Source organism: Phyllobates terribilis, unplaced genomic scaffold (genome assembly GCF_046119375.1).
Source record: "Phyllobates terribilis strain yellow unplaced genomic scaffold, ASM4611937v1 Scaffold_2__4_contigs__length_985480577, whole genome shotgun sequence".
Classification (NCBI taxonomy): domain Eukaryota; kingdom Metazoa; phylum Chordata; class Amphibia; order Anura; family Dendrobatidae; genus Phyllobates; species Phyllobates terribilis.
Window position 1 is genome coordinate 871,904,536 of NW_027362762.1, and position 128,731 is coordinate 872,033,266.

The following is a 128,731-nucleotide window of genomic DNA, read 5'->3' on the forward strand; positions in this document are numbered from 1 at the left end:
CTGCATGCCACACAGCCCAGGAATTTACAGGAACTGGAGGCTTTTTTGCCAAGAAGAATGGGCATTTACCATTCATATTGCCACATAGTGTACTGGAATGGGAAGAAATTGTGAAACAAAAAGCAATTCTGACATTGTTTTTGGGAATTATTTTTACAGCATACATAGTGTGGTAAAATGATTCTTCTCATTAATACGATTATGGCGATACCAAACATGTCCAGGTTTTTTTTTCAGAAATTAAAAAAAATGTTTTGGGTTGTGTCTCCATTTTCTGAGATGCATAATGTTTTATTTTTCAGTCAATGGAGCTGTGTGATGACTTATTTTTTGCCGGACGAGACCATGTTTTTATTGATACCATTTTGGGATACATGTGACGTTTTGATCGCTTGGTACCGAATTTTTTTGTGGTATTGCAGCAACCAAAAAAACATAATTTTGGCATTCTTGAATTTTTGTTTTCATTTACGATGTTTACCAATCAGGTTAATTATTTTTATATTTTCATAGATCAGGCTTGAATGCAGCAATATCACATATGTGTATTTATTCTTATTATTATCTTTATTTTTAATGGGTGAAAAGGGGAGTGATTTGAACTTTAAGGGTATGTGCCCACAATCCGTAACAGCAACTTTTTGGATGCAGCTCATCTGAACTGCGTTCAAGACGCTGCCTTCTACATTTGAAGCAGTGGATGGGATTTATAGAAATCCCATGCCCACTGTGCTTCTATTTGATGCTTCGTAAACTCACCGGCGGCGCGGATTTACGAGCCGCAGCATGTCAATTTCTGTTGATGAGATGCTGGTCTCTGCAACTGAAATCTCCACAATAGAATGTATTGGGGGGCGGTAAATCCGCATTATTCAATGAACACATGCGGATTTACCTGTGGTATTAGAACGCAACGTTTTGGAAGCAGCGAAAATACACTGGTTCCAAAACGCTGGTATTTCCTGATTGTGGGCATATGCCCTTAGGGTTTTTTTGATTTTTTTCTATTTTTTTAAAACATTTTTTCACTGTGCTTGTTAGTTCTCCTAGGGGATTTGAAGCTGCGGTCGTCCGATTGCTTGTGCTATGTATTGCTGCATATAGTAAAAATCATGGTCTCCTTTGAAGCCCGGCCACAGGCTAGGTTTCAAGGGAGCTCCACAAAAGACTAGCATGGAGGTCTTCAACAGACCCCATGCTTTCATAGCAAACCCTCAGCGCCCCGCGATCACATCATTGGACACATAGAATGATGCGCCCCCATGCTGGCATGCTATTAATGCCACTGTCAGAGTTTGACAGCGGCATTTAACAGGTTAACAATTGCAAGCGGCGCTTCGTGACACCTGTGAGAGTTAGAGGCAGGTTCTGGCTGTAACACACAGCAATTACATGCTGGTTATAGGGCAAGCTTACCCCAACAGCCTGCTCCATACACTTTGCTTTCGACATGAGCCGCACATGTACGGTGCATATCGTGAAGGGGTTAAAGAGGAACTGTCACCTCTCCTAACATGTCTGAGTAAATACTTATATTCTTTATCAAAAACCAATTCAGGAGTATCTTTTCTTAGAGCTCTGTATAGTACTGTTCCTCAGTTATCCTCCCAGGAAATGAACCAAAAGAAAAACAATGCAATGCAGAGTTATGAGAAAACAAGCCACATATTAGTTAATACATGGGGATTACATGTATTTAATAAAACAAACATAAGAGAGGAGAAATGTCCTCTTTTGGCTTTTTTTTGGAAGATGAAATGGGTACTGTACTTTCAACAAACTTTGAACAAGTGGTCAGTACAATTAAATAGCTTTGTAATATATCTTATCATACAGTGATGAGTCAGGTTACACCTCTGCTCCTATTATACTTTATGGAGTGAGCAGGGAGAGGAGAAGTGAGGAATAAGAGAACAGGCAGAGAGAGAGACACAGAAATATAATGCTGAGCCTTCTAACAAGTCTTTTACCTCACTCTAGAGCTGGATACACATCTACATTGATCAGTACAGAAGTGCTGTATAATTCTCTCCAGGCTATACTGCTTCTGTCTGTGCACTGACTAAGTAATGAAGAGCAGTGATCCCTCTCTGGTTGCCGTGTATGAGAGACATCATTTCAGCTAGTTTCCTCCCACTAGCTCAGAGTCAATAGCAAATTAAGAGATTAAAGAGCATCTACTAATATGATCAACCCTCCATTTGCATCATTAAAAATAAAATAATAATAAAAAAAAAATACACATATTTGGTACCGCTGCATTCATAAAAGTCTGATCTATCAAAATATTAAAAAAATGTATCCAATCGGTAAACAGCGTACTGAAAAAAAATTTGAAAAGCCAGGATTTTGTTTTTTGGGTGCTACAACATTGCAATAAAATGGAATAAGAGGTGATCAAAACATCATATCCACCCCAAAATGGTTTAAGTAAAAACTTCAGCTAAGGGGGCAAAACATAAGACATCACACAGCCCCATATCCTGAAAATTGTTACTGTAATGAGTCTCGGAAAATGGCGGCAAAAGCAAAATTATTTTTTTTTACAAATTTCTGAATTTGTTTGTCACCACTTAATGAAAAAAAAGACATACATGTTTGGTATCTTTGGTAATTGTAGTGACCTGGAGAATCAGACTCCCAGGTTATTTTTACTGTATAGTGAGCATAGTAAATAAAAAATAAAAGTGAAATTGCACTTGGAATTTTTTTCCCGCTTTCCAGTACATCACATGATATAATTAATGGATTAATGATGTCATTCAAAAGTACAACTCATTCCGCAAAAACAAGCCCTCATACAGTTATGTAGATGGAAAATAAAAACGCTATGGCTCTTGGAAGAAGGGGAGGAAAAAACCAAAAAATCAGAAACTAGCCCTGTCAGAAAGGGGTTAAGCCTCCACAGGGGAAAACTAGTGCGAATGTAGAATACAAGTCATATAATGGCCAGACATAGTGTTATTGCTCAGGTACGCACTTAGAACAGCTGAAAAGTTATTTGAAAGTACAGTTATCCTTTAAGTTTTGTCTGGAATATGTCTGACTTCTGTCTCTACATCAGTTGGTTTTATTTAATGTGTTCTTTACAAATGCTATGTGACTTTCCACAGTTTGTTTATATATTTTTCACTATAATGTTCTACATTATTGTAATAAAATTATTAGAAACTTTATGTTAATAAACAAAACTGGAAAAATACACTGTGATCATGGGGGTCATGTATTATTGCTTTTACACCATATATTTGGAGTAAAATGCATTGTTTTGCGGGTTGCATTGTTTGTTTGTTTTCTTTGTGTGTGCAAAAATTATTCTAGTTTTGCATCAAATTTCATTCTTTTTCACCACATCCAAAAGTTGAGAGTGGGTGTGGTTTATCATCTAAATTAATCTTTTTAGACGGATTTATTATGATTTTAAAAAATGTGGAAACTCATTACAGTGGGCAATGGCATGGAAATTAGAGTTCTAGACAGAAGATGCACCACATTTATAAAATATCGGACATTACTTATTTGTAAATTTAGCACAAAAATTCCCCTGACCATTCATGTCTTACCCAACCCCTTCACCTCCAATGACTGCACATTCCAAAATCATGATTTATATGAGTTGCTCTCGTGGTGACCTCTTCATATTTTCTTTAAAAATAGGAACTTAAGTGGGTTGTTATTATTATTATTATTATTATTATTATTTATTCTCTTCTTCCTGAGATGCTACAGGATGACTGGTGGAACAGAAGTAAGTTTGTGAAGTTTACCTTTTGTTATCCATCTGCAAAAAAAAAAAGTTCATGTTCCAATACTGCCATCTATTGTTCACTGTTTAGTAAGGCAGGATTCATGTGTGAGTGGCAGCACTAGCAAATGATCGCAGGCTTTGTTCATAACATATTGCCTCAATTTGCTATGTATGCCTGAACTAACATATATTTGTTTAATATGAAGTGCTGTACAAATGCTTTAAGCAGATGTGCAAAAATTGCTGCAAAGTAAGAAAGCTTTCAAAAATAGAAATGTTAATAGTTTATTTTGTCAAATAACAAATTGCCAAGTGAATGAACAAGAGAGAAATCTAAATCAAATCAAAATTTGGTGTGACAGCCCTTTGACTTTTAAACAGCATCATATTATCAGTTCTTCTAGGTTCACTTATACGCAGCTTTTGAAGGCACTCAGCAGGGAGGTTATTCCAAACATTTTGGAGAACTAACCCCAGATCTTCTATGGTAGGCTTATACAAATCCTTCTGTCTCGTCGTGTACTTACAGACAGACTGGATGATGTTGAGATCAGGGCTTGGTGGGAACATATCATCACTTACAGGCCTCCTTGTTCTTATTTATGCTGACAATAGTTCTTAATGACATTGGCTCCAAACTTAATCTACAGCAGGACAGCGACCCCAAACATACAGCCAATCAGACACCTGCCTAATGGTATTGCATAATGGATGAGTTTCTGCCTGTATTTATCAGAATTGAAGACATAATTAATTATGACTAGAGATGAGCGAACCAGAACTTAAATGGTCGGGTTTGTACCGGACAGTTATTGTCCGATGCTAAACGCCAAACACAAATTTCTCCCGGAAGTCCGCTGCAAAGTTCAGAGTTCCAGGGAAGTCGGTTGGAGAAAGATTCTCCGGCTTAAATGTCACGTTCCCTATTTTTTCAATGGGGTTCGGGTTCTGGTACAAGTGCAGGTACAGTTCTGGTACCTGAACCGAACTTTGAAATAAAATAAAATATAAGAAGCACTTTTTCCCCCCAAATTTGGGTGGAAAATGGGAGGTGCATCTTGTAGTCCGAATGCAGCTTACCGGGGGTTGCTGCAGTGGTGGAGCATGATAACAGGAGGCAGGGTCCCTTCCTCAAGAAGCCGGCGGCAGCAGAAGTGTGGCGGTGCTGCGGGCCCGGTGTTGGTGGTGAATATATCGAGGTGCATTGCTTTCCTGGTGGCCATTCCCCTGAAGCCTATGGCCAACGGCTCCAGGAAAATGGCCTCTGGGAAAGCAGTGCACTCCGCCCTGCTCACTGCCGACACAGAGCTGCAGCATCGCACCGCTGGGACACCCCTTCCTCCCGCCCAGGGCCCACAGCATTGCCCCACTTCTGATGATGCCAGCTTCCCAAGGAAGGGACCATGCATCTTGTGACCCCCTGCTCCACAGCCGCCGATTTTGTGAGGAAGGGACCATGCATCTTGTGACCCCTGCTCCAAAGCCGCCGCCCCCCAGGTAAGATACCTTAAATTCGGACTATAAGATGAACCCTCATCTTATAAAAAAATCTTTTTTTTCCTATTTTCTTCCCCAAAATTGGGGTGCATCTTATGGTCCAGTGCGTCTTATAGTCCGAAAAATACAGTATATTGGACATAAAAGGTCCACACAAACTCATTAAAATTCCAGGCTATTGTCATGTCATAACTTTTTTATTTTTCTGTCCACATAACCGTATTAGAGCTTGTTTTTTGTGAGATGTTGTACTTTTGAGTAACACCATTAATTTTACCACATAACATACTGAAAAACGGGAAAAAATCCAAGGGCGGTGAAATTGTGAAAAAAAAATGTTTTTGCCAATTGTTTTTATGGCATACTTTATGTGGTAAAAATGACGTGGCAGCATGATTGCCCAGATCAGTGTGATTACTGCGATACCAAACGTATCCAGTTTTTTATTATTTTAGTGGTAAAAAAAAAATCTGAAATTTGCAAAAAGAAAAAAGTTATTTTTGATTGTGTCGTCATTTTCATAGTTTTTTTTTCATATTTTGAAGTCCATCAAGTTCAACCTATAGACTTCTCCTGTATACAGCACCCTCTTCAGATCAACCCACTGATTTTCAGTTGGATTTAGGTCTGGACTCTGGCTTATTATTATTTATTATTTTATTCACTTATATAGCACCATTAATTCTGCAGCCTTTTACAGACATCAACATTGCTGTCCTCACTGAGGCTCAACATCTAAATTCCCTATCAGAGACTGTGGGAGGAAACTAGTGTACCTGGAGGAAACCCCTGCAAACACAAAGAGAACAAACACACACCTTGCCTTGGTGGGATTTGAACCCAGGATTAAAGTACTGCAAAGCAACAGTGCTAACCACTGAGCCACCATGCGGGTCCATACCAAAACTTTGATCTTCTTCTGGTGAAATCATTTGTTTGTTGATTTGGAAGTATGCTTAGGGTCATTGATGTGCTGCAAGGTGAAATTCCTATTCATATTCAGCATTTTAGCAGATGACTGAAGGTTTTGATGCAAAATTGAATTATAGTTGGAACTGTTGATAATTCATTCCACCTCGACTTCCCTCGAGCTGCCAAAAAACAACCCCAAAGCATAATGCTGCCTTCACCATGCGTCATTGTGGGTATGGTGTTCTTTTGGTGATATGGAGTGTTGGCTTTACACCAAAACATCAGTTTTGGAATTATGGCTAAAAAGTTTAACCTTGGTCTCAGCATGTTTTCTCACATGCTTTTGACAGACTTGAAAACATACCAGCGCTTGGATGTTTTTCTTTGTAACAAAAGGCTTCCTTCTTGCCACCCTACCCCACAAGCCAGACATATAAAGAATATGGGAGATTGCTGTCACGTGCACTACAACCAATACTTGCTAGAAATTGCTGCAGCTCTTTTAATGTTGCTGAAGGTCTCTTGGCAACCTCCAGGACCAATTTTTTTCAGCAATTTTTGAGTGATGTCCAATTATTGGTAATGTCACTATTGTTTCAAATTTAAGCCACTTCTTGATGATCGTCTTCACAGTGGTCAATAATATATTTAAAGCCTTGTAATTTTTTTCCCTTTTCCAAACTGTTAACTTTCAACAATGAGATCCCTTTGCTGTGTTGTAAGCTGTTTACGGACTATGACTTTTGCTGTAAACTAAGAAAATGGCAGGACAATCCTTCTAGAATAGCTAAGCTAAATATGGGATTAATCAGAATCACTGTAAATGATGGCAGCTGTGTGCTGATTATTTAAAGGGAATCGGTCACCACATTTGACCTATCTAACCTATTAACATGGACATACAGGTTATAGACAGCTGAATAAAGTCTTACCTGTATGCCTCATATGAGATGCCTTGTTGTTGAGAAATCATCTGACAATTACAATCAGCATATATACTATATACACAGGCATATCGCAACAATAAATACCTTATACAGGATACATTATTCAACTGCTGCTCAGCAAGATCCGTACACTATATTCAAAGAAGCAGAGTATGGCGATTCCCCTGTTGAGAATGAGGTGAGGATCAGGCAGGGAAAGTCCCTGTTTGAATTTATAAACACTGGAGAAAACTGAGTATAAGGCATATAAAAAACTTCATTAGTTATAATATAAATTCATAGTGAAAAATAATTACATTACAAATATGTGCAAATTGCAGAACAAGTCAATGAACAGGAATTCCCCAAAGGGTCTCCGCAAATACAATACAGCAAAGATTAGAGGTCAAATAAGCCCAAAATCCTAATTGTAACTACGGGCAACCTAGTCCTTATATGAGGAAAGGGGAGCAAAATGACCCAATGAGTAGCAGGGTAACCCCATAAAGGGGAAACAATCGAAAGATTCATATAAAAACTGGTGACAAGAACAGAAATCACAAAGTGACACAAGCAACTCAGGACATTAGGTGAGTTTCAAACATTATAGTGTTATTAAACAGCCGTACTATGTGGCATGTAAGTAAAGATAACTCACCAATAAGGTCACCAGAATTTGCTCTAGGAAGGGGGGAACAAGGCAAGAGCGGGCAGATGTGGAGGGTACAATTTGTTTGAATATAGTATATGGACTGAGGCATAGCTAGAGGTTCAGAACTGGAGAGGAAGGAACCAAACATATCTGAATGGGCTTCTAAACTAGGTAACAATGTTTACACCATCAGTGGCACACCCTAATCTTAGTAAGTAAAGGGAATCCTAAGCAAATGATGATTCTGTTGCTGAAATTAAATCACTATACAAAGAACAAGAATGATATTACCGCCATATAGTGTCTGTACAGTGGTGGATACCCCCACAGCCTCCCACACAATATGATGGCTCCCAGAGCAATACACAAAGTTTAAAGCCCCCTCAGCCCCGCACACAATAAAATGGCCCTACAGCCCCCCATGTATACATTATGATGGGCCCCACAGCCCTGCACACACAGTATAATGCCCCCCACAAGCCCCTACAAATATTGACTCATAAAATAAAATAAAAAAATAACTATTTACTCACCTAATCCTGGATTCTGGAGAGTCCGCCAGCACAGTCAGCATCCTGGCTCTACCTAAATTTAACTGTATCGGCATACGACACATGCTGATACAGTTAAGAGTGGCCTGCACTCCTAGTGGGCCCCATCGCTTTAGTGGGTCCCACCTCCCAGTAACTAAACTACATTATACCGATCTTTCCGAGCAGCAGTTGAAAAGAGCCTAGAAAGGAGCATGAACTGGGCATTGAAACAACACTGCAATATAGTGTTTGGCAGAGAAGGAAGTGAAACAAGGCAATGAAAAATATTTTAAAAAATGCATAACTTTACAATGTCTGGAGGTAAATTAAGTTTAAAAAGTTAGTCACTCTTTAAGTTTTCTTTCCGTTAGATATCTAATATTATCCAGCAGTCATTGCCATCATGAATCCTTCCCTGCACTGATGGCCTGATGTTGTAATGAGAGTTTTCTTTTTATCTACATTTTATTCACCTTTATGTAAAAATTAAAAAAAATCCCCATACTATGCAAGTGATTGATGTAATGTATATTTTCACCTGCTCTGCTCCCTTTACCATGTCTTGTCATTTTAATATGCTGCACTGTCTCACAATGGCAGTGAAAGCTTTGGGCAGTAGAGTTCTGCATTGTTGAAGTTACCACACCCAGAGCGACTGCCAGATATCATTACGTACCAAGTACCTGCGAGGCTGGATTTCTTACTGCGATAAACCCATACAAGCATGAAGGTTACAGGCTGACCTAAATTGTATGTACAGTACAAGCAAGACTAACCTTAGGCAGATCATTGCTCCGGCTCACAAAGCCTTCTATTCTCTGCAGATACAACTTCACACGAGAAGTGATTTTTCATACAAGAGACAGAGATTTATAATGTAATGTTTTCCAAATGTGGCGACAGGAATTAGCTGCCATTACACATACATCAATTTATAACCAGGCAAATTTTCAATTCTGAAATTTGGAAAATCCGGATGACTACCCTAAACAGAGCTCCATTCGTAACCATTCACTGTGCCACAAAAACCAGGAGGCAACGTAGAGGTTTTGCAGGAAATTGTCCCTTTCCTAAAATGCACTGCATGACGTCTGAACAAGATGAAGAAGAAAAGAAAGAGAACGACTTCAATCAGGGACAATGTCATCTATAAGGTAGCTGGATGTAAATGTTTTTTTGTGATACTAATTTTCATGTTTTAATTTATGTTAGGAGCATTTAAGGGGTTGTCCAAGTTTGTGAAGAGTCTACAGTCATTCTTTGTGACTGCAGATATCTGAACTCTCACAGTGCGCACTACACGCTGTCAGGATTCTTTGGTGCCTCTGACGATTTGCATACATGCGATCACATGCCGACTAGACATACGTGGCTTCACTCAATGAATGAATTGAGAGAAGCTGGACACATCTAGTCGGAATGTGACCAGAAGTATACAAATCACATACTTGTGCTCACATGACCATCCACTCTTGCCACCAGCAAGGCAGAATACTAAAAGTGTGCAGTGCAAGCGCTGTAAGAATTCAGAAGCATGCAGTCACATAGAGTGACTGCAGACTTTCGTCTCAAACCTGGACAAGCCCTTTAATTATAAAATTAAGCCCTGTAGCATGCCAATCTTAACAGCGTGTAATATACTCACTGTCAGGATTCAGCTCTGCTTGCAGGTTCCATCAGTCATCACACGGCCACTTCACTCATATGCGATTTTCATACATACAGTCACATGAGAACTAGCCTTTCTTCCTGCTTCTCTCTGTTTTCTACTGAAGATATTGAGAATTAGTAAGAGCAGCTCATCGACACATGACTGTTAATGTACAAATCGCATATGTGCTTGGGATGTTGGGGGGGGGGGCGCCATACTGAATTCTTGCCCCATTTGCCGGAAAACCTAGATATACCTCTGACTTATGTCACAATCTGGTCTAACTCACAGCCCTTGACTCCTTCACAGCTCACAGATATGCTAAAACTTTTGCAGGTCTACACCTGTAGCCCAACTGCAGCATATGGCCTGATTGTCCTCTCTTCAGCAGCAGCAACTCAACCTGGACCCTTTAGCCATCACTTAGCTTGTCTCATTGAGGGGAAGGTACACAAGAAAGGGCATTAAATCCAATTTTGCTGCAAAGGTCCCAGCCTTCCTTCTTAATTAGCCTGTCTCTCATCTGCAGACCATTTATGTGTCACCAGATGTAGAGCGTCCCTATCGCACATGGTAGGCCATGCTATCCATACTCAGTGAGTCTCACCGTCAACAACAGTTTGTGAGCCTCTGACGCACCCTCTGGGCCGTGGAGTACTCGGTAACCGGGCCGGTTGATGCTGGGAGATGTCACAGTGGCAGTGACCCAGTCTGTGACTCAAGGCGGTCAATTAAAGTGAAAGGTAGAAGGGGAATAAAGTTTTTATATATTGTTCGTGACGCCATCTGTGGTATGCAGCTACATGGAGCCGCCGCTACAGTGCAGATCCTCTGGAGCTGATCGTGACGCAGCAGAGTTGGTTCAGCTCTCCACAGGCAGAGCTTAGCTCCAGGACAGGATATAGTGATGCTATGAGGTAGATGTAGCTGTGCAGTGTAGTGCAGGTGATGGCGCAGATAATAATTCTAGGACACAGTGGGGTGTAGTCTTCAGATTTACTCACAGTTGTCAGACTCTAGGTTCCCAGTACCAGGGTAACCTCCCACACCGTCCTGTGTTTACCAAGGCCGGGGTTCAGCAATCTCCCAGGTGTTTCAGGAGTACATAACGGGACCCCATTCTGTGTGCCTTCCTCGGTCGTCTTCCTGCGCTGGTTCTCACCCTCCTGCCCTGCGCCTCGCAACCAGTGTCCCAAGCCGGTAACCTCGGATTTTGGCGGGCAACGTGCAATCCCCTGAATCCTATGCGGCTACCTTTTTAGCGATTTAGTTGCGGTTGTGAGCAGCTGCACCCTGAAAGTACAGTAGCCTCCGGTTTCTAGCTGAGCCTTGTAGTTCTCCACTAGTTAGGGGCCGGTTCCCTTTGCGGCCTGATCCCTCCATGTTCCTGTAGATTCGGGCGCACAGGTGGCTTCTGCACTCGCCGTGCCCCTGGGATCCCCTCACTCCTGGAGCCTTCCATCTGCTCCCGTCCTCTTCCAGCCTGTCCTCCTGGGCCTCTCAATCTGGGCCCTCTTCTCTGAGCAGAGCTCCTACTGAGCTCCTGCTACCACTCCTTCTCTTCTCAGACTGATCTGTCTCTTCCAAGATGGTTCCCCCTTTTATACTCCTACTCAAAGTGCTCCCTTGTACTGCTTCCTCCACCCACACCCACTACATGGTTCCCCCCACTTCCAACCAGGGACAGGGCTCAGCATAAGCCAGTGCATCTTGCCCCACCTGCTGGTCTGGAATGGTGTAGTGTTGGATGCAGGTGGGTGGGTCCCGGGCAGTACTCCCTCCTTACCTGAGAGTAGGATACCACACCTCTGGGTGAGATGCAGTATCTCTGTGGCGACTGAATCCGCAGGGGCGCCACACCTCCCTCTCCCTATGAGCCTCTACTTCACTCACTAAGGAGCACTCAGTCTCCATTGTAATGCAATTCACTCGCTGCCATTTCCGTCTGCAGTTGGTCTTTCCCATTGGTCTGATAGAACTCCGCTGTTCAATAGACAACTCTCTATATCACCTCAGAGACTGCTGCTTACTGTGGCACTCACTCCTGCAACTCTCTCTAAGGAAGCTTACTAGGTCCCGCTCTCTTGGGTATATGCACAAGAGCACAGGCACATCCCCAGCAGGGGTATGCTCACAATTTGGGCAAATGACTGCCCACCCCAATGTATCACCACTTCTGGCTAAGTTTATTATTAAAGGGAATCTGTCACTAGGTTCTTGATACGCCATCTGAGAGCAGCATAGTATAGGGGCAAAGACCTTGATTCCAGCAATGAGTGATTTACTGAGCTGCTTGTTGCCATTTTGATAAAATCATTGTTATAGCTGTTGCAGATCTTCCAGTTCTCTGAATGCTGAGCTCTGTATAACCCTGGCATTCTGTCCATATACAGTGTACACAGAATATACATTTATAGAGAGCTGATAAAATATGGAGGACTACCTGGCAGCAGGTTTACTAGTCCTCTAGTGATAATCTCCTGCTTATAAAACAGTGATTTTATCAAAACTACAGCAAGCAGCTCAATAAGTGACACATAGCTGGAATCAGGGTATCTGCCCCTATATTATGCTACTCTCAGGATAGGTGTCAAAAAACCTGGTGACAGATTCACTTTAAGTGACAACCAATATGATTAGCAGCTACAGTGGCTTTGAATAATAACAATAACTTTTTAGGAAAAAACTTAAAGGGGTTCTCCACTACTGGACATCCCCAGGTAAATCCATTCTGGACTTAAATTGGATACTCTCCTCCTCCTGCAGCTGCACCATTCCTGCAATGTCGGCACTGCTGTTCCAGGTAGTGATGTAACATTGTTGTGTTACATGCAGGGGTGGATTAAGAGTAGCAAGGGCCCCGGGCCGTTTAGAAGGTGCGGGCCCCCCAGCCCCCCCCCCCCACACACCTGATGTATCACGTGACATGTCACATGAACCCCTGTGATAGATCATGTGATAGTTCACGTGAAATTAATTTGGCACAATATTAATATATTATTTATAATAGTTTTTTTTACATTAATTGTATGACTTAATATTGAGCACAAATAATTATGCTGACCTCCCCTATATACAGTATGAGAGCCTACCTACACACAATATGAGCTGCCACATAATCCTCCTATACACAGCAGGAGGCCGCACGTAGCCATCTATACACAGCGGGAGGCCGCACGTAGCCATCTATACACAGCGGGAGGCCGCACATAGGCATCTATACACAGCGGGAGGCCGTACGTAGCCATCTATACACAGCGGGAGGCTGCACGGTGCCATCTATACACAGTAGGAATCCACATGTAGCCATCTATACACAGCAGGAGGCCGCACGTAGCTATCTATACACAGCAGGAGGCCGCACGTAGCCATCTATACACAGCAGGAGGTCGCACGTAGCCATCTATACACAGCAGGAGGCCGCACGGTGCCATCTATACACAGCGGGAGGAAGCACGTAGCCATCTATAAACAGCAGGAGGCCGCACGGCACCATCTATACACAGCAGGAGGCCGCATGTAGCCAACTATACACAGCAGGGGGCCTCACATAGCCATCTATACACAGCAGGGGGCCGCACATAGCCATCTATACACAGCAGGGGGCCGCACTGCTCCATCTATACACAGCGGGAGGCTGCACGGCGCCATCTATACACAGCGGGAGGCTGCACGGAGCCATCTATACACAGCAGGGGGCCGCACTGCGCCATCTATTCAGCGCAGGAGGCCGCACATCTATACATCTATACACATCTATAGCTATCTATACACAGTGGGAGGCCTCACGGGGCCATCTATACACAGCGGGAGGCCACACGGGGCCATCTATACACAGCGGGAGACCGCATAGCGCCATCTATACACAGTGGGAGGCGGCACGGCGCCATCTATACACAGCAGGAGGCCGCATGGCGCCATCTATACTCAGCGAGAGGCCGCACGGCGCCCCCCAGATGCAGCGGGAGGCCGCTCGTAGCCATCTATACACAGCGGGAGGCCGTATGGCGCCCCCCAGAGACAGCGGAAGGCCGCACGGCACCCCCCCAGACTCTCTCACTCACACACACACTCACCATCCCCCGGCTCGGCTCCAGTCGTCCAGCTCCTCTCCGGTGCAGCAGTGCAGGCCGGGCGCACACTGCGTGACGTCACACTCGCAGACACTGCTCCTATCTGTGACGCGGTAGAAGAAGAAGCAGCGGCCCTGCGCAGCTGTTGGGGGAGTGGTTCGTGGGCCCCCCCGCCTCTGCCTGCCGGTATGTGCCGCATTGGCGCCGGCACCGCTCATATTATAATGAGGGCAATCTGGCCCCGGGCGGTAGCCCAGATTGCCCTCATTATAATCCGCCTATGGTTACATGTGGTTGCTTGTCAACAGCAGCTCAACAATATTCCATCAAGGTGGTCATCCTTTCCTATGAAATGTTAAAGGCTGTTGCCAGCATGTGACACAACATGTCACTTCTCTTTGCAAGGGCAAAGTGCATAGAAGCAAGGGACGGGGTTTTAACCTGGTGTTGATAGGAGGACACTCTCTTTAAGCGTCACCCTAACTCTATCCCGTCATGTCACTTCCAAAGACATACGCATCTCCTGGTGCTCTGTAGAAAAGGTATCACTCTTATAAAAGGTATGTGGATTCTGCAAGTCATTATAGATCTACCTTTTGTTGTATTTTGTTATCAGTTTGGAGATTTGTTACGGGGACCTCTTGTTCCGTGGTCGATTCGCCTGTCTGCTGAACTATTGCCCGTTTCTTCCCAGTCCTTATGCTGATGGTTCCTATTGCCTTTATTTTTCCTTTCTGGGTTTCCTCCTCTTCGGGTGTTTCCCATTGTCCCGTTTTGCTTGCCCTATCACATTCTGGGTTGGGCTGTAAACATTCTCCCTTTACTACACTTCCTAGCAGGCTATACTTCTAAGTGGATTAGTGCTAAGGAGTTCCAGTTCTTCAGCAAAGGGATTTTCCCTGCTAGAAAAACACCGTTTGTGTTTCTGCTGTGGGTCTGTTTGTCTGCTTTCTCAGCACCTTCCCTTTCTTCTCAGTTAGGCTGGTGGGAGAGTACTTGTTTCATTTATTATTCTCCTTAACTCTCCATATTTCTCCTTCGTGTCCATGCTTTAAGTTTCCTCACCCTGGGTCTTTGTATCCCTCTGCACACTTTCTCTTTCCTTGCTAGCTGTGCACAGCGGTCTCCCCTCTGGTTCCTCAGGAGGTATGAGAAACCCCTCAGCAGCATTTTAAGGAGCCAGGTCCAAGGTGATGTTTTTTAGTTGTTCGGCTAGGCATTATATCTAGCCTATACAGGGAGCAGTAAGATGGGGGGGGTGGCTTCTCTGTGTTGTAGGCTTTACTATTCCCGTTACCTGTGTATGAGTGAGTTAAGTGCATAACAATTTAAATGACTAGAAATAATGACTAATAAGATGCAGAATAAGAACATGCTCAGTACGTGCATGAGAACAGCAGATGTTCAGTTTTAAAAACATAGAGACTATCTGTGCAAATGCACCAAGGACTTATTTTGTAAGGATGCGTGAGTCCTTGGAAATTACAAACACTTGCCAATGATTAATAGCTCTATTATGACACAATATGTTTTATCAGCCAATATATTATAACCTGTACATACTGCACAAAATGAATGCAAATGCACAATCACGACCATCATCTCTGAAATTTGACTATTACCATATATGTGAATTTCTTACGATGTATACATCTAACATTAACTGCTATTTAGAAAAACATATGCTATGAAAGATCCAGGTGTATTTTGGCTAATTGTATGCTCTTTAACCCCTTACTGACACATGACTTAATGGTACGTCATATGTCAGCTTCCCTGTTTTTGGTGTGAGCTCAGAAACTAAGCACATATATTTGACAGCAGATGATGGCTGCCTCTAACAGCTCCGCCCACGGCTTTTAACCTTTTAAATTCTGCTGTCAATCTCCAACAGCGGCATTTAAAGTGTGCAGCCCAGGGCGTGCATTCCCACAACTTGATCACATGCGCCCCTATGGGCTGCTGTGACTGCTGGAGGTCTGCTGAAGAACCCCACGCCTTTCATCATGGCATTCCTGCGAAAGCCAGCCTGTTGGTGGTGTTCATAGAAGATCGTGATTTTTACTACATGCAGCAATATTGTGGATAGTACAAGTGATCAGCCGATAGCAGGTTTAAGTTCCCTAAGGGGACTGAAAAATACTATAATAAGTAAAAAAAATATATATGTTTTGAAAAACTAAGAAAATGCGAAAATTCAAATCACCCTTCTTTTCCCCCCATTAAAAAAAACATTTTTAAAAGTAAATATATGTGATATTGCTACATCTGTAAAAGTCTAATCTATCAAAATATACAATTAATTAACTTGATCTGTAAATGCTGTAATGAGAAAAAAAATCAAAAGCCAGAATTGCAGTTTTTTGTCCACTGCAAAATCGCAGCAAAAAAAAAAAAAGCAATAAGTGATCAAAACATCGTATCTACCCCAAAATGGTATCAATAAAAACGTCAGCTCAGGCCACAAAAAACAAGTCCTCACACAACCCTATTGACCGGAAATTGAAATCGTTACTGACTCAGAAGATAGTAACAAAAGCATATTTTTATATACAGTTGAAACCATAAGTTTACATACACTATATAAAAAGACATATATGCATGTTTTTCTCAATATCTGACATGAAATCATAATAAACCTTTGCAGTTTTAGGTCAATTAGGATTACCATAATTTTTAATATTTACCAAATGGCAGAATAATTAGAGAAAGAATGTTTTAAGGCATTTTTATTACTTACTGCAAAGTCAAAAGTTTACATACATTTCATTAGTATTTGCTACCATTGCCCTTAAACTGAATGACTTAGGTCAAACGTTTGGGATATCCTTTCACAAGCTTCTCACAATAGTTGGTCGGAATTTGGGCCCATTCCTCCTGACAAAACTGGTGTAACTGATCCAGGTTTGTAGGTCGCCTTGCTCACACCTGCCTTTTCAGCTTTGCTCATACATTTTCAATAGGATTGAGATCAGGGCTTTGTGATGGCCACTCCAAAACATTGACTTTTTTATCCTTAAGCCACTTTGTTACCATTTTGGCAGTATGCTTCGGGTCATTGTCCATTTGGAAGACTCATTTCCGCCCAAGCTTTAACTTCCTGGCTGATGTCTTGAGATGTTGCTTCAGTATTGCCACATAATCTTCTTTTCTCATGATGCCATCTATTTTGTGAAGTGAACCAACCCCTCCTGCAGAAAAGCATCCCCACAACATGATGCTATCACCCTCGTGTTTCACAGCTGGGATGGTGTTCTTAGACTCCCAAGCTTCTCCCTTTTTCCTCCAAACGTTACGATGGTCATTATGCCCAAAAAGTAAAATTTTAGTTTCATCAGACCACAGGGCATGTCTCCAAAAATTAAAGGTCTTTGTTCCTGTGTGTATTTGCAATCATTAATCTGGCTTTTTTATGCTTGTTTTGGAGTAATGGCTTCTTCCTGGCAGAGTGGCTTTTCAGCCCATGTTGACACAATACTCGTTTCACTGTGGTTATTGACACAATCTTACCCGCTTCCGCCATCATCTTCACAAGGTCTTTTTCCTTGGGTTAATATGCACATGTCGGACCCAAGCACATTCATCTCTGGGACACAGAACCCGTCACCTTCCTGAGAAGTATGATGGTTGGACATTCCCATCTTGTTTGTACTTGCATGTAATTGTTTGTATAGATGAACAAGGCACCTTCAGGTATCTTGAAATTGTACCAAAGGATGAGCCAGACTTGTGCAAGGCCACAATTCTCTTCCTGATATCTTGGCTGATTTCTTTAGACTTTTCCATGATGCTACACAAAGAAGCAGTGTGTTTCAGTTGTGTATTAAAATACATTCACAAGTGTGTCTCTAATTAAGTCAGATGTTGCCAAAAAACCTATCAGAAGCTTCCAAACACATGACATCATCATATGGGCAGTCCAGAATTGTTAAAAGGCATAGTAATCTTACGATACGTAAACTTTTGACTTTGCAGTAAGTAATAAAAATGCCTTAAAACATTCTCTCTCTCTCATTATTCAGGCATTTGACAAATATTAAAAATTATGGTAATCCTAATTGACCTAAAACGGGAAAGGTTTATTCTGATTTCATATTGAGAAAAACATGCATATGTGTCTTTTTATATAGTGTATGTAAATTTCTGGTTTCCACTGTATATATAAATATATTTTTTAATTTTCAATTTTTTTCCATACTTAAATGAAAAAAAAAGCTATGCATGTTTGGTATCACCATAATCGCACTGACCTGGAGAATCATATTGTAAGGTCATTTTTACCATATAATCAAAGTTGTAAAACCTTGGAATTTTTTTCCTGCTTTCCAGAACATCACATGATAAAATTAACGGTGTCATTCAAAAGTAGAAGTAGTCCTGCAAAAAGCAAAAAAGGTTATGGCTCTTGGAAGAAGGGAAGGAAAACTTGAAAGGGCAAACACAGAAAAATTGTCCAGTTGGGAAGGGGTTAAACTTCATGGGCATGTCAGCATGAGTTAAAGCCAGCAAAAAAAGGCATTCAGTAGAACATTAAGGGCTCAGATTAATCATCTGAATTTTTTTTAACTCACTTTTCTTTTTGGCTTATGGTTTTCATTGCTATTTTGTTATTTAAAATTCTTCAAAATGGAGCACATGCTTCTTGAATTTTGTGCAAAATCAAAAATGCCCTTTTCATTTTCTTGCTTTGCGAGTTTTTAGTGCAAAGATTCGCACATTTTGCAAAAAATTGCTCCAAAATATATGGTGTATATAAAATCACCCGGGGAGGGGGGGATCTGGAGTACATTTATGTCAAATTTTGTAACTTTTTAAAAAAGTCACATTTGATGAATGAGTCTAAATCATCTAGAAAAGCCAGAACAACAAAGGACAACTTTAAAAAAGTTGGAAATCCTTTGATGAATTTGTCACACTAAGTAAGAGGTATTCACTCAAAACTGCCAAAAATACATTGAGGAATCAGGCCCTAAAAATATTTAAGGATGCGGTTAACAAACTATACAGGTACAAAGAGTTGAGAGTGACCTAAAGCCCCTGGCCCATAGCAAAAAATCTATAATGTGGCAGAGGTTCCATTTGGCCAAGGTGCAACAGGTGACTCTGCACCCTCTTTAACTACAACCCTACATTTCAACTACGGAGCAACATGAATACACAGGCCATCAAATCACAAATATATACCTACTAGTGATTTTTTTTACTGCCCTCACTGTCTCCAGAACTAATGTAACAAAGGGACAACAATGCAGTATAGAGGAAGACATAGCTGAAGTTAGACACATGAGCTCATGTAGTTCTGCGTGTGGTGCTCATACTCTATACTCAAAAAATTGAGATGTTCTGAAAATGTTGTTTCCATTTCTTTATCATTTATACATAATCTATATTAGAGATAAAAGATCTTTTGAAATTTGAATTCTCCAGCTTTGCCGAATTTTACCCAAAAATTTGATTTGAGGTGAATCTCAATACTATAATTGCCCAGAAATTGCCAAAAGAGCTTACATGCTACAGGAGAGAGAGGAAACTGCTGACCATAAGAGCTTACACTCTATAGGAGAGAAAGACTTACCCAGTGAAAACGATGGAAAATGACTCTGCTATACAAACTGTGCACCTCTGGGAGACGCTGATTCTGTGATGGCCCCAGTACTGACCACCACTGTACAAGGTATGATAATTCGCTAGATGTCATAGCAGCAGGGTATTATGGGGTGCGGCTACGAAAAAAGATGTTAGCCTGCTCTCAGCAGTGTAGGAATAGTTGCTTTTTTTTTTTGCAAACTGTGAATTGAATCTCAAAGTGTTTTAATTCATGTGAATCTGTGAATTCCAGGAAATTCGACTCAAACTCAGTCCTCCATCAATCAATATGCTCATCTCAACATGTCTATCGATCCTGTGATTTTCATAATTCCATGACTTTTCCTTCTTTGTATTGCAATGTAAGGAGATGGACATACTTCCCACATTCACCCCTTGTAATGTTGTGTTGTGTAATGTGAATTGTGATATGCATTAATAATGTTGGTATTGTTTGTTGCCCATCAGTAGGGAGAGTTAGAGTTAACGATTGGGACTAGCCCAGAGTAAGAGTGGTAAGGTGCAGGGACAGAGACAGTTTCCTGTCAGAACGTCAGATAGGGCCCAGCGTGCACAGAAAACAGATCTAGTCTAATGTGAGCAGTGGCGCATGACATTGGTGTCCCTAATGTAAGAGGAAACCAAGAGTGAGGCCTAGCAGTGCGGCTCAGAGTTTAGAACTCAGATAGGTAACTGGCCTAGACTGGACAGAGTACGTGATATGAAGAAAGTGCCCCAGGTGGGAGTGAGTTCCAAGGCGACCGGCCATACTGGTAATAAAGTTCCCTAGAGGGGAAAAAAGACGCTGAACCTCGGGTTGAGAATAGGACGCTTGCTAACTGGGCTGTGGTGAAGTAGAGAGGAACGGTGAAGATATAGGACAAGCAGGTAAAGTGAAAGGATTTGAAACTGCATGTGGAAAATGTTCTGTGTTGTGAATAAACCATTCGTCAAGTTGTGTACCCGCTATCTACTGTATATAATCCCTACCAAATTATAGTTCAGTAAAAAGTTTATTTTTGATTGGTGGTCTCCCTCATTGAACTGTCAAACACCTGGTTATGGCCAACAAAATTCATCAGTTAAATGTGGCTTGCAAGGGCGTAGCGCCCCCATAGCACAAGTCCACAGACTCAGCTGGAACCCCCACTTTCATGTAGGATGTCGAGGTGTGAGAGACAAGTACCTACCACTTCGCGCCATATTACAGCATTTCAATGGCGAAGAGTGTATGTTACTACTAAGGGGGCTTAAAAAGTAACCTTATAAGGGATGATGGAAGACAGAAAGATGGCATTGACAGGGCATTTTTTTTTTGTTAGACTGGGGTGGAAGCACAATGCAGACTTACACTTTCTCCTAAATAGCGAAAGGGTCAGAGAGCAATTATTCATTCAGCTTAATAACATTGTGGGGAAAATATGAGACAGGTTGAAATTTTTGGTTAAAGACAATGATGAATTGATGCATAAGTTTTACTATATACAGTACTTCTTTAATAAAGCAGGAGCCAACCTTCACATGTCAAAAAATGAAACACTGGACAACAACATGAACAGACGATGAAAAATATTCAAATAGAAAGTAAAAATATTCACAAAAGTAATACAATATACAAAAAAATTATTCTCTGCTCTCCATATCATTAGGAAATAAATCAGTGGTCGAGTCTGACAAGTTTCTAAATTTGTCTTGGTTGATTCTTGTTGTCCGTTCGCGAAGCTTGTTAACCCAATAGATCTCCGAGTGCATGTACATCTTGCATTTATTAAACTTGCGAATGATGACAACTATTTTCTTCAGGAATATGGGAGATCTTAGAGTGTAAAATACAAAGACCTGAACACCCTGAGTATAAAACATAAAAGAGCATTACATAAGTTTCAGTAAAAAGGATAATTGTAAAGTCTAGTCTACATGAGCAATAAGAGGAAAGCTCAGAGGGGTTGTCCCATCAGAACAACCTCTGTCCATATGAATGCTTTAGAGGGGAGTGTCACCTGTTTGGGACTGAGCAATGCAAAACTAAAGGAACAAAACTAAAAGAGCATGTGTAATACAACAGGAAATACACTATGTGAGCACAACCATCTTACCACCGCCATATTTACAAAATAGGGGGTTCCAGGAGTAGGACCTCCCATGACCATTACCACTAAACTACCCTTACAGGAGTAGTCCACCTAATCTACGATGAAGACTGAATACCCCAACCTCCAACTTGTTTATGGTTTCTTTTATTTGCATTTTAACCATAGAACAAAACCCAATCCACCATCCTCATCAGATGGAGCTATCCACTGCTGGACTTCATGAGTGCTTTATGGGGTCGGGCAACGTTATCAAGTGACCCAACACTAAAGGACACTTTTGGATCACTCTATTACCCAAAATGCTCTTTGAACACCCATTGCTACTCCCCAATATCCCTTAAATTATATTAATAGATAAAGAAATTAAAGAATTAGGATGCTGACGATAATACAGTCCCTTAATATACAAGTATCAGGTTCAGTAATACAATAGAGAACACAACAATAGGATCCTGTGTGTTTATATTATTAGTTTGTATTTTCCCCAAATTAGAACTTTACATTGTAACAAGTGAAGGTCTGATCTCCAAGACTCCAACGATTACGAGAACAAATACTTTTGCTACAGCCCCCTCACCTGGGGTTCAAGGCAGAACACCAACAATCAGTAAATAATGGTATATCCTGGATATCTACAGTTTCTACCAGTACTCTACAGTATATAAAATATTTGCTATTGATTTGCCCTTAGACGTTAAAGTAATTTACCTGAGTTGAGCAGCATATGCAAAATAGGAAGCTGAAAATTAAATTGGTATTGTCATCAGTCTCTATGAGCATCAAATACCCAAGTACCCAGGTGACTCCCAGGAGAGACGCAACTGAGAATGTGGCCAATGTCTTCTTTAAAAATGATATTTTTTTTGTTCTAGATACAAAACACAAAAATACAATAATAGCGAATAACTATAATATATTCTCTAACACTAGAAGGTAATAAGCTCTGTCACCCATGTAACCCTCTAGTGATTAAAAAAAAAAGATATTATACATATTACACAGTTTATATGCAAATTGCCTCTTCAGAGAGGAAGAGGACTTGAACTCTAGCGTTACCTATTGGAAGTAGCAATCCTAAAAGTCAAGATCGACTCTTTAACGGGCCTTGAGTTCAAGTCCTCTTCTTCTCTGAAGAGGCAATTTGCATATTTAATTTACCATAGTAGTAATGAATGGCTTATAGGCCTCCTTACATTGGCATGTCACTCTCCCAAGAAAAAATTTTACTTATTAGATCCTACACAATATCTGGTTTTAACTTATTGCTTATGCGTGGAAAAGCATAGTCCACTACAACAAAAAAAGGTCTCCCACTGGTCCACTATATGCCAAAAGGACACATTTTGGCATGTACCAAATGAATACAGCTTTAAAAATATATTTTCCATACATTACGACTCAAGAGTTTCTAGTGGGAATTTTTTCGAATGTAGTTCACAGAAGAAGAGTTAAACACTTAATCTGGTTTCATGCATCCAATATTCCCGGACTGTGATGTCCGGACTGCCATGCTAATATACAGTGGGGAAAATAAGTATTTGATACACTGCCGATTTTGAAAGTTTTCCCACCTACAACGAATGTAGAGTTCTGTAATTTTTATCATAGGTACACTTCAACTGTGAGAGAAAGAATCTTAAAAAAAATCCATAAAATCACATTGTATGATTATTAGATAATTAATTTGCATTTTATTGCATGAAATAAGTATTTGATCACCTACCAACCAACAAGAATTCTTTTTAGGTGGGAAAACTTGCAAAATCAGCTGTGTATCAAATACTTATTTTCCCCACTGTATGCCTATGCTGTTATGTTCTGGTCCAAATACTCACAACTCATCCAGACAACACAGTCTACACTCATGAATGTTGGACATGTGAAACCAGCTTATGGTCTCCATAAACATTACAAAAATGTCGGCCGAACCAGACGATTCCAACCATAACAAATGATTGTCGGCTGGATCATTGAAATTAATGATTGTACATTTTAACTGATGCTGAGAAGACAAATGTTCGTTGTCATTCAAAAGACCAATTGAGCCTGTTTCATTTTTTTGGGGCAGTAATCAGCGACGTGGCTGGTGCAGTTGAGATATTTTTTTCCTGCTGGTGATCAACTATTCAATGGACCATCAAATGACCATTCATCAGCCCATATTTGTATCCTGTGAATGATGGCCTTTATTCTCACTTTCTTCTGAAAACACTGGGTTCTTTTGTCTCCCTGCTGTGCTGGTCTTCTCAAATTAAAAAGTCTCAAGATTTCCCTAATATAGTATTGTGCAGAATAGCTGTGCTAGATTGATTGAAAACATATAGTAAAATGGAAAAGTAAAAACTAAGTGTCTGTTTTATTTTGATTTGTAATCTTTGTGAAATTGTCTAGAAAAGTGTTTGAATTTGGCTTTAGGTTAGAATTGCCAACTCTCTCATTAGCTCTGAAAAGCGCTAGATTAAAGGAAACACCCCAAAAGTCAACAAATCTCCTGGGCCAAGCCTGCCTGAAACCCAAAATTGGAAAACGGTTTGCCGTTTTGTTAGTGGTGACACTTTATCTTTGCTGGACCAAAACTTCTCATTTACTTTGAAACCCAAGGTTGCTAACCATGCAGAAATATCGGGACAATCCTTTAAAAAATAGGGCACTTTTTTCTCCTGTCCATACAAAAATTTGAAGTGTCCTTGAATTTTCTTGAAGCTGGAAAAAGTTGTACAGATTATTATGACTATAATTATCCTATTTTTTACAGTTCATAGTGAATGCTGATGTGTTTATATCAGAATTATGGGCTGTTATAATAGATAACTTAAAGTCCTAATGATTAAATATTGTTTTATAATGCGTCCATAAAAATGTTGTCTGGGTGTGATTTTTGGATAAGTTGTCCAAATAAAATGCAAAGTTAAGTTGGCAACCCTGCTGAAACCTCTCATCCCATCCACTACCTGAAGAAACCTGGTTTGCCATTTCTGCTATGAGAACACATCCCAAGAAAACGCCGACTGTGTTTTACCTGAGGCATCTTTTCTGACGTCTTTTTGGATGGCTTTGTTTTACATTCCATGTATAAAATAGTGGCGGCTTCCAAGCACAGAGAGAAATGGAACAGTCACTTATTTTAGCCGCTTCACATCTTTCAAAGCGAAAAGCAGAGTAAAGAAGTGACAAAACATGCAACATATGCAGACCAAGTCATTTTGACATTGCAGTACATATGTTCAATCATTCTTTTGAAAGTTTTTAGTGTTTTTCAGGTGGATTCCACATGGACCGGAAAAAGACATGTATGTCATGTACACATACCCTTAAACCAGTTATTCCAAGAGGTTTCTTCAGAAAGTGAATGGGACGTTGAGAGACGGGGAAAAAGCCATGGAGGGTGTGTGGCGTCAAAAAGTGTGAGACTACGAAAGAAATTGGCTGGCTGTAAATGAATGGTCATCCCATATGATTGTTGTCAAAAGCTGTCAAGTATGCGGAAGGGTCCCAAAACTGGCCTGGCCTTGAAGGCTATGCCCAATTACTTGCCTATCCATGCTGCCCCAATAGCTGTCTATACCAGTTACCTGATTAGTTCTGTCTTTTTCTTTGTAATTGTGAACACAACTGCTATCACAATGTAAATGTTTAATGTAAGAATGAGGCCAACAGGCAGGAGAAAAGACCACAGCATCGGCTTAGAAATATCAAACTGCTTTTCTTTATTTTCAGCAAGAAGCCAACAACTGTAATAAGACAGAATAAAAGAGATTGTAATTCCTACTATCACAATTAACTGAAATGAATAGCTAAACAAAAGTTATGTCAAATTCAGTCAACAATGAAAAAAATGCAATTGCAACATTGTGCTTTACATTTTGTTTACACTGCATGTTGACCTGGCAACATCATTCATCAGGCCAGTACAACTATCACCACACCAAAATGTTGATGGTTCTTTATGTAACAAAAAGTGTGTATATACTGTATATACATATGTATATGTGTGTATATATATATATATATATATATATATATATATATATATACGTATATGTGTGTATATATATATATATATATATATATACACATGTATATGTATATATATGTGTATATATACACTGCTCAAAAAAATAAAGGGAACACTCAAATAACACATCTTAGATCTGAATGAATGAAATATTCTCATTGAATACTTTGTTCTGTACAAAGTTGAATATGCTGACAACAAAATCACACAAAAATCATCAATGGAAATCAAATTTATTAACCAATGGAGGCCTGGATTTGGAGTCACCCCCAAAATTAAAGTGGAAAAACACACTACAGGCTGATCCAACTTTGATGTAATGTCCTTAAAACAAGTCAAAATGAGGCTCAGTATTGTGTGTCCTCCACATACCTGTATGACCTCCCTACAACACCTGGGCATGCTCCTGATGAGGTTGCGGATGGTCTCCTGTGGGATCTCCTCCCAGACCTGGACTAAAGCATCCGCCAACTCCTGGACAGTCTGTGGTGCAACGTGACGTTGGTGGATGGAGCAAGACATGATGTCCCAGATGTGCTCAATCGGATTCAGGTCTGCCGGACAGGTCGTGGATGAGAGGTATGTGTCCCCGAAGTAGCAGGCTTTGGTGATGTAGGACCTGGAGAAGCAGGCTCCAGCACACATAGTGCTGAGAGAAATTTAATGGGCCCGGATTACAGGGCCGGGTTTTACAAGCAGCTGAAAGAGCTGGGGGGGAACAGCTGTCCACTTACCTCCAGTCCAGGTCTGGCTGATTTAAGACAGCTGCACCTGTCTCAGTCTGTCTGTGTGTGTTGGGCAAGGTGAGCAGACCTTGCATGTGCTCCTTAGACTCTGCAGGAGGCAGAGTAAGGCACTTTGTTTAAACGCCTGAGACCGTGCTGCATAGACTTGTTATTTTGAGCTTTGTTCTGTTATTCTTTTTTGTGCCAGGAAAAGGCTGTTACTTTTGTTTCCTCACTGGTGTATGGACACTAAATAAACCACCAGTTTGTTTGAACCCACGGACTGCATCACTGTGTGAACCTGTGCCTACCTCCAATGCGGCTCAGTGAGTACAAATCCCTACACTAGTCATTGATAAAAAACCTCATGCCGGGGGGGCGTGGCCAGCTATGGATCTGTGAGGACACACACACCAGAGCTCCTCCACATCAGTTGTGAAAAGATCTAATTAACCGGCTCTACAAGGCATGGGAAAAGCCAAAAAAGGCAGGAGTACTGTCTCTGCATCACCAACAGCCATTGTGCAGGGAAATATCCAAGCTTATCTCCTGTGCAGCAGCTTATCAGCACCTGTAACAGCTACCACAACAACAGAGACCTGGACACACAGAGGTAATATGCAATCAGTTCCTGCCTCCCCCTCCCAAATGCTTGCTTTGGAGACTCACTCCAGCCACAGTATGAACTCTGCTGAAGATCGTGGCTTCTGCAGGGTATTCACTACTGCAGTTACATCTACAAGTACACATGTTATGTCCAAGATGGCGCTGACCTCCTGTGTGGAGTCAGAGACAGACAGGCACAGAGGGGGCAGGGCACAGGAGGGAGTGAATGCAGACCAGCCCCTACAAAGCGATACAGTGGAAAGTGAAAGTGGAGTCTGTGCATCTGAAACAGAACAGGATCTCGCAGCTCCTCATAGAAGATTAATTAACCCTATCCCTCCTGATAACATACCTCCACAGAGGGCCCTTTTGAGTCAACTATCCACACAGGAAAATACAGCTGGCTTAGAAAAAGCATTTAATCACAGCTCACTGTGTGCTCAGGATCATATATTAACCCCTTTGGAGCCTGCTCAGAATCTCATGGATCTCTCTTCAGAGCCTCTAACAGGGGTTCCACAACTTCTAAGAACACAAACCGAACAATCCATGGTTGATACCACTAAATATCCTACTTCCACAGAACCCTCAATTGCACCACAACCAGCACCATCATGGGTCGCGAGCTCACGACCAGTGACTTTGGCTGACATTCAAACACTTTTGCAATCTTTCCCAACTAAAGAGGATATGACCTCATTTGCAAAATACATTGTAGAGGAGTGCAAACAGGAATTTGCAAAACTGCAATCTGATGTGGTTACCCTGACAACGAGAGTGGACACCATAGAACAGAACATGACTATTACCTCTACCACTATCACAGCGCTCCAGGATACAATACACGTCCAATCTGCCCATATCATCAACCTCCAATCTCACCTGGACGACTTGGAGAACCGCGGAAGACGAAACAATCACATATTCAATAAAATACTAGGGGCCCCCCCTTCCTCCGTGATAGAGCTAGACAGAGCTCACAGGGCATTACGCCCTATGGACTTAGACCCCAATAAACCAAGAGATGTCATCTGTCGAGTCCACTGCTACAAAGCTAAGGAGGAGATCCTGCTCAAATCCAGGGACAGCTCTGCAACAATGTACAAAGGCAAGCAGTTGATGATCCTCCCTGACTTGTCTAGGCGGACATTATCAATGAGAGCAGCTTTGAAACCACTCACAGACGCACTCAGGGAACGGGATATCCCCTACTGTTGGGGTTTCCCGTTCTCCCTTCAAGTTAGACACAATGGACGCTCAGCGAGACTACTCACCCCGGGAGACCTGCCGGAGTTTTTAAAACAACTCAATCTCCCACAAATATCGATCCCACAGTGGTTCCAGTTTTTCACACTGTCTTCGGCTTTAGAGGACGGCGGAACTCGCCGTGGGCGGGACAGAGAGGCTTCATCTTCTATTAATCTCCCCCAGAGAGTCACCAAGCGCTCCCAGCGACCGCCGCAGATGCCCAGAAAAGAACCCTGAACCTGGAGGCCCATGTTTAGTGGTGTACTTCATTTGAACTGCCTGTTAGTCTTAAGATAGCCTAACGTCTTCTCCTGAAAGGAGTCAGGAGGGAAAAACGGGTAGCTCCACTGGGGAGCACATACAAATATCTGATTAAATGTATAGGTCTTAATGCCTTAACCTTGCTAGCACCTATCAACAGAATATTCACCTAGATTTGTTGACCCCACTGTAACCCTGCCTTTCAGTAAGTTTCAGTAATGTTTTTCATAGTCGGTTGGTTAGTCTTTTTTCCTGCAACGCAATTCTCAAAAGGAGTGTTGGTGTTCACGATGCTTAGCTGTCACTTTCCCCCTGAAGGGACACCGCCAGGCGATCGGGTACCCCCATACACTTGGTTCTACTTAAAATGGTTACTTATACCCCGAACAGTAGTTTTTTACTTACTGTTTCTTTTGTTATGTTTGTTTCATCCTGTTGTCTTTTTCCCACAGTTGCTTCAAATGTCCATCGATGCTTGCAATCATTTCACGCTGAGGGGAGTGGACCGCCAAGAGATTCAACCCAATGGCGACACTTAAGTATGCCTCCTTCAATGTGAAGGGGTTTAACATCCCGGAAAAAAGGGCCCAAATTCTTAGATTACTTCACAAAAAAAAGGTACAGATTGTGTGCTTACAGGAAACACACTTTAAAGAACATCATACCCCTACCCCTAAAAACAAATATTATACCCACTGGCACCTGTGTAATAACACCCAACCTAAGAGTAAGGGAGTTGCTATCCTCATTCACAAAAGCCTGACACACGAGTTTTTCGAATGCATTAAAGATCCAAATGCAAGGTATATGCTCCTAATTTTAAAAATTGAAGGCAGACTTTTCACAATCATCAATGCTTATACCCCTAACCAGGGTCAAACTCAGTTCATTCTGGACCTAATAGACAAAGCCATTCCCATTGTCCAGGGTACAGTCATTCTGTGTGGAGACCTCAATTTAACACTAGATCCTACATTAGATAATTCAACAGGAAAAGCATCTCTATCTTATTCAGCTATCAAAAAAGTAAAGAGGGCATTTCTCCAACTACAGCTCTGTGACGTTTGGTGCCTCACACACCCGACTGTCAAAGATTATACCTTTTATTCCTCCCCTCATGATTCTTACAGCAGAATTGACTTTATCCTGGTGCCACACCGAGCCCTATCTTGGCAGCCGGAGACTCAGATACGGACTATGCTTTGGTCTGACCATGCTCCCATATTCTGTTCTCTCGTTATTCCCAATCTACCCAAGCTTTCAGGGTCGTGGAAACTAAACGAATCCTTGTTACTGGACCCGGTGTGCACCCAGGATGTAACCAACACAATATCAAACTTTGAGGAAGACCACAAATTTGACGTATCTCCCCCCACAATCAAATGGGAGGCACTGAAATGCGTTCTTAGGGGTCTATTTATTAAACATGGCTCCCGATTGAAGCGAGAGAAGGCACATAACCTCAATCTCGCTCTGCGTAAAGTAGAAACCCTTGAGGTAGCCCACAAACATGCCCTCTCCACAGCAACACTCCGAGACCTATTAGCAGCCAGACAGGAAGCCAAAAAACTATTAGACTTGGGATATAGACGCTATCTCCAGGTCTGTAGCAGTAAGTTCTATGAATATAGCAATAAATGTGGACGCATGCTAGCGAGAGCTCTAAAATCCCAACAAGCCCAAAATCACATCCCAAAAATAAAAGACAACTCGGGTCAAATGCTAAACAAAACGGAAGATATTACAACTGGATTACATAAATATTATACTCAACTATACAATCTCGATGGTATACCAAACAACACATCCCCTGTTAATACTTCCTTGATTGGGACAGACATGCCTGAGACACAAGCACAGAACCCTTTAAAAATGTCTCCCGCCACATCTCTAGATGAACCCTTAGCAGAGTCCGAATTGCAGTTAGCTACCCAGTCGTTAGCGAGTGGAAAAAGTCCAGGCCCAGATGGATATACAGTCAAATTCTATAAAACATTCCTTCCGCTCCTTTCACCTCTCCTGCTGGGAGGATTTAATCACGCATCCTGCACAAACGCCTTCCCTCCCCAAACTACAGAGGCACATATCACTGTTCTCCCAAAAAAGGGTGGGGACCCACACTTATGTTCTAGCTATAGACCAATCTCTCTGCTGAACGTGGATCTGAAGATCTACGCGAAAATATTGGCGAATAGGCTGCAACCTTTCTTAACTGCACACATACACTTGGATCAGGTGGGATTCCTCCCTGGGCGGGAAGCACGGGACAACACTTTAAAGACAATTGACATTATTCATCATGCCCAATCAAGAGGTATCCCTCTACTGATACTCTCTTTGGATGCTGAGAAAGCATTCGATAGAGTCTCCTGGCACGCCATATATTACTCTCTTAAAAAGCTTGGGGTAGGGGACCCTTTTATAGCCAAAATCATGGCCCTGTATCGCAATCCGTCAGCTAGGCTGAAGATAAATGGAACATTATCATCATCTTTCATAATCACCAATGGGACAAGACAGGGATGTCCTCTGTCCCCTCTCTTATACATCCTAGTGATGGAGCACCTGCTCTCATCAATCCGCGATAATCCCAATATTAGGGGGATTGGGGTTGGAGGCACCGAGTACAAGTGCTCTGCATTTGCTGATGATGCCCTGCTATATATCACTCAACCACATATATCCATCCCTGCTGTTATGGCTGAAATAGATCACTTTGGTACATGGTCAAATTTTAAAATCAATGCAGCGAAGTCTGAGGCCCTCGGTGTTTCCCTCCCCAAATCCATACAGGATTCCATCCAGTCCAACTTTCCCTTTGCCTGGCCCTCACAGGGTATCAAATACTTAGGAATTCGTATTCATAGAGACCTCTCCCGTCTATTTTATCTTAATTTTGGGCCCTTTATTGAACAACTCCATAGAGATCTTACTTCTTGGACGGTGAAGGATTTTTCCTGGTTCGGCAGAATAAATATGCTAAAAATGAATGTCCTACCTAAACTCTTATACCTCTTCCAAACCATTCCCGTGGTAATTCCCTCAAATTTTTGGAAAAGACTGCGCAGTAGCTTTTGCAGATTTATCTGGGCAAGTGGGCGTCCACGCATTCGGGGAGATGTTCTGATCAGACACAAACAAAAGGGGGGCCTTAGCCTTCCGGATTGTAGAAGGTATTACATGGCAGCAGTACACGCTAGAATCCTGGACTTCTTCCATCATTTGGAGGGGAAGTTATGGGTCAAAATAGCTCAATCCATTTGTCCTAAAGCTCTTACCACTCTCCCATGGTGCGCCCATTTAACTGTCCCCTCTCTTGGCCTTATGTCATATAGTACTTATGCCACTGCTCTGGCTTTGAGATCCCATAAAAAAAGCTTATCCTTAATCGACCCCCAGGGCCCCTTGCTCCCGATTTCAGATAATCCGGATTTCCCACCAGGACTATCTGCAAATAGATTTCTCGGTTCAAACAAATCCCATCCGATATTCTTTTCTCATGTCATCTCCAACACTTCGCAGCTCCCCCTCAATGACTTGTTACAGGGAAGAGCCACTTCCCCGAAGGCTAATTTTGAATATAGTCAATTACAACACTTGTATTCAACTGTGAAGAAGCGCACACATTTTCATAGAGATCTCACAAACTTTGAAAAATTGTGCCTATCATTGTCACCCCCTACACACTCCATCTCCCTACTGTATAATCTACTCATTGCCCAGGTAGCTGACAATAGGCCAGGATTCTGCGGTGCATGGGAAAGGGAACTGGGGAAGTCCTTCTCTGACTCACAATGGGATAAATGTTTCTTCCTAACACATAAAACCTCAATAGGGTCGAAAGCTCAGGAAACCTCCTTCAAAATTATCTCTAGATGGTACCGGGTACCAGCAGTCCTTCATAGATGGTACCCAGTGGTCTCAGACAGATGTTGGAGATGTGGGGAGGGGGAAGGGACAATGTCATACATATGGTGGGGGTGCCCTATAATAAATGCATTTTGGGCAAAGGTGGTTCCCATGATTGAGAAAATAACTGGTTTGACTATCCCTAATACGCCAGAAGCCCTCCTTTTATCAATGTTACCAATAAGTAAACGTAGTTATAAAAGGTCATCAATAGGCTACCTAATACAGGCGGCTAAGAATGTCATTCCACGACACTGGAAAAGCAGAGACCCACCCACTGTGGAGGAATGGTTTGCGGAGATCTCCCTCCTTAATAGGATGGAGCATCTGATTGCCATCTCACCGGCTGATGTTGATAGATACTGTGTGATTTGGAGGGATTGGATGGATTTCCAAAACTCTGACGCCTACCATCTAGCCCCCAACTAAAGTTATCCGGGATGTCGTCACAACAATGATCATAATCGCACTCTATTGATTGGTTGTCTGCCGTGGTCCGCTCCCTCTCTCTCTATCTTTCATATGGAAAAATACATGCTTGATCTGGATATTGATGGAAAACCCTCCCTGTACCCCCCCAAAGTACTGTAGTTATGCATAGATTTATAGTTACGTTACCCCTTTTACTATGTATATTGTATTTTCTTGTACTTTTTCAACACAAAAAGCCTGAGCTAGAGGTCTCTAGGGGCAACATTGGAGCCACCTAACTCAGGGACTTGGGTTAAGAAAATACTCTGGGAACAGTAAGGGGTGAAAAATGTTGTTAGTTGGAACCAGGTGCCTATAATGGTGCTAGGCATAAGGGTCCGGGTACCAAAGTGAGGGGCCACTTAAAAAAAGCGCCTCCTTAGGGCACAGGAAGCATGATGCAGGTGGGATATTCAGAAGACTCAGGTAAAACAGTTTAAAGCTGGTGATCGGGTACGGGTGTTGGTGCCCACAGTAGAATGTAAATACCTAGCAAAGTGGCAAGGAGCCTATAATGTGGTGGAAAGGGTTGGTGAGGGCCACTATAAATTTCACCAACCAGTAAATGGGGATGCCCTCTCAAGGGACCACAGTATGTTGGTGGAAAGTGCCCAGCCTTTGGCTTCGGGCAGAGGGGAGGGGGTATGTAGACAGGCAACAATGAGTTTGGATATAAATCTCATTGAACACCTGTGGAGAGATCTTAAAATTGCTGTTGGGAGAAGGCATCCTTTAAATATGAGAGACCTGGAGCAGTTTGCAAAAAAGTAGTGGTCCAAAATTCCAGTTGACAAGTGTAAGAACCTTGTTGTGGTGTGCAACCAAATATTAAGCTGAGGGTACCAACAATTTTGTCCAGCCCATTTTTGGGGTTATGTGTGAAATTATTGTCCAATTTGCCTTTTTTCTCTGTTTTTTTGTGCTATTTCAATACACACAAAGGAAATATAATATAATATATAATTGAAAATAATCTAAAATCTTTTTGGATACAAAAATAAAAATAAAGAATAAACTAAAATAATGTGACTGGATAAATATGCACACCCTTAAACTAATACTTTGTGAAGTATCCTTTGAATTTATCACAGCATTCAGTCTTTTTAGATAGGAGATGGCTCATCTAAAATTGGCAATTTTTGCCCACTCTTCCTTGCAGTAGCTCTAAATTTGTAATGGCATCTCATGTGTACAGCCTCCTCTTTAGGGTCAACTCATAGATTTCCAATTGGATTCAGGTCTTGGCTTTAGCTGGGCTTGGCTTTGGCTGGGCCATTCCAAATATTTGATCTCTTTCTGGCAATTCATTCTTTTGTTGATTTGGAGGTATGCCTAGGGTCGTTATTGAAAAGTGAACATTCCTCATCATCTTCAGCTTTTTAGCAGAAGACTGAAGGTTTTGTTGCAAAATTGACTGATATTTGGAACTGTTCATAATTCCCTCCACGTTGACTAAAGTCCCAGTTCCAGCTAGCAAAAAACAGCCACAAGACATAATGGTGCCTCCACAATGCTTCACTGTGGGTATGTTGTTCTTTTGGTGATGTGCTTTGCATAAAACATACCTTTTGGAATTATGGCCAAAAAGTTCAACCTTAGTTTCATCAGACCAAGTTTTCAGACATTTTTTTGGCAGACGTGATATAGATTTAAGCAAAACATAACCATGCTTGGATGTTTTTCTTTGTAAGAAAAGGCATCTATCTTACCACCCTACCCCACAGGCCAGACATATGCAGACTACAGGATATTGTTGTTTCATACAATACACAACCAGTACTTCCCAGAAATTCATGCTGCTTCTTTACTGTTGCTTTAGGACTTTTGACATCCTTCAAGATCAATTTTTTTTTTACTTTTTCATTAATTTCTGAGGTACATCCTGTTCTAGGAAATGTCACTGTTGTGACAAAATTAAGCCACTACTTGTTGACTCTCTTCATAGTGTTCCATTGTGTATTTAATACCTTGGAAATGTTTTACACCCTTCTCCTGACTGATTATTTTCACCAATGAGATCCCTTTGCTGTGTTGTAAGCTATTTATGGACCATTGCTTTTGCTATAAAATGCAACTAAGAAAATGTCAGGAATTACTTGAACAGCTAAACTTTATATTGTGTCACTATAATTAATAGCACCTGTGCACTGACTACTGTTTAACATGAGTTTAAGAAAGTTGACTTCTCTGAATAGAAGCTGTTTCTGTGATGCGTCTGGATTCAAATCTTTGATTCTGTGTTCTATGGTCGGCATCTCTTTCCGCTGAGCAACAACAGATACAGACTGCCTTAAAGCATCGCACAAAAACATGGGAGTCGACATCAATGAAAGGGAGAAGCTTGCCCTGGACCGTCCAGTTTGACGAAGCAGGATCACCTCAGGAGGATGTGCAGCTGAAGATAGGAGAATCTTTGAGGCTAAAAAAAGCAAGCTGTGCACAAGGCACAAGCAGTATCTACTGTCCTGACCACATCTACTTACTTATGTCAGGTATGTGGGAGAACCTTCAGGGCCAGGATTGGCCTCCTAAGTCACCTCCGGGCCCACAGTCACTGATCTTCTTCTAAACTCTGAAGTCATGGTCATCTTCAACTACAAAGGACAAACTCCATACTGCGCTTTTTTTAGTTGTTTATTTTATGTGTTCACCTTTTTTATGTTCACCATTGTTGGCTTCTTTTTGTTTTACAAATGTTTGCAGCTGACCCATATATTCTGACTTTTTAGAAAGTCATAACGTTTCTGTGCAAGTGCACTAAAGTCACCCACACATAGCAGCATTAAAGTAGAGTATGTAACCTTTACGCTAGAAAATTGTAAAAACGTTTAAAAACTAAAATAAAAAGCATTTTGGATTTAGAGCTAAAGTGATGAACTATGAAGAATTTGGAATAAAAAAAATCAACAAGTACTACAAGGCAAAAGAAAGGAAAAGTGATGTAAAGAAAAAATGCAAATATTGAATTGGGCTCTCAAGAGTTTTATAAAGAAGTCATGACACTCACTTTAGTAGTCTAAACATTCTGGAACGATAACCTTTTGAGTGATTATTTTACTTACAATTCTTTACGATTGTAGTTGTTTTCTTCTGAGTATGTTGCTGCAATTGTTAAAGCAACAATTATTGCAGGGAGTCCTGAAGACACATAAAACAAAATAAATATAATTCCAAGTAGAAAGACAATACAAACCAATCTAGCCATAAGGGAAGAGTCAGGCAGCAATATAACTTGGACGAGGATCTCAACACAATGCTCTGGCCATTGACTCTCCTGACCCAAGCATGACAGCATGTATTCCTATGCAGCTGCCGAGCTCAGTTCCACAGAGTCGACAGCCAGTCCAAGCATTGCCTTGTGATCCTCATCCAAGATATACAGCTGTCTGTCTCTTCCCTAAGAGTACCTGTCATTTCAAGTGACTGTTGACAATAAGCTCTTGTGTATGTATAAGAGGAATGACACTATTTCTGGTCATTATATCACTTTATCCTATATTTTTCACCACTTTTCCTCTCTGAAGGATCTATCTTTGAGTTAGTTCATAGAGCAGTGGCTTATCTAGGGTGAGACTGGTGGAACATTTGGCATGGGGAGCTGTCGGGCTGCCTAATGTAGCAGTGCGCGTTGTCTCCCAGGTAGCATTAAGGGGAAAATGTGTTTGAGGACAGTATTAGGGGAGAAAAGTGTGAAGGGAACAGTATAGACACTTGGGGGCTGAATAGAGATGGTCTGTACAGAGAAAGGGCAGCGTGGGGTGGCAGTGTGGAGAGATGTATGATGGGACAGTATGGTGGGAGAATGTGTGGGGGGACAGCATGAGTTGAGAAAAGTGTGAGGGGACTGTATTGAGAGGAATAATGTGAGGAGATTGTATGGGGGAGAAAAGTGTGAGGGGGCACAGTAAAATGACTGGGTAGTGTGATGACCAGTATAGAGAGGTGGACTGTGAAGTCTCAGTATAGAGGGGACAGTTAGCAGAGGGGGAGTGAGGTGGGGACACAGTATAGAGACTGGGCAGTATAGTGAGCACACAGTGTAAGGGGACAGTGTAAATAGGGGCCTGGTATGGAAAGGAGAGGACAGTATAGAGGCCATGTAACATAAGATGGATAGTGTGTGAGTCATATTTTGTGTAGGGAGCACAGCGTGGGACAGTTGTTCAGGAGCACAGAAGAGATATTCTTATTAAGCAGCATTATAATAACACTGTTGATTTTAAGGGCAGGTCAGTGAAGGCACAGTGAACTGTCATAAGAGCATACAGATGAATATGTAAGCAGAGCACCAGATAGAGCGCCTCCCACAGGCCACCCCGGATCATGAGCATATCATTATCTCCAAATTGAAAGTAAAGATTACACAAGAACCACAGGACGGATTTCATCAACCAAGTTATCATTATAATCAGTGTAATGTCGCCCAATCCTACTGACAGGTGATCTTTAATGTTTGGTCATAGACTGCAAGTCTAGGGAGTACCTCATTCAAACACATGATATTTACCTACAGAGATGCAGTATATAACCATACAATTTCCACAGAGAAGAACATATATTAATAAAAAAATTATCTAATAAAATAATGCGGGATATAGATAATAAATGATGTACCCCATCCTATAGTAAGTGCACTCTTCATAAAGTATTCTGGCAAGTTAGGACTGGCGTAAACAATGAGGATATAAAGCTCCACTGCCAATAGCGCCATCAGTACGAATGCTGCCAGTAGGAAATAGTGCTGCATAGCAGCCAGTCCAGTGCACACTCCATCGTACACCTTCTCCAGGTCACTCCAAAAGAAGCTGTTTTCTGAATCATTCTGGTTTGGATTTTCTGTCACGATGGTGTATTTTGAGATCTCCATTGCAATGATGAAGATAATGTAGAAAATCAGCAAAGATGAGCAGAAACTTATCAGAATCCATGAAATTGGCTTTTTTCCCCTGTAATTACAAAACAGTCAAAAAAGAATCCAATCGTAAATATGTGCGTTGTACATAGGTGATATGATAGACTATATTATACCTTGATTTCTGAATTAAATAGAAAATAAGCACAATGTCCGACCCATTTCTAAATACTGAATGAGGGAATTTGAGTCAATAGAATCTCAAATTCAGTACCCTCATGTATTAACCAGTGCAGAGAATAGCTACACATCATCTTTCGGTCAGAAGGACGTGGTATGTCAAGCATTACATGGGACATTAAGTTTATTTTAATGAGAACTATGCAATGCTTCATTTCCAAATATTGCATTGTAGAAAAATTGCAGATTGACGATTACAACTGATTGCCAAAGGTCAACCAAGAGGGACACCCTGTGATGAGCTTACAGATACGGCAAATTTTAACTTGACAAATAACACACCGACTTCACAACTCAATAAACTAAATGGACTGGCACCACGCAAGGAATAAGATACAATGACATACAGGCAACACAAAGACAGTAAATGAAAATAAAGTGGTTTATAAAGAGGCACTAGTCAACCCCTTATATGATAAGGCAACCAACATATATTAAAATAAAGATCGCTAACGTGAACAACTTACATTAAAGAGAATTAAAAGTAGCAATAAAGTACAAAATAATCTCCTAGGTCTCCACATAAAAGTATATGCAGGAGCCCAAACTGTGTCCTCAAATATCAGAATACAATGTAATAAGTAAGGAGATAGACAAGCGATAAGACGCACACAGTTAATGACTAACAGAGTGGCTGCAAGCGAACACCACTGTCTACTGGTCAAAGATGATAGAGAAAATAAAAGCAGAAAGAATTGCATTAGTAGGAACTCGAGAGTGAAGTGAATGTTACCTCGGGGAAGAGATTGGAGAAGACACCAGGTCAGGTGATACATGTGGCGCAGTTAGTAATTATAAAAGGGCCAGTAGGGCAGTGAAGGCAAGGAGTTGGCACCTGAACCTGTAGCAGAACAGACGTGTAGCAGAGTGAGATGGCTTTTAGCCACCACTATGAAAGACCAGACCCAAGGTGAAGACCCGAGAGAGACCAGACCCAAGTGAGGACCCGAGAGAAACCAGAACCGAGGTGAAGACACGAGAGAGACCAGACCCAAGTAAAGGAATCCATAGACTAGACCCCAGTGAAGACACAACAGAGACCAAACCAAAGTGAAGACCTGAGATAGAAATAGACCAGACCCGAGTAAAGGCTTGAGAGAGAGCAGAGTCGGGAGAGCTTAGTCGAGTGAGCAGAGACAGAGGCGAGAGAGGGACAACTAGGCTGCAGTGGAGGGACATTCGCATGAGTCGTCGCTTCCAGTGTAGACATACGGTACAAAGTGCTTTAGGGAACGAAGGTAACCAGTGTGACAAGTGGGCCAAGTAACTCATCAACCTGGAACTTGCGGCCTAGCGGGTAGCATCGTCAACCCTCGTTAGGGCCTGTGTAAAGTTTTGTGTTGCCTAGAGAGTGATGACGGTGAAAGGCCCAGTAGTGACAGTGATGCCCTGTCAGTTGGGGTATTAGGACTAAGAGATCACTGACAATAACAGTTATGTAATGGTAATAATAAAACGATAGAGTGTAAATAGCATTGTGTCAATTTCCTGTTCATCTGAATTACTGTATTTTTGTAACTAATTTGTTTTAATTTTCACTCTTTGAGCTATCCCCTGATATTGTGCTGGAGGCACTCCTTTGTGTCAATTGAATAAATAGTTGTTGGTATAAGTACCGCTGTCTCCTCATTGTCTGCGCTGTTGCATCCGCATACCTGTTAACAAATACATAAATCCAATTAATTGTTTAGGTAATAAATCACTGTTGTTTACCAATAGATCACAAAAAGAAATGACAAATCTATAAGTAATTCTGGTAAATATATAAAAATATAAAATAGCAGTTCCGATACCAGGGCCAGTATAGTTGTGTGACCTATGGTGCTACCCACAGGGATAGAGAGAAGGGCGTAAGCCCCACACATTAAGCGCTTCTACCTGTCTCTCCATATCAAGTTAGTTGTTGAATTACACTATCTGTACATTTGGGTAACCCTTCTAACAAACAGATAGTCAAAAGTGGAAAAACTTTTTAAGACCCTCAATATGATCTAAATGTTAATCTTATATGGAATGCTGTGCAACAGTCTTGTTTCAGGCACCATGAGATCCAAATATTATATGACCTAATTTGGGATGCATGATTTAGTTGCTGTATGAGGTATAGACAGTCTAGCCTGGTTAAAGGCCACTGAGAACATCTATGGGCATACAGAGAACAAGGTTAACTATCCATTTTTTTCGCAAACAGAGTCTAGATGGCCAATAAAAAAGATAGCTGCAAGCTGCACGAAATATCTTTACTAGTACCAGACCTCCCACCATACACATGAATGTTTGGTCTGGCAGTTCTGCATGTATTCTGTAAAAGAAGAGCAAAGTAAGCTATTGTCAAGCTCCACTGGGGATGATGTTAATTTAAAGAGAACCTGTCTGGCAATTCATGCTGCCCAAATCGTCGGCAGCATGAATCATGGCCTGGTGTTTAAAAAATTATACTTTAAAGAACCAGCGCCACTGAAGGTAAATGACAGGTCTCTCTATGTACATACGAAGGAGAGACCTGTCAATCATCTGTAGCGGTGCTAGGGAGAGTCGGCTAGGTGGCAAGGCGGGACAAGTGTCGTCTCCGGTTTTGGTACCCAAGCTGTCATTAGGTCCTTATACATATTAGATATTTGGTTAACTTTGACCACCTTTGTCCTAATACGTTTGAGATCACTCCTCTAATATATATCTTAATGAATGGAAAAAAAAATGGAAAAAAGAAAACCTTTACAATTGGTGCAGCTTACCTTACATAGAATAAAAATATAACAGTAATGCTTAATCCAATTACAGAAAGTGTACAGCCGACCATTGACACAATGTTCAAGGAAGCAAAATTTATGTTTTCTTTAAATTTCTAAGAGAGAAAAACACAAATATAGATTGGAATATCAGTAGTAATAATTGCTTTTCCACAGCAACACCAGTGCATACATTGTAGTGTGTTTTTCAATATATTCATTTTCAGAACTAGTTAATCACTGGAAGCCCAGAGAGCAACATTAGCTATTCTTTTCCCATCTTTAATAGTGTTCGACCTTTTGTTCAGTGGTGCACAGCGCATCTCCTGATAACACTTAAGGGTCAACACTCATGGCCGAGGTGAGGTTGTGTGGTGGGGTGTAGCCTGCCACCCCTTCCCGCTTCTAGTATCCACCAGCCCACTGATAATGTCTCCTTCACTGCAGAGCTATTAGCAGGAAGCAGACCACGCGGTAGAGCTGAAGCTGGCCCCATGTAAACATCCAGTCGTGATCGCACCGGACTTCAGTAAAGAATTTGTGGTCCAGGCAGATGCTTCAGAAGTCGGTTTGGGAGCCGTGCTGTCTCAAGAGATAAATGGTGAAGAACATCCCATCCTGTATCTGAGTTGGAAGCTCTCATCCTGTGAGAAAAATTATGCCATTGTTGAGAAAGAGTGCTCAGCCATCAAATGGGCCATTGATACGCTGAAGTATTACCTACTAGGTCGTAGGTCATAGGTTTAAACTAGTGTCAGACCATGCACCTCTGAGATGGTTAAGCGAAAACAAGGGTAAGAAAGCCCGGGTGACTAAGTAGTTCTTAGGCCTGCAGCACTTTAGTTTCCATGTACAACCTAGACCCGGGAAGTTGCACGGTAACGCCGATGCCCTCTCCAGAATTCCCTGTTTGGTGTCTGAAGGTACCAAAACCCCTGGCTTTGGGCTTATGTGATAGGGTCATTGGTAATGTAGGTGAGGGGAGATATGTATTGTGAAGATTGCTTTCTCTCCAGCATGTTATGTGCTGAGAGGGGTTAATCATCCATGACAAGGTTGAGCTTTTTTGTGAGTGGCTGTAAGAGATGGACGGGATGGCTACTCACCATATCTCCACCCCAAGGGTGTGGTTCGACAAGTTAAATGTCCAGCCACTGTGTTTTTTCTCTGTCTGTAAGTCTGGAGGCAAGGGAGCTCCAGTCCAGACAAGTGTTTACCTAACCTCTGTTGTTGTACCCTGAGCAAACATAGCATATGGACTGTGCTATACATTATCTTTATTTGTCCAGCATGGTAATTTATGAGACTTTTCAAATCTCTTTTTAGGGGATTTGTCTTCATTATTGTAAAAATATTGCATGTGAGTAGCTTCCAAACCACTACTTTTCCAAGGTTTATTTGTCTGCCTTTGGCTGCATTGATATCAGAATGTACTCATTTGTAGTACAGATACAGGCAGTGAAAGGGTCAGCTCAGCACCTGGGGATAAGGGGCTGCAGGAGATTGTTCTAATCAGCAGAATACTCAGAGGAGGAGATAGGTGCTGACCTATAACTGCCATCATCTTTACTCCAAATGAGTATGTTCAGGTATGAATGCAGGTGAAAGCAGGAAAATAGACTGGGGAAAAGCATGAGTTTGGAATACATATGCGTACAATTTTTTTAAAAGGTATGAAGACAAATTCCCTTAGAAAGTGATTTGCAAAGTTTCAAGTTTCAAGATGAACAAAATTAGTAAAAAAGAAAAATGAAAGGTTAGTTGCTCTTTAAAGATCATAGGCTTAAATGTAAAATTAGTTCTAAGGCTCCCACCTACAATGGGACATTTATGTTAATAGTGTAACCTTCGCAGTGGTACCATTGGACCCCATTATACAAAGAAGTCCCTTGTGACTGCTCCTCTGCATCCCATATACAGCGGGTGAAATAAGTACTGAACACATCACCAATTTTCTAAGTGAATATATTTCTAAAGGTGCTTTTGACATGAAATTTTCACTAGATGTCGTTAACAACCCATCCAATCCACACAGGCAAAGAAATTAAACCATAGATGTCCACAAATTATGTGTAATGAGAAATAACGTAGGGAAAAAGTATTGCATACATGAAGAAATAGAGGTGCAAAAAGCCATGGAAATTCACGACACCAGCTGAAATCTATCAGTAATTACAAAGCAATCCTGCAACTTAGTGAAGAATAAGGTTCAACTGATGGCCTATAAAAAGGTGTCTCATTACCAAGGTGCCACACAAGAAACATCTCATGATGGGTAAAACTAGTGAGCTGTCTCAAGACCTTTGCAACCTTATTGTTGCAAAACATACTGATGGTATTGGTTACAGAAGAATTTGCTACTAAAGGTTCCAGTGAGCACTGTTGGGGTCATAATCCAGAAGTGGAAAGAACATAATTTCACCATAAACCGGCCACAACCAGGTGCTCCTTGCAAGATTTCAGACAGAGGAGTGAAAAGAGTTGTCCAAGAGCCCAGTACCACCCGTGGAGAGCTACAGAAAGACCTTGAATCATCAGGTACAATTGTTTCAAAGAAAAATATAAGTAATACACTCAACTTCCATGGCATACTCACCATGCATGACTCCAGTGCTGAATAAAAAGCATGTTCAAGTGCATTTAAAGTTTGCTCAACAACATTTAGACAAACCTGTAAAACACTGAAAGAATTTAGTCGGGTCAGATTATACCAAAATTGAACTCTTTGGATGCCACAATACACATCATGTTTGGAGGCCAAAAGGCACTGTATATCACCTCAAAAACACCATATCAATAGTGAAGTTTGAAGGTGGGAAAATCATGGCATGGGGCTGTTTTTCAGCATACGACATTGGCAAACTTCATATAATTGAAGGAAGAATGAAAGGACAAATGTACCGAGACATTCTTGATAAAGATCTGCTGCCATCAACCAGTATGATGAAGATGTAATGAGGGTGGATATTTCAGCAAGACAATGATCCCAAACACACATTCAAGGAAACTCTCAATTGGTTTCGGAGAAAGAAAATAAAGTTGCTAGAATGGCGCAGCCAATCACCTGGCATTAATCCAATAGAAAATTTATGGAAGGAACTAAAGCTCAGAGTTCATAGAAGGAGCCCATGGAACCTTCAGAATTTAAAGAGTGTTTGTGTAGAAGAATGAGCAAAAATCACACCTGAGCAATTCATGCGACTGGTTTCTCCAAACAGGAGGCATCTTGAAGCTGTCATCACCAACAAAGGTTTTGTATGAAGTATTAATTTTCAGTAAGAGTGTTCAATACTTTTTCTCTGCATCATTTCTCATTATTACACATAACTTAATTTATGGACATCTATGTTTTGATTTAATTGCCTCTGTGGATTGGATGGGTGTTACTGACATCTCGTGAGAATTTCATGTCAATATCACCTTTAGAAATATATTTACTTAGAGAATTGTTGACGTGTTCAATACTTATTTCACTTGCAGTAGCTTCTCCCTTGAGTGATGGGTGATTTCAGAGCTCAACAGGACTACGTAAAAATATACAGTACCATTAAAACAGCAAAGTTAGTTGTATGGTTGCAGGTACACTGTAACGATGTGATGGAATTAAATGAGGTCTCATTTGAGGTTGGCTGATTTGAGATTTTCTTCTGGCAGCCTGTTGTATTCCATTCACTCCATTGATAGTCCCAGAAAACACAAGCATATTGAAGTAGAATATATGATGGATTGATCTATAATAAAATAAATCTAGATAAAAATAAAGTACTTTATTCAGAGTAAAAAACATTTTATGCTTTCATCTGAGATTCATGTTGTAATGCCGGCGCCTCTGCCTTCTGTCTCTCTCCCCAGGCAGAGGCACTCATACACTTACCGCCGCGGCCCCCGGCTGGAGTGTCCCACTCCTTCCTTCCCTCCTTCTGAGACTGCCCAGGGTACGCGCATAGCGAGCAGATCCTTGGGTGCCGTGCTTAGTGCACACGTGCGCTCCCTCCTCTTAAAGGGGCCACTTGAGCACTGTCCTAAAGTGTACCTGGCCAATGGCCGAAGGACACTGACTATTTAAGGCACCTCCTCCAACATGGAGGTGATTGTGCAATGTATAAGTTTGATTCTTAACACTCTTGTTAGTTCTCAGGTCCCAGCGCATGTATCTTCATTTACCTGCCTGCCTATCAGCCGGACCCGCCTGCCTGTCTATCAGCTGTGCCTGCCTGTCCATCAACCGTGCCAGCCTGCCTATCCATCAGCCGTGCCAGCCTGCCTGTCCATCAGTCGTGCCAGCCTGTGCCTGTCTCCTGTCCCATTGGGGGTCAGCCATCCACCCAAGGACAGTCCCAGAGTAGCACCCAGTTCGCCTCCTGCGTCTCTTCTCGGAACACAGAGTCGTCAAGCCACTGTGGTCAGTCGTCAAGCCACCGAGGTCAGACTTGGTCGGACTCCTAGTTACACCCCTCTGGGCTCTCCTCGGTCCATGACACAGTGTTTCCACCACGCGGCTCGTAACATATGTTCAGTGTGCACACTGGATAATCTGGCATATTGGTATTCAGCTTGTACATCCTACAATGTTAGGGATGGACACTTCAACGTTTTAAAGCGTGCAGGCAACTAACTGTATCAGAGGCAAAAAGTCCACACTAGCACAATAAAGACAAGAATTGTGCATATTTACATTCCCATGCACCACCTGGGATAAAGGGGTGCTCATGACAAGTAATTCCATTATTTCACTGTTTTTAATTAGAGAAAAGAAATGTTGGAACCAATGCTTTCCTAGGTCATTTGAAGCCAAGGCACAGAGAGTGAGAGAGGTGAGTTTATAGTATAAGGTTCCATGTGGAAGAAGTCAACTTGTTGTTGGCAGATGGGCACACACACTTTGATCAAAATATTATCAAAGTACCTTATTTTTTACATGTGTAGAAACATTTGCAAAGTGCGCTGCATAGTGTCTGTCAACTTTTTATCCGGCACAAGACGAATTAACCTAGAAACCCCTCGCTACGATGTAGTGGGCAAGGCCGAATCTCTTCCTGTCACAAGAAGAGAGAGGAGAAAGGAAAATATTCAGCTCACCAAGTGTAGATGGTTTGAAAAATAATGCTCAGCTTTAGGCCAATATAATTCTGGTCAATATAAATATTGCCACAGCACAGAATATTAAAATATAACCTTTAATAAATACTTTAAAAATCAATAAAGTGCTGAGTGGCGTGTAATGAAACCACAAAAAAAACAAAACACGACATAAACGTAAAGAGTGTTATGGCAAATGCTCCTAAGTTATCTGTTTTAGTTTGACAATACCTATAGTTCACTCTCCAAGTGCTAGGTATCAACCTTTTCTAGCACTCCCTTGATATTATGGTATACCAAGCATTTACCAAGGAGACAGCATAAAAGGAAATCACACATAAATATCACAGAAAATCGGGTCCATAAGATCCCTATAATTCCTCATCAATTACTTCAATGTGTAATCATTTCATCTAATCCTTTAGCCGCTCTAAACAAACAGATGAGAGCCTCTTATTACCATCCAGTCTTAATTCCTCATACTGGCTACTGGATAGATCTCACCTGGAGCCTTTTATCCTCCTCCTTTGTGTAGGTGATCAGAATGATCCAAGGAACCTCCCTACGCATTTCAGCCATTCATCAGGGGCATATGGTTCCCAAAAATGTTGATCTCGCATTAGACCTTCATCTCCCAGTGCTAAAGCCTCCAGCCACTGTCAGCGTGTACAGACCAAAAGTTTGGACACACCTTCTCATTTAAAGATTTTTTTTGTATTTTCATGACTATGAAAATTGTACATTCACACTGAAGGCATCAAAACTATGAATTAACACATGTGGAATGATATACTTAACAAAAAAGTGTGAAACAACTGAAAATATGTCTTATATTATAGGTTCTTCAAAGTAGCCACCTTTTGCTTTGATGACTGCTTTGCACACTCTTAGCATTCTCTTGATGAGTTTCAAGAGGTAGTCACCGGAAATGGTTTTCACTTCACAGGTGTGCCCTGTCAGGTTTAATAAGTGGGATTTCTTGCCTTATAAATGGGGTTGGCACCATCAGTTGTGTTGTGCAGAAGTCTGGTGGATACACAGCTGATAGTCCTACTGAATAGACTGTTAGAATTTGTATTATGGCAAGAAAAAGCAGCTAAGTAAAGAAAAACGAGTGGCCATCATTACCTTAAGAAATGAAGGTCAGTCAGTGCGAAAAATTGAGAAAACTTTGAAAGTGTCCCCAAGTGCAGTTGCAAAAACCATCAAGCGCTACAAAGAAACTGGCTCACATGAGGACCGCCCCAGGAAAGGAAGACCAAGAGTCACCTCTGCTTCTGAGGATAAGTTTATCTGAGTCACCAGCCTCAGAAATCACAGGTTAACAGCAGCTCAGATTAGAGACCAGGTCAATGCCACACAGGGTTCTAGCAGCAGACACATCTCTTCAACAACTGTTAAGAGGAGACTTTGTGCAGCAGGCCTTCATGGTAAAATAGCTGCGAGGAAACCACTGCTAAGGACAGGCAACAAGCAGAAGAGACTTGTTTGGGCTAAAGAACACAGGGAATGGACATTAGACCAGTGGAAATCTGTGCTTTGGTCTGATGAGTCCAAATTTGAGATCTTTGGTTCCAACCACCATGTCTTTGTGCAATGCAGAAAAGGTGAACGGATGGACTCTACATGCCTGGTTCCCACCGTGAAGCATGGAGGAGGAGGTGTGATGGTGTGGGGGTGCTTTGCTGGTGACACTGTTGGGGATTTATTCAAAATTGAAGGCATACTGAACCAGCATGGCTACCACAGTGTAATGCACACGCCCGGACTGACTGGCGTGTGCGTGTTTAGTGGTTCCACTGTGCCATGAACCGGAGAGTGCCTGGAGGGGCGTAACTAAGTATCTGCCCGATCCGACCAAGGTCGCACGACGGCATACGACGCCAGTGCACCAGGGAGGAACCGAGCAGAGGAACCAGGGTCTACTCCAGGTCAGACTCCGGACACGGCTGTTGACCCACACCGGGGAATACAGGAACAGGCAGACTAGATCGCAGGCTAGGTAGGGTCCAGTACAGACTGGGAGACAAATTCAGAGCCGCAGTTGCGGTAAACAAACAGAGTAAAGCGAAACCACAGGTGCGATAGACAAGGCTGAGCAGAGCAGAACCGCAGACGCGGTAGACAAGGCTGAGCAGAGCAGAACCGCAGGCGCGGTAGACAAGCCTGAGCAGAGCAGAACCGCAGATGCGGTAGACAAGGCTGAGCAGAGCAAAACCGCAGACGCGGTGGACAGGGCTGAGCAAAGCAAAACCGCAGACGCGGTGGACAGGGCTGAGCAAAGAGAAACCGCAGACGCGGTGGACAGGGCTGAGCAAAACGAAACCGCAGACGCGGTGGACAGGGCTGAGCAAAGCAAAACCGCAGACGCGGTGGACAGGGCTGAACAAAGCGAAACCGCAGACGCGGTGGACAGGGCTGAGCAAAGCGAAACCGCAGACGCGGTGGACAGGGCTGAGCAAAGCGAGACCGCAGACGCAGTGGACAGGGCTGCGCAAAGCGAAACCGCAGACGCGGTGGACAGGGCTGAGCAAAGAGAAACCGCAGACGCGGTGGACAGGGCTGAGCAAAGAGAAACCGTAGACGCGGTGGACAGGGCTGAGCAAAGCGAAACCGCAGACGCGGTGGACAGGGCTGAGCAAAGCGAAACCGCAGACGCGGTGGACAGGGCTGAGCAAAGCGAAACCGCAGACGTGGTGGACAGGGCTGAGCAAAGTGAAACCGCAGACGCGGTGGACAGGGCTGAGCAAAGCGAAACCGCAGACGCGGTGGACAGGGCTGAGCAAAGCGAAACCGCAAACGCGGTGGACAGGGATGTACACACGGAACAGACAGGAAGGGAAAGGCAGAACCAGATACACACAGGGTACTTGTAGTGAAGTAGCGAGTGGACCACAAACTCACAAACGGAAGTACAGCGACAACGAGCAGGAGTTAGGTACGAGTTCAGACTCTGCAGAAAAAGGGAAGGTACGGACATAGAGAAAAACAGGAAACAGGCTAGGAGAGTATTCAGACAAGAACAGACACAGCAGCAAGATACAGGAGCGGGTCTAGGTATGCGGCCCCTAGAAGGCGGAACGAACAGTCTAGGAGCGTGTTCACACAAGCCAGGAAATACAGCCTCCAGGATAGGCAGAAGACAACAGGCTAGAAGATAATACAGACAGGACACAGTTCAGACACGAGAACTAATACCGAAGGCAGGAAACATAAACGGGACCTGGCATATCAGTGACCAGAAGCCAACTGACAGAACACAATGCTCAGGCAGGGTTTCTTGGGAGGAGCTGGGTTAAATACCAGATGACAGACAGCAATAGGCTGAGGACGCACAAGGGGTGTGCCCGCAGCAGGTACAAGAAACAGGAAGTGATCGGGCGCCGCCCTTAACTAGCAGAAACAGAGGCAAACAGACAGCATGGAGGGAAGCCAGGCTAGCAGACTGGACTGGAGATCAAGTGCGCGCTTTTGCACAGTGGGAGATGGACCACTATGCAAGGACGCCGCCAGGTATGTTACACACAGCATCTTGCAGCGGCATGCTATTCCATCCGGTTTGCGTTTAGTTGGACCATCATTTATTTTTCAACAGGACAATGACCCCAAACACACCCCCAGGCTGTGTAAAGGCTATTTGACCAAGAAGGAGAGTGATGGAGTGCTATGCCAGATGACCTGGCCTCCACAGTCACCAGACCTGAACCCAATCGAGATGGTTTGGGGTGAGCTGGACCGCAGAGTGAAGGGAAAAGGGCCAACAAGTGCTAAGCATCTCTGGGAACTCCTTCAAGATTGTTGGAAGACCATTTCCGGTGACTACCTCTTGAAGCTCATTAAGAGAATGCCAAGAGTGTGCAAAGCAGTCATCAAAGCAAAAGGTGGCTACTTTGAAGAACCTAGAATATAAGACATATTTTCAGTTGTTTCACACTTTTTTGTTAAGTATATAATTCCACATGTGTTAATTCATAGTTTTGATGCCTTCAGTGTGAATGTACAATTTTCATAGTCATGAAAAATCTTTAAATGAGAAGGTGTGTCCAAACTTTTGGTCTGTACTGTACATATATATAAATTATAATATTGACAATGCAGGGGATATTTCTTGGTCAGAGATTTCAAAAAAGATTTAGACTCAATCTGATGTTACTAGACCTCCCAGAATGAGAAAAGAAAAAGAAGAAATAGGGGCCCTAGTTAAAACCTATAATCATACCATTCTAGAGACCCTACCTACGTGGAGGGTAGCACCCCGTTTTTTCCTGCGCAAGTGGCGCCCCCACTCAACGGAGGCTATCCCTAACTAACTTGCCCTATAAATCCCTACGATGGAAGGAAAAGGGCGATCTATCCAGTAGCCAGTATGAGGAATTAAGCCTGGATGGTCATAAGAGGCTCCTCATCTGTTTGTTTAGAGCGGCTAAAGGATTATATGAAATGATTACACATTGAAATAATTGATGTGGAATTGTAGGGATCTTATGGAAGCGATTTTCTGTGATATTTATGTGTGATTTCCTTTTTATGCTGTCTCCTTGGTAAATGCTTGGTATACCATAATACCATGGGAGTGCTAAAAAAGGTTGATACCTAGCACTTGGAGAGTGAACTATAGGTATTGTCAAACTAAAACAGATATCTTAGGAGCATTTGCCATAACACTCTTTACGTTTATGTTGTTATGTTTTGTTTTTTTGTGGTTTCATTACACGGGCACTCAGCACTTTATTGATTTTTAAAGTATTTATTAAAGGTTATATTCTGTGCTGTGGCAAGTAGATGGTTTGAAGCCTCCATATGAAGAATGCGGTAACGGACTCCAACCCGGCAGCTGGGCAGTAGTAGTCCTGAGAAATCAAGACTAAGAGCTTCAAAGTTTGAAACGCGTTGACCCGTGTCCTTTTTATCCTCCTCTCCCGTGTCACCCCTTCCCCTTCTCCCACTTCATTGATATGTTTTTGTAAAAAAAACTTTAATTTTTTTTTTCATTAAAAGTCATGTTTTAAACTTCTAATTATTGGCGGATGCAGGAACCTTCTTGGTTTTTCCTCTACAAGAAGAGAGAACCTAATGAAAAATGAATGGAAAGACCATTCACCCCTGCACAGATAAAACCATATATACATACAGAATATATAAATAAATGAACTATAAAATCAATACAGAGACTTCCATATCAAGTCGGCGAGCAGCAAATTCCTTCACACTTTACGTACTGACTAATAAAGCATTCTGTATTCTGACAACTTTCCAAGTATTTGTCAGCAAGCTATAAGCTATGAAATACATTTCTCAACCCAAGTATAAAAATATTGTCTATTACTGCTGCTTTTCAGTGAATCCCTGAACAAGTTCTTCGGAATCTCAGGACTTCGAGGAATAATAGTTGGGAAATAGTATTAGATTGGGTTCCCTGAGCCCATCAGAAGAGATGCAGAGACTATAGACCCATCTGTTATCTATACAGAATGTACTATCCACGTCTATTTTAACTTGCATCAGAATTTTACTGTAATCAATGTACACCTGGACATATCATCAGTGTGGTCTAATCAGGTATTTGTGAATCATTCCTTAAGAATTTGACCCTCTTAGAAATGCATTATGTCCAATGTCCTCTTTGAATAGGGTCTTCATTGGATTCAAAACACAACATAAGTATTGAGAGTTTTTAAATATGTGCTGAAGACCCCCGTGAATGTCACTACAATCCTCTTGTGAACCCCGACTCATGACTGGCATTCATAGGAGATCGCCATTTCTATTATACATAGCAGTGCTGAATCACTGCTATGTATAGCACTAGCGATCAAATGATCGCAGCTTCAAGTCCCCTATGGGGACTATTTAAGACAGTAAAAGTATTTTACAAATTTTTTTAAAAAATAGAAAAAACACAAGTTCAACTCACTTCTGTTTTGCCTCATTGAAAATAAAACAAAAAAATAAATACACATATTTTGTATCGCTGCATTTAGAAATGTCCGACCTATCAAAATGTAAAATAAATTAATCCAGGCAGTGAACAATGTAGCGAGAAAATCGAAACACAAGAATTATTTTTTTTTTGGTCGCCGCAACATTGCAATAAAATGCAATAAGAGGCGATCAAAACATCGTATCCGCCCACAAATTGTATCAATAAAAATGTCAGTTCAGGACGCAAAAAATAAGCCCTTACACAGCTCAATATCCTGATAAATGAGAAAGGCTACGAGTCTCAGAAAATGCCGGCAAAAGCAATAAAAAATGTTCATACAAATTTCTGAATTTTTTTTCAGCACTTAAATAAAAAAAAGGCTATACAGGTTTGGTATCTGCGTACTAATACTGACCTCGAAAATCAGTCAGTTTTACCATGCAGTGAGTATGGCAAATAAACTACCCCAAAACAATTGTGGACTTGCAGTTTTTCTGCAATTTCACTGTTTTCCAGTATACGATATGGTAGAAAAGTACAATTCGTCCCGCAAAAAACAGGCACTCATACAGCTATATTGACGGAAAAATAAAAAAGTTATGGCTCTTGGAAGAAGAAGAAGAGGAAAAAACGAAAACAAAAAAAATAGAAAATGGCTCAGGAAAGGAAGGGTTAAGAAAATGGAATTAAAAGTAATGTTTCAAGATTTTTGTCTGGTGCTATCTACTGGCTAACCCGGTACAAGAATATATATTTTCCCTATGTCTGGTGCTGGAGTTTCTCGATGCTCTCGAATTATTAAATGGTAGTGAGCTGTAGAGAAACAACACTAAGTAGAGGAAATATTTCAAATATAATTTTGGTAGGTAATTCTCACTAAATAAAAGGCAAATACACATGAATAATAATAACCATATAGCCAGAAGAAGTTGTATCTTAAAAATTTCTGAGAATATACCTGAGGAAGACATAATCTTGTCAAAACGCGTTGTATTTACTTGAGAGATAAAGATCGTTTGGAAAATATATACCCACAGTATTCACTGGCTTCTTGGGAGCGCATTTGGCCTGGATGAACATTATTATCAAAATCATACAACCATTGAGTTTGGTTTGCAATTTTCTATCATTGAATCACAATTTTGGGATCGTTTATTGAACAAGCTGTTGACAAAATGAGTAACCCATATTCACAAACTTACACTGTGAAATAAAGCCAATATCAAAAATGTACCTGCTGATTGAAGCTAAATTGAATGTTAACACTTGCTCCAGAAATACTGGCAGAAATTATCTTCTTTCGAAATCCCAGTGTTTTTTTATGCTTAGAAGGAAACAAATTATCATTCTGATACAGGACAAATCCAACAGTGTCATTATCATTCATTTCTGCACAAGAAAAAAAAAAGTTAAATAATAAAATATTTGTAATACATTTTTCTACTAGATTCAAATATTCAGTTTGTATTTATTTTGCATGGAAATACTGGGAGAAAAAACACATTTCTATGCAAAACATTTACTCTTGGTGCACAGTGCAATACATACCTAACAGTATTCAGTAAATTTAGGTTTATTGTAACTCCAATACTCAAGACAGATTTATACAAATTCCATTTAGGTGATTATGAATCAATATACAAAAAGTGCCACAATTTGAACTACAGACAGAAAGATTTTACAGAGCTACAGACCCAAATAGGGAATTCATAGCTCTGTATTACGGCTCTTTCACACGTCCGGATATTTCCGGTACTGGAAGAAGCAGTACCGGAGATATCCGTGTACGTGTGTCTGTGTGTATGACACAGCCATGTGCCGCATCAGTATCACACATACTGGCGCCTGGGAATCAGTTAGCACTTTTCCCAATCGCAAGGTGCTGAACGCTGCCCTCATCATTGACCCCTGTCGGTGCAGCGATCAGCACCAGCAGGGGACAATGTTGAGAGTAGTATTCTGCTCCCGCCGTTTCCTAGTGTAAAAATAAGAATAAAATAAAAAAAATCCTTATTCTCACCTGTCCGAAGACTAAATAAGTGTCCCACGTTGTAATCCATCTGACCGCACACGCTGAGGAGCAGAGGAGAATGACTTGATCAAGCAAATGGGCCCTTGACCTGCGCTGAACTCACTGAGTGTTGTCCTGTCACTCACTGAGCTCAGCACAGTTCAGGGGCCCAATTGCTGGAGTGAGTCATTCTCCTCTGCTCCTCATTGTGTACAGTCGCCTCAAGCCACCACAGACGCTGATGCAGAATTGTCAGTCAGATGGATTACAGCGTGGGACAGTATGTCGGAAAGGTGAGTATTATGGTTGTTTTTTATTTTATTTTTTTTTACAGAGGACAATGGCTTCAGAGAATTAGGTGTAAAGGTGAGTATAATGTTTTTTATTTTATTCTTATTTTATACTTGCTGGACACAGCGGGGGCAGAATACAACTGAAGTGGTTAGCACTGTTGCTTTGCAGTGCTGGGGTCCTGGATTCATATCCCACAGCACTTTACAGACATTATCATCGTTGTCCCCATTGGGGCTCACAATCTACATTCCCTATCACTATGTCTTTGGAGTGTGGGAGGAAACCCCCCGCAAATTATTCACTATATAAGTGAATAAAATAAATAAATTAGAAAAAATATCTTTAACCAGTCCAGAACTGAGCCATTTTACATTATGTCTAACCAGGCACATTATCGAGGTTTATCATACATTGTACATGCACTTTTAACGTCTCTAAAAAAATTCTGGTTTGGATACCAAAATGGTTTTTGCCTCTTTTTCCGTGATTCATGAGGCTTAATTTTTCTGCAATTTTTATATTCCTTTTATGTTGCTTATAGAGAGAGAAAATATTAAGAAAAAAATGAAATACGTGTTTATTTTTCACATTTTTCTCTTAACGACCACAAAAGAAGCGATAAAAACATTTTAAATTCCCCTTTCCGTAGAAATTATTTTTTATATTAGACATTTTTTATGGGAGTGGGGTTAAAAACTGTTTTGTTTTGTTCTTCTGTTTCCTTCCTTTTAATGTATTCATTTTTTTCATTTAGTTTGGCCACTATGCCTTAAGGTCACATAAGGCCTTAGAAGACTTTGGGGGTGATGAGGGCATTTGAACATATTAATACATTTTTTTTAGTGATGATTTCACCTGTAACTGGGGCTGGAATATTAGCCCCAGTTACACAGGAAAATCAGTTTCTTCTCTGCACCGTAATGCTGACTGGGTTTCCTAAAACCCAGCAACTCCTGCTTTCACCCACACCCAAAGATTACATGATTCGGAACTTGGTTCTGCGACACAGCAGCTTAAAGCTGGTGTTCATCACGGGAACAAAACTGTCTGTTTGGCTCAGTTCAATTACTAATACAGCCCCCTTTTCAGTCATGACTGATGCCTAAACAGAGAAGTGGGCCGGCTTGGCTATTGATATGAACATTACACCAGCACTCTTCACACACAACACTGATGATTTATTAATTATGTTTGGATTATATAGTGCCATGATATTCCACAGCGCTTTACAGACATCATCAATGTTCCCATTGATGCTCATAATCTAAGTGAGAGGAAACTGGAGAACCCGAAGAAACCCACAAAAACATGAGGAGAACATACAAACTCCTTGCAGATGTTGTCCTTGGTGGGATTTGAACCAGGACCCCAGCACTGCAAAGCTACAGTGCTAACCACTGAGCCACCGTGCTGCCCGTATGATGGGCTGAACACAGGAAATTTTAATCACAATCTGGAAGACGCCGAAGTCAGGATTTTGGGGAAAATTTGGGTAATTTTAAGTATTTTAAACACTTATAAAGGTTATCCTTTTCAAACTGCAAATCCTCTTTAATCATCTCAGAATTTGGAATGACATTATCTCGAATAATATGTTGTACACTTTTCTCATTCAAGTAGACTTTTGAAGGCAATGTGATAATTTTGCTGCCTGCAATTGATGGTTTTTTATGTATTTTTTTTACGTTTTCTATGCTGTTTTTTCTTTACATAATAGCCTGCACTTACAAATGCTAACAGTTAGATGACGTACACTTTGTCTAGGAAATATGAGGAGGTGACAAATCACGGCGGCGCACACGGTGTGTTAGATTTCTTATATCTTGCTAGACACTAAACACCATTCTCTTAGTTATGTCAACTCATATTTGGACGTATGTGTTTTTTACATTGGGATGCCATAGTGATGGATGTTACAGTTTGTCATCAATCAGAGACACATATATCTATCAGCGCATAAATGGAAAACGGACATCTAAATTATTTGAACACATGGTATGTAGATTTTTTTTCACATCACATGCACCCACGTTAAGACAGGAGGATGACGTATTTGCCCTCTCGATAAGCGATGACCCATAGTAGTCTTTTTACATTTGCTTTACAATGTTGTAGTGACTTCAGAGAGAAGGAGCATTTTTGTCCAAAACCCCACAATTCCCATGGCCTTATGTACTTACTTCCTACTGGTTTGACAAAAATCTGTACTTCTGCTGTTTCATTGAGCACAAACTCGGAAGTGTCATTATCAACAATGATTCTACTGGACACCAGGTCATCTGTTAGCCCTATACACAGACAAACACAAAAAAAAATAAAAATCATAGGTTACCAAATCCAGAGATAAAACATGATCACTATCAGTGGTATACACAGAAGGCTTGAGGGTGTCAACCAGGACAGAAGAGTCTTGTGTTTGGGTCCCAATTCACACTCCTTACATAACACTTGGTATAATTTCCACTCCCTTGCTTGCTAATAATGCTGTTCCTGAAGGCTAACACAGGTTCTCACTACCTTCTAGTGATGCGCCCCGAGGGCCGTGGGGTACTCGGTGCCGGGCCTATAGATGCTGGGGAAAGGATATGTCACAGTGGCTGCGGCCCAGTCCGTGGCCCAGGGCAGTCAGCAAAAAGGGGGGTAGAATATATTTATATGGGATTTGTAGTTCTTAGGAAGTGTTCGTGACGCCACCTGTGGTTTCTGGTAATAGGTACCAGCGCTGCTTCAGACCTCTGGGGTGGTTGATAGGGCAGCTGGGTTGGAACGGCTCCCCACAGGTGGAGCGGGCCCCAGGGCAGTGTAGTATAGATGATGGTGATGCTGGGGCTTGTGGTGCAGGAGAGATGGCGCAGCGGAAATAACTGACGGAGGCAGTGGAGTGCAGTCATCCGAGTTTACTCACAGTTCTGTTCAAGTTCCTCAGGTACACTGTACGGGTGTCAGCCTCCCGCGTCGCACTGCATCCACCAGGCAAGGGGTCCAGCACTTTCTCAAGTATATCAGGAGCGCTTAACGGAACCCGCTTTCTTTATGTTCCTTACTAGACCGACTTCTCGCGCCGGGTCTTCTCCCTCCTGCCCTGCGCTTTCCCACACACAGTCCCGTTCGGGTGTTCTGAAGTCCCTCTGGGCAACCTCGAGTTCCCGGACCTACTTGATGCCCTTCACGGCGACTAGGGTGAGGCTGTGGCAACTGCACCATGGAAGTGCAGAAGTCTCCGGTTTTCCAGCCGAGACCTGGAGTAACACAGCTGGTCCAGGGACCAGTTCCCTTCCTGCGGCCTGATCCCTCTGACACCTGGCAGATTCGGGCGTACGGGTGCCGTCCTGCACTCACCGTACCCCCTGGGATCCCTTCTGTCAAACGGAGCCTTTCTCCTCTGCTCCCCTCCTGGGCCTCTCTTACTAGGCCCCACTTATGGAGCAGAGCTCCTGAAGATACTCTGCTCCCCTCCTCACTCAACTCCACTCTTCTACTGTCCGTTCTCCTGCAACCCTAAGATGGCTTCCTTTTATATACCTCCTATTATGGTGCTCCCCTACTCTACATCCTCCACCCACACCCACTACTGGTTCCCCCTCTCTTTGGTTCCCCCCACTCCAGCCAGGGACAGGGCTCAGCAGGAACACAGTGCATCTTGCCCTTCCAACCGGCCTGGAGCAGTGTAGTGTTGAATGCGGGTGTTGGGGTTCCGGGCAGCACTCCCTCCTTACCTGAGAGAAGGAGACACCACACCTCTGGGTGAGGTGCAGTACCTCTGTGGCGACTGAACCATCAGGGGCGCCACACTAGCAAATTGGATGGGACCAAAAACCTCCCTCTCTAATAGTTGTATGGTCTGCACTATGATGAATTTTGCAGTGTATAAAGAGGTCCAATTGGCAGTTATTGTGCACAAACTTGCGCCTAGCCACCCACCATGCAGGTAACTGGAACATAGCCCTTTAATGCACGGTAGATGCACATGAGAGCCAGCACTCTAAGGCTGCATTCAGACGGCCAACAGGGGCCATTAAACAATCGCCGACCAATTACAATACTTGCAAGCCAATCAGTGTTTATTTAATGACCAGTTTATACAAGCCGACCTCACTTCCATGCGCACAGAAAAATCGTTAATACAATCGTTCTGTGAGCATAGATGTGTTGGCGAGAATAATTAATTTTAAAGCACCACTCCAGAGTTTTTTTTATTGCAGTGCTGGAGTGGTGCAACCAATCTAAGTTCCCTGCCCCTAGTATTATACTCACCAGTCGCCATCTTCATCTTTTATCGGCACCACTCCGGTAAGTCTTTTGCAGGTTGTAACCTGCCGGATCACTCCAGTGTTTGCTGGGTGAGCCAGAAGTCACAACTCAATGTAAGTCTATGACAGCCAGAACGAGGCTCTCATAGACTTACACTGAGAGCTTATGACTGTTACCTCTGACTGTCACAAGATGGCGGCCCGGGACAATAGCAGCACTGGGAACAGCTGAAGACGGCAGCTGGTGAGTATAATACTAGGGGCTGGGAACTCAGATTAGTTGCCCCACTCCAGCATTGAAATAAAAAAAAAAAAAACACTGGAGTGGTGCTTTAAGCCAGCTAAAATCATTTCACCTGACGAACAAGCATTCCTCGAGCCCTAAGAAATACAGTATAATGTACTGATCAGCTACAAAGCTCATGTTTGGTATGAGTCATCACAAGACAATGTGGTTTCTTACTAATTTAAACCCTGAATAAACACTTCTTCCCCAGAAACCTTCACGACATCCTAAGTCTATTTGCATTTTCATTATCTTGCTGACTTTCCTGTTAATAGCAGCTTGCTGTTTGATTTTCTCTTCGCCTTCATTTTGGCAAAATTACAATATGTTATTACACAGTATTTTACAGCAGTACTTTGATCATATCTAAACATTTCACTTTTTATCTGTATCACATGATTCATTTTTTATTACTGCGCATTAATGATCAAGGCACAATTCTCTTTATCCGAAATAAAATTGTCCTAATTGGATTGTTCTATAGGCTTGTTCAGAAAAAAATAGAGTAACTTGTATTTTTTTATTATTCCCTGGTTATTTTGAGTTTAGGGATCCAGGAAGTGGTGCAATACATGGATTGACAGCTATTTCTATCTGCATACAGAATTTATAAAGATATTACTGAATAATGAGTTATACCTCTTAATGACATAAACGAGATTCCATTGAAATTCACTGTAGACAGCTGACGTGTCTCAATGGCAACACTAGGCTGCACCACTGATAAAACAGGTCTAGTGGTGTTCACAGAAAGTGCCTCCAGTGTCCTGGTTAAACTATTGGAAATAAGAAAAAAGTTAATTGAAACATGTAAATAGTTTTCATTAACTTACAACATTTAGGTCGGGGTCACACGATTTATGATTCTCTCGTCCGAGAGAATCGGGCCGATTATGCTAATGACACTCGGCTCAAACTCTGTCAGAGTTTGATCATAGTATCAGCTTAGTGTGATTTGATTCTCGTGGATGAGAGAATTGGAGCATACTGAGAAGAAGATGGAAAACTTAATTTCTCCATCTTCTCCATTGTCTGAGTCTGCGGATATCGGACTGCACTCGGATGACATCAGGAGAGCAGACTGCCAGTCATTACATGTCTCACACTGGTAACAAACCCTTTCATTACAATATGCTTTGTAGGCAGATTATCAGGGAGATCTATGTCCGACACATACATCTTAACAGCTCATTTACATATTAATAAAAATGTGGATTTCTCTCTAATAAGACATCAGATTGCAGATATCAGAGTATCATTTTATTCAGCTTTCTATGACCTACAGGTCCATATAAACCAGGAATAGAAAGGAAGGCTGACAGAACTCATTGTATGAGACGCTCGTTCAAAATTCCAAGGAACCCACTTGGAAGATTTAAGCAACAGAGAAGCAAACAAACAGCGTCCAATCCAGGGAGGTGTAGTCCAAAGTGTAAAGCTTATTCTGCCATCAAGTTACAGTTACAACGCTTCGACCCATAGTAAGTTTTTGTCACTTGACAAAGACCTACTATAGTTCGAAACATTGTAACTGTAACTTGATGGCGGAATAAACTTTACACTTTGGACTACACCACCTTGGATTGGACGTTGTTTGTTTGCTCCTCTGCTACAGGTCCATATAGACGGCTTACAAGGGTTTATCCTACTGACAGATTCCCTTTGAGCTTTAAAAGGTAGAATAAAAGAGGTAATTTTCTTTGGTGGTCTGGTATTTGTATCGCTGACAGAGGAATGTTCACTGCGATACTCTATGAGAACTATTATTCTCAGAAAATTAGATCATTTTGAAAAAAAATATTCGCAAAGCGGTAATGATTACCTCAAAAATAAAATGCATAGCAATTACCTTTCTGCTTCTTTTTCTACAATTTCATTGCTAAATTTATCAGATTCAGCATTTAAAATCTGGCTAACAGTGGTAACTGCAGAAACCACCACCTGCAGAAAGAAAGTATTATGGTTATGCAAATCATATTATGTAGCCATTGATAGAGTTGGAAATTTCACTATGTTCACAAAGGAAGGTTAAACTTTAACCAATTGTAACGCTTTACGGTATTATAGTGAATTATTGAGTCATATTAAAATAAGGTTCAGAGAATGTAAGTGGTTCCCTGTCACAGTACTATTCACCATAAATCGCTCAGCAGTTCTTCTATAAAAACCTGCTGCCAGTCTCTGAAAGCTCAACAATAAAGATGATCGCTCATACACATCATACACATTACATGAAAGGTGGCTGAACTCATGGGGACCGGTGCAATCTAATGTGGATGGAGGTGACCTGACTCTCACCTAACAGCAAACGTTGGAGGGGAAGAAGAATAGGCATGTTGGTTATCAACACCCAATCCTTTGTTCTCACGGGAGATAAACCACCGCCACAGTTGTCTGGTAGTGACCCTTTGGGCTATTTTAGGGTCCAGTGCTATAGCTATATCATTCTTGGCCATTTTTCTCTGACATCATATGGGTGTTAAAAATTTCATTCATAAGTAACGTTCATCAATTCCCATTTTTCCATCTCTACACGCCCTACCATGTCCATTTCCCACTTCTCCATGCCCACCACTTACCTATCCCCCTGAATAAAGACACCTCCCTGAAGAGCTGATTTCCAGGAGGTTTTTGGCATGTTTGGCGTAGCTTACACTGCAGAAAGTCCCAGAGGTCTCCCTTTATTCCAAGAGCAACCCAAATATTTTGGAAGAGTAGGCAAGTATGAATTGCGCTCCTAGCATTTGCTATAAGTTTAAATGTAATCAGTTCTTAATAAGAGCAAAGAAAAGTCATACAAACTGCACAAAATTTGTACAAAAGGTGAAAAATGTTGGATCAGAGAGTATCTAACCACCTGGACTTCACAGTATATACTTTTTCACAGTATACCTTTATATAAAATAGGGTTGTCTACTGAGCTGCGGTAAAATAAAATGTATACTGATGTATACCAGCCTGATGGCTTCAAGAGGTCACGCTTTTGGCATCCATCATCTGGAGCTCAGTGGCTCTTTGATGTATACGTCTAGAGCTTTCCCTGTGTAAGCATATGGCTCTAAACTCACAAGTACAAGTCTATGAGTGCCATCCGTGTGCTGTCCGTTTTTCACAGACTGATGGGAGACGCTTGAGAAACTTCCATCAGGGTTTTTTTCATATGAGAAAAAATGATAAAACTCTGACCAAACTCTGATGGTAAAAACTGACTATAACCAAACTCTGATGGCACTGATTGCAAATGAGAAAAATCACTGACGTTTGAATGAGCCCTTAGGAGCATTTTCACAATGGCCCTAATTCATCAAGCAGTTTTTTCCAGTTCTCTGGTGTAAAAATGGTTGAAATATTGCAAAATATCTGTGCAACTCAAAGTAGTGGGAAAATGTTGAGACTTTTTACATTTTACACTAGCTTCGGCCAGCTCCACCAAGTTTTTATAAAGGACAGGGCGTGGCCAGAAAAATTCATCATGTCTGGCGTCCATGTCTTGTGGTGGCTCACAACAGTTGAAAGATGGACCAAATTCATTAAAGAGCCACACAATGAAGAAGAAAATTGTAGCACTCACTGGTCATAAGAAATTCCACTATTTTATCTCAAAAGATTAAAGAGCAGCAGGCAGGCATGTGAAACATTTGGAAATTACGGTACTCGCCTCTTTATTAATGTACTGCATCTTACTCCTGCAATCCCTTCTTTAAAACTGGTGTGCAAAATGTTTTCTTAATGAATTTGTATGATGCAAATCCTGATTCTGCGCAAATTCCTATATATCTACTTACTGTAACATCCCTGGCGGCGTGCTGGCATTGCTTACCACCTCCCACCATGCAAGACCGCCATTTTACCTATCAATCCAGGCTGCACACTTTGCTCCAGTAACTGCTGTGTCTCTTGTCTGATTGCTTAGGGCAGCGGCGCGGTTACTGCCTGATTCTTATAGTTACTGTGTGCGCATTCCTAATGCCTCCCCAGCCTATTGCTGTGAGTCACTGGATACTTAAACCCCCTCCACCCAGTAGGGGGTGCCTGAGTAACACTTTTCTTGTGTGTTCCTTGCAACTGAGTTGCCAGGTCCTGTCCTGTATCTTGTCTGTTCCGCCCCTGGGGGCTGTATACCCAGGCCTGTTACCTGTATCTGTGACTTCTAGTCTGTCTCCGCCACCCTGGGGGCTGAGTTCCCAGGCTCGTTCCTGTATCTTGTTCCTGGTTCAGTTCCTGTCTGAACTGTGTCCTAGCCCGTTACCTGTTTGTCTCTATGTCCGAACCTTCCCTTTTCCTGCTGTGTCTGAACCCTGCACCTAACTTCAACTCGTTGTCTCTGAACTTTCTTTTTGTGAGCTTTGTGTACACTCGCTACTTCATTGAAAGTACCTTCTGTGTATCTGGTTCTGCTTGTTCACCACACCTGCGGTTTTGCTCTGCTATGCTTGTTCACCGCACCAGCGGGTTTTCCTCTGCACTGCTTGTTTACCGCACCTGCGGGTTTTGCTCTGCTCTGCTTGTCTACAGCACCTGTGGGTTTTGCTCTGCTCTGCTTGTCTACCGCATCTGCGGGTTTTGCTCTGCGTTGCTTGTCCACCGCACCTTTGGTTTTGCTCTGCTCTGCTTGTCCACCGCACCTGCGGTTTCGCTCCGCTCTGCTTGTCCACCACACCGGCGGTTTTGCTTTGCTCCGCTCTGATTGTTAACCGGCGGTTTCGCTCTGCTCTGCTTGTTCACCGCACCTGCGATTTCGCTCTGCTCTGCTTGTTCACCGCACCTGTGTGTTTTGCTCTGCTCTGCTTGTTTACCGCACCTGTGGGTTTTGCTCTGCTCAACTTGTCTACCGCACCTGCGGGTTTTGCTCTGCGCTGTTTGTTTACCGCACCTGCTTGTTTTGCTCTCCTCTGCTTGTCTACCACACCTGTGGGTTTTGCTCTGCTCTGCTTGTCTACAGCATCTGCGGGTTTTGCTCTGCGCTGCTTGTCCACTGCACCTGCGGTTTTGTTCTGCTCTGCTTGTCCACCACACCTGTTGTTTCGCTCTGCTCTGCTTGTCCACCGCACCGGCGGTTTCGCTTAGCTCCGCTCTGCTTATTCACCGCACTGGCGGTTTCGCTCTACTCTGCTTGTTCACCGCACCTGCGGTTTCGCTCTGCTCTGCTTGTCCACCGCACCTGTGGGTTTTGCTCTGCTCTGCTTGTTCACTGCACCTGCGGGTTTTGCTCTGCTCTGCTTGTCTACTGCTCCTGCGGGTTTTGCTCTGCTCTGCTTGTTTACCGCACCTGCGGGTTTTGCTCTGCTCTGCTTGTCTACCGCACCTGCGGGTTTTGCTCTGCTTTACTACCGCACCTGCGGGTTTTGCTCTGCTCTGCTTGTCTACCGCACCTGCAGCTCCGTTCCTGTATCCCAGTCTGTACTGGTCCCTATCCTGCGTGCATTCCTACCTGCCAGTACCCGCCTGTCTGCATGCCAGCCGTGCCTGCCAGTGCCCATCTGTCTGCATAACAGCTGTGCCTGCCAGTGCCCACCTGTCTGCATACCAGCCGTGCCTGCCAATACCCACCTGTCTGCATACCAGCCGTGCCTGCCAGTACCCACCTGTCTATATGCCAGTCTAACCTGCCTGTTCCTGCATTCCCCGGTGTGGGTGAACAGCTGTGACCGGGGTCTGACCTGGAGTAGCACCTGGTCCCTCTGCTCGGTTCCTCCCTGGTTCACGGAGTCGACTGAGCCGCCGTGTGACCTTGGTCGGACCGGGTTGATACTTAGTCACGCCCCTCCCGGCACTCCTCGGTTCATGGTCCAGTGGGATCACTAACCACGCTCACGCCAGTCAGTCCGGGCGCGAGCGTAACAGTTTGCTCAGGCCATGGTCCCCGTTGAGCCCCATGGCCCTTCGCTCTCGGAGACATTTGAATTCTTGTCTGGCGAATACATGCACCAAGGAAAAAAAAATTTCTCAAGCTGAGGTCCAGGCGATTTACGCACCAGCCCAAATGAAGCTATCAGCACTCGTTCCTGCGGATCCACCACGGTACTATGGGGATCCAAAACAAAGCCGTGCGTTTGTGGAGCAATGTATGCTGCATTTCAAATTCTATGCTCATTATTTTCCCACTGATCGGGTTAAAGTAGCATTTATGATGTCCTACTTAGCGGCTGATGCCTTGAATTGGATCATCCCCCTATGGGAAGCATGGGATCCTATCGTCTTTGACCTGCAGGCCTTCCTGGTGGCCTTTCTAATGGTCTTCGATGACCCTAACCCTGAGGCTTCTGCTAAAGCTTCCCTTCCCAATATCCTGGAGCAGTCCCATTGGGTGATGCGTGTAGGTAGCCCACCAGCTCTCCAGCCTGAAGAGACTGCTGCCTACACAGAATCCACACAGGATGACAATGCTCCACAGAATACTTCTCTTCCCAACCTCAAGAGGCAGTCCAGACGTGCAAGGCGTAGAGGTAAACCGTCACGCCAGGTTCTGTCCTCCCAAAGACCTCCTGTTCCCCAGCCTGTTGAGGCAGCTACCCGCACAGAATCCTTGAAGGATGACCATGTTCATCAGGCAAAGCAGAGGCTGGAACTCAGTCACAAAATCGGATTGCGGTCCCGCTGCAGTTGTTTGGGACACCCTGACGGTCTCTGTCCAGCGAAGGTTGGAGAATTCCAAGACATTAGGCCTGTAGGAGAGGCTGCCCTTGGCGTTAATGTTTCCTCTCCACAGATGACCGTGACTGTCTCCATGGCAAGTGAAGGCCTCGGATTAACCGGAAGTTTCGGGCGTAAAGCCTTGAAGAGTCAGTGTCTGATTCCTGTCCGACAACTCCAGAATCCGGTTTGGGCATTGTCAGCGGAAGGACGAGCCCTACTTAGAAACAGTCAAAATATGTCTGTACAAATTAAGCTCCAGATTGGAGCATTACACATGAAGAAGTTCACATTCCAGGTGCTGTCTGGTTTAATCACAGGTCGTCCAGCGCCGAGAGATCTAGTGCCCGCTCAGGTCTGGAGATGCTGCATGGTGTTTCCTGGGGGACTGCTGAGGTACAAGGGGTGTCCAGTCCCCATATCTTCAGGACAGTCAGCAGTGTCTTCTTCTTCTTCTTCACCAGATCTGCTAGTCGCTGACTCGCTGTGCGCTGAAGTCTCCGAAGGAATGGAAGCGGAGGCTTTGTCCCCACACAGTCTCGATGATTGTACCAATGATCTGGCTTTAGGCACCGCCCCGCCTCGCAGACGTGTCATCTTAGAAACCAGATTGAAGTTGGTCCCTAAGCAAGGATCCCCCATCTCTAACAAATCTGGCAATAAGTCCATCAAGGCGGTGGATACCTCCAAGTCTCTGCACACCTCCAACCAGGCGGAGGACCTCCAGTTGCCTCCTGAGTCCTTCGGGGTGCTACCTGATAACAAATGGAGAGAGACTTTTCTGCACCCTGTACCTGGTACTTCGCCCACTTCATCTTGTAAGCTTGGCAAAGTGTACGTCAAGGCGGTGGTTACCCCCAAGTCTCTGCACTCCTCCAACCAGGTGGAGGATCTCCAGTAGTCCCGTGTATCTTTTGGGGTGCTACCCAATATTAACAAATGGAGAGAGACTTTCCTGTGTCTTGTTCCTGGTACTTCACTCACTTCATCTGTTGCTGAGGATGGCTCGATGGGAGGAAGCATCCTAGTTACCAAGATGGTGAGACCAGTTTCATTCCCTCTAGTGGACAGAAGAGGTAATCTTCTTGAAGAGAAGGATCGGCCTCCAAATTCTCTGCAGAAAATCCTTGTAGGCTTGAAGAATAGGGGGCGTAAAGGGGGGGTACTGTAACATCCCTGGTGGTGAGCTGGCATGGCTTACCACCTCCCACCATGCAAGACCACCATTTTACCTATCAATCCAGGCTGCACACTTTGCTCCAGTACCTGCTGTGTCTCTTGTCTGATTGCTTAGGGCGGCGGCGCGGTTACTGCCTGATTCTTATAGTTACTGTGTGCGCACTCCTAATGCCTCCCCAGCCTATTGCTGTGAGTCACTGGATACTTAAACCCCCTCCACCCAGTAGGGGGTGCCTGAGCAACACTTCTCTTCAGTGTGTTCCTTGCAACTGAGTTGCCAGGTCCTGTCCTGTATCTTGTCTGTTCCGCCTCTGGGGACTGTATACCCAGGCCTGTTACCTGTATCTGTGATTTCTAGTCTGTCTTTGCCACCCTGGGGGCTGAGTTCCCAGGCTCGTTCCTGTATCTTGTTCCTTGTTCAGTTCCTGTCTGAACTGTGTCCTAGCCCGTTACCTGTTTGTCTCTATGTCCAAACCTTCCCTTTTCCTGCAGTGTCTGAACCTGCACCTAACTCCAACTCGTTGTCTCTGAACTTCTGTTTGAGTTTTGTGTACACTCGCTACTTCATTATAAGTACCTTGTGTGTATCTGGTTCTGCACCTGCGGTTTTGCTCTGCTCTGCTTGTCCACCGCACCTGGGGTTTCGTTCTGCTCGTTCACCGCACCTGTGGGTTTTGCTCTGCTCTGCTTGTCTACCGCACCTGTGAGTTTTGCTCTGCTCTGCTTGTCTACCGCATCTGCGGGTTTTGCTCTGCGCTGCTTGTTCACCGCACCTGCGGTTTTGCTCTGCTTGTCCACCGCACCGGCGGTTTCGCTCTACTCCGCTCTGCTTGTTCACCGCACCGGCGGTTTTGCTCTGCTCTGCTTGTTCACCGCACCTGCGAGTTTTGCTCTGCCCTGCTTGTTTACCGCACCTGCGGGTTTTGCTCTGCTCTGCTTGTCTACCGCACCTGCTGGTTTTGCTCTGCTCTGCTTGTTTACCGCACCTGCGGGTTTTGCTCTGCTCTGCTTGTCTACTGCACCTGCGGGTTTTGCTCTGCTCTGCTTGTCTACCGCACCTGCGGGTTTTGCTCTGCTCTGCTTGTCTACCGCACCTGTGGGTTTTGCTCTGCTCTGCTTGTCTACCGCACCTGCGGGTTTTGCTCTGCTCTGCTTGTCTACCGCACCTGTGGGTTTTGCTTTGCTCTGCTTGTCTACCGCACCTGCGGGTTTTGCTCTGCTCTACTTTTCTACTGCATCTGCGGGTTTTGCTCTGCTCTGCTTGTCTACCGCACCTGCGGCTCCGTTCCTGTATCCCAATCTGTACTGGTCCCTATCCTGCCTGTGTTCCTACCTGCCAGTGCCCATCTGTCTGCATGCCAGCCGTGCCTGCCAATACCCACCTGTCTGCATACCAGCCGTGCCTGCCAATACCCACCTGTCTATATGCCAGTCTAACCTGCCTGTTCCTGCATTCCCCGGTGTGGGTCAACAGCTGTGACCGGGGTCTGACCTGGAGTAGCACCTGGTCCCTCTGCTCGGTTCCTCCCTGGTTCACGGAGTCGACTGAGCTGCCATGTGACCTTGGTTGGACCGGATTGATACTTAGTCACGCCCCTCCAGGCACTCCTCGGTTCATGGTCCAGTGGGATCACTAACCACGCTCACATCAGTCAGTCCGGGCGCGAGCGTAACACTTACTTCAGAAAGTAATGTACATACCTCATGCTCTTCAGAAGCTATCGAGGAATCGTTCAGTATTCTGTTTACAATCTTTATTGCGTTTGAAATGTCATCTGATTTTAGATTCTCAGGTTCAGAGGTGAGGATCTGTGCGGTAGCAGCAACCTCTTTGGCATTGTTTGGGCCAATGTCAGTCTAAGAGAAGAAAGCGATAAATTAGCACAGATGTGTAATCAGCTCTTCAAAAGTAACCAATTCTGAAATCTAAATATGATCTTAAAGGGGCTTTCCCACGAACATGGTCTGATCATACCACATCTCCTGGGCAGGGGAGGAAGCAAAAGACAATACAGATATTACAGCATGGGATCACAGCTGATTCTTTGTGTGAGATAAAACATATCACTGCTTTTTTTTAAACAATGTTTAACTTCAAAAAAAAAATGAGCTGTGATCCCGTGCTGAAATGTCTGTATACTCTCTTGTGCTTCCTCCCCTGCCCAGGAGCTGTGGTATGATCAGACCATGTTCTGTATGCGGTCAGACACATTCAATGATTAAAATTAACTTTTGTTCATGGGATAACCCCTTTAAGCTTTATTATCAGCCCCACTTAGGGCAGGTGCAGACAAGCGTATTTTCAGTACGAGTGCGATCTGACAAAACATCAGATCACATTCGAACCAATGTTAGTCTATGGGGCTGTGCACATGTCAGATTTTTTCCTCGGACAGAGAAAGTCCAAGGAAAAAATTGCTGCGTGCCAGAGTTTTATCTAATATTCGGATCACACTCGGCCATGCAAGTCAGTGAGTCTGTGGAAAGCAATGGACTGCACTCGGGCGACATCTGAGTGTAGTCCAATTCCCACACAATGGAGAAAAAAAATTTATACATGCTCTCCTTATCCGTGAGAATTGGATCACACTATTATCACACTCTGATCAGAGTTTGATCAGATCTTCATTTGCATGTTTTATTAAAAAAAGAAGCCTTTTGAAGAAGAAACAGGTGAGTGCCATGTTTTTTCCTTATACTTCAGATTAATTTTGATTTTTAAGTATTCAATGGTAGGCATTTTAAAATGAAAACTACTACAAAAAAGTTCTTATATCTATAGAAAAAAATTCTTTCAGGACCTTTCTACATTAATATTACGTCCTCTGTACTATCCCTGTAGTCTGATCCTAACGGGAACCAGTCTTCAATTTAATGTGTTACTCTAAAATGCTGTGGAATTTTAGAGCAAATATAATATGAGAAAGAGCCCGGCATGGGGAAAAGTGTCTAAGCACAAGGAGAAGAGTCTGATTGGTGGCTTAGCTCTGGTATCTAACCACTTGGTTGGACAGGTTTTTCTAACTATAGACAAGTCAATCAAGCGGAGCCAGGCAGGGAGGAACCAGGGGGAGTCACCCAGCAGACATTTCTCTCCATGCGCCAACTCCACACCCCATGTGCAGACTCTTCCCCCCATGCGCAGACTCTTCCCCCTATGCGCAGACTCTTTCCCCATGCACAGACTCTTCCCCCCATATGCAGACTCTTCCCCCCATGCGCAGCCTTTTCCCCCCATGCGTAGACTCTTCTCCCCATGTGCAGACTCCCCCATGTGCAGACTCTTCCTCCCATGCTCAGAGTCTTCCCCCCATGTGCAGACTCTTCCCCCATGTGCAGACTCTTCTCCCCATGTGCAGACTCCCCCCATGCGCAGACTCTTCCCCCCATGTGCAGACTCTTCTCCCCATGGGCACACTCTTCCCCCATGTGCAGACTCTTCCCCATGTGCAGACTCTACCCCCATGTGCAGACTCTCCCCCCCATGCACAGACTCTTCCCCCCATGCACAGACTCTTCCTCCATGCGCAGACTCTTCCCCCATGCACAAACTCTCCCCCCCATGTGCAGCCCCTCTCACCCATGTGCAGACTCATCCTCCATGTGCAGACTGTCCCCCATGGCAGGCTCTTCCCCCATGTGCAGACTCTTCCCCCATGTGCAGACTCTTCTCTACATGTGCACACTCCCCCTCATGCCCAGACTCTCCCCTCCATGTTCAGACTCTTCCCCACCATGAGCAGAATCTCCCCCCCATGCGCAGCCCCTCCCACCCATGCACAGCCCCTCCCACCCATGTGCAGACTCTTCCCCCCATGCGCAGACTCTTCCCCCATGTGTAGACATCTTTCCCCGTGTGCAGATTCATCCCCCCCATGAGCAGACTCTTCCCCCCATGCGCAGACTCTTCTCCCCATACGCAGACTCTTCCCCCCATGTGCAGATTCTTCCCCCAATGCGCAGACTCTCCCCCCATGTGCAGACTCTTCCCCCATGCGCAGACTCTTCCCCCCAAGCGCAGACTCTTCCCCGATGTGTAGACATCTTCCCCCGTGTGCAGATTCATCCCCCCCATGCGCAGACTCTTCCCCCCATGCGCAGATTCTTCCCCCAATGCGCAGACTCTCCCCCCATGTGCAGACACTTCCCCCTTGCGCAGACTCTTCCCCCTTGGGCAGACATTTTCCCCATGCGCAGACTTTTTCCCCATACGCAGACTCTTCCCTCCATATGCAGACTTTCTCCTCCTGTGCAGACTCCCCCCCATGCACAGACTCTTCCCCCCATGCACAGACTCTTCCCCCCATGCGCAGACTCTGCCCCCATGCACAGACTCTTCCCCCCATGCACAGACTCTTCCCCCCATGCGCAGACTCTTCCCCCCATGCACAGACTCTTCCCCCCATGCGCAGACTTTTCCCCCAATGTGCAGATTTTTCCCCCCATGGGCAGACTTTTCCCCCCATGTGCACACTCTTCTCCCTATGTGCAGACTCCCCCCATGCATAGACTCTTCCCCACATGCACAGACTCTCCCACCATGTGCAGCCCCTCCCACCCATGCGCTGACTCATCCCCCATGCGAAGACTCTTCCCCCCATGCGCAGACTCTTCTTCCCATGTGCAGACTTCCCCCATGTGCAGACTCTTCCCACCATGTGCAGACTCTTCCCACCATGTGCAGACTCCTCCCATGCGCAGACTCTTCCCCCATGCATAGATTCTTTCCCCTATGCACAGACCTCTTTCCCCATACGCAGACTTTTTCCCCATGCGCAGACTCTTCTCTCCATATGCAGACTTTCTCCACCTGTGCAGACTCCCCCCATGCGCAGACTCTTCCCCCCATGCACAGACTCTTCCACCCATGCGCAGACTCTCCCCCCTATGCACAGACTCTTCCCCCATGCGCAGACTTTCCCCCCCCATGCGCAGACTCTCCTTCCATGCGCAGCCCCTCCCACCCGTGCGCAGACTCTTCCCCCATGCACAGACTCTTCCCCCATGCGCAGACTCTTCCCCCCAATGTGCATATTTTTCCCCCCATGCGCAGACTTTTCCCCCCATGCGCACACTCTTCTCCCCATGTGCAGACTCCCCCCATGTGCAGACTCTTCCCCCCATGCTCAGACTCTTCCCCCCATGTGCAGACTCTTCCCCCATGTGCAGACTCTTCTCCCCATGTGCAGACTCCCCCCATGCGCAGACTCTTCCCCCCATGTGCAGACTCTTCTCCCCATGGGCACACTCTTCCCCCATGTGCAGACTCTTCCCCATGTGCAGACTCTACCCCCATGTGCAGACTCTCCCCCCCATGCACAGACTCTTCCCCCCATGCACAGACTCTTCCTCCATGCGCAGACTCTTCCCCCATGCACAAACTCTCCCCCCCATGTGCAGCCCCTCCCACCCATGCGCTGACTCATCCCCCATGCGAAGACTCTTCCCCCCATGCGCAGACTCTTCTTCCCATGTGCAGACTTCCCCCCATGTGCAGACTCTTCCCACCATGTGCAGACTCTTCCCACCATGTGCAGACTCCTCCCATGCGCAGACTCTTCCCCCATGCATAGATTCTTTCCCCTATGCACAGACCTCTTTCCCCATACGCAGACTTTTTCCCCATGCGCAGACTCTTCTCTCCATATGCAGACTTTCTCCCCCTGTGCAGACTCCCCCCATGCGCAGACTCTTCCCCCCATGCACAGACTCTTCCACCCATGCACAGACTCTCCCCCCTATGCACAGACTCTTCCCCCATGCGCAGACTTTCCCCCCCCATGCGCAGACTCTCCTTCCATGCGCAGCCCCTCCCACCCGTGCGCAGACTCTTCCCCCATGCACAGACTCTTCCCCCATGCGCAGACTCTTCCCCCCAATGTGCATATTTTTCCCCCCATGCGCAGACTTTTCCCCCCATGCGCACACTCTTCTCCCCATGTGCAGACTCCCCCCATGTGCAGACTCTTCCCCCCATGCTCAGACTCTTCTCCCCATGTGCAGACTCTTCCCCCATGTGCAGACTCTTCTCTCCATGTGCAGACTCTCCCATGAGCAGATTCTTCTCCCATGCACAGATTCTTCCCCCCATGCGTACACTCTTCCCCCCATGTGCAGACTCTTCTCTCCATGTGCAGACTCCTCCCATGAGCAGACTCTTCCCCCATGCAGAGACTCTTCCCCCCATGCTTACACTCTTCCCCCCATGTGCAGGCTCTTCCCCCCATGCACAGATTCTTTCCCCTATGCACAGACTCTTTCCCCATGCGCAAACTTTTTCCCCATGCGCAGACTCTTCTCTCCATATGCAGACTTTCTCCCGCTGTGCAGACCCCCCCCATACGTAGACTCTTCCCCCCATGCGCAGACTCTTCCCCCATGCGCAGACTTTTCCCACATGCACAGACTCTCCTCCCATGCACAGCCCCTCCCACCCATGCGCAGACTCTTCCCCCCATGCGCAGACTCTTCTCCCCATGCACAGATTCTTCCCCCATGCGCAGACTCTTCTCCCCATGTGCAGACTCCTCCCATGCGCAGACTCCTCCCCCAAGCACAGATTCTTCCCTCTATGCACAGACTCTTCCTCCATGCACAGACTCTTCCCCAATGCACAGACTCTTCCCCCCATGCTGTACACTCTTCCCCCCATGTGCAGACTCTTCCCCATGTGCAGACTCTACCCCCCATGTGCAGATTCTTCCCCATGTGCAGACTCTACCCCCCATGTGCAGACTCTTCTCCCCATGTGCAGACTCTTCCCCCCATGCACAGACTCTTCCCCCAATGTGCAGATTTTTCCCCCCATGCGCAGACTTTTCCCCCCATGCGCACACTCTTCTCCCCATGTGCAGACTCCTACCATGCATAGACTCTTCCCCACATGCACAGACTCTCCCACCATGTGCAGCCCCTCCCACCCATGCGCTGACTCATCCCCCATGCGCAGACTCTTCCCACCATGTGCAGACTCCTCCCATGCGCAGACTCTTCCCCATAAATAGATTCTTTCCCCTATGCACAGACTCTTTCCCATACGCAGACTTTTTCCCCATGCGCAGATTCTTCTCTCCATATGCAGACTTTCTCCCCCTGTGCAGACTCCCCCCCATGCGCAGACTCTTCCCCCCATGCGCAGACTTTTCCTCCATGCGCAGACTCTTCCCCCATGCACAGACTCTCCTCCCATGCGCAGACTCTTCCCCCCATGTGCAGACTCTTCCCCCCATGCGCAGACTCTTCCCCCCATGCGCAGATTCTTCGCCCATGCAGACTCTCCGCCCATGAGCGGCCCCTCCCACCCATGCGCAGACTCTTCCCCCATGCGCAGACTCTTCCCCCATGCACAGACTCTTCCCCCCATGCGCAGACTCTTCCCCCCAATGTGCATATTTTCCCCCCATGCGCAGACTTTTCCCCCCATGCGCACACTCTTCTCCCCATGTGCAGACTCCCCCCATGTGCAGACTCTTCCCTCCATGTGCAGACTCTTCCCCCCATGCGCAGACTCTTCTCTCCATGTGCAGACTCCCCCCATGCTCAGACTCTTCCCCCCATGCTCAGACTTTTCTCTCCATGTGCAGACTCCTCCCATGCGCAGACTCTTCCCCCATGCACAGATTCTTCCCCGCATGCACACACTCTTCCTCCATGCGCAGACTCTTCCCCCATACACAGACTCTTCCCCCCATGCGTACACTCTTCCCCCATGTGCAGACTCTTCCCCCCATGTGTACACTCTTCTCCCCACGTGCAGACTCTCCCCCATGCGCAGACTCTTCCCCCATGCACAGACTCTTCCCCCCATGTGCAGACTCTTCCCCATGTGCAGACTCTTCCCCATGTGCAGACTCTTCCCACCATGTTCAGACTCCTCCCATGCGCAGACTCTTCCCCGTGCACAGATTCTTTCCCCCATGTGCAGCCCCTCCCACCCATGTGCAGACTCTTCCTCCATGCGCAGACTGTCCCCCATGCACAGACTCTTCCCCCATGCACAGACTCTCCCCCCATGCGCAGCCCCTCCCCCCATGCACAGATTCTTCCCCCCGTGCGCAGACTCTTCCCCCCAATGTGCATATTTTTCCCCCCATGCGCAGACTTTTCCCCCCATGCGCACACTCTTCTCCCCATGTGCAGACTCCCCCCATGTGCAGACTGTTCCCTCCATGTGCAGACTCTTCCCCCCATGCGCAGACTCTTCTCTCCATGTGCAGACTCCCCCATGCTCAGACTCTTCCCCCCATGCTCAGACTCTTCCCCCATGCACAGACTCTTCCCCCCATGTGCAGACCCTTCCCCCATGCGCAGCCCCTCCCACCCATGTGCAGACTCTTCCCCCTATGCGCAGACTCTTCCCCCCATGCACAGATTCTTCCCCCCGTGCGCAGACTCTTCCCCCCAATGTGCATATTTTTCCCCCCATGCGCACACTCTTCTCCCCATGTGCAGACTCCCTCCATGTGCAGACTCTTCCCTCCATGTGCAGACTCTTCCCCCCATGCGCAGACTCTTCTCTCCATGCGCAGACTCTTCCCCCATGCACAGATTCTTCCCCGCATGCACACACTCTTCCTCCATGCGCAGACTCTTCCCCCATACACAGACTCTTCCCCCCATGCGTACACTCTTCCCCCATGTGCAGACTCTTCCCCCCATGTGTACACTCTTCTCCCCACGTGCAGACTCTCCCCCATGTGCAGACTCTTCCCCCATGCACAGACTCTTCCCCCCATGTGCAGACTCTTCCCCATGTGCAGACTCTTCCCCATGTGCAGACTCTTCCCACCATGTTCAGACTCCTCCCATGCGCAGACTCTTCCCCATGCACAGATTCTTTCCCCCATGTGCAGCCCCTCCCACCCATGTGCAGACTCTTCCTCCATGCGCAGACTGTCCGCCATGCACAGACTCTTCCCCCATGCACAGACTCTCCCCCCATGCGCAGCCCCTCCCACCCATGCGCAGACTCTTCCCCCCATGCGCAGACTCTTCCCCCATGCACAGATTCTTCCCCCGTGCGCAGACTCTTCCCCCCAATGTGCATATTTTTCCCCCCATGCGCAGACTTTTCCCCCCATGCGCACACTCTTCTCCCCATGTGCAGACTCCCCCCATGTGCAGACTGTTCCCTCCATGTGCAGACTCTTCCCCCTATGCGCAGACTCTTCTCTCCATGTGCAGACTCCCCCCATGCTCAGACTCTTCCCCCCATGCTCAGACTCTTCCCCCCATGCTCAGACTCTTCCCCCATGCACAGACTCTTCCCCCCATGTGCAGACTCTTCCCCATGTGCAGACTCTCCCCCCATGCGCAGCCCCTCCCACCCATGCGCAGACTCTTCCCCCCATGCGCAGACTCTTCCCCCCATGCACAGATTCTTCCCCCCGTGCGCAGACTCTTCCCCCCAATGTGCATATTTTTCCCCCCATGCGCACACTCTTCTCCCCATGTGCAGACTCCCTCCATGTGCAGACTCTTCCCTCCATGTGCAGACTCTTCCCCCCATGCGCAGACTCTTCTCTCCATGTGCAGACTCCACCCATGCTCAGACTCTTCCCCCCATGCTCAGACTCTTCCCCCCAATGCTCAGACTCTTCCCCCCATGTTCAGACTCTTCCCCCATGTGCAGAGTCTTCTCCTCATGTGCAGACTCCTCCCATGTGCAGACTCCTCCCCATGCACAGATTCTTCCCTCTATGCACAGACTCTTCCTCCATGCACAGACTCTTCCCCAATGCACAGACTCTTCCCCCCATGCGTACACTCTTCCCCCCATGTGCAGACCCTACCCCCCATGTGCAGACTCTTCTCCCCATGTGCAGACTCCCCCCCCATGCACAGACTCTTCCCCCCATGCACAGACTCTCCCCCCCCATGCAAAGACTCTCCCCCCCCATGCACAGACTCTTCCCCCCATGCACAGACTCTTTCCCCCATGCATAGACTCCCCCCCTCCATGGCAAGCCCTTCCCACCCATGCGCTGAGTCATCCTCCATGCGCAGACTCTCCCTCATGCGCAGACTCTTCTCCCCATGTGCAGACTCTTCCCCATGTGCAGACTCTTCCCACCATGTGCAGACTCCTCCCATGCGTAGACTCTTCCGCGTGCACAGATTTTTCCCCCCATGCACAGACTCTCCGCCCCATGTGCAGCCCCTCCCACCCATGCGCAGACTCATCCCCCATGCACAGACTCTTCCCCCCATGCACAGACTCTTCCCCCCATGCACAGACACTTTCCCCCATGCACAGACTCTTCCCCCATGTACAGACTCTTCCCCCCATGCACAGACTCTTCCCACCATGCACAGACTCTTCCCCCCATGCACAGACTCTTCCCCCATGCACAGACTCTTCCCCATGCGCAGACTCTTCCTCCCATGCACAGACTATTCCACCCATGTATAGACTCTTCCCCCATGCGCACATTCTTCCCCCATGTGCAGACTCTTCCCCCCATGCGCAGACTCTTCCCCATGCACAGATTCTTTCCCCCATGTGCAGCCCCTCCCACCCATGTGCAGACTCTTCCTCCATGCGCAGACTGTCCCCCATGCACAGACTCTTCCCCATGCACAGACTCTCCCCCACGCGCAGCCCCTCCCACCCATGCGCAGACTCTTCCCGCATGCGCAGACTCTTCCCCCCATGCACAGATTCTTCCCCCCGTGCGCAGACTCTTCCCCCAATGTGCATATTTTTCCCCCCATGCGCAGACTTTTCCCCCCATGCGCACACTATTCTCCCCATGTGCAGACTCCCCCCATGTGCAGACTCTTCCCTCCATGTGCAGACTCTTCCCCCCATGCGCAGACTCTTCTCTCCATGTGCAGACTCCCCCCATGCTCAGACTCTTCCCCCCATGCTCAGACTCTTCCCCCCATGCTCAGACTCTTCCCCCCATGCGCAGACTCTTCCCCCCATGTGCAGACTCTTCCCCATGTGCAGACTCTTCCCCATGTGCAGACTCTTCCCACCATGTTCAGACTCCTCCCATGCGCAGACTCTTCCCCGTGCACAGATTCTTTCCCCCATGTGCAGCCCCTCCCACCCATGTGCAGACTCTTCCTCCATGTGCAGACTGTCCCCCATGCACAGACTCTCCCCCATGCAGACTCTCCCCCCATGCGCAGCCCCTCCCACCCATGCGCAGACTCTTCCCCCTATGCTCAGACTCTTCCCCCCATGTGCAGACTCTTCCCCCATGTGCAGAGTCTTCTCCCCATGTGCAGACTCCTCCCATGTGCAGACTCCTCCCCCATGCACAGATTCTTCCCTCTATGCACAGACTCTTCCTCCATGCAGACTCTTCCCCAATGCACAGACTCTTCCCCCCATGCGTACACTCTTCCCCCCATGTGCAGACTCTTCCCCATGTGCAGACTCTACCCCCCATGTGCAGACTCTTCTCCCCATGTGCAGACTCTCCCCCCATGCACAGACTCTTCCCCCCATGCACAGACTCTCCCCCCATGCACAGACTCTTCCCCCCATGCACAGACTCTTGCCCCCATGCATAGACTCCCCCCCATGGCAAGCCCTTCCCACCCATGCGCTGAGTCATCCTCCATGCGCAGACTCTCCCTCATGCGCAGACTCTTCTCCCCATGTGCAGACTCCCCCATGTACAGACTCTTCCCACATGTCCAGACTCTTCCCCTTGTGCAGACTCTTCCCACCATGTGCTGACTCCTCCCATGCGCAGACTCTTCCGCGTGCACAGATTTTTCCCCCCATGCACAGACTCTCCCCCCCATGTGCAGCCCCTCCCACCCATGCGCAGAATCATCCCCCATGCTCAGACTCTTCCCCCCATGCACAGACTCTTTCCCCCATGCACAGACTCTTCCCCCATGCACAGACTCTTCCCCCCATGCACAGACTCTTCCCCCCATGCACAGACTCTTCCCCTCATGCACAGACTCTTCCCTATGCGCAGACTCTTCCTCCCATGCACAGACTATTCCTCCCATGCACAGACTCTTCCCCCCATGCACAGACTCTTCCCCCCATGCACAGACTCTTCCCCCCATGCACAGACTCTTCCCCATGCGCAGACTCTTCCTCCCATGCACAGACTATTCCTCCCATGCACAGACTCTTCCCCCCATGCACAGACTCCTCCCCATGCGCAGACTCTTCCCCATGCGCAGACTCTTCCTCCCATGCACAGACTATTCCTCCCATGTACAGACTCTTCCCCCCATGCGCACACTCTTCCCCATGTGCAGACTCTTCCCCCATGCACAGACTCTTCCCCCATGCACAGACTCTCCCCCCATGCGCAGCCCCTCCCACCCATGCGCAGACTCTTCCCCCCATGCGCTGACTCTTACCCCCCATGCACAGATTCTTCCCCCCGTGCGCAGACTCTTCCCCCAATGTGCATATTTTTTCCCCCCATGCGCAGACTTTTCCCCCCATGCACACACTTTTCTCCCCATGTGCAGACTCCCCCCATGTGCAGACTCTTCCCTCCATGTGCAGACTCTTCCCCCCATGCGCAGACTCTTCTCTCCATGTGCAGACTCCCCCCATGCTCAGACTCTTCCCCCCATGCTCAGACTCTTCCCCCATTCTCAGACTCTTCCCCCCATGTGTAGACTCTTCCCCCATGTGCAGAGTCTTCTCCCCATGTGCAGACTCCTCCCATGTGCAGACTCCTCCCCCTTGCACAGATTCTTCCCTCTATGCACAGACTCTTCCTCCATGCATAGACTCTTCCCCAATGCACAGACTCTTCCCCCCATGCGTACACTCTTCCTCCCATGTGCAGACTCTTCCCCATGTGCAGACTCTACCCCCCATGTGCAGACTCTTCTCCCCATGTGCAGACTCTCCCCCCATGCACAGACTCTTCCCCCTATGCACAGACTCTTCCCCCCCATGCACAGACTCTTCCCCCCATGCACAGACTCTTCCCTCCATGTATAGACTCCCCCCCCATGGCAAGCCCTTCCCACCCATGCGCTGAGTCATCTTCCATGCGCAGACTCTCCCTCATGCGCAGACTCTTCTCCCCATGTGCAGACTCCCCCATGTACAGACTCTTCCCCCCATGTGCAGACTCTTCCCCATGTCCAGACTCTTCCCACCATGTGCAGACTCCTCCCATGCGCAGACTCTTCCGCGTGCACAGATTTTTCCCCCCATGCACAGACTCTCCCCCCCGTGTGCAGCCCCTCCCACCCATGCGCAGACTCATCCCCCATGCACAGACTCTTCCTCCCATGCACAGACTATTCCTCCCATGTACAGACTCTTCCCCCCATGCACAGACTCTTCCCCCCATGCGCACACTCTTCCCCCATGTGCAGACTCTTCCCCCATGTGCAGACTCTTCCCCATGCACAGACTATTCCCCCCATGCACAGACTCTTTCCCCCATGCACAGACTCTTCCCCCATGCACAGACTCTTCCCCCCATGCACAGACTCTTCCCCCCATGCACAGACTCTTCCCCATGCGCAGACTCTTCCTCCCATGCACAGACTATTCCTCCCATGTACAGACTCTTCCCCCATGCACAGACTCTTCCCCCCATGCGCACACTCTTCCCCCATGTGCAGACTCTTCCCCCCATGCGCAGACTCTTCCCCATGCACAGACTATTCCTCCCATGTACAGACTCTTCCCCCATGTGCAGACTCTTCCCCCCATGCGCACACTCTTCCCCCATGTGCAGACTCTTCCCCCCATGCGCAGACTCTTCCCCATGCACAGACTATTCCTCCCATGTACAGACTCTTCCCCCATGTGCAAACTCTTCCCCCCATGCACAGACTCTTCCCCCCATGCACAGACTCTTCCCCATGTGCAGACTCTTCCTCCCATGCACAGACTATTCCTCCCATGCACAGACTCTTCCCCCCATGCACAGACTCCTCCCCATGCGCAGACTCTTCCTCCCATGCACAGACTATTCCTCCCATGTGCAGACTCTTCCCCCCATGCGCAGACTCTTCCCCATGCACAGACTATTCCTCCCATGTACAGACTCTTCCCCCATGTGCAGACTCTTCCCCCCATGCACAGACTCTTCCCCCCATGCACAGACTCTTCCCCATGCGCAGACTCTTCCTCCCATGCACAGACTATTCCTCCCATGCACAGACTCTTCCCCCCATGCACAGACTCCTCCCCATGCGCAGACTCTTCCTCCCATGCACAGACTATTCCTCCCATGTGCAGACTCTTCCCCCCATGCGCACACTCTTCCCCCATGTGCAGACTCTTCCCCCCATGTGCAGACTCTTCCCCCCATGCAGAGACTCTTCCCCCAATGTGTAGACTCTTCCCCCCATGCGCAGACTCTTCCCCCCATGCGGAGACTCTTCCCCCCATGCGCAGACTCTTCCCCCCATGCGGAGACTCTTCCCCCCATGCACAGACTATTCCCCCCATGTACAGACTCTTCCCCCCATGCGCACACTCTTCCCCCATGTGCAGACTCTTCCCCCCATGTGCAGACTCTTCCCCCCATGCAGAGACTCTTCCCCCCATGTGCAGACTCTTCCCCCCATGCGCAGACTCTTCCCCCCATGCGGAGACTCTTCCCCCCATGCGGAGACTCTTCCCCCTATGTGCAGACTCTTCCCCTCATGATTGGCTTCTCTCAAATCATGTATTCTCTGAAATGCTACTGCATTTTAGAACAAAAGAATGCAGTGCTATGAGATAGCTTGTCCACATTTCCACTTGTCAGTGGTTAGGGTAAAATTAAAATGCTTATTTGATCCATAACAATATGCAACATTATGGCAAATAAACTACTAACATAGTGTAATGATAATATAATAATAGTTATAAGAAGAAACTAATGGTATATCACCTTATTTGCTAAGGTTTCAAGATTCACATTACAATTTTGAAGTATAATGTCTCCTCGAACTGGATTTCCACCTTCACTCTTACATTGAATTGTTGCCCGTGGGGTGTTAGCTGTTGGAATATGGGAAATAAGCTGCATTATATTGTTCGTTCTAATTGTTGGCATACTGAGCCAATACATCAATACTGGTCAATAATACAATCATGAACTGTATTTATATCTTTACTGCTTTTTCCGCATTGCCCAGAGGTTTTACAACATGGACAGCGTAGAGTTTACAAATACTAATTACACTACTTACCATTCACGTCGGTGGCATTGCAGGTCTCTGTTGAGTATCCATACATGCCTACCAGGATGTCACCAAAAGTAAAGCATTCTTGGTTCGTGCAGATTTGTAAGCCTCTACAAAAGTTTTCTATAACATAAAGATGGAAATAAGTTACAAAACTTAGCAGCACAATAATAGCAGGGTTTGTATTGTGGGTATATATAATAGTCCAGAAAAATGTTTCCCTTTTTCCATGTATCCACTGGCATTTTTAAAATATTACTTTTTTAGGTATTATATAAAACGAATAATGTGATATTTCCAACACTAACTTAAATTATTAAAATACTAATATTGGGAAAGTGTAAAAAAGGGATTGTCCTGTTAACAACATGTATCACCAACGTACAGAAGCCTGTGTTAATGGAACGGTTGTGAGCATGTGTGAAAAATCTTCTTATGAACAGTGATTAAAGCAATGTCTGCACATGCTCAGTAATACTTCATTCAGACAGGAGACTTTGGGACCCTGTTTTCATGATTGGTAAGAAACAAACATTTCTTGCTTAACCTGTGGATAGGTAATATGTGGTGTTTATGTGACAACCCTTTAGGGCTCGTGGACATCGTCATATTTTCGGTCCAAGTGCGATCTAACAAAATATTGGACAAATATTATTCTATGGGGCCGTGCATATATCAATTTTTTTTCCTCTGCAGAAAAAATTATCAGCATGCCCCAGTTTGACTCGATATTTGGATCACACTCGGCCATACAAGTCATTGAGTCAGTGGAAACCATCAGACTGCACTCGGATAACATCTGAGTGCAGTCCGATTTCCAAGGGCTGACAGAATGGAGAAGATGGAGGAATTTTTTTCTCCATATTATCCTCTCTCGGATGGGAGAGTCTACGGCCATCTGCACCTAGCTGTAAGATGAGATATCTGCTTTAAATAAATGATATAATTACCTATGGTACAAAGCTCCCCTGTATATTTATCTGGACACCGGCAGCGGTTGATTTCACAGATTCCACCATTTTGACACTCCAAGACACATGGAGGGGGAGGAGTTGGGGGTTTGGGTGCTGACAAAATATGAAAATAATTGTAAATTAGTATAGCAAAGGTTGCTAAATGTCTGGGTTTGGTCATATACTTTAAAATAATTCAGGAAGTATTAAATATAGGTATTAAATGTAATTAAAATATCTGCATAGCATTATTATCCAACATCTTACATGAGTAAAGATGGCTGCAGGCTCACCTTTTACACCATATCAGGTAAGAATATACAGCTTTTTAGAAGAGAATTTTTTATATATATAAATTTATAATTATAACTTTGTATCCACAACAGCAATGGGAAATATAAAATATTGGGTAATTTTCTTTACTAAACTGTGTAGTCAGTGCTCCTTCATTATCTGTGTGTTGCGGTCTGTTCCACCATGATGCAGGCTGCTATAGTCACAAAGATAGGGGTTTTGACTCAACTAAGAAAAAGTTAGAGGTTACCCAGGCTCAAGAGAAAACAAGAAGATCGACTGCAGATTGTCGAGTCATGACAGTGTGCCATGTGCATATTGTCAGGATTACCCTCTGTTTCCAGCGTGAGTGAAAATAGAGGGGGATCATGATAGTGTGCACATTGTACATTGTCAGAATTCGGCAATCTGCAGTAGACATTTCTCTTGAGCCCAGAAAACCCCAATAATAACGGAGTTGTCTGGATTCATCAAAAAATGACCAACAATTTGGATCCATTTTAAGTAACAAAAAAAAGTCATTACTTACCTAACAAAGCCCATCTACCCGCACCATCTACCTGATGTTCATTGAATGTCTTTTTTTAGGGATACAGAACATGACCGCTGCAAACAATCACTTGGCTCAGCAGTACTGTATTGTTTTCCTTGTCAAGACTGCAACCGCGCTGTCAACAAAGACCACCGAGGCAGCAGGGGAGAGGCAGTGCTGGGATGGCAGGGGCTTCAGTAGGTAACATTTTTCTATGAACTCAATGATGTATGTTACCAAGACTGTTCTTCGCAGGGATGGAGCGCTCCCCATCCAGATCAAAAATACTGAAAGTTATGCTAGCATCACAGGACCATTATATCTCTCATGGAAGAAAATGAGTCAGATTATGCTAAACACACTCTGATCAGAGAAGTGAAGAGGAAGTTGCACGGCACAACCATCCGGTACCGAATTGTATCATGTACTTTAATAATAACGAGTATAACTTACGGTTTACCCATTTATGTCCAGGTCCCCAAATCCCTTTTTTGGATATCTATTTAACAGGTGACACACAATCAGGCAAAGTTCATGCATCACTCTATAGGAAGGATGTTTCAGGGAATATCATTCTACAATCAACCATTCGCGATCCTCACTATAGTATTAAAGCTATTCCTTATGGTGCGTTCACCCGTTGCAGGAGCATCTGCTCTGATGACGATGCCTTCCTCTGGGAGGGAGCCGTCATTAGGGACAGACTTTCCACCAGGGGCTATGGTAGACAATCTATCAAATCTGCTTTGGTTAGCGCCAAAGCTAAATCTAGAGATATCACAGATTACAAAGATGATGTTAAAAGTGTGAACCCGGATCTACCTATTACTTTCAGCACCCCATAAAGTTTACAGTTCAATAAAATCAAGAGAATAATCTGCCAATATTTACCGGTTATTGATCAGGATAATATTCTAAAACAAGTGATCCGCAAGGGATGTAGATATGTGGCTAGAAGTCAATCATTGGGCAGCATTCTTTCCCCCAGCCAAACACATTCAACCAATCAATCCTGGTTGGCATCAAATGGATTTTTCAAATGCGCTGATAATCGATGTAATGTTTGTCCTTATGCTGTTAACAGAAAGTACCGATTTTCCATGTAACATGATTGAGCCACATGATTGATTCCTTCATCAACTGTGACTCTCATCATTTGGTGCATTGTATTGAATGCATTGTCTGTGACATACGATATGTCGGCTGTACTACCTGCAAGCTGAAAAGATGCATTGTGATTTGTGGAGCAACTTGCCAACATTAATAACAATAATAGTTCCTATTCAGGCTTGGTTAGACATTTTGTTAATGTACACAATGCCGACACATCTAATTTTTTTTTATTGTATTGAAAAAGTCAGATATCCAAACACAGGAGGAAGCTGGCAACAGCAACTTATGATGCGGGAGGCTTTCTGGATTCTAACCTTAGACACTAAATTCCCCAACGGAGCAAACTTTAAAAATATTTATTTTACATTTATGAGTTTATGTAGCCGATCTACTTTTACAAATATTGCATTCCGTTAATATGGTCAATCCATTTGGTGTATTCTGCTGATGCAGTATGCAGGTCTAGTGGTCACTCCAGGTGGTATTTATGCTTAAAGGGATTTTTCATTTTAATTAATAGATCTTGGAATAATAATAACTTCCACAATTGGATGTGTTTAAATAAAATGTTCCTGTGCTGAGATAAACTTATAAATGTTCCTCTGTGTCCTGTTTAATGTCTGTGTCTGACCGTGCAGGGACATCGTCTGATCATACCACAGCTCCTGGGCAGGGGGGAGCAAAAGAGTATACAGACATTACAGCAAAAGAGAGTATACAGACATTACAGCACGGGATCTAAAATGCTGCTTTTTGTGAGGTAAAACATTTCACCGCCTATTTTTAAACAATGTTTTACCTCCAAGAAAGAATCATTTGCAATCCCGTGCTGTAATGTCTGTATACTCTCTTTTGCTCCCCCCCTGCCCTGGAGCTGTGGTATGATCAAACCATGTTCCTGTACGGTCAGACACAGCCATTACACAGGACACAACAGGGGCACATTTATAAGATTATCTCAGCACAGGAACATTTTATTTAAACACATCCAATTGTGGAAGTTATTATTGCAAGATCTATTGATTAAAATTAACTTTTGTTCGAGGGAAAACTTCTTTAAGCTAATTACAGGTTAATGTGATTGGTCTTCACATGTTATAAAATGTCTCTCGTTATTTATTGCTGTATCCTATGTCATCCGAGTGCAGTCCAATTTTTTTTGACAGACCCATTTATGGATGCAAATCATGCACACAGCAATTCTTTTGTCAGAGAGACTCGGTCCAAGGAAAAAAATTGGACATGTGCATGGCCCCATAGAATTACAGTACAGACCAAAAGTTTGGACACACCTTCTCATTTAAAGATATTTCTGTATTTTCATGACTTTGAAAATTGTACATTCACACTGAAGGCATCAAAACTATGAATTAACACATGTGGAATTATATACTTAACAAAAAAAGTGTGAAACAACTGAAAATATGTCTTATATTCTAGGTTCTTCAAAGTAGCCACCTTTTGCTTTGATTACTGCTTTGCACACTCTTGGCATTCTCTTGATGAGCTTCAAGAGGTAGTCACCGGAAATGGTCTTCCAACAATCTTGAAGGAGTTCCCAGAGATGCTTAGCACTTGTTTTCCCTTTTGCCTTCACTCTGCGGTCCAGCTCACCCCAAACCATCTCGATTGGGTTCAGGTCTGGTGACTGTGGAGGCCAGGTCATCTGGCGTAGCACCCCATCACTCTCCTACTTGGTCAAATAGCCCTTACACAGCCTGGAGGTGTGTTTGGGGTCATTGTCCTGTTGAAAAATAAATGATGGTCCAACTAAATGCAAACCGGATGGAATAGCATGCCGCTGCAAGATGCTGTGGTAGCCATGCTGGTTCAGTATGCCTTCAATTTTGAGTAAATCCCCAACAGTGTCACCAGCAAAGCACCCCCACACCATCACACCTCCTCCTCCATGCTTCACGGTGGGAAGCAGGCATGTAGAGTCCATCCGTTCACCTTTTCTGCATCGCAAAAATACACGGTGGTTGGAACCAAAGATCTCAAATTTGGACTCATCAGACCAAAGCACAGATTTCCACTGGTCTAATGTCCATTCCTTGTGTTCTTTAGCCCAAACAAGTCTCTTCTGCTTGTTGCCTGTCCTTAGCAGTGGTTTCCTAGCAGCTATTTTACCATGAAGGCCTGCTGCACAAAGTCTCCTCTTAACAGTTGTTGAAGAGATGTTTCTGCTGCTAGAACTCTGTGTGGCATTGACCTGGTCTCTAATCTGAGCTGCTGTTAACCTGCGATTTCTGAGGCTGGTGACTCGGATAAACTTATCCTCAGATGCAGAGGTGACTGTTGGTCTTCCTTTCCTGGGGCGGTCCTCATGTGAGCCAGTTTCTTTGTAGCGCTTGATGGTTTTTGCAACTGCACTTGGGGACACTCAAAGTTTGCCCAATTTTTCGGACTGACTGACCTTCATTTCTTAAAGTAATGATGGCCACTCGTTTTTCTTTACTTAGCTGCTTTTTTCTTGCCATAATACAAATTCTAACAGTCTATTCAGTAAGACTATCACCTGTATATACACCTGACTTCTGCACAACACAACTGATGGTCCCAACCCCATTTATAAGGCAAGAAATCTCACTTATTAAACCTGATAGGGCACACCTGTGAAGTGAAAACCATTTCCGGTGACTACCTCTTGAAGCTCGTCACGAGAATGCCAAGAGTGTGCAAAGCAGTCATCAAAGCAAAAGGTGGCTACTTTGAAGAACCTAGAATATAAGACATATTTTCAGTTGTTTCACACTTTTTTGTTAAGTATATAATTCCACATGTGTTAATTCATAGTTTTGATGCCTTCAGTGTGAATGTACAATTTTTATAGTCATGAAAATACAGAAAAATCTTTAAATGAGAAGGTGTGTCCAAACTTTTGGTCTGTACTGTACATTGGTCAAGTGCGTTCCGATATTTTGTTGGCTCACACTCAGACAGCAAATACGGTCATCTGCACAAACCCTAAAGAAGTAAACAGATGGGAGAATGGGACTTCCAAGATTTGGTGAATCAGGGAAACCAGGAGTGGACATTTCACTGGTGCAACCTGTGGCCGAGAAGTAAGGGGGCCACTACCACCTCCAAAGCAGTAAGCAAAGTCTGTCCTAGACAGAACTATTAGACTGTAAAGGGCCCTTTTCTGCCTGTGTCCACCACTGAGATAAATCACCCCCGAATCTTCCTCTAGAGAGAGAGATTGTCTGCAGCCAACCATCCAATAGCCATCTTTGAATTTGAGCTGTAATTCCTTATTGTTGCACCTACTATTTTGCTACGCATATTGTTATCACCAAGCGCAGATGTCTTACACATAAGTAAACTGAGTAAAGAATAGTTTTGGTAATTCACTTTCAGTGCCCCATAATTAACCACTACAGTAATCCACAGGGCCATATTCCCTCTAGTTGGCCACATTTTTATAACTCTCTGTGGTTTCTGATTTTGAGGCTTTGCTACATCATAGGGAACAGGATCTCCTCTCTATCTTTATGGAAACATCACTAGCAGCTAATATCCACCTGAGTTCAGGGACAACCAACAACTAGAATTCGAACCTCCAAAGGGCTGAACTTGGTAAAGTCATATATTGGCGATATATTGTGCTATTCCTCATACTCATATACACATACATGACTGTTTATTCTGGAAAATCACCAAAACAACAGGCACACTTTAACTTTTCTCCTAATCTAATCAGATAAGAAAACAATGGGTGACTGTGTTGCCAACTTTATTTTTTTTTTTCTGGACAGTTTCTCAAAAAATTCTCAAGAATCACAGACAGCCAACCTTTTTTCCGGACACATTAGATGACCATAAGAAATCATTAGGATTATAAGTGATACATGTCTACAGACCATAAATCCTATATGAAGACATTAGCTGCTTTACCTATGAACTATAAAAGGGTGATAAATACAGTCATAAAAATCTGTACAAGTCTCTCCAGCTTAAAAAAAAATCAAGGACACATCACATTCTTTGAACGGACAAGGGAAAGAGTGCCCTATATTTACGAGCCGCCCAGTAATTTCAGGACGGTTGACAACCCTGATTGGTTTTGTGCATATTTTTAAAGACAAAGCCAAAAAATTATCATAAAAAGCAGGTATAAGGACTTATTTTTTTTAGATCCAATTAGAATTTTCCTGTCTCTTACAGTACACTGGATGTTATTCAGTACAAGTTCTCTACACAAAGTCCTGTGACTGCTTCCTGAATACAGTGTATATTGGACTGTGACATGTTCATACAGAAAATTTAAGTAGCATTATATATAAGTATGTAATGGAATCTTTCCTATAAATAATGCTCGATTTTATCCCACGTTTTTTAAAAATAATATAACATTTTAGAAACATATCCGGTAATTAAAGGCTTTCCAGGATGATTCAGAGTTGCTAAAGGGAAGGGAATGTTGTTAAATACAGGAATAACTATTACTTACGGTATCTGTTTGATTTGGTTCAATTCAATTGTATAAAATGGATAGGACTGAATGTCAGCCATACATACCATTGTAGAACTCGTGTATCAGATACCAGGTGAGGAGAGAAACACCAGCGGCAATAACTGCCCAGGATAGGATCTTAAATAAAGTCCACAAGCACCGGTACATGCACTGCATAGTGGAGAAGTGACACAATGTGCAGATATAAATATGCCCTTTAGTTCTTGCACTGCCGGGGTAATGTTTAAGCCACTTAGATCTCTAATCTGTTAATAAAGTAATAACCATAAACATAAACTACAGATTTCTAGTGGTTGATGCTATACTATCTGGTCCACATAGTGCAGGGAGGTGGGAAATCAATTCTACGATTTGTGCCACCTACAATTAGTGTTGAGCGATACCTTCCGATATCGGGAAATATCGGATCGGATTGGATCGGACCGATACCGAAAAAGTATCGGATATCGCCGATTCCGATACCGGAAACCAATGCAAGTCAATGGGACAGAAATATTGGAATGAAAATAAACCCTTCCTTTCCTTGTAGGTTAATTCTACATGAAGGAAAACAACTAAGAATAATGTAGAATGTATTGGGGGAGGTGGGGGAGACAATAAAGGCATAGAGGTTTAGCCCAATGAAATGGAATAGCAGGAATTAATATTTTTTTTTAAGACGTTCTGAGTTACGGAAATATTGACTATGTTAAGTATTTTTATATTTTGTCAGATATTTATGTTTCACTACTTCCATGCTCTTCACCTTCTTTTTTACTTCTCCCACACTTTCTCCTTCATCATCCTCAGCATCTTTTTCATCCACTTCTTCTTCACCTTCTTCACCTTCTTCATCTTCTTCTTCTTCACCTTCTTCGTATTATTCTTTTTTTTTACATTCTTCATATTCTACTTCTTCATCTTCTTCATCTTCTTCTTCTTTATCATATTCTTATTTGTGGCAGGCATTCCTGTAGTTGTTATCTATAAAAGGTTGGACATTACACCTTTCGTTCTGCCCGTCACAAAAGATTTACAACAGGATTTGTCCGCGTTCAGTTTGGCCTGCAGCAGCAGGTCTTTTCCAGGGGCACCACGAGGAGGAACGGACTCACCCCCATACACTGCTTAGTCATCTTCTGCTTATAATTTAGATATTATCTTTTGCTCTGATTTTTAGTCTTATGCTTAATGTTCTTCCGCTTTTTGTTCTGCAGCTTCTTGTATTTCTGCTTCTTGGTTTTCTGTCTCTTGTTCTTCTGTATCTTGGTGCTTGTCTTCTCTTCTTTGTCCTCTTGGTCAACGTCTTCAGAGTCATCTTCTTGGTCTTCTTCGGGGTGGTCTTCAGGGTCGTCGTCTTCGGGGGTCCTCGTCTTCGGGGTCCTCGTCTTCTTCGGGTTGGTCTTCTGGGTCCTCGTCTTCGGGGTCCTCGTCTTCTTCGGGGTGGTCTTCAGGGTCCTCGTCTTCTTCGGGGTGGTCTTCAGGGTCCTCGTCTTCTTCGGGGTGGTCTTCAGGGTCCTCGTCTTCAGGGTCGTCGTCTTCGGAGTCCTCGTCTTCTTAGGGTTGGTCTTCAGGGTCCTAGTCTTCAGGGTCCTCGTCAGGGAGATCTAGAGTGATTACCAAGAACCATTTCAAAAAGCTTGAACTTGGAAATGTAGCAGAAGGTACAAGAAAGCTGAGGAACTACCGAGGACCAGCTGACGGTACTGGAACCCGGATGGGTAGCAGAAGGTACAAGAGCCAATGGAACTGCCGAAGACCAGCTGACGGTACTGGAACTCGGTTACTAAGCAGGAGGTACCTGTGCCAGAAAGCACTACCAAGGACCAGCAGACGTTGGTGGAACTTGGATACCGAGAAGGAGGCACCTAATCCAAAGGCACTGCCGAGAACCAGCTGACGGTACTGGAACCCGGATGGGTAGCAGAAGCTACCCATGTAAAAAAAAGTTCAAGGCCGCGAGCCGGCCGCAGTTACCAAAACCCACAGTCCTACAGGGGGTGCTTGTCCTATTGGCACTATGGAACCAGCCTTCATTGCCAGATCCCGCAGCCCACATAGGAGTCACCTAAACTGCAGGCACCATAGAGTCGGCTAACCCGACCGCAACACGACAGGACAATGCATTGGAGGCAAAGTGACGTTGACACTACCCGGAAACAGCTGGCGTGCTGGAACCAGGCTGGGCAGGAGGGAGTACCCGTGCCAAAGTCACTGCCGAGAACCAGCTGACGGTACTGGAACCCGGATGGGTAGTAGAAGGTACAAGAGCAAATGGAACTACCGAGGACCAGCTGACGGTACTGGAACCCGGATGGGTAGCAGAAGGTACAAGAGCCAATGGAACTGCCAAAGACCAGCTGACGGTACTGGAACTCGGTTACTAAGCAGGAGGTACCTGTGTCAGAAAGCACTACCAAGGACCAGCAGACGTTGGTGGAACTTGGATACCGAGAAGGAGGCGCCTAATCCAAAGGCACTGCCGAGAACCAGCTGACGGTACTGGAACCCGGATGGGTAGCAGAAGGTACCCATGTAAAAAAAAGTTCAAGGCCGCGAGCCGGCCACAGTCACCAAAACCCACAGTCCTACAGGGGGTGCTTGTCCTATTGGCACTATGGAACCAGCCTTCATTGCCAGATCCCGCAGCCCACATAGGAGTCACCTAAACTGCAGGCACCATAGAGTCGGCTAACCCGACCGCAACACGACAGGACAACGCATTGGAGGCAAAGTGACGTTGACACTACCTGGAAACAGCTGGCGTGCTGGAACCAGGCTGGGCAGGAGGGAGTACCCGTGCCAAAGTCACTGCCGAGAACCAGCTGACGGTACTGGAACCCGGATGGGTAGTAGAAGGTACAAGAGCAAATGGAACTACCGAGGACCAGCTGACGGTACTGGAACCCGGATGGGTAGCAGAAGGTACAAGAGCCAATGGAACTGCCGAAGACCAGCTGACGGTACTGGAACTCGGTTACTAAGCAGGAGGTACCTGTGCCAGAAAGCACTACCAAGGACCAGCAGACGTTGGTGGAACTTGGATACCGAGAAGGAGGCACCTAATCCAAAGGCACTGCCGAGAACCAGCTGACGGTACTGGAACCCGGATGGGTAGCAGAAGGTACCCATGTAAAAAAAAGTTCAAGGCCGCGAGCCGGCTACAGTTACCAAAACCCACAGTCCTACAGGGGGTGCTTGTCCTATTGGCACTATGGAACCAGCCTTCATTGCCAGATCCCGCAGCCCACATAGGAGTCACCTAAACTGCAGGCACCATAGAGTCGGCTAACCCGACCGCAACACGACAGGACAACGCATTGGAGGCAAAGTGACGTTGACACTAACTGGAAACAGCTGGCGTGCTGGAACCAGGCTGGGCAGGAGGGAGTACCAGTGCCAAAGTCACTGCCGCGAACCAGCTGACGGTACTGGAACCCGGATGGGTAGTAGAAGGTACAAGAGCAAATGGAACTACCGAGGACCAGCTGACGGTACTGGAACCCGGATGGGTAGCAGAAGGTACAAGAGCCAATGGAACTGCCGAAGACCAGCTGACGGTACTGGAACTCGGTTACTAAGCAGGAGGTACCTGTGCCAGAAAGCACTACCAAGGACCAGCAGACGTTGGTGGAACTTGGATACCGAGAAGGAGGCACCTAATCCAAAGGCACTGCCGAGAACCAGCTGACGGTACTGGAACCCGGATGGGTAGCAGAAGGTACCCATGTAAAAAAAAGTTCAAGGCCGCGAGCCGGCTACAGTTACCAAAACCCACAGTCCTACAGGGGGTGCTTGTCCTATTGGCACTATGGAACCAGCCTTCATTGCCAGATCCCGCAGTCCACATAGGAGTCACCTAAACTGCAGGCACCATAGAGTCGGCTAACCCGACCGCAACACGACAGGACAACGCATTGGAGGCAAAGTGACGTTGACACTACCCGGAAACAGCTCTCGTGCTGGAACCAGGCTGGGCAGGAGGGAGTACCCGTGCCAAAGTCACTGCCGAGAACCAGCTGATGGTACTGGAACCCGGATGGGTAGTAGAAGGTACAAGAGCAAATGGAACTACCGAGGACCAGCTGACGGTACTGGAACCCGGATGGGTAGCAGAAGGTACAAGAGCCAATGGAACTGCCGAAGACCAGCTGACGGTACTGGAACTCGGTTACTAAGCAGGAGGTACCTGTGCCAGAAAGCACTACCAAGGACCAGCAGACGTTGGTGGAACTTGGATACCGAGAAGGAGGCACCTAATCCAAAGGCACTGCCGAGAACCAGCTGACGGTACTGGAACCCGGATGGGTAGCAGAAGGTACCCATGTAAAAAAAAGTTCAAGGCCGCGAGCCGGCCGCAGTTACCAAAACCCACAGTCCTACAGGGGGTGCTTGTCCTATTGGCACTATGGAACCAGCCTTCATTGCCAGATCCCGCAGCCCACATAGGAGTCACCTAAACTGCAGGCACCATAGAGTCGGCTAACCCGACCGCAACACGACAGGACAACGCATTGGAGGCAAAGTGACGTTGACACTACCCGGAAACAGCTGGCCTGCTGGAACCAGGCTGGGCAGGAGGGAGTACCCGTGCCAAAGTCACTGCCGAGAACCAGCTGACGGTGCTGGAACCCGGATGGGTAGTAGAAGGTACAAGAGCAAATGGAACTACCGAGGACCAGCTGACGGTACTGGAACCCGGATGGGTAGCAGAAGGTACAAGAGCCAATGGAACTGCCGAAGACCAGCTGACGGTACTGGAACTCGGTTACTAAGCAGGAGGTACCTGTGCCAGAAAGCACTACCAAGGACCAGCAGACGTTGGTGGAACTTGGATACCGAGAAGGAGGCACCTAATCCAAAGGCACTGCTGAGAACCAGCTGACGGTACTGGAACCCGGATGGGTAGCAGAAGGTACCCATGTAAAAAAAAGTTCAAGGCCGCGAGCCGGCCGCAGTTACCAAAACCCACAGTCCTACAGGGGGTGCTTGTCCTATTGGCACTATGGAACCAGCCTTCATTGCCAGATCCCGCAGCCCACATAGGAGTCACCTAAACTGCAGGCACCATAGAGTCGGCTAACCCGACCGCAACACGACAGGACAACGCATTGGAGGCAAAGTGACGTTGACACTACCCGGAAACAGCTGGCGTGCTGGAACCAGGCTGGGCAGGAGGGAGTACACGTGCCAAAGTCACTGCCGAGAACCAGCTGACGGTACTGGAACCCGGATGGGTAGTAGAAGGTACAAGAGTAAATAGAACTACCGAGAACCAGCTGGCGGTGCTGGAACCCAGGGTAAATACTAAAAACAGAGTGGAGCCAGAGGTGTAATTGGAGCAAGTTTTAAATCCGTAGTACAGTGGATATGGACAAAGCAGGAGAATTTGCCGGACACACAGCTGGGGATCAGCTGACGTTACTGAACCCCAATAACACTGGAGCAAGCGTTGACTGTGCAGACGGCACTTCTGAGCAGCAACTAGCGGTATTGGAGCCCAGGGTAAATACTAAAAACAGAGGAGCCAGAGGTGTATTTGGAGGAGGTTTTAAATCCGTAGTACAGTGGATGTGGACAAAGCAGGAGAATTTGCCGGACACACAGCTGGGGATCAGCTGACGTTACTGAACCCCAATAACACGGCAGCAAGTGTTGACTGTGCAGACGGCACTTCCGAGCGCCAACTGGCGGTGTTGGAGCTCAGGGATAATACTGAAAACAGAGGAGCCAGAGGTGTAATTGGAGCAACTTTAAAATCTGTAGTAGTGAGAATGTGGACAGAGCAGGAGAAATTGCCGTCCGCACAGCAGGGGAACAGCTGACGTTACTGAACCCCAATAACACGGCAGCAAGTGTTGACTGTGCAGACGGCACTTCCGAGCGCCAACTGGCGGTGTTGGAGCTCAGGGATAATACTGAAAACAGAGGAGCCAGAGGTGTAATTGGAGCAACTTTAAAATCTGTAGTAGTGAGAATGTGGACAGAGCAGGAGAAATTGCCGTCCGCACAGCAGGGGAACAGCTGACGTTACTGAACCCCAATAACACGGCAGCAAGTGTTGACTGTGCAGACGGCACTTCCGAGCACCAACTGGCGGTGTTGGAGCTCAGGGATAATACTGAAAAAAGAGGAGCCAGAGGTGTAATTGGAGCAACTTTAAAATCTGTAGTAGTGAGAATGTGGACAGAGCAGGAGAAATTGCCGTCCGCACAGAAGGGGAACAGCTGACGTTACTGAACCCCAATAACACGGCAGCAAGTGTTGACTGTGCAGACGGCACTTCCGAGCGCCAACTGGTGGTGTTGGAGCTCAGGGATAATACTGAAAACAGAGGAGCCAGAGGTGTAATTGGAGCAACTTTAAAATCTGAAGTAGTGAGAATGTGGACAGAGCAGGAGAAATTGCCGTCCGCACAGCAGGGGAACAGCTGACGTTACTGAACCCCAATAACACGGCAGCAAGTGTTGACTGTGCAGACGGCACTTCCGAGCGCCAACTGGCGGTGTTGGAGCTCAGGGATAATACTGAAAACAGAGGAGCCAGAGGTGTAATTGGAGCAACTTTAAAATCTGTAGTAGTGAGAATGTGGACAGAGCAGGAGAAATTGCCGTCCGCACAGCAGGGGAACAGCTGACGTTACTGAACCCCAATAACACGGCAGCAAGTGTTGACTGTGCAGACGGCACTTCCGAGCGCCAACTGGCGGTGTTGGAGCTCAGGGATAATACTGAAAACAGAGGAGCCAGAGGTGTAATTGGAGCAACTTTAAAATCTGTAGTAGTGAGAATGTGGACAGAGCAGGAGAAATTGCCGTCCGCACAGCAGGGGAACAGCTGATGTTACTGAACCCCAATAACACGGCAGCAAGTGTTGACTGTGCAGACGGCACTTCCGAGCGCCAACTGGCGGTGTTGGAGCTCAGGGATAATACTGAAAACAGAGGAGCCAGAGGTGTAATTGGAGCAACTTTAAAATCTGTAGTAGTGAGAATGTGGACAGAGCAGGAGAAATTGCCGTCCGCACAGCAGGGGAACAGCTGACGTTACTGAACCCCAATAACACGGCAGCAAGTGTTGACTGTGCAGACGACACTTTCGAGCGCCAACTGGCGGTGTTGGAGCTCAGGGATAATACTGAAAACAGAGGAGCCAGAGGTGTAATTGGAGCAACTTTAAAATCTGTAGTAGTGAGAATGTGGACAGAGCAGGAGAAATTGCCGTCCGCACAGCAGGGGAACAGATGACGTTACTGAACCCCAATAACATGGCAGCAAGTGTTGACTGTGCAGACGGCACTTCCAAGCGCCAACTGGCGGTGTTGGAGCTCAGGGATTACAGTTCAGGTGGTAGAAACATGAACACAACAGGAGACCTGGATACTGTTGCCAACCAATTATTTATTCTGGAAGAGGACTGGCAAGTTCATGAGAGATCCAGGCCTTGTTCATTTTGAGATAAGTAAGCCGGTCAACGTTATCGGAGGATAGTCGCATGCGACAGTCTGTTAGTACACCACCTGCGGCACTAAAGACGCGTTCCGATAATACACTAGCAGCAGGGCAAGCTAGCACCTCCAATGCATACTGACTAAGCTCTGGCCATGTATCCAGCTTACAGACCCAAAACTTGAAGGGAGAAGAGCCGTCTGGGAGTACACTAAGAGGGCAAGACACGTAGTCTGTCACCATCTGACGGAAACGTTGCCTCCTGCTGACTGGAGCCGTCTGTGATGGTGTAGACATTTGTGGCGGCGGGGACACAAAACTTTGCCACATTTCGGCCATACTGGTCTTGCCTTGTGCTGAGGCGTTGCTTCTGCTCCCTCTTTGTGCAGAGCTTCCTCCACTGCCTCGACGCACTGAGCTGCTTTGTAAAGCACTAGCAGCACTGCTCTCGGTTGGAATGGAGAACATGATGGAATGCACCAGTGCGTCTTGGTACTCCCGCATTTTACGCTCTCGGTTCAACGGTGTTATGAGGCTTTGTAAGTTGTCCCGGTAGCGAGGATCTAGGAGGGTGGACACCCAATAATCAGCCGTGTTGAGAATGTGGGCGATGCGGCGGTCGTTTCTCAGGCACTGCTGCAGACTGCCAACTGGCCAAGAAACGCTGTCCCCTGCTTGAGGCGTGATCTCTGCCTGCTCTGCATCACCCCACCCTCGCTCTAGATACTGACTACTAGAGCATTGTGTACCTCCCTCCTCTAGACAGATGTCTTCCTCATCCATTGACTCCTCCTCATCCTCCTCACAAAGTGTCCCCTGCCTAGGCCTTTGTGAGGAACCACGTTGCGCAGACTGTACAGAAGCAGATGGCATTTGTGTCTCCTCATCCTCCACCTCTTCCAAAACCTCGTCCCTTAGTGCTTGCAGTGTTTTTTCAAGCAGGCAGATAAGGGGGATAGTCATGCTGACTAGTGCATCATCTGCACTCGCCACAACATTTACCCAATGGGCAGTGAGGGAAAGGTATCGTCCCTGTCCATGCTTACTGGTCCACGCATCGGTGGTCAGGTGGACCTTGCTACTGACGGCGTTTTGTAGCGCATGTTTAATTTTTCCATCCACATGATGTTGCAGGGCAAGAACGGCTTGCCTGCTGAAATAAAATCGGCTGGGCACGTTGTATTGTGGGACTGCCAATGCCATAAAGTTACGGAATGTGTCAGTCTCCACCAGCCTGAATGATAGCATTTCAAGGGCCAGTAGTTTAGCAATGCCAGCATTCAGAGCCTGTGCTAGGGGGTGGTTTGCCGAGTATGGGCGCCTTTTCTCCCATGCCTGTGCTAACGATGGCTGTAGACTGGCCTGGGAGTGTGAGGATGACTGGGAAAGTGGTGCTGTGGGTGGAATTACACTGTGTCTCTGTACAACAGTGCCAGAGATTCTTCCATGGCGATCCTGTGAGGAAGCCGAACCAGCTGTGTGTGAGCTGGAGGAAGAGGCTACAACACGAGCTGAAGAGGTGGTAGGTGGCGCTGTAGGTTGGCCTAGGTCTTCAGTGTGTTTTTGTAACTCCACCACGTGCTTGGTCCGCACATGTTTCCACATATTTGTGGTATTGAGGTTGCTGACGCTATTCCCTCTTTTCACTTTCTGATTACACAGCTTGCATTTGACAAAGCAAATGTCATCTGCAACTGTGTCAAAAAAGGACCAGGCACTGCAAGTCTTGGGAGCGCCCGCTTTGGATTTTGGAAGAGCCATGCTCCTAATGGGTGCCGAAGTGGAGGCTACAGGCAACCAAGTCTGCCCCCTCCCTCTCCCTCTTTTTTGGGCTGTTCGGGGAATCTCTTCCTCAGAGCTGCTCCCACCACCTTCCTGTCCCTCACGCCATGATGGGTCAAGGACCTCATCATCTACACCACCCTCTTCAAACAACTGCTTCTCCTGGGTAGTCTCGACAGCACAGTACGCACCAGAAAGTGGCACCTGAGTCTCATCATCAGATGCGTACTGAGGTGTGCTGCTGACCATAGGCACTGGCCCACCCGCCTCTTCAGATTCAGAGAGACAAAACGGTTGCGCATCACTGCATACTACCTCTTCTTCAAATTCTCGAATTCTGCTTGGCTGGCCCCCTCTTTCCAAGCCAAGAGATTCAGAGAACAGAAGTAAAGATGGCTCCTGTCCAGGGCTCTCTGACTGCCTGGGCAATTTGGCAGGTGGTGAAGAGACAGATGGGTGCTCTTCAGTGCTCAGGACCTGAGAGGATCTGGAACTAATTGAAGTCGATGCGTTAGCTGCCATCCATCCGACAACGGCTTCAATTTGGTCCTCGCGCAGCAGTGGGGTACGGCTAGCTCCTACAAAGCTGCGCATAAAGGACTGTTCCCTGGTAAAACTGGGGGATGCTGAGTCACTGGTGCCCGCAGCAGGCACAGAATCCCCACGTCCTCTCCCTGCAGGCACAGAATCCTCACGTCCTCTCCCTACAGAAACTCCACGCCCACGCCCACGCCCACGACCACATGCCTTACTCCCTGCCTTCTTCATCTTGGTAGACTGATAAAGATAGGCAGAAAAGTACTAAGGGCTTAGTGTGCTTATTCCTGAACAGCTGCTAACAGGTATAAGAAACACTAATTTTATAAAGTGTGGACTAGACTTTAATATGAGCTAATGTGGCCTACACAACTGTAAAGTGGAGTGTTTGGTGAACTTTATTTAGGTTTTTTTTGTCACAAAAAGACACTGGATGTGCCTAAAGATGTAATAACGATAGTATCACAAACTTTTTGTAGCTATTACAATGTAGGAAGGTAACCTACAATGCAATAGATGAGGCTGCAAAAAATAGGCTAATACTAATCTGGCTGGGGCTGCAGGGCCCAATGTTGCAGAAAGGCTCCTCTAACTACTCCTATATAGTGTGTTTGGAACCAATTTAGCTGAATACGGATGGAACCACCACACTAATAGGAGAAATCAGGAAAAATTATGAATTGGCAAAAAAGGACAATGTATGAGGCAGTGACACACACTGAGTGCACTACAACCAGACGTGGTTGAAGCACACACTACAGGGTGAGCTGCACTCACACACCAGACCTTGCAGACAGCGGTGAACAGTACAGATGCAGAGCACTGTGCACTAGCGCTGCAAGACCAAAAAAATTTCTCTATCTACTCCTATATAGTGTGTTTGGAACCAATTTAGCTGAATACGGATGGAACCACCACACTAATAGGAGATATCAGGAACAATTATGAATTGGCAAAAAAGGACAATGTATGAGGCAGTGACACACACTGAGTGCACTACAACCAGACGTGGTTAAAGCACACACTACAGGGTGAGCTGCACTCACACACAGAGACCTTGCAGAAAGCGGTGAACAGCACAGAGAACTGTGCACTAGCACTGCAAGGCACAGCGATTTATAAAGTAGCTTGGGTAAAGCAGAATAGACCAAATAGGTAGCTAAAACTGTCCCTCAGAACAACAGCGTCCTATCCCTAACTGAATTCACAGCAGAGTGAGCTCAAAATGGCGGCGGCGGCTTTTATAGTGCATCATGACATCATTTCAGCAGCCAATCACAGCCATGCCATTAGTTAAGATGCCTACATGCCTAACAGGATGTGCCCACACTTCTTAGGATCCTCATTGGCTGAATAAAATGAAAATGGCTCATTGCATTATGGGAACTTCCGATTCCGGTATACGATATTGCAAAAGTATCGGAATTAAGTATCGGAATTCCGATACCGTGAATATCAGCCGATACCCGATATTTCAGTATCGGAATGCTCAACACTACCTACAATGTTTCCTCTATGCAATCACCAGTCATCATATATACAATGGTGGAAATAAGTATTTAATCCCTTGCTGTTTTTGTAAGTTTGCCCACAGACAAAGACATGAACAGTCTATAATTTTAAGGGTAGGTTAATTTTAACATTGAGAGATAGAATATCCAAAAAAAATCAAGAAAATCACATTGTATAAATTAGATACAGTACAGACCAAAAGTTTGGACACACCTTCTCATTTAAAGATTTTTCTTTATTTTCATAACTATGAAAATTGTACATTCACACTGAAGGCATCAAAACTATGAATTAACACATGTGGAATTATATACTTAACAAAAAAGTGTGAAACAGCTGAAAATATGTCTTATAGTCTAGGTTCTTCAAAGTAGCCACCCTTTGCTCTGATGACTGCTTTGCACACTCTTGGCATTCTCTTGATGAGCTTCAAGAGGTAGTCACCGGAAATGGTCTTCCAACAATCTTGAAGAAGTTCCCAGAGATGCTTAGCACTTGTTGGCCCTTTTGCCTTCACTCTGCGGTCAAGCTCACCCCAAACCATCTTGATTGCGTTCAGGTCTGGTGACTGTGGAGGCCATGTCATCTGGTGTAGCACCCCATCACTCTCCCTCTTGGTCAAATAGCCCTTACACAGGCTGGTTCAGTATGCCTTCAATTTTGAATAAATCCCCAACAGTGTCAGCAGCAAAGCACCCCCACACCATCACACCTCCTCCTCCATGCTTCACGGTGGGAACTAGGTGTTATGTTCTGCTACCAAAGCTAAGGAAAGAGAGGAGATCTGTCCCTACTATAGGACTCAGCTGAATCCCTACGATGTAACAGGGAACCTGATCCTGCGATCAGACCTGCTAAAGTCCTAATCTAGTCTGTACGGAGACCTATAGATGTGGGGAGGGAATCCCTACAAGTACTAAGGACTGGGAGGAATATGGGACACCTCCTAACAGAAATAGTAACAGACAGACGAACAAACAAAATAGATAGAACATAGAGGTCCGTAGACCAAGCAAACTAACAGAGCTAGATACAGAGCACAGGCTAGCTAGAAAGTAGATATACAATGAAGTCCAGCAAAGCCAGAAGGGCGGAGCAGGATTAAATAGGCCAACAAGGTCATGTGACCAGCAAAGGAAAAAAAAACTAACAGCAAGGTTCTAACACTAGGCATGTAGAGTCCATCCGTTCACCTTTTCTGCGTCGCACAAAGACACGGTGGTTGGAACCAAAGATCTCAAATTTGGACTCATCAGACCAAAGCACAGATTTCCACTGGTCCAATGTCCATTCCTTGTGTTCTTTAGCCCAAACAAGTCTCTTATGCTTGTTGCCTGTCCTTAGCAGTGGTTTCCTAGCAGCTATTTTACCAGTAAGGCCTGCTGCACAAAGTCTCCTCTTAACAGTTGTTGAAGACATGTGTCTGCTGCTAGAACTCTGTGTGGCATTGACCTGGTCTCTAATCTGAGCTGCTGTTAACCTGCGATTTCTGAGGCTGGTGGCTCGGATAAACTTATCCTCAGAAGCAGAGGTGACTCTTGGTCTTCCTTTCCTGGGGCGGTTCTCATGTGAGCCAGTTTCTTTGTAGCGCTTGATGGTTTTTGCAACTGCACTTGAGGGCACTTTCAAAGTTTTCCCAATTTTTCGGACTGACTGACCTTCATTTCTTAAAGTAATGATGGCCACTCATTTTTCTTTGGTCTTGCCCATGTTGTAGAGGTTGTGGACAGGAGTCTTTTATACAGGTGACTATTTAAGACAGCTGTCTTTATTGCAGATAACAAGTTGATTAGGAGCGTCTAACTGGTCTGTAGGAGCCAGAACTCATAATGGTTTGTAGGGGATCAAATACTTATTTCTCACTGCAAAATGCAAAAAAATGTACAGTACAGACCAAAAGTTTGGACACACCTTCTCATTTAAAGATTTTTCTGTATTTTCATGACTATGAAAATTGTACATTCACACTGAAGGCATCAAAACTATGAATTAACACATGTGGAATTATATACTTAACAAAAAAGTGTGAAACAACTGAAAATATGTCTTATATTCTAGGTTCTTCAAAGTAGCCACATTTTGCTTTGATGACTGCTTTGCACACTCTTGGCATTCTCTTGATGAGCTTCAAGAGGTAGTCACCAGAAATGGTTTCACTTCACAGGTGTGCCCTGTCAGGTTTAATAAGTGGGATTTCTTGCCTTATAAATGGGGTTGGGACCATCAGTTGTGTTGTGCAGAAGTCAGGTGGATGCACAGCTGATAGTCCTACTGAATAGACTGTTAGAATTTGTATTATGGCAAGAAAAAAGCAGCTAAGTAAAGAAAAACGAGAGGCCATCATTACTTTAAGAAATGAAGGTCAGTCAGTCCGAAAAATTGGGCAAACTTTGAATGTGTCCCCAAGTGCAGTTGCAAAAACCATCAAGCGCTACAAAGAAACTGGCTCACATGAGGACCGCCCCGGGAAAGGAAGACCATGAGTCACCTCTGCTTCTGAGGATAAGTTTATCTGAGTCACCAGCCTCAGAAATCGCAGGTTAACAGCGGCTCAGATTAGAGACCAGGTCAATGCCACACAGAGTTCTAGCAGCAGACACATCTCTTCAACAACTGTTAAGAGGTGACTTTGTGCAGCAGGCCTTCATGGTAAAATAGCTGCTAGGAAACCACTGCTAAGGACAGGCAACAAGCAGAAGAGACTTGTTTTGGCTAAAGAACACAAGGAATGGACATTAGACCAGTGGAAATCTGTGCTTTGGTCTGATGAGTCCAAATTTGAGATCTTTGGTTCCAACCACCGTGTCTTTGTGCGACGCAGAAAGGGTGAACGGATGGACTCTACATGCCTGGTTCCCACCGTGAAGCATGGAGGAGGAGGAGTGATGGTGTGGGGGTGCTTTGCTGGTGACACTGTTGGGGATTTATTCAAAATTTAAAGCATACTGAACCAGCATGGCTACCACAGCATCTTGCAGTGGCATGCTATTCTATCCGGTTTGCGTTTAGTTGGACCATCATTTATTTTTCAACAAGACAATGACCCGAAACACACCTCCAGGCTGTGTAAGGGATATTTGACCAACAAGGAGAGTGATGGGGTGCTACGCCAGATGACCTGGCCTCCACAGTCACCAGACCTGAACCCAATCGAGATGGTTTGGGCTGAGCTGGACCGCAGAGTGAAGGCAAAAGGGCCAACAAGTGCTAAGCATCTCTGGGAACTCCTTCAAGATTGTTGGAAGACCATTTCCGGTGACTACCTCTTGAAGCTCATCAAGAGAATGCCAAGAGTGTGCAAAGCAGTCATCAAAGCAAAAGGTGGCTACTTTGAAGAATCTAGAATATAAGACATATTTTCAGTTGTTTCACACTTTTTTGTTAAGTATATAATTCCACATGTGTTAATTCATAGTTTTGATGCCTTCAGTGTGAATGTACAATTTTCATAGTCATGAAAATACAGAAAAATCTTTAAATGAGGTGTGTCCAAACTTTTGGTCTTTACTGTATATATATATATATAAATACACACACACTGTATTTCTTGCAATTATTTTATTTCTTTGGCATGATTCATAAGTTAGCATAACATAATAGTGGAATACTTACTTGTTTTGCCATATCCATAATTCCTATACATTTGAACATTTCCCAATGACAACCGGTGACAATGATACCATAAATGTCTACACTGGAAATTCCCCTTTAAGCAAATTTTGTCTAGTATGCTAATGAAAGTGTAATGAAAAGTTTTGAAAATATTTATTTTGCTGATAACACCAAGAAAAATGAACTATAAAGTAAAGAGAGAGGGGTTAAATATGAAGCCTGGAAATTTGTGAACTTTGATCTAATTTTATTACAGGTTGTAATAGTGTATTATCAGTTCCTCTTGCACCATGCTCTCTAGAAATCTATCTTTTAAGACATGTAAATAAATAAAACCCCCTCATCTGTGCACTTCACACAAATAGATAGACACCCTCCAGGGGAAATGTAATGCCCATATCGCTAATCACCTATGGTTGCCAGAAAAAGAACTAACAGAAGTTTTACAGCTTGGTGAAAGGTAAAAATGTATATTTAGTGAATGTTTTCATTATAAATGGAATTGTTCTTAATTCTAATGATGTCAATACCAGTACACAAAACCTATCTATTAACAAACACTACATCAGAGCATTTATACATTTTCTATTTATATGAAGACAGTGGCTACTGATCCCTATAAATGGTGTTCTGAAAAGCTAGCGGTGACCATTCACTGTATATAAAAGAAATCTTGTCTGTAGAGGTCTAGAGTGATTGATTGAAAGATAATCAACACAATAACATCAAAGATAAAATAGCTCCTAACCTTTAAAAATAAGAAAGAACACATACTACGCGCATCACCCACTACTGTATATGCGCCCACACAGACATTTTGCTCCTAGTGAAGCCCATTAGTGATCCCACACAGTATGTTATCACTTTCATGGTCCCCACAGTGCTCCCTATATAGTAAAATGTAACCACAGTGCCCACCATAATGTGTGATGCCCACACAGAACGCTTTATCACACAATAGATATCCCTGTGTACACAGACATAAACATACAGCTGTACTACACCAACAAACACAGACTCAGCTCTGCTACGTAAATGACTCGCCCCCTGAGCCGTGGGGCACCCGGAACCGGGCTTTAGTGCGATGATGGGGGTAGTAGTGGCAACCCGATCCCGTGGCTCAGGGTGGTCAGACCAAATGCAATGGCAGTCTATTTGTAGAGTTATGAATGTCCGACTACGCCACCCGTGGATTTCGGTCAGGGATGACCGCCGCTGCGAGGCAGACAGCTGAGGCTGATGTTGGTGTGCAGCACAGGGGTAGGATAACTCCCCACGGGAAGAGTGTAGCCTCAGGGCAGCGTATGTGAATGCTGGGGGTGATAGTGCAGGCCGCAGTAATAAGAGTTCTGCGTCTGCTTCAAACAGTCCAGGGTCTTTATTGTTGGTATTACTAATGACCCAACAGGAGTACTGGATAGGAATGGGCCTGGGTGTCTGAGAGCATTCGGGCGAGCCCCACTGGCCAGGGTGAGTGTGAAGGCCTACCGTTCTCTCTCTGCCCTTGCTGACTATCCCCCTTTTCGTGGTGTGATAGCCCACGTCCCTGAGCTGGCCGTGTACTTCGCCTGTATGGCTTGCGACTCGGGCCTTAGGTACCTTTTGCCTCTCCGTGCTGTACTGGTCCCTCTGTGTGGTGGAGCCTCCAGGCTTCTTAGGCCAAGGGACCTGAAATCCCTTGCGGGTTGGTTCTCTGCTGCCGGGCTTGCAACCCTGACAGCCTCAGACCCCAATGTCCGGTAGTGATTCTCTCAGCCAGGACAGGCTCTCGTCGCCTCTGTCCCTGGCTCGCAGCTTCTCCTCACGGACTCCTTGGCTACAGCTGAACTGTCCCTCCTTCTCTGGGACTAGTCTCATTCCTGAGCTAGGTCGTCCAGTTCTCTCTAACCCTGCCCTCAGTTCCAGCTTTTATAGGGGCAGCCTGCTCCCCCTACTGGCCTGGGACAGGAGGTGTTGTATGCTAATTGTCCCTGACCAGGGAACCTCCCTCCTGCTCTCAGACACAGCCTTTAATATTTGTGGCATCCAGACCTGGGGTGACACATTCCCCCCTAGTAAAATTTAGTACTCCGGGACTAAACAGGAAACACAAATACAGGGTATAAATGCATGACCATAAACACAACAGGGAAGGAAATAACGAACAACATCACATATTAAGTTCTTTAGGTCACCGTGTGGTCTGTGACCGGGTGTCCATATCACCAACACAACGGGAGCCTTAACCAGGTGGGGGCCTGTCCTTGCCCCGAGTCCTTGACAGTCTTTATTCATTCCTTTGGTTAGACTCCGAACATATTTACAAGGAAGTCCCGGTTACTCAAAGTTCATAACCTGTTAGTCCATGTATCTAGAAAAACTGGGAAAACAGTATTAATAACCAGGGTACAAACAGAAAACATTAAATATATACATTGTGCATTTAGATCTTCCAGCGAACTGGCAATTGACCCCTAGTGCTCCGGGTTGACCTACGTAACCCACTGTCTGGTGGTGGTCTAACCTGGCTTTCCCTACTAGCATTTAGGGCACAGCTACTAGCTGGGTTTACAGGCAGGGTAGGCAGCTGTCTGCGGGTCCTTTGGCTTACCGCAGGCATGGCAGGCTCACTGTCAGCAGAGGGTTGACTCTCCTGGGCTGCTGGCATGGGTTCTTCTGCCTCCGGAGCTGCTTGTTCTTCTTGTTCTTCCTGCTCTCCTGTAGGCTCCTGCTAGGTAGGTTGAAGGAAGTGTAGGACGGGTACCACTATGGCATCATTTATCCGAGTCCAGGACCGGGGGAACTCTCCGAGAACGGTGCTGATCATTTCTTCCTTGTCCTCTGCGGGTTCAAGGTCATCTTGATCTTCTCCTGCACTCTGTAGTTGCTCGGGGCACCGTTTTAGGTGGTCTCTGGAGACAGTGCTAGTGGTTTCTCCTCCATCCTTGGTAATTACACATACCTTCGGGTTGTCGTGGTTGGACGGCAGTACGGTGTACGGGTCTCTCTCCCACTGGTCATCTAGCTTGTGAAGCTTTCTCTTCCGCTTCAGGACCTGCTCTCCAGGTTCCAGGGGACCAGCAGGGGCGTGTTGGTTGAAGAGCCTCTCTCGCTTGAGCCAGACTCCTCTCCACACTCTCCTGTAACTTCTTGTACTGTGCCGCCGTTCCGTATCCCAGTCCGCGTCTGGGGAGGTGTCCTCGGGTGTCAGGACTCCCATTTCCAGGTCTATCGGCAGCTTACCTGGTCTTGCGCGCATCAGGTAAACCGGGGTGCAATTTGTAGCATTCACCGGGATATGGTTGTACAAGTCAATCAGGTCTGGCAGCTTCTCCGGCCACAGGCTGCGTTCTTCCAGGGGCAACGTCTTGAGGAGATCAATGACGATATTGTTCATTTTCTCACACAGCCCATTGGTTTGCGGGTGGTAAGGCGTTGTCCGAATCTTCCTACAGCCATAGAGGTTGCAGAACTCCTGGAATACTTCAGCCTCAAACGCTGGACCTTGATCTGTCAAGACCTGTTCCGGATACCGGTGTGGACGGCAGAAGTGTTGCTGGAAGGCTCTGGCCGCAGTTTGGGCTGTCAGGTCTTTAACAGGAACCACCACCAGGAACCGGGAATAGTGGTCCACTATTGTCAGGGCATAGACGTAGCCCGACCGGCTTGGAGCCAGTTTCACATGGTCTAGAGCTACCAGCTCAGGAGGCTGCCTGGTGACGATGGGCATCAAGGGTGTCTTCTGGCTGGTACCGTCCTTCCTTCTGAGGTTACATGGGCCGCAGTCCCTGCTCCACTCCTCTATGGCCCCTCTCATTCCGACCCAGTAGAACCGCTCTCTCAGTAGGAACTCCAGTTTCTTCCACCCGAAGTGTCCCGCTCTGTCATGGTAGGCCTCCAGGACCATTGCTGCATCCCGTCTCGGGACCACTACCTGCCAGGTCAGCTCGTGCGTCCGGTGGTTGACAAGCCTTCTGCACAGCTTACCTTCGTAGAGGAATAGCCTGCTTTTCTCCTTCCATAACTGCTTGGCTTCCTCTGGAGCGTCCGGGCCAGGGCTAGAGTCTGCCTGGGTTAACATGTCTTTCACCAGGCGAATTGCAGGGTCGCTATCTTGCGTTTCAGCCCAGCCGTGGTGAGGTAAGGGGTTGAACATGACGGTGGTTAGGTCTTTGTCTCTTACCCGGTGAGAATACTGAGTGGCCCCATACCGGTGGAACGCAGGGAGCTCTACTTCCTCCAGCTCTTCCAGGTCTTCTTCTCCTTCGGGTAGGTGGGGCATTCTTGAAAGGGCATCTGCGTTGGCGTTGGTTCTGCCTGCCCGGTATTTGATTGTGAAGTCATAATTTGATAGCCGGGCCATCCACTGCTGTTCTAGGGCACCATGTCTTGCATTGTCCAGGTGTGTCAACGGGTTGTTGTCCGTGTACACGGTGAACTTTGCGGAGGCCAGGTAATGTTTAAACCGTTCTGTGACGGCCCATACCACTGCCAAGAATTCTAGCTTGAAGGAGCTGTAATTCTCAGGGTTCCTTTCAGTGGGCCTCAGCTTCCGGCTGGCGTACGCGATCACCCTTTCTCTGCCCTGTTTGTTTTGGGACAGTACGGCTCCTAGCCCCACATTACTGGCGTCTGTGTGGAGGATAAAAGGCTGGCCATAATCGGGGTAGGCCAGGATCTCATCCCCCGTGAGGGCCATCTTCAACTGGCGGAAGGACTCCTCTTCCGGCTTGTCCCACTTGAAGGGTGGCTTGTGACTTCTGGATTTAGACTGACCTATCAGGAGGTCCTGCATTAGAGCTGCCATCTTAGTGAACCCGGGGATGAACCTTCGGTAGTAGCCTACCAACCCGAGGAATTGCCTCACTTCTTTGATGTTAGAGGGACTTGGCCAGCTCTTGATGGCTGTAACCTTGTTGGGGTCGGGGGCTACTCCCTCAGCACTCACCACCTGCCCTAGGTACTGTACCTTCGGTTTTAACAGGTGACACTTTGAGGGCTTCACTTTCAGGCCATAGCCTGCCAGGGCTTCGAACATCTCGGCCAGGTGCTTTAGATGGTCCTCGTAAGTCTTCGAATAGACAATCACGTCGTCCAGGTAAAGTAGGACCGTCTCGAAGTTTCGGTGCCCTAGACAGCATTTCATCAGCCTCTGGAAGGTCCCAGGTGCATTGCAGAGCCCGAATGGCATACAGTTGAATTCACTCAATCCCATCGGGGTGGTGAAGGCGGTCTTCTCCTTGTCAGCCTCTGCCACAGGAACCTGCCAATACCCGCTAGTAAGGTCCAAAGTAGAGAAGAAATTATCTGATTTTAGTGCGGCTAAAGACTCTTCTATCCTAGGTAACGGGTACGCGTCTTTATGGGTGATACGATTGATTTGTCTATAGTCCACGCACATTCTCATGGTACCGTCTTTCTTTTTTACCAGAACCAAGGGGGCTGCCCAGGGGCTACAGCTGTCTCTAATGACCCCGGCTTCTTTCATTTCTCTCAGCATGCCCTTTGCGTTCTGATAATGTGCAGGGAGTACAGGTCTGTATCTCTCTTTTATTGGTGGGTGGCTCCCCGTGGGGATGTGGTGTTCTACCCCTTTCACCCTGCCGAAGTCTAGCGGGTGCTTACTAAAGATTCTCTCGTACTCCTGAACCACCCGGTAGACCCCTTGTTTTTGGTGCGAGGGAGTGGAGTCAGCACCCACGTGGAGTTTCTGGCACCAGTCCTCCTTGTGTTTCTGGGAGCCATTATCCTCCACCGGTGGAGATGGAGGCAAGGGTTCCACGACCCTGAGAGCATTGTGTTCGACGGCAAACAATTTGGCTAGTGTAGCGTACCGGGGCAAGTGTACTTCCCTTTCTCCAATGTTTAAAATCCGGACGGGCACCCTTCCATGGCGGACATCAACCACCCCCCGGGCTGTCAAAATGGTGGGCCTGCTGTCTGAGTACACGGGTTCTACCATGGCTTGGTAGTCTCTCCCTCTTAACCCGATTGCAGTCCGACACCAGATCATTATTTCACTTTTGGGAGGCATGGCAATGGGGAACGGGTCGCTCATCCTCACGCTACCGATCTCACCACCAGACAGTTCTACCTGTTGCCGTCTCATCAGGGCTCTTATCTCCTTCTGGAGGACCCTTTGTTGGCTGGAGCTCGCATTCATCGCCACCTGCTGCAAAATTGGAATCACTACTGAAAGACAATTTTCAATCACGTTAGTACCCAAGGTTATTTTAGGGTGACTTTCTCGACGGTCAATATCCACAATGATCACTCCCTGTGCCGGCCGTTCAAATTTACCAATCTTAATGGTCATCTCTCTGAACCCCACCTGTGGCACGGGCTGGCCACTGCTGGCGATGATGCTCAAGTCACTGTCTGGATAGCGGGTTATGTCAGTGTCACTCCAGTACTGCTTGAAAAGTACGTAGGGGATGGTAGTCACTAGAGTCCAGTAGTGCACTCATGGGGATACCGTCCAGCACTACGGGTAAGACCGGGTGTCCCCCCACGTACTTATCGCGCCAATTAGACGGGCCTGGTGACCTTATGCCTGGGGGTTGGCCCTCTGCCCCAGGTCAGACCCATTTAAAGTACAGTACCTGGCTACATGTCCCGTCTGGCTGCAAAGGCGGCAAATCGGCTGTCCATCCTCAGTGTAACGATCGGCGGGCCTCCCTCTGAGCGGCGAGATCCTACTCCGTTGACGCCACGGGACATCCTCCAGACTGGAAGCCAGCTTGATTGGTCTTGACGGTTCCATCTGCAACGACTGTACGGTCCTGGTCAGTGCAGCCACACTCTTTGTTAGTTCTTGGACCTGATGGTGCAGGTTTGCAGGCTGGGATGGATTTAGGGCCTGTGCATCAGCCCCCACAAGGTCTGCGGGGTAGGGCGCTGCCCCCTGGTGGTAAGTGATCGCAGGGCGCCGGGAAGCTACAGCGCCACCTGGTGCGGGTTCTCGGAGCACCCGGATGGCCCTATCCTTGAACTGCGCAAAAGTCAAATCGGGGTTCTGTAGGGCCATGAGGCGCAGCTGGGTTCTGCGGGCGCTGGACAGCAGACCTTCTATGAACTGGTCAGTCAACAGTTTATCAGTGTCCTGCACGCTGCCAGGGTCAGCTTGTTTAATTGCTCCCAGAGCTTCTTGCAGGTTCAAGGCATAGTCTCTGATACTATCTTGGGCTCGCTGCTTACAGCCATAGAACCGCATTTTGATTTCTGCTGAGGTACAGGTATCAAAGATACTCCGCAGCCGGGTCACAATGTCCTTTACAGTCCTTTTCTCCTCATCTGACCATGATTTCACTTCCCGCTGGGCTGCACCGGTTAGCTGCCCTGTCAGAATGCTCACTTTCTGTTCTTCTGTCAGGGGATAAACTTTAAATGAACTGTGCAGTCTTTCCTTAAAGTCGGTTAATGTATTGGATTCCCCTGAGTATTGGGGCAGCCAGGCTGCTCCGGGGATGTAGGGCATGGAGAACGGCATCACCGCTTCTGCAGCCACGCTGGTAGTAGAAGGTCCCTCCGCGTCCGTCATCTTCCTCCCCCCTAGTTATCCGTGGCCTACCTTCCGTTGATCCTCTTCCGTAGGCCGCGGCTCCGCTGGTGCTGCTCCGGGCGAGGACCTTGCGTCGCGTCCTGGTGACGTCAGCATCGCTCTCTCTCCTTCCAAGACCTTGCGCAGCGTCGGTGCGTAGGGCGGGGCTTCAGGTCTCACGCGGTTTGGACGTCCATGCCCCTCTTCTTCCCGCGCAGCGTCCCGAAGATGGCGCCCCATGGCGAGAAAGCGGTTGAGGATGGCGGGAAACGGCTGAAGATGGCGGGAAACGGCTCCGAATGGCGGGAAACCTCTTTTTAAGGTACGTACACAGTCTTTTTCAGGCACGCAATACCCGTTTGTGGCGGGTTGGTCACAATCCTGCCGACTATGCCAAAGCTGACTCGCCCCCTGGGCCGTGGGGCACCCGGAACCGGGCTTTAGTGCGATGATGTGGGTAGTAGTGGCAACCCGATCCCGTGGCTCAGGGTGGTCAGACCAAATGCTGTGGTAGTCTATTTGTAGAGTTATGAATGTCCGACTATGCCACCCATGGATTGCGGTCAGGGATGACCGCCGCTGCAAGGCAGACCGCTGAGGCTGATGTTGGTGTGCAGCACAGGGGTAGGATAACTCCCCACGGGAAGAGTGTAGCCTCAGGGCAGCGTATGTGAATGCTGGGGGTGATAGTGCAGGCCGCAGTAATAAGAGTTCTGAGTCCGCTTCAAACAGTCCAGGGTCTTTATTGTTGGTATTACTAATGACCGAACAGGAGTACTGGGTAGGAATGGGCCTGGGTGTCTGAGAGCATTCTGGCGAGCCCCACTGGCCAGGGTGAGTGTGAAGGCCTAACGTTCTCTCTCTGCCCTTGCTGACTATCCCCCTTTTCGTGGTGTGATAGCCCACGTCCCTGAGCTGGCCGTGTACTTCGCCTGTATGGCTTGCGACTCGGGCCTTAGGTACCTTTTGCCTCTCCGTGCTGTACTGGTCCATCTGTGTTGCGGAGCCTCCAGGCTTCTTAGGCCAAGGGACGATATGTAACGACAAAATTAAACCTGGTAAAAAACAATGACCACCTAGCTTGTCTAGGATTCAGACGTTTCGCGGACTCCAGATATAGCAGGTTCTTGTGATCGGTGATGACGGTGACCGGATGGACTGCCCCCTCCAAAAAATGGCGCCACTCCTCAAAAGCTAACTTAATGGCCAAGAGTTCCCTATTGCCGACATCGTAATTCCTCTCAGCGGACGACAATTTTTTAGAGAAAAAGGCGCACGGATGCCACTTACCAGGGGACGAACCTTGTGACAATACTGCTCCCACCCCTACCTCGGAAGCGTCTACCTCTACAATGAATGGCTGTGACGCATCCGGTTGAATGAGTATGGGTGCCGAGGCAAAACATTTTTTCAAGGAGGAGAATGCTTGACAAGCCTTGTCAGACCACCTAGAAAAATCCGTCCCCTTTTTAGTCATGTCTGTGAGAGGCTTAACCATGGACGAGAAATTACGAATGAACTTCCGGTAATAATTAGCAAACCCCAGGAAACGTTGTAGTGCCTTAAGATTCTCTGGCCGATCCCACTCAAGAACTGCCCGCACTTTCCCAGGGTCCATACGAAAACCGGACGCTGAAACCAGGAAGCCTAAAAACTGGAGTTCCTGTACGGCGAACACACACTTTTCCCATTTGGCATACAGTTTATTATCCCGCAAGATCTGTAACACCTGCCTAACGTGCTCCTGATGAGACACCAGATCCGGCGAGTAAATTAAGATATCATCCAGATATATGACAACAAACTGTCCCACCAGGCGGCGAAAAATGTCATTAACAAAGTGTTGGAACACCGCCGGGGCATTAGTCAGACCGAATGGCATGACAAGGTTCTCATAATGCCCCTCCGGAGTGTTAAACGCCGTCTTCCACTCATCCCCCTCCTTCATCCTAATCAGATTGTACGCCCCCCTGAGATCCAACTTAGAGAACCATTTGGCGCCCACGATCTGATTAAAGATATCGGGAATAAGTGGGAGCGGATACGGATCTCGGACCGTAATCCGATTAAGTTCACGGAAATCCAGGCAAGGGCGTAGGCCTCCATCTTTCTTCTTAACAAAGAAGAACCCTGCAGCCACCGGTGAAGATGAAGGTCTAATATGCCCCTTAGCCAGACTTTCTGAAATATAATCCTTCATGGCCTGCCTCTCAGGACCAGAAAGGTTATACAACCTAGCTTTAGGTAACTTGGCCTCAGGGAGCAGTTTTACAGAACAGTCATACTCGCGATGAGGAGGTAGTTCCTGACACCCTTTCTCCGAGAATACATCCTCAAAGTCCGCCAGAAATGGAGGTAAGACCCAAGGAGTAACCGCACCGATGACCGTGTTCATGCAGTTTTTATTACAGAATTTACTCCATTGGCTTATCTCTCTGGTTTGCCAATTAATAACCGGGTTATGCTTAGTTAACCAAGGAAGGCCCAACACTATAGGAGTGGGAAGACCCTCCAACACGTAGCAAGACAACAGTTCTTTATGTATCGCCCCCACTTGAAGTTTTACGTCATGCACAGCTTGCAAAAAACTTCCCTGACCGAGAGGCCTGGCATCGATCGAGAATATGGGGATGGGTTTAGCCAACTCACTCAATCGCATACCTTGAACCCGGGCAAACCGAGCATCAACCAGATTAGCCCCGGCCCCACTATCCAGAAGAACAGATATCCTCTCAGTTCTCGTACCCACCACCACCTCCGCCGGTACGAGAAACTGAGACGAACCTAGGGACGAAATACCTACTCCCAGATTGCCGTCCACCACACAACCTGGGATCAACAGTTTTCCGACGACTCTTCACTCTGCAAGGGACGGGATGGACACCCCCCAATAAAATGTCCCTTTCTCCCGCAGAAGAAACACCTTCCTGTCTTATGGCGCACCACCGGTCCCCTCCCCCGAAATGATGTCCCTCCTAATTGCATAGGCTCCTCTGGACTGACCAGGGGAACCACCATATGAGGGGACCTTGTAGGAGGTGGAGTCATCACAGGGGGTAGAGTTATCCCGCACCTCTCCCGAAGCCGTCTGTCAACGCGAATAGCAAGGGCCATAGCGGCTTCCAGTGACGCGGGAGAGTCATACTGTGCCAACACATCCTGTAATTTGTCGGATAAACCTTGACAAAACTGGCTCCTAAGAGCCGGGTCATTCCACTGGGTGTCCGTGGCCCACCTACGGAACTCCGAACAGAATTCCTCCGCCGGACGATCTCCCTGCTGGATCCTACGTAACTTAGACTCAGCAAGGGAGATCCGATCTGGGTCATCATATACGAGTCCCAGAGCAGCGAAAAACCTATCCACTGACTGGAGAGCCGGGGAGCCCGGGGGAAGAGAGAACGCCCAAGATTGTGGGTCCCCTTGTAGGAGCGAGATGACAATTCCCACCCTTTGTTCTTCACTCCCCGATGACCGAGGCCGCAGCCGAAAGTACAACTTGCATGCCTCCCGGAAAACAAAAAACTTGTCCCGCCCCCCAGTGAACCTGTCAGGGAGAGCTACTTTAGGTTCTGGTCCGGCTTGCTCCTGAGGATACAAAACCTTGGACCTAACGTCCGCCAGCTCCATGGACAAACTCTGCAACTGCCGAGCTAGACCGGCTACTGGATCCATGGTAGCTGGAGAAAAACTAAGGGGTCGGTGAAAATGTCACGCTGTCTCTGTATACTGGAGGTAGGGGGCCTAAGCTGACCCTAAGCTGGGGCCCTGACTAATCCCTCAACCTGGAGGTACTGTTAAAGGTACAGAGGTCCAGGCCGCCAGCGTAACCCCTACCTCCTGAGGATCCCTGCACCTAAGTAATCTAGTCCTGAGAAGGACCCCGATCACAACAAAAGGGGACAAGTAATAATATGCCCACACACAGTACTTAGACGAACGAGACAGTACAAGGGAAAAACCAAAACCACCTTGCATACAAAAACTACACAACTACAACAGAGGGAACACCAACGGGAAAGGAGATAAATGATAAAGCGAGGAAGGGAAAAAACTCTCCGAATACACTTATCTCTGAAACTCCAAATACCATGATCCGCTCTGTTAGTCTGCATGAAATGCTTTCACCGACACTTCCCTAACAGACCAGCAGGCATTTGAAGGAGTCTCACTACAGCAGCATTGATTGCAGCTGGGCGAGGCTGGACCTCGTCTAGCACAGAGAGAGAGAGAATTAACTCCCTCACTGCCGAAAAACACAAAGCACCAAAAAGTCAGCTGCGAGAAGTCAGGCTGTGTAATCGTGACGATCTTCGTGGCGACACACCCGTGACACTCTGCCAAACACACTCAACTGTTACAAACGCACTCAGCTCTAAAATTCACACATGCAGCACTAACACATATACAGTCAGCTCTGCCACACACACTCATATTTTACACACACACACACTCAGCTTTGCTAAAAACAGAAACACTCAGCTGTGCTACATGCATACATCCACACTAAGCTCAGCACCACACACACTCAGGTTCACCATATGGTGGTAGTATCAGTGTTGGTCTTTGTATAGAAATTTTTTTTAGTAACAGCGCGGTCATCTGCTGAGGTTCTCCTCCTACACCCACTATTAGGGTGCACCACCATAGTTGTAATCAGGGTTACCTGGTTAGGGGCCCACTCAGAAGTTTTGCCCCCTGAACCAAAACCCTAGCTACGTCTCTGCGTCACGTATGCACTCAGCTTTACGACCTATACTCAACTGTCACAAACACACTCAGCTCTAGAAGATACACACAAATACTCAGCTCTGCCACACACAAACACTCATCTCTGCCACATCCACACATATACACTCAGCTCTCCTCCACACACTCAGTCCTGCCACACACACACTCACTCAGTTCTGCCACACTCACTGCCAGTCACTGAGCTCTGCCACCCACACTCTCAGCTCTACCACACACATACTCAGCTCTAAAACACACACTCTCAGCTCTTACAAACTCAGATTTACTAGACACAAACTCAGCTCTGCCACACACAAACACAAACACTCAGCTTTGCCACACACACACAAACACACTGGAAACATTTCTCAGATGACCATTAATAACCTCATTGATATTATGTCAAGCTGTGTAAGTGTTATCTCTGAGTGTGGCGCTCATACTTGATACTGAATTAATTGAAAGGTTTGGAGAATTTTGCTTTCATCATATGTCAATTGAATATCAGTAACGTGTCTATCCATTCTGTGATCTCCATAATTCTATGACTTTTCCTTCTTGGTGTTCTGCAGCTCTTCTTTTGACTATCCGGCCTGGTGCATCGTCATCGTTGCAGTGTGATGCACATGTGATAACGCGCAAGGCTGGCTAATCAAAAGAAGAGCTGCAGATGCCTGGTGTAAGAGGCGTCTCTCCCTCTCTTATGCAATGGCCACAGACCACCACTGACATGGCCGATGGAATGGGAAGTGAGCATCGATTCGCACCAACTCTAATATATACACTTCCCAACATCTAAATTGCAACACCAGGAAGGAAAAGTCGTGGAATTCTAGAAATTACAAGATCAATAGGCATGTAAATATATACATTATATATATATATATATATATATATATATATATATATATATATATATATATATACAGGGTGGTCCAAAAGTAGGTGGACAGAAAGTGTAATAAGGTTATGAAGGAGGAGATTTATCAAACACTAAATTGCAGCCGCCTGTCTGGATCATCCTCCAATAAACCATGAATTAGACGTGGACGATAAGCTTTCCACCCAATAGATTTCAGGATTCGCATGATAGAAGCTCGTGAAATTCCCAATTCCAAAGAGGCTCTTCTCGTGGACTTTTTTGGACTCTGAACAAATGTTTCAGCAACAAGTTGTTTATTATCTTCTGTACAGACTGTTTTGGGTCGACCAGTTTTTGGAGCATTAAGGATTGAGCCAGTGGCATTGAATTTGTCACGAATGCGGTAAATGGTTTGTCTCTTTGGGGCTTGAGTACCAAATGTTTCAACCCAATTTGCTCTAACAGTTTCTGCATTTTGAGATTTCCAATACTCTGTTAAAATCCATTTTCTTTGATCTGTATTTAAATTATTTGCCATTATGTGTTATCTGAATTATCTGAAAAGAAAACAGATTTGGGGGAGATCTATCTGTGAAAACTAGATCTGTGAAACTGGCTCAGTTGCCCTTAGCAACCAATCAGATTCCACCTTTCATTTTCCAAAGAGTCTGTGAGGAATGAAAAGTGGAATCTGATTGGTTGCTAAGGGCAACTGAGACAGTTTCACTTTACACCATGTTTGATAAATCTCCCCCTTCATAACCTTATTACACTTTCTGTCCACCTACTTTTGGACCACCCTGTATATATATATATATACAAACTGTGTATATTTCCAATAATCTGTCTCCCAGGATATCATAGAATGTCTGTTAAGAAGATATTTTTTATTTTTTTGGTCATTTTTTCCACTGTAACTGGGGCATTAACAGGAGCCCCAGTTACATGTGAAAATCTCTGCTACATTGATATCTCACTGGCAGAGCTGATCTGAGTCTGTTAGGTCCCAGCAGTGCTTGTATCACATGATCATGTGATTGATGTGTCCTTCAGAAGCACCAGTAGTGCAGATGTTTCTGATTACTGTATATCGCTCACTGAGAGGTACAGTACAGACCAAAAGTTTGGACACACCTTCTCATTTAAAGATTTTTCTGTATTTTCATGATTATGAAAATTGTACATTCACACTGAAGGCATCAAAACTATGAATTAACACATGTGGCATTATATACTTAACAAAAAAGTGTGAAACATCTGAAAATATGTCTTATATTCTAGGTTCTTCAAAGTAGCCACCTTTTGCTTTGATGACTGCTTTGCACACTCTTGGCATTCTCTTGATGAGCTTCAAGAGGTACAGTAGTCACTGGAAATGGTTTTCACTTCACAGGTGTGCCCTGTCAGGTTTAATAAGTGGGATTTCTTGCCTTATAAATGGGGTTGGGACCATCAGTTGTGTTGTACAGAAGTCTGGTGGATACACAGCTGATAGTCCTACAGAATAGACTGTTAGAATTTGTATTATGGCAAGAAAAAAGCATCTAAGTAAAGAAAAATGAGTGGCCATCAATACTTTAAGAAATGAAGGTCAGTCAGTGCGAAAAATTGGGAAAACTTTGAAAGTGTCCCCAAGTGCAGTTGCAAAAACCATCAAGCGCTACAAAGAAACTGTCACACATGAGGACCGCCCCAGGAAAGGAAGACCAAGAGTCACCTCTGCTTCTGAGGATAAGTTTATCTGAGTCACCAGCCTCAGAAATCGCAGGTTAACAGCCGCTCAGATTAGAGACCAGGTCAATGCCACACAGAGTTCTAGCAGCAGACACATCTCTTCAACAACTGTTAAGAGGAGACTTTGTGCAGCAGGCCTTCATGGTAAAATAGCTGCTAGGAAACCACTGCTAAGGACAGGCAACAAGCAGAATAGACTTGTTTGGGCTAAAGAACACAAGGAATGGACATTAGACCAGTGGAAATCTGTTCTTTGGTCTGATGAGTCCAATTTTAAGATCTTTGGTTCCAACTACCGTGTCTTTGTGCGACGCAGAAAAGGTGAACGGATGGACTCTACATGCCTGGTTCCCACCGTGAAGCATTGAGGAGGAGGTGTGATGGTGTGGGGGTGCTTTACTGGTGACACTGTTAGGCATTTATTCAAAATTGAAGGCATACTGAACCAGCATGGCTACCACAGCATCTTGCAGCGGCATGCTATTCCATCCGGTTTGCATTTAGTTGGACCATCATTTTTTTTTCAACAGGACAATGACCCCAAACACACCTCCAGGCTGTGTAAAGGCTATTTGACCAAGAAGGAGAGTGATGGGGTGCTACGCCAGATGACCTGGCCTGTCACCAGACCTGAACCCAATCGAGATGGTTTGGGGTGAGCTGGACCGCAGAGTGAAGGCAAAAGGGCCAACAAGTGCTAAGCATCTCTGGTAACTCCTTCAAGATTGTTGGAAGACCATTTCCGGTGACTACCTCTTGAAGCTCATCAAGAGAATGCCAAGAGTGTGCAAAGCAGTCACCAAAGCAAAAGGTGGCTACTTTGAAGAACCTAGAATATAAGACATATTTTCAGTTGTTTCACACTTTTTTGTTAAGTATATAATTCCACATGTGTTAATTCATAGTTTTGATGCCTTCAGTGTGAATGTACAATTTTCATAGTCATGAAAATGCAGAAAAATCTTTAAATGAGGTGTGTCCAAACTTTTGGTCTGTACTGTATGTAGCTGGCAAAGAAGACAGAAGCCGTAATAAACCACTTATTTCTTCTCCCCAGGGTCCCTGGCTGTGTCTGATAATCTGGGACATTACAATAGTACGGCTTAAAGCCCAGGACCAAGTGCTGAATATTTACATTACTGGGTTAAAGGGATTGTCTGGGCCTATTATATTGATGCATAGCACGTGATCTGCAGTTCTTGGTAGTTGCACAAATCCAACTTTGTTCATTGTCTAAATCTGGTCAACCATGGAGCTGCTCCAGCTGATTAGTGGGGGTACATGGGTCTTGAATCCCCAATATAGAATAGGTGATCAGTATCATAAGGATAGACAACCCCTTTAATTGTATAGGGAAGTGCAGATGACTGTTCTCTCCTCTATAGGAGACTATACAATATATATGTTTTCTGTAATCCTCTCTATACTGGACTGATACATAGATATCCATCCAAACTGTGGCCACTATACCTCCTGAGCATATACACCTAGCAACCTACACCTAGCCTCAAAGGTGGTTTCCAATGAATTAGGATATCTCAGCAATATTAGATCGATGGGCTTCCAACACCCAACACATAATCCAATTAGTGCTTTTCAGCTCACACGGCGTCCAGATGTACACAATGTATGGAGAAGAAGTAACACGGGTAAGAACACTGTGACTGCATCTTAGTTCTGTATACTTCCAAAGGAGCTGAGCTTCAGTACAAAGGAAAGGCCACTAGACAGTGTTTGGTGTGGAAATAAAATCTTTGTGAGCAATGTAATCACATCTTTTATTCGCACACCTAACGAACCTGATACATTACACTGCATGCATCACTTGTCACAATGTCCAGAACTCAGGTTACATTTCAGGTGCACCCCTGCAGTCTTCTCATTTTGACAGGTGACTTACATCTGTCATATGGGCACAACCTTCCTTTGTTACACCTTCATTGTGAAAAGACTCAAGGGAATCATCACCTCTTGTAAGCAACACCTAGAACATCTGCTTTCTCTTAATTTATTTAAGTCTCAAGAGGGCCTGACTGCTGCCATGTGCGTGAGTGTGTGCATACATATCATAGTACTGTGAAACGAAGAGGGAAAAAAATATTGTATCTTAGGAAGTTCTTAAAGATTTTTAGCGTTTTGTACACTAAAACAGTGTGAGAACAAACATAAAATGGTCATTCACTTAAAGAATAAGAATGATGTCATGAAAAGTCCCATACTCTTTTAGCTTTCTTGCAGTATGCAGTTTTGCAATGCTTCCTTTTATTATGAGAACATAAACAATGCCAATATTTACACCCATCATATTTGATTTTCTTATTGTATTTGAATGCTGAGGGTATGAAATACTAGTGTTCTGTCTTTGTGCTGTTTGCATTGGCAGTTACCATGATGACAGCGCTTATAATTATGTCCCCCACTCTTTACTTAAAAAAACAGCTATAGTCATAGTCAAAAGTGTTGGCACCCCTGAAATTGATCCAGAAAATTGAGTGTTTCTCCCAGAAAATTATTTCAATTACTCGTTTTGCAAATTGGACATAATTTCACACAAAACCCCAAAAATGGGCCGGACAAAATTGTTGACACCTTTCCAAAATTGTGGATAAACAACTTTGTTTCAAGCATGTGATGCTCATTAGTAATGCTCAAACGTTCTCGGATAAGGTGTTATCCGAGCACGCTTGGGTGCTAATCAAGTAGCTTAGGGGTGCTCGAAAACTATGTTTGAGTCGCCACAGCTGCATGTCTCGCGGCTGTTAGACAGCCGCAATACATGCAGGGATTGCCTAACAGCCGCGAGACATGTGGCTGCGGCGACTCAAACATAGTTTTTCAGCACCCCGAAGCTACTTGGTTAGCACCCAAGCGTACTCAGATAACACCTTATCCGAGCACGTTCGCGAATTACTAATGCTCGTTCAAACTCACCTGTAGCAAGTAACAGGTGTGGGCAATATGAAAATCACACCTGAAACCAGATAAAAAGGGGTGTTGACACAATCTTTGCATTGTGTGTCTGTGTGTGCCACACTAAGCATGGAGAACAGAAAGAGGAGCAGAGAACTGTCTGAGGACTTGAGAACCAACATTGTTGTATGATTCTCATGTTACAGTGAATCCTCTTTGAAATCTCCACTTAAAATGGTCTTTTAGAGGTGTGGTCTTTCTATGAAAAAGGAACAATATATCTAGAATATAGGAGGGGGAAGGTTAGATCCTATGTTACAAAGTGGCATAGTAACACTACCAAATATTCTGCTCCTACTTGTCTGTTAATCATAACACATACAGGCAAAATAGAGAGATCGGCTTTCATATTTGGACAAGCAAGCCAATGGAAAATGGCAGGATCAATGTATGCTTGGAAGTGAGAAGGATGGAAGTTCCAACCCCTGTTGTGCTGTCAAAATGGTGATGAAGCAGTACCCACTGAAAAAGACAGTATGGTGCTTTACAGAATATGAGAGTTGGCACTGTTCCTGGACATATGAGACTGGTATGTGCACCAAAAGCATAATTTGTTGAGCAGATAAGTGAAGTAAGGCTGTTCTTTTCTAGAGGATACAGGTAAGCTTTAAAGGACCACTGTAGTGTTTATTTTTATTTCCCCCTTTGTTATCAATCAGTAATGTGTGCAATAAGATACTTACCGATTGTTGTCTGATGCCGGTTCCAGTGCTGCTCCAGCGCTGTACTGCATCATGTGACCACAGGGTTTTTATTGCCAGTTCACACTAAAGACCATTAGTTTCTAAATTTAAGTCTATGTGAGGCTTGCTCTGAGTCTTATAGACATACACCGAGAAAGTGACCTTCAGACCATGTAAGAGGGTGTATAGAGATATGTGTGTTGGTGATGACTGTGAGTGGAGGACATACCTGTAACGATGACATCTGACCACTAGATGTCAGCGACACTCACTGTTGATCTAAATTTTATTAAGTGTTAACAAAACAATACTTGAATAATTTTATGAATGCTGCGATGCAAATAATAGACGAACTGTGCAGTGAAAATGCAATTTTGCTGCTTGAGTTATAAAATACTTTCATTGCATCATTGCTCTGCCACTCAAGCTGAGGATGGATAAAGTTTGTTTGGTGGAGAGGGGTTGGGTTGCCAGGGAGATGGAGCTGAGACGTGACGCGTGTGGTCTGGGAGCTCTTGGTGGATGAGAAAGTAAGGAAGGTCCGGAGTAGGCGAACCTGGTTCCCGCTTGGAGTGCAGCGGTTTCGTGCACCTGTGATTGGTGACGTCTGGGACAATAATCCTCTATTTCTGTTCGGTGAAGAGCGCGGGGAAGTGCAACAGTGGGATAACATTGAAAAGAGCCGGCCATCTTGTGAAGTGTGACACGGCGTCCGCGGAGGGTAAAGCACCCTATGTTTTAAACAAGGATGAAGTACCTCATGTTCTTCTTATTTTAAATTCTCTCTGACCGGTCCAACGAGGTAGTTAGGGTCAGCTAGGTGCTGAGACCAATCTAAATGACTGGTCTCTATGGGACGGTGTCAGTAAGGCACGAACTGTGTTCATCTTGTCAACGACAGGTGATAGAATGGAAGTTCAGAAAGGCCACAGTCCGTGGTGAAGCTCCCAAGGCACCCACCTGTCAGGATTGAATATCCCTCAGAGCATGCTAATCAAATGAATTTGCTATCATCTGTGTGTAATGCACACGCCCGGGCTGAGTGGCGTGTGCGTGTGTATGTAGTGATTCCACTGTGCCATGAACCGGAGAGTGCCTGGAGGGGCGTTACTAAGCACGACGGCATACGACGCCAGTGCACCAGGGAGGAACCGAGCAGAGGGACCAGGGTCTACTCCAGGTCAGACTCCGGACACGGCTGTTGACCCACACCGGGGAATACAGGAACAGGCAGACTAGAGCGCAGGCTGGGTAGGGTCCAGTACAGACTGGGAGACAAATTCGAAACTGCAGACGCGGTGGACAGAGCAGAGCAAAATGAAACCGCAGACGCGGTGGACAGGGCTGAGCAAAGTGAAACCGCAGACGCGGTGGACAGGGCTGAGCAAAGCGAAACCGCAGACGCGGTGGACAGGGCTGAGCAAAGCGAAACCGCAGACGCGGTGGACAGGGCTGAGCAAAGCGAAACCGCAGACGCGGTGGACATGGCTGAGCAAAGCGAAAACGCAGACGCGGTGGACAGGGCTGAGCAAAGCGAAACCGCAGACGCGGTGGACAGGGCTGAGCAAAGCGAAACCGCAGACGCGGTGGACAGGGCTGAGCAAAGCGAAACCGCAGACGCGGTGGACAGGGCTGAGCAAAGCGAAACCGCAGACGCGGTGGACAGGGCTGGGCAAAGCGAAACCGCAGACGCGGTGGACAGGGCAGAGCAAAGCGAAACCGCAGATGCGGTGGACAGGGCTGAGCAAAGCGAAACCGCAGACGCGGTGGACAGGGCAGAGCAAAGCGAAACCGCAGACGCGGTGGACAGGGCTGAGCAAAGCGAAACCGCAGACGCGGTGGACAGGGCAGAGCAAAGCGAAACCGCAGACGCAGTGGACAGGGCAGAGCAAAGCGAAACCGCAGACGCGGTGGACAGGGCAGAGCAAAGTGAAACCGCAGATGCGGTGGACAGGGCAGAGCAAAGCGAAACCGCAGACGAGGTGGACAGGGCAGAGCAAAGCGAAACCGCAGATGCGGTGGACAGGGCAGAGCAAAGCGAAACCGCAGACGCGGTGGGCAGGGCAGAGCAAAGCGAAACCGCAGACGCGGTGGACAGGGCAGAGCAAAGCGAAACCGCAGACGCGGTGGACAGGGCTGAGCAAAGCGAAACCGCAGACGCGGTGGACACGGCAAAGCAAAGCGAAACCGCAGACGCGGTGGACAGGGCAGAGCAAAGCGAAACCGCAGACGCGGTGGACGGGGCAGAGCAAAGCGAAACCGCAGACGCGGTGGACAGGACTGAGCAAAGCGAAACCGCAGACGCGGTGGACAGAGCTGAGCAAAGCAAAACTGCAGACGCGGTGGACAGGGCTGAGCAGAGCAAAACCGCAGACGCGGAGGGGACAGGGCTCTGTTCACACGGAACAGACTGGAAGGGAAAGGCAGAACCAGAAACACACAGGATACTTGCAATGAAGTAGAGAGTGGACTCCAAACTCACAAACGGGAGTACAAAGACAACGAGTAGGAGATAGGTACGGGATCAGATTCTGCAAGAAAAGGAAAGGTACGGACAAAGAGAAAAACAGATAACAGGCTAGAAGAGTATACAAACAAGAGCAGGCAAGATACAGGAATGGGTCTAGGTATGCGGCCCCTGGAAGGCGGAAAGAACAGGCTAGGAGCGAGTTCATACTGGCCTGGAAATACAGCCTCCAGGATAGGCAGAAGACAACAGGCTTGAGAGTGTGTACAGACTGCAGGTTAGAGTACACAGGTAGGACACAGTACAGACATGGGAACAAATACTGCAAGACAGGTAACATACACAGGACCTGGCATGTCAGAGACAAAAAGCCAACTGACAGGGCAAGATGCTCAGGCAAGGGTTAATTGGAGCAGCTGGTTTAAATACCAGATAACAGACAGCAATAGGCTGAGGACGCACAAGGGGTGAGCCTGCAGCAGGTACAAAAAGCAGGAAGTGATCGGGCGCCGCCCTTAAGCAGCAGACACAGAGGCAAGCAGACAGCATGGAGGGAAGCCAGGCTAGCAGACTGGACTGGAGATTAAGTGCGCGCTCTTGCACAGTGGGAGATGGACCACTATGCAAGGACGCCGCCAGGTATGTTACACTGTGTTCTTGTAAATGGGAATTGAATATGGTTGTTTATTTTATATGTTATTCTTGTTAGGTGAACTTGGGTTGAACTACAACTAGTTGTACAGCTGAGTTTGGTCATATTGGGATCCCAGAACGTTTATTGATTGGGAATAGTACTAAGATTGTGAACCAGGAGAAAAGACACATATTACGGCTTCCCCTTAGGAACTAGCCCTGTTTAAGTCTGGACACATTTAGGGGAGAGGGGTGGCATTATTGGCCCAAGGGAAGACATCCCCTTACTGGGACCAGGGATATGTGGCTGTTCTCCTGGTAAGAAAAATAAAACACAATTCTTTTGTACGAGTTGTTGGATTAAAAATTTTACTGTTTATTTTATTCACTTTTCTTCCCCATACAAACAGGGGCGAGTTTTGTTACAATAAATCTTGTTATTGTTTTACCACCGTTTTTCTATTGAAGCTCATCTGTCCTGTCAGTGACATCACTGTATCAAAACGGAATCTTACCCAGTTCTCATGATCCCAATCCAGGATCGGTAGTTCCACTGCCCCCGTACCAGGCGATACTCACTGTCTCCCAACTTTTGGTTGGCCCACAGCTTTTGTATCTCCCACCGGTACAGTCTGCAGTCACAGCCTATGCTTCTCCAGACAACGAATACCACGAACATAGAACGTGTATCCAGCTCCAGCCAGCAACAACCACCCATCTCCTTGTCAGTGTCTTAAGTACCCCAAGCCACACCTAGGATCGAGCCCGACCTTTGGGAAACACCCACCCAAAAGCTGTGTATTTATGAAGGTATGTTCTGAAGGCCGAGCCTCTAACCTGGGACTGCATGTGATATTCCCTATGGAGACAGCTCCACTGGGTCTACTACCTCCATCCATACAATGGGTGGGAGAACAATGGCTTAATTGAGGCCCCTGAGACACTAACGAGAGTAATGGAATGCTTGCTTTACCTGATTACCAATCTCATGTTTGGACTGTATACATAACATCCAGCCCGCAGGTCTCTGCCTCCTGGCTCTGGGGTCTGAATGAGCATGGTATGTGTACACATCAACTGTGTCTCTGACAGCGCCCCTCCCGATCCATTAATATTTTATTGTGCACCTTAAACTAACAAACAAGCAAATCTCTAATAAAACCTAACAATAAGATCGACGTAACCGGTGCTCCGTGCTGGAAAAGTCCGCATCCCTTAGAGCCGTGGACTCTGCTCTACATCCATGCATCCAATAGTCTTTAGTCCGTGGCCAGCTCTTCACAAATGGTAACGGGGCAATGAAAAGAAAAAAAAAACACCAGAGTAATCCTTTGATTTTGCTAAATCAGAATAACTTTGCTAAAAAGTGTATGGATCACAGGATTTCCTTTTTTTCCATAATGGATATATGGACTACAGACATTTGGAAATACAGACTCTCACGCCGGCATTCATCTATTAATATTGCACGCTCTTTTATTAATAAAACATCCATTTGGGAAAGACACGTAAACAGAGAGAAGGAAATATTTCCTGAGAGAAGATCTCAAAGTAAACATTGTTTTTTACTTTTTCCAGCTGATATGGATTTATATAATACATAGAAAAATTTTCAGTTCAAGTTAAATAATGCTATTAGTAATTCTGATCCATGGTAAACTTTCAAGGTCATTGAGAAATGCAGGTATGCCACGTACAGTATGAACGTGTTATGTGGATAAGTACATCTTTGTGTAGGGTGCGAGTATTCTCAGAAACGCAAAATCAACCTTTCCATCTGGCCCTTATTATGATAGATCGGAGAAAATTGTATCACATAATTGCACATATGTAAATACAAAAATTTTTTTTTTCTTAAGAATAAAACTGTTTTAAAGTAACACACTGATGTGCTACATTATATCTGGTGTGTGCTCCAAAGGGGCAGGGCATGACTTCTATCTTTGGCAATATCAAATCCCCCTCACAGGCCGCACTAAGCATAACATGGTGAATCAATCACTTTTCTTGCGTTCCTTTAAAAATATATTGAAAAGTGCATATGTATATTAACCTACTGTAACCAGACTACTGCTCGGGTATTCATGCAAAGAAATAAATTAATTAGCTGAGTATTACTATAACATATAATGATACATTATTGGTACTTCAGGCACTGGTACACTATTAAAAAAAAAAATTAAAATGTGTCCAGACGACATTGGGGGACTAAGTGTCATTTGTATTTTTTATTCTCTTCCAGAAATTGATGAAAAAAAATAATCATTAATAAAGCCCCCTGGCCTCCTATGTCATCCACATTTGTTAAACGATATAAAGAAGAACAATACAATGTGAATTAAGGCTTTTTTTTCTTAAAGCTCTCATTGTGTCCCTTTTCTAAAACAATAAAAAAACATTCAAGGAGCTGTACAATATACAATTTTGTATATATTTATGACATTGGTAAATTACTTAAAATACAAACACTTGGTTATCTCATGGAATGATTGTAAGAGATGCGAAGTACCAAAAATTCACTAGTATCAGGGTCGTAACTATAATAGGTGCAGGGGTTGCAGTCAAACAGGGGCCCTGGAGCTTAAAGAGCCTAAATGTTCACTTTGGCCCATATTAGAAGTCCAATTCTAATAGCTGGGGGCCCTGTTGGAGATTTTGCATTTGGGCCCTTGAGCTTCAAGTTACGCCACTGACTAGTATGTTATATTAGTCCCGGTCCAGTCTAGATAAGAACAATTATACATGATAAATAAATATCAGACTACAAACTAAGACAGATTTCACATGTAGAATGGGGGGAATGATCCAAGTGCCAAAATATGGACCCTAAAATGCAGCAAAAGCAACATAAATGTACACTACAATCATAGAAATCGAAATGTTTATAGCCTACTAAACTGTGTGTGTGTATGTATATATATACAGTACAGACCAAAAGTTTGGACACACCTTCTCATTTAAAGATTTTTCTGTATTTTCATGACTATGAAAATTGTACATTCACACTGAAGGCATCAAAACTATGAATTAACACATGTGGAATTATATACTTAACAAAAAAGTGTGAAACAACTGAAAATATGTCTTATATTCTAGGTTCTTCAAAGTAGCCACCTTTTACTTTGATGACTGTTTTGCACACTCTTGGCATTCTCTTGATGAGCTTCAAGAGGTAGTCACCAGAAATGGTCTTCCAGCAATCTTGAAGGAGTTCCCAGAGATGCTTAGCACTTGTTGGCCCTTTTGCCTTCACTCTGCGGTCCAGCTCAACCCACACCATCTTGATTGGGTTCAGGTCTGGTGACTGTGGAGGCCAGATCATCTGGCGTAGCATCCCATCACTCTCCTTCTTGGTAAAATAGCCCTTACACAGCCTGGAGGTG

General features: G+C 45.4%; 1 protein-coding gene across 2 annotated transcripts; it reads right to left on the reverse strand.

Moving 5' to 3' along the window:
- Positions 1-21,047: 21,047 nt before the first annotated feature.
- ADGRG7 (adhesion G protein-coupled receptor G7) lies at positions 21,048-89,089 on the reverse strand. 2 transcript variants are annotated; one of them, XM_073668085.1, is made up of 17 exons: positions 88,925-89,088; positions 82,462-82,578; positions 81,518-81,634; positions 81,217-81,326; positions 68,084-68,239; positions 60,420-60,511; positions 59,210-59,346; positions 56,215-56,322; positions 52,964-53,118; positions 44,273-44,458; positions 40,734-40,843; positions 39,615-39,653; positions 37,521-37,852; positions 35,969-36,044; positions 25,244-25,402; positions 22,380-22,539; positions 21,048-21,426 (listed from the first exon to the last, which is right to left on the reverse strand). In XM_073668085.1, exons 1-17 carry the CDS (start codon positions 89,034-89,036, stop codon positions 21,202-21,204), a joined length of 2,391 nt encoding a protein of 796 aa, XP_073524186.1. In that variant the 5' UTR covers positions 89,037-89,088; the 3' UTR covers positions 21,048-21,201. The 2 variants fall into 2 exon arrangements, with proteins under 2 accessions (XP_073524186.1, XP_073524187.1); XM_073668086.1 differs by lacking the exon at positions 82,462-82,578 and having other exon boundaries at positions 88,925-89,089.
- Between the last annotated feature and the right edge of the window lie 39,642 nt (positions 89,090-128,731).

What these genes read in the sequence shown, in the direction of transcription:
- ADGRG7 (XM_073668085.1), bottom strand. Translation starts at nt 89,036, where the DNA reads ATGCAGTGCATGTACCGGTGCTTGTGGACTTTATTTAAGATCCTATCC. An exon ending in TTGAAACCTTAGCAAATAAG is followed by an intron (nt 68,240 to 81,216) that starts GTGATATACCAT and finishes TTCTTCTCTTAG; the next exon opens with ACTGACATTGGCCCAAACAA. An exon ending in CAGACAATGAGGAGACAGCG is followed by an intron (nt 37,853 to 39,614) that starts GTACTTATACCA and finishes TTGTAATTACAG; the next exon opens with GGGAAAAAAGCCAATTTCAT.